The sequence below is a fragment of the Amphibalanus amphitrite genome, unplaced genomic scaffold (genome assembly GCF_019059575.1).
Source record: "Amphibalanus amphitrite isolate SeventyFive unplaced genomic scaffold, NRLGWU_Aamphi_draft 000083F_arrow, whole genome shotgun sequence".
Lineage (NCBI taxonomy): Eukaryota > Metazoa > Arthropoda > Thecostraca > Balanomorpha > Balanidae > Amphibalanus > Amphibalanus amphitrite.
Window position 1 is genome coordinate 391888 of NW_024881579.1, and position 129036 is coordinate 520923.

General features: G+C 48.1%; 2 protein-coding genes across 7 annotated transcripts; one reads left to right on the forward strand and one right to left on the reverse strand.

Annotated features, from left to right (window-relative positions):
• Positions 1-2153: 2153 nt before the first annotated feature.
• On the reverse strand, positions 2154-69190 carry LOC122379712 (acyl-CoA:lysophosphatidylglycerol acyltransferase 1-like). The gene is made up of 8 exons (XM_043362115.1): positions 68983-69190; positions 37053-37119; positions 8965-9170; positions 5384-5598; positions 4831-4967; positions 4271-4398; positions 3784-3950; positions 2154-3446 (listed from the first exon to the last, which is right to left on the reverse strand). Exons 2-8 carry the CDS (start codon positions 37070-37072, stop codon positions 3168-3170), a joined length of 1152 nt encoding a protein of 383 aa, XP_043218050.1. The 5' UTR covers positions 37073-37119; positions 68983-69190; the 3' UTR covers positions 2154-3167.
• Positions 69191-111348: 42158 nt separating this feature from the next.
• On the forward strand, positions 111349-119904 carry LOC122379738 (syntaxin-5-like). 6 transcript variants are annotated; one of them, XM_043362146.1, is made up of 7 exons: positions 111461-111494; positions 112919-113125; positions 115192-115584; positions 116743-116981; positions 117524-117721; positions 118131-118252; positions 118658-119904. In XM_043362146.1, exons 3-7 carry the CDS (start codon positions 115365-115367, stop codon positions 118815-118817), a joined length of 939 nt encoding a protein of 312 aa, XP_043218081.1. In that variant the 5' UTR covers positions 111461-111494; positions 112919-113125; positions 115192-115364; the 3' UTR covers positions 118818-119904. The 6 variants fall into 6 exon arrangements, with proteins under 6 accessions (XP_043218082.1, XP_043218083.1, XP_043218079.1 ...); XM_043362143.1 differs by having other exon boundaries at positions 112919-112965; XM_043362147.1 differs by lacking the exon at positions 112919-113125 and having other exon boundaries at positions 111349-111692.
• Positions 119905-129036: the final 9132 nt, after the last annotated feature.

Consider the following 129036-nt stretch of genomic DNA (forward strand, 5'->3'; position numbering starts at 1 on the left):
TGTTTCTGGTTTTGCCCCTTTACTTGCTAGATATATGCATCTTTATCACCCTTATATATCTGAAAAAACAATGGCTATCAAATGCAATCTTATCTCATCGAAATTGTCACATGTTAGCTTCAGAATAGACCATGTTCTGGTGCGCTGCAAATGTCTCATAAACCATAAATATTGTGACGTTAAAACACTGCATTTTTTTAAGAGGCCCTCCCTTCGAGGATTATAAAACGCCCCCCGATAAAAAACGCCCCCGATGCTAAAACGCCTGCACCTGCGGCAGGCGTGGCATTCTTTTTTCAAGGAGTTTGTTTTTGTTTCTTTTTTTCTGTTTCTTTTTCTAGAGGTAATAGGTACAATTTTCGTTGGTCATCAGCGTTTGGTTGTGCTAGTTTTCGCATTGTTCGAGCGCTTTGGAAGTGTTATTGGTTTCGATAACACCGTATTTGCTTAGCTTTTCGAAATAAAAGGCCTTGCAGCTGTGTTCGCAAAACGTCTTTTACAAGTCGACTTGCCTTGTTAAACGCCCGAGGGGGGGGGGGCGTCTTACCATACCCATAGTGTAAGAGGCCCTTTTGTAACTTTTTCCAAAATGTTAAAGTTTACGGTTTGTGTACCCCCTAGATTCATTTTGAATGCAAATATGTATGGGAAAATGATGCATGCTCACAGCGCATGCACACGTTAGCTCTTAAATATTATCAGTTGTCTAAAAATAGCAACTGAGCTTAAGGGGGGGGCCTCCTGCACCACTCTCCCCTATTTTTTACCTCCCAACATAGGTGCCCTGACACCGCCTATGCATGACCAATACAATTTTAGTCGTTCTCTCATAAGAAAATTGTAACATAACAAGACCATTGCCACCCTTTTTAGAAACAGTACCAACAAAAACCTTATTTACTATACTTTTTGTGTACCTACCCCCAATCTCAATGATTTGTATCCGCCTATGATTTTCGAAAATGCATATTTTTAGGATCCATGTGAATTCCTGGTTCATTCTCTATCGATCGGCAAAAGTTGCGTTAAGATTGGTTCAGAAACCTAGTGGCCGTGATAAACAGTCTAAAATGTATCTGCAATTTGCCCGTTTTTACCCCCTCTACCCCCCTATTGACATTTTTTAATTTTATTTTTTTAGAAATGTAGATCTCGTTGAGCCAAATCGAATGCCGTTTGAATTTTGAAAATCAGCCGGTTAGATCTCGAGATATCAAGGGGGGGGTCGTAAACAGCCCCCCCTGCCACTAATATGGGGTAGCCAGGAGCCTGCCACTAATAGGGTTAAAGACATCATCTCTGATCAAAACGAACACAATATTCGTGATCAGCATCCCGAAAACCCCCATAGCAGCCACACTTTACGACTTCCTAACAAGTACCGATTTTCCCGATTTTCGGGTCATTGACCTCACCTGGAAGGTCACCCGATGACCTAGGACCTTAAAATTGTGTATCATCGGCTTCCTCTCGTGACGGGCAACACGCTCCTTTTTTCCGCGAAGCTCTAGCTCAATCAGGGGCCAAACGCGAGGGGGGGGGGGTCGTACCCCCCCTCTTTGTGCCTCGAAGGACGCAAAATGGCCTGTGCCGGCGATAAGGAAGGGGGGGGGCACTGCCGACTTTTGGTCCCATTTTTCCATGCAACGCCCATAGCGCTCGCCGCTCATGCTAAAATGCCAAAATCTAGGGGGGGGACACGGTGCCCCCCCCCTCCCCGTTCCGCCGCCTATGCTCTAAAACGCTCACTTTGAGATCACTACACATTTGACGGTTTTTGCCTTCGACCTTGACCTTGAAAATCGACCCGCGGTAACAATTTTTAGGTAGGTACTTTAGAATCGCCTCGTAGAGACCTTTCGTTTTGTACCTACCGCTTTTGTTTCCGTAGCTCCCTTATTTACGGAGTTATACAGGGGGTTGCGTAAAATGCCCCCCCCTCGGGCTGCGGTGGTTGGAACTACCCGGAACTGCCCCCGGGCCCAGCCGGGTTTAAGATAACCTTCACTTAGGTCATACTGGCTGGGTAGGATATGTAATATTTAGAAAGGCTCCAGCGATTCAGCTCTCGTTTGCAGTTCGTCACCAAGGGCTCCTGGACTCTGGAGTATCGAGCAGATATCCGCAAGAGTCGTATTACATACAGAACATGATTTAAAGTCAACTCCGTGTAATTGCAAGTGCCAACTGCCGGCCAACCGTTACATCCCGCCCGCATCACACAGACATCACATGTTTCCGAGCTCGCCTCTGCTCCGTCGCCACACTGCCGTGTGACAAGTGACTAAGTCACGGCTCGGTACAGTCGGCACTCCAGAGCGGCTAACCCTTCCCACTGGACGGCTCAGCACTCTCACAGTAACGACTAGAGCGGCCACGCTAACCGTGCATCCCCACCTCCCTGACCGGAACACACGGCTAACTAACGCTAACATCACTCAAACATTGCTCCTTCCCCGCCAGGCCAGAGACAGGAGCCAGTGCTAGGGTCTCAGCCACGACTGATCACTGAGCTTAGGAGAGACTGCTAAGCGCCGGCAGAGGAGCACAATCAGGAAAACGGGAAGCTGACTCAGCTACCGCGTTCGGTGACTGCTGTGCGTGGCATTATCAATGTCTTTCCCTGTGGTGTAAATAGCTCCGATAGTAAGCTCATTGCTCAGGCACAGACAGCAGCCAAAGTTCAGCCGAAGCTCGTTTAGTCAACAGTCGAGCTGAGGCGTTCGGCGGCGCTTTTGAGGAAGGAAGCCGCCAGGAAGACGCGGTTTCGAAACAGCTCACGCTGTGACACGCACACACACACGCAGGCTTATTACACAGCCGGTAGCGTAACATTGAACTCGGCGAATAGCGACACAACTGAAGTTCCTCAGCCGCGCGGCGGACAGCGCCGCATTGCACACACCTCGCGGCCTAGTGCGTCCCGTGGCTCTGACCGCCCCCTGGTGACTGGTCTGGGGAGCAGCGGTCAGACTCCGTCACAGCCGCCTGGGTTACCAGCCTGTCAGCCTCGACAAAGTCAGACGCCGTCGTGAGGACCCCACGGCCTCTCTGACTCGTCACCACCGGCCGGGAGTCGGTGTCAGAGCCCGTGACTCTTACCCTGTCGACCTTACATCTCCCGGCTGACCAAACCTCCCTCAGTGCCAGGTCAGTCCAGTTTTCTATCACACTACCAGAGCGGCCGCGGCGCCCACCCAGCCCCAGAGCAGGCGCGCCGCTCGCCACTGCACCACCACAGAGGCCAGGAAGAACGCCTGACGCAGCGCCCACTCGAGGAGGTCCTGGCGGAGTTTACGCGGCGGAGAGGAGGGCTGGTCGGCCGGCCGCCGGCCGCCCGGCAGCTCCGGCATCCTGCCTGTCCGGTAGTACTCCGACAGGGCGGCGTCCTTCTCGATGAACAGCTTGTAGAGCCAGCTAGTGAGACCCTCCGTGTCTGTCGGCACCTGGGGTGCAGGAGAGGGGAGGTGAGACGCTGTCAGTCGGGAGCGAGACATAGGATATCTCCACTGGGGTGTGGGATATGGCCGCACCGATTTGTCCACTGAAGTCACGGACAGAGAATCGAAACCTTACTAAAAAGCAGCAGCCTATCACAGAATTAAATGGCATTACGGAATCAATGCCGAGTGCATTTACTTGTGTGATCATTTATGTAGCTACAAGCTAGCTGCAGTTCCACTCAAGCATAGCTACAAGAAAGGTAGATACTTTGTTGTTAGCTTCTTCCATTTCAGCTCAAACGTCCTCATTATCACCCGACGCCCACCCCATCAAACACACCTGGTCGATATCATAGACGCGGTAGTACATGAGCACGTTGCAGGGCGGTCGGTTACCGGCCATCACAGCCAGTAGGTCCAGTGGACGGTCGGCCTCGGGGTAGGCAATGGTAACGTCTATCACCCAGCGGAGTGAGGGGCGCGCGCTGCCCGCTCCGTTATGGTCACCTGAGGGGCAGAGGTAGGGCGGAGAGAGGATGTCATAGGGGGAGGCACGGGAGCGTCGTAAATTGAGAAATACACTGAACATAATGAACAGGTGAAGTGACAGAGTGGAAATGAGAAAGGAAGCGATTGTAACTGTAGCAAATGAACTCATTTTGTAACAGCAGCATATCTATAAACATATTCTTTACCCTAAGAATCCTAAATCCAAAGTGATATATCTCACACCAAAGCCAGAGCGATACCAACGCAATCAAGGTGTCGAGTCATAAGCATGCGGCCCAGAAATCCGAGAGCCGTATTCGTAAATCCACCTTACGTACCATGACCGTTGCAGTGGTTCTCCTTGCCCCTTGCCGTCGGTCCGAGCTTTTCGAGCACAGCCTGAGCGGCTCCCAGCCGAGGCAGGGTTACGTGCTGAATGTGAGGCAGACCCTGCTTCTCCGCGAACCTGACAACACACAGTGTCACCTGGCGGTTACAAGATGAAGCGCTGATACGCTAGCTCACTGGCAGGTGGCAGCACGGCTCAAAAACCACAGTGAACGAGAACTGCAAGTACAGGTGGTGACTAGAGCCAAAGCACACCGATGAGTCTTAAAGCTAAAACTTCATATAGGTTGAATGTTTACATACATTCACGTTCACTAACACAAAACGCTTGCAAAATTTCCGAGAACTTGGCGGCTAGGACTTTTATTCGATGGGCATATCGAATGATGAATCATGATTTTGAGTGCAGTAAGTAAAGTTTATTTACTGCACTAGAAATGTGCTTAGTAAGCTACTGTCTGTATCTTGACATAAAAAGTTTAACCAGTCACTCATTAGGTACTCGAAAACACAGCCAAATATAAGTCGCAAAGTGATCGCAATATCCCACCTTTGGCTGGCTGCCCTCCGTTTCCACAGGAATCCGCCCTCAGGAAACAAGATGATCCATTTCCTGTCCAGCGAGAGGTAGTTCCTCGGCATTTGCTCCCGCAGCTCTTGTACTGACTTGTCACGCTTTTCCTTGCCCTGTGGAATAATGTTGCATCGTCAGTTTAATGAAAAGTGTTGCTCGGCGGGTAGCTTTGATCTCAGGCACATCAAAGGCTGCACTCACGTGACAAAAATTGCGTTCTGCTACTGCTTCAAAATGCATAAACCATGATCAAGTAGGGTCCTCTGAAAACTAATCGATGTAGTACAACACTGAACACTGTCACAACCACAAGTCAATTTCTCAGAGGCAACTCTAGACCTTTATCAGACCTAAGTGAATCGCTAAAAAATAACTTTCGTCAGTGATAGTCTGTTCCCCGAAGCATGGCATCAGACCACCTCACGCTCCCAATGGTCACCTCAATCCCCAATTCCAATTCCCATTCGTACTCCCCGCTCTCCAATGGCCCCTCCCAGTCCCTACGATTCCCCTCCCCACCCCCACTCACCGACTCTACAAAGAAGTCTCCTCGGACCTGGGACACCATACCAAAGTGGGTCCACTTGAACATGGCGTCCATGATCCACAGGACATTGTCGGCCGCCCTCCGGCGCGCGGACAGCATGGTCATCAGCAGTGGGACATCACCAGTCGATTGGTGGTTGGCCAGGAGGAGGCACCGCTCCGACTCCAGGTCGGAGATTGAGTCACCCAGCTCCACCACTGCCAGAGGGAGTCAGAGTCAGAGTCAGACACCGCTCCGACTCCAGGTCAGATATTGAGTCACCCAGCTCCACCACTGCCGAGAGGAGTCAGAGTCACAGATTGAGTCACATAACTCCACCACTGCCGGAGGGAATCAGAGTCAGAGTCAGACACCACTACGACTCCAGGTCAGAGATTGAGTCACCGAGCTCCACCATTGTCAGAGGGAGAGTCAGAGTCAGACACCGCTCCGACTCCAGGCCAGAGATTGAGTCACCGAGCTCCACCATTGTCAGAGGGAGAGTCAGAGTCAGACACCGCTCCGACTCCAGGTCAGATATTGAGTCACCCAGCTCCACCACTACCGAGAGGAGCCAGAGTCAGACACCGCTCCGACTCCAGGTCGGAGATTGAGTCACCCAGCTCCACCACTGTCAGAGTACGAGTCAGTTAGTCACCCAGCTAAACCACTATACTATCAGAGGGAATCAAGAGTCAAACATTGTCCCGATTCTAGGTTGGAAATCGAGTCACCCAGCAACAGAGTTGAGATACCTCGAAGCTGATATCAGACGTCAAAACTGAGCCATTCGTCTAACACAAAACAGCTAACCAGCTTATCAACTTGCCAGCAAAAGTGCACCCCTAGCTCTAACAACACCTCCATGCGAGTATTCGATTGGCATTAGCTGCCCGTCCAGGTGGCCACATCTGGCGCTGTGAGAGCCGAGCCCCACCCCGCTACATTCCTCCGATCACTCCATCCCTACAACAGTGGCAGACTCAGCCGTCACTGACACACACAGGAGGTGCTATTTGTGGTCGGACAGTGGGCTAAATCGGCACTTCCGGCGCCACGCCGCGCCCACAGCACGGCCCGGTCTCTGGTTATATGCAGGGCCGACAGTCTGCTGACGGGTCTCTGTGGGAATTAGAGATGTCAATCGGATACCAACTTTTTGGTATACCGATACCAAACCGATACCAACTTGGTATTTGGTATTTCAACCGTAATGTGTTTGGTATTTTGTTGGTATCATAAGCCCTCACTAATGTATAAGAGGCTAAGAAATCGGTAAAAAGTTGGTATTTCCCTCAGTTTCCCAAGTTGGTTTGGTTTCGGTATTTTCCCGTGGTTTTGGTTGGTATTTGGTTTGGTATCGGTATTCCGATTTTCCGTAATTGACATCACTAGTGGGAATCGCTCCATGAAAGGACAGGAGATTCTCACGGGGTTACAGATCCGACATGAGGGCATGGGGATGGCGGCGAGATGCACGAACGATGGGAAAACAGCACGAGATAGCGATTTTAGCCAAGATCGCAACACTGACTGTTGGTTTACTGAGCAGTGACCGAGCCAAAAGGTACATACAATTAGAAATAGCCCACAACACCATCCCGGTCCCTCTCAGGCCACTTAACACAATACACATGACAAAACGCTCAAACATCAAACATCAAACAAGGGTCTCCTCCTCGTTCCTTTCAGCTCCACATTTCTCTTCCCTCTAGAGTTCTGCACGGCTGCAATTTTCCACAGCCTAGCCGCCCCGCAGCCATGGCTCCACAGCCACAGCCGCCCACAGCCATGGCAAACTGTGGGCAGCCGGCCGTCAGCCGGCCGTGGATACTTTCAATGACATGCACCCAAATAGTATATAATAAGTTGTTTTTAGTTGAAACATATAGCCAAAAGCACATTGCAATGGGCTAGATTCTCAAGCTCATGAAGCATCATAGGTTAAGTAATTGTGTATCTGGCTTTAGGCCGAAGGCCTGAAGCCTGATGCGCAACGCATGCCTACACAAGCCCTTGCAAGGGGTTAAGAAAGATGGGTAGGTAGGTACCTACATCAACAGAAAACATATACAACGAACCAGAATAGAAGCACTAGCAGTGTAGACATCTAATGCCAAATCCTGAAGCATGGTTGTGGGACAGAACAACAGACCCTGATGCTTTTCATTATCAATGTTAGGTATGGAAAATGAAACTGAAGTTGATGGACTGTCAAACAGTGATTGTCTAGTCAAAACTCTTGCTTCTTTCTTACCTTGCATATTTTCTGGGGTGTGATATGCCAGGCTTGAAGCAGCCTTCTGAGCAAGTCTCAAACTAATTTGATATGCAAGGCATCAAAACACTAATGAGCATCCAAGAAAGAAAAACATTCATCTATTTTGATTTTTCCAAATAATGATCTTCGCTCAAATCCCTAAGGACGTGCGAGCCACAATTGCCTCATTAAATCAAAAATTTTACTTGAGTTTTTAATGACGTCAATAGCAAAATAGTGGCAATAAATTGTTTTGTGTCACTATAAACAGCCATACAAATTATTATTAATAAATAATAATGCTATACAATCAAAAACTTGCCCTTAAACAAAGATTAAGTATCAAATTTTTACATTTTCAGAAGAAGACGTCATTTTATTTGTAAAGTCAACAGCTCGCGTAAGAAATATTGTGTTCAGGGTTTTCACCGTCATGTGAATTACGTGTTCAGGGTTTTCACCATCATGTGAATTAACCGTAAGTAAGGTTCATGCTCACTTAAAATCTGATTCCATTGGCTTCGTTGATCAGCATTTTCTGTTAGCGGTCACTCACACACCAGTTAGAACATAAAGCGCCCGTTTTATATTATGTAATTGGACTTGCCGAAAATCCAGAAATACATCTAAGAGTTATTTTAGATAATATTTTATGAAGCCTTTACCTGCCTTTACCTAGGCGTGATTTCTTTTTCTATTACCTGAAAGAATTATTGAACGCTCGTCTTCAATAGCTGTAAGGTGCTCTCCTTATGACCAGGTGAGATTGATTTGAGAGGGATGTGACAATGCAACATGTTGCATTTTCTGAAACTGTCAAGCTCTTGATGATGAAGGAACAATTGGTGCCTATAATCAGTATTCTGTACCAGAGTGCAAACTCCCCTACAGCAAATGGTAAAACCATTACAGGTTTTCAAAGGCTTCACCACTTTCAATGTTGCTGGGCATCCTTTGCATGATTTTTACAGGCTAGACTGCTTATCAGAATGTAAGATTAAGGATTTAAAATTTTATATTTGAGTGCTTAAGATTGAGTTTGAAATCTCACAGCCGTGGCCACAGCCGTAGCCGTGTTCTTGGAGATATTTGCAGCCGCCCCGGCCCACAGCCGTGGGGCTGCAGCCAGCCGCGGCTGCAGCCGGCCGGTGCAGACCTCTACTTCCCTCTACAGTGTACCCCTCTCACTACCGAACCCCTCCCTTTCGCCGTACCCCTCTCATGTCATATCCCCATCGCGCCGTACTCACCGTCGTACTTCTTCCGTCCCCTCCCCGTACTCACGATCCCCTCCCTCCAATCCTCCCCCTCCCACCGTACTCACAGTCAAACCCAGCCGTATAGCTGAGCACGCCGGCGAACAGCACCAGACTGTGGAACAGGAAGCCCTCCATGGCCCAGTAGAACGCCGGCGCCAGCCAGTTGAGAGGCGCCAGCACGGCCATCCACACCAGGTACACCGGGATGGCGTACAGATTGTTCACCAGGAACAGCAGCACGCGCGTCACGCCCCACGCGCCACGCGCGTACCTGCGGGGGAGAGGTAGGGGACGGTGAAGGGGTGTCCTGAGGGTTTGGGAGTTGGCCGAGAGTTTGAGTGCGACTGCCAAGGTCGACACTAGTTCATAGAGATCGCGTTGTAGCCAATGCAATTCAAGGAGACATACTACACGCGTATGTAATTTTAAGGCTACTTTTCGCCGAGGGTGAGGACCATATCTTTTCGACAGGCATGTTCTATAGCGCCAAGCAAACAAATTCAGTCAGTATCTAACATTAAAAAGCATTGATATAGTGCACTAAAAAGACAGTGAAGCAATTAGCTGATTTGGAATGAACTATTGTTTACTCTGATAGGTTATAAAGTAGAATAGCTATAGGTATATTAAAACTATAAAATACATTGCAACGTTCAAATTGTAGGAGGTGTATTACCTACGATATCATGGAAATTCCACAGAAAAATGCAATTAATGATGCACGTTTATTTGTTGAAGCACTTGCTGTATGTAAGGCATAGGTATAAGTTCTATGAGAAAAAAAAACACTTTTAGGTAAATGGCCTCCTTAGAACCAGTATAACGCCTTTTGGGGCGACTAACGGAGCGAGCGAGAGGGTGGGCCTTGCACGTGCGAAATTGCGAGGGGGTACCTCCAACTGACTTGTGCACGGCACCCTACTAACTGGTCTCTAGCGATGTGCCAAATTTAGGCACAATCGGCCCAGTCGTTCTCGAGATCTAGAAGCGGCACCCTGCACGTGCGCACGTGCAAAATGGGTCCCAACCAGCGTTACCGCTGGCGTCTCGCTGGTTTCCCCAGATTCTCACGAAAATTTCCCTATTTTGAAAATCATTTCCCTAGATGCGGTTATTTTCCTGGAATTTGACGTACTTCCCTCATTTTAACCATTCGTGTTATAGTCGCTGCGTCGTAAACAGCAAAAACTACATTCTGTTACGTTAACGTAAGAGATTCTAATGAAATTGCTGGCATATAGCAAATTACCGTATGTGGTATAATATAAGTGCGTGGTATATCGCAAATTGTGGTGTGTTGCGGGACGCGGGAAACTATACCGTATAGGTAGTGCTGGCGATAAGAGACGAGTCGATGCATTATTTCGTGATTATTTCGCATGCCGTCAGTTTGACCGTAAATAAGTGAAATGCGCTAGAAATTGTAAAAATCGCGCCAGAACAAAAACTTTGATGTAAAAAATTAGCCGCACCCGATATGGTACAATACTAAGCATGGAAGCAGTTTGTTTTGAAATAAAAGCAAGAATCATATATGCATGCATACATAGGCGCGGGAGCCGGGGGGCAGTGGGGGCAGCTTGCCCCCCCCCCCCCCCAACTCTGGGGCCGTGGGGGCGGTGCCCCCACAGCTTTGAGACGGAATACCACACTTTTTTTGCAAATGTTTTCTTCTTTTTTTAAAGCCGAGGGGTGAAAAATAAGTGGCCTAAAACCGGTGAGAGAACTAGATTTGGGGGTACCCTAGGTTGATCTCTATTATGGTGTGCCCCCCAGTCGGAAAGTATGTAGTTCCCGCGCCCCTGCATGCATACATAGGTATGTAATTCCCCCTATGTATTTAAAACGAGATTATCAAACCTGAATTATGTGAAAAATGTTCTCATATTTATTTCATATGACATGCGGAAGAATAATTCATAACAACAACGATTTCGATTGTTGAAAAAACAACAATTTTTCAGGTTTGTGGTATTTCCCTAGATTTCGTGTGAAATCCATATATCCCTAGATCTTTGCTGATTTCCATAGAAAAGGGAAATTTCCCTAGCAGCGGTAACCCTGGTCCCAACTGACTTGTGCACGGCACCCTACTAACCGGTCCCTAACCGTGTACCAAATTTGAGCGCAATCGGTCCAGCCGTTCCCGAGATCTGGAAACGACCCCTGCACGTGCGCACGTGCAGCAGCACCCCAACTCTGGCACATGTATATGCAGTGCCTAGTGGGTGCCTACCTACATGCCAACTTTCAGCGCAATCGGCCAAGTAGTTACCGAGATATTGCAACAATTACAAAACTGACACCTCTTCGTTTTGCACGTGGCACGTGCATAAGGGGTCACCCACATGCGTCGGGAATAGTCCAATACTTGGTAGAAGGAATGAAGCTACCCTACAAAAATTACCGCGTGTAAATCGGTCAAGTGGTTGCTGAGATATAAGCCTCGCAAAAGCGTGACCACGGCCGGCCGGCCGGCCGGCCGCTCATACTCAGAAATTTCCGTTAATCTAAGGAAAGACTACGCTCGCTTCGCTCGCTCCGTAATGAAATACCAAAAGATGAAATAATGAAATAATTATTAATAATTATTAATAATTAATAATTATATAATTAATATTATTAATTAATTATATAATAATTATATAATTATTAATAATTATAATTATAAATAATTATTAATAATTATTTCATTATTTCATCTTTTGGTATTTCATTGTAAGGAGGCAATTTAAAAGTGTTTTTTTTTTTCTCATGCACGTGTATTCTTCAAATGATGAAATAATACATGTCCCTTACGTAAAACTCGCAAAAAGCGAGGCGACCTGATTCATTGCATAATACGCGGTGACCGTTACGTATAACGCAAGGTCAACCCTGTGCAACACGAGGTCACACAAAAAGAACTTCATCCCGCACCGAGAACGCTGATTGCGTGGATTGATCTTTCATCCTCCGAGGCATTTTCGTGATCAACTGTCGACAGGAAACGGGTCCTACAAAGCACCATTAGATGGATTCATCACCTTATTAGTCACGTGATGAGCGCCAATCGTGGCCCGGGACCCGTCATACTGCAGCTACCGGTCTGACCTAAACTGGCCGAGTCGCTGCTGCGGACGATGGGCCAGCCGTAACTGGCTACCTCTATAACCATCCCATGGATCCTTGGATCGCCCGCACACTGATTGTCGATGTGGATTCTGGACACTGTTCGCGAGGGCGAGCGAGAAGAGAAGGATGCTAATCTCACAAGTGCCATGACCTCTGAGTGTTCTCAAAACCCTCAGCCTGCAGGGCCTATTTTAACATGTTAACTGGGGGGGCAACTGCCCCCGCACTCAACAGAATTGCCCCCCCAGTCGTCGAGATTTGCCCCCTATAAAAATGGGCATAAAGGATGACAAACAACTGTGAATTGCTTTGCAATGGATGATTTGGAAGATTGTGTATATATGTTGATAAGCACCTGTAAAAAAAAAAAATGCATTAAGATATAATGAAGGGGAAAACTGTTACCAAATTCAATTTGGTAACACGCTGGAAATGGCGCCGAAGTTGCAGCGTGGCGCACCGCATCATTCAGTGGCTCCCGCATGGCTCCCGTGTGTCTCTGTGTATTGTATTGATACGTTTTGGTATTAGCAGCGCTCATAGATATCAATATGAAGAGAAACAATGGAAAAGAAAAACAGTCCTCCATTACATCCTTTTTTCAGGCCAAGCGGTATGTACCCATTTGCCATGCAGTGAATATAGTGTCAAGTTTAAAATATTTTCTTACTGATTGGTGCCTGGTGGTGCGGCAATGGTTTGGTAAATGTGATCAGTAAATTGATAACGTTATACCATGTTATATTTCTTTGGTGGCGCAGGGTCTGTCCTTTATCTTTCACTGTATGTACCAACCGTACCCCTAAAATGATATTTAATAATAGGTAATATTTTGGTGTCAGAATTCACTAAACATTAAACAAACAATTAGGTAATGGCAAAACCTAGCTAACACAGTGTGATCCCCTTGATACCTTTTCTATTACACTATATCGATTGCATATTTCAGAAATTTCTGTATTTCAACTTTGTATCTTGTTTGCTGCATTTTTTAACAATGATTTTTTTTTTGCTCATAACAATCAGCTTACCAATAGCCAAGTTATACCTGGCTGTTCCAGTGCATCAACTTTTTTAAAAATAATTTTTTGGTACTTTTACCATCGAACCATCAGTAGGTACCTGATAATTATTATTTTTCCTCTTGTTTTAGTCCTAACCATGGGCAAGATCCTCCTGGATGTGCGATCCCATCCTCATCAGGGAATGAAGGATCTACTCAAGGCAAGTATTATGATATATCTTCGTACACCAATCATACACCTGGAATAGTTTGTAGATGCCTGATGCCTTTCTTGCTACTCATGTTACAAAGTTTCACAAGTTATGGCCAATGAATGCTGTTGTCTGCACACATCTACATCTCAATGAAGACATGCTTGCTTCTCTGCATGTAATTTTTCCCCATAAATTCTCAGCTTAACCAGTTGATGGTAAATTATATGCAGCCTATCCTTACAAATGAGCTCAACCAACAGCTTGATCTTTTTTAAAAGTGAACTCATTAATTGATTTATGTAGGTACCTACTCACTATTGCAAACTCATTAATTGCAATAATGTAATTTTGTTTGGTGACTTGACTCCTTATGGTTGTATAAATCTTGTGCTTGGAAGGTATTTAAACAAATTAAGATCAGGTCAACATTTGGAAAATCCCACTTATGGAACAATTTGCATGAAACAAGCATCTAGCTATTTCGTCTTTTCTTAGAATTAAATGATTTGTGTGTATATGCTATGTGATAATATAGCAAAAAATTGCAAAGTGCAGGGAATGATTATACATGTTGGATCAAGGAGATTCACATTACTAATTAATTGTGATTGCATTAGGTTCCTTCAATGTGGCATAAACTTTTTTTTTTTACAAATCCTGTTTTATCAGCAATAGGTACTATCCACTATGTTCTTTTTAAACATTTTAGGTAGAAAAGCATGCTGATATTCGTGAACACCTATCAACAATTGCAAAACCTGACACTTAGTGAGAGGGCTTTTAAAGCCTTTGACTCTCTTTATAGGTAGAACATCTTACCATTTACCAAGCCTCACATTTTATTTTCTTCTCTTTTATATACATGTGAAATGTCAAATGAAGGAAATGAAATTTTTATCAGCAGCAAAAGTGGCCAAAAAGTCACCCCAGCCGAAATGTACATGGCCTAGCCTTGCCTGAACATTTTAGGTTTTGATATTTATCGTATGGTATCAGTCTTCAGGCTCATTGAGAGTAATGAAGTGATTGTTTGAGACCGAAATTATGCTGTTAACAATATATTGCCGGTCAGAGGTTCATTACAGAAAGATGCGTGAAACAAAGGATATGAGGGTTCAGATGCAAATTGAATTAGTCCTTACACACATTTTGGGCGACCTTGAGTTCACGCTTTTTCCATTCGCTCTTATGTGCAGTGATTATCTCTCCGATCGCATATTTGATGCTATTATCCTCCTTCCCAGGTCCGAGTGCTTCCATCAATCCTTTGCCTGGTCCATCTTCCACGGAATCATGCGTGACCATGGAGGTCAGCACCGCACAAACCCAAGGGCAGCCTAACAGCGAGTGGCTTAATGGAAACAAGCTGGATGTGGATTGGCTTCTCCAGCAGCACTCATGCCTTAAATCTTTCCTGAAGCAATGCGGCACCAGAAAACGAATGTTTCTGCAGTGCACCGTATGCAAGGCCCATATAGAGGCTGCGCAGAAGGAGTCCGCAAATGGCAACATTTACATGGCCGATGGAGTGCGAGCTGACTCCAAAGAAAAGCTGGTGAGGGTGGTGGAACACCTTACTGGCAGGCCCCACCAGGCTGCGTTGGATGCCGCGTCCATGGAACGACTGTGGTCCGAACAATCCGAAGGTCATCCGTGGGTTGCGGTGCTTAAGAAGCACCAAGCCAAAACGGTGAAGTTGCTCGTTGATATGGCCACGGATGTGTACTCAGACAGTCTCCTGGAGACGATGTCGGCATGGTCCTGGCCAGCTAGATATTTGGCACGCCAGCACTCTGAACGCATCAAGAGCATGCTCGCTGAACATGGATGGGATTGGGAGTTCAGCGCCTTCGAACTGGATGGCGGTTCTCTGCATTACCTCTATCCGGCTATGTACAAGCAAATGCTTGAAGTGATCGCCGACTTGGAAATGAAGAGGCTGGGAGTGTCGCTGCGATCATGTGTGGCATTTAGTGCCCAGATTGATGGAAGCGTCAGCCGCCAGCAAGAGGATACGAAGTTCGTGACTGTGCGCAGCATCAGCACTGATGGGACACTGAACACTGCCGTTGTAGCTGCAGTTCAGCCTGAGGCGAACGGCGCTGATGGGCTCTTGGAGGCACTTCTAACGGCGTTGAAACGGCCTCAAGAAGAGCCTGTCACATCAGGAAACGATCTGATGGCAAGACTTACTGGCCTGACGACGGACGGCGAAGCCGCAAACACTGGCAAACGTGGTGGTCTGTGGAAGAAACTTCAAGATCACCTGGGCCGACGAGTGCTGACCGTATGGTGCGTGTGCCACAGGTCAGATCTGGCTCTTGAGTCAGTTGAGACCATGGTCCCTGAACTGAAGCACTGGCGCAGTGATCTAGTTGCTGTTGCAACATACTTCCACACAAGCGGAAAGCGTACCAGCATGCTGAAAACCCAGGCTGGTTTCGAAGGGACGGTGGTGCACTTCCCACCACACTTCGAAGTGCGATTTGCTGAGCACTTGCTTAAACTGATCAAGGCAGTGTTGCAGAACATGCCAGCCTGCAGGGCTGTCTGGGTCACACTAGAAAAAGAGGGTGACAGCAGGAAGGCACGCGCTGAAGCCAATGGATTCCTTCGGAAGTGGAAAGATGGAGGACAGACCATGCTGATCACTGGCCTCATGGGTGACATCTGCGGCGTGTTCAGTCGACTACAAAAAGAGTTTCAGAGTAACGAAATCACCCTGGCTGAAGTGCAGAACGTGTTGGACTCCGCTCTGGGTCAACTGCAACTGATGCAGGAGGCACCAAGGCCAGGTGGCATGGAAGTCAGCGTCAGACAGGTCTCAACAGAAGACGAGACCGAAGAGACGGACGTGAGGTGTCGGGATGTGCACCATACACTAGTTACGAAGAGAGGACGTTCTATCCAGGCCGTGAGAAACGAGATCGTCGCTAGCTCTGTGAACTTCCTATGTGATCGGCTAGGGATTGACGGTGATGAGCTGGTCAAGACGATCACAGTGCTGACGGCTGCCGACACGGCCAGTGACTTTGTGAGTGCGGCTGAGCAGCTGGTAGGCGAGATGTTTGGCAAAGATGCGCTCGACGACTTCATCACAGAGGTATTTAACGCATGGCCTCTGTACTCGCGCGTTCAGAAAACCGGCATGACGCGCCGAGAGAAACTGCTGCAGCTGCTGAAGATCGGAAAAGGTACAGTATGTCTAAAAAGAATGTACCGTCGCCACTACGTGGCGCTGGTGTCGCGAGCCGGTAGTTGGCTGAATCCGCACCAGACCACACATTCCCAAGCGCTAGGTGACAGAGCGCGCAGCGGCCGGTAGTAGCGTAAGCCCGAACCTTCGTGACACGACCCCCGGGGGGGGGGGGGGAGAGGGAGGGGAGCGGGCGGGGCAGCGCGTGTAGGAAGGGGTGCTCCAGCAAGCTGGCAGCTGTCGCGGCCAAAGGTCAAGGGGTCACACACCAAGCGAACGGACGCTGATGTGGGTTCGTGGGGATCATGAACTTGTGTGTGGTAGGTGCGTCTTGCGATGCACGGGTGATACGCCAGGTCTAAGCCAAAGGATTCAGGGGAGAGCTGAAGAAAAACACCTGGTCAACTACGGCGAATAATGGTGCTGAAAAATGGAAAGTATGGGTCAATGGCAATGCAAGCCTTCATGACTATAAACAACTTTTCTGAGGACGCAAAGGCCAGCATTGAATAACGATATCCGGATCGAAATTAGCAATGATTTATAATTACATGCCGAACTAATAGCGCTGCAAAACCCTCCTAGTAAATTGTCAAGTCGGATTATACCCACTTGAATTAAACTATCCTAAATAAAATTGTTAATTAACATTCTAACACTGACGTTCTTTATCATACGATAAGTATGGGGTTAACCAAGATTCAGCATCTTCCGCGTTCAAACAATCACCTGTAAGGCTAGAACATTAATGGCCAGGTAAAAACATGGTCGGGATTTGATTAACCGGATTATCGATTTTTTTTAAGTCGGGATTTGATAAGTCAGATTTTTTTACGCCAACCGCATTTTTAAGTCAAGTCAGGTCACTGATCTATGACGTCATAAATGAGCAGTCCTAAAATGAACTGTGTGAAACTATCCTAAACTGTCCTAAAATGAACATTTTAGGACTGTATGCACAGTCCTAAAATGTTCCAACTTCGCAGCACCCTCAGTGCAGAGCTTTCATAGAGAGATGAAACTTACAGGATCTTATAGTATGATCGAGAGGTCTCACAACTTGTATAAATGTATATCTCGGATTTTCTGAAGGGTCGCCTGAGATCAGGTCGGTCTCTCACCATTAAAAGTCAGGGGAATATGGAAATTGCTAGTTTGGTCCGGAAATGATATACAACTATCTCAAATTCTCAAGCACACGGAATCGTGATTTCATGCGCTCCTTGCAAGGTCTGGGGCCGTATTCACGTCGATCATTTTCGTAAGAATTTTCTTAAGTTTGACCTACTTCTTAAGTAATTTTTTTTAATCACGTGAACTCCGTCGATAAAAACTTAAGAAGTGTCGACGTGAATACCACATTATACTTACGAAAGAAAATCGACTTACGAACTCGACGTGAATACGGCCCCTGATGCTTCAATTTTGCTTTGTTGATATTGCGTGACGTCATTTATCACGTAACTAAGGCTATCAGTTTTTCGTCAATAACTCCCGATCAACTAAAGCTACCGAGTCGATAAAGCCACTAATGGACATGAAAAGACCTGCCGAATCGATTGATATGCAATATGACCTCCTTTGACCAGCTTCGTGACCTGACGGGCTGTGACCTGACCTTGACCCGAGGTTAACACCTTAACTCTCGCCCGTATTGGTGTTTTTCCAGCCGCAAATGTATAACCCTAGAACGCCTAGGGGGGGGGGGGGTTGTATCAACCCCCCCCCCCTGAGGTTTTTTTCGAAGTGCACGCTAAACGGCTTGTCGTAGCGGGCTGAAATTTTCAATACCCTCTAGGGCAACCTTTGCGCATCTTTTGCCGAAAAAAATTGATCGGGTCATGTCAGGTCACGGAGTTATGACGTCATAAGAGGTACAGCCTCCGGCCGACAGTTACCAAACGTGTGCGCCGAATCCCCAGGTTTTCTGCCGGTGATACCCACATTGTTTGATGGATCATGATGAAACTTCCCATGCATGTTGGGGCAAGCATTGGCTATCGTGTGGTGCAAGAAAATTGACCGGGTCAGGTCAGGTCACGGAGTTATGACGTCATAAGAGGAACAGCGTCCGGTACTATTTTTGAAAAGCGCCCGAACCACTATTTTGCTAATTCTTGTCACCTCAATGGGAATATGCAGCAATATTAGCTTCTATAAGGAGCAAATGGACCTTCCAAATCCAAAAATACAATCAGATTTCAAAAATTTAAATTTTGATTTTTCGAATTTCTGCCGCCGACTGTGACCTTGCCGACTTCCGGCGCTCCCAACGCGCCATTTTTAGAGCTAGGGAAACGAAATACATACCAAACGATAGAGAATTGATCAAGGAACACGATAGTGAAAATTTCAAGTCGATATCTCCCACCGTTTTGCCGCAATCGCCGCGGAAAGTTGACAACAGTCTATTTTTCCGAAAATTTGACTTTGACCGGTCAAAAGTAGGTCAAATGTTGACCTAGGACCAAAAAATATACCACCAATCGCGAGATCTCGTTGAGAGCAATCCGTTGGTTTTTTCCGCTAAGCTCTACGACCTTCCGTTTCGAAACGCCAGGGGGGGTTCGTAACAACCCCCCCCCCCCTGGTCGTTCGTGTTATGAGAAATGGCCTGGTCGTGCGAGGGATAAGGGGGGGGGGGTCCGTTGGACCCCCTCCCTTGCCGTTTCGCCCCTGATCGAGCTAGAGCTTCGCAGAAAAAAACGAGCGTGTTGGCCGTGACGAGAGGAAGTCGATGATACCCAATTTTAAGGTCCTAGGTCATCAGTTGACTTTCCAGGTCAGGTCAATGACCCAAAAGTCGGGAAAATCGGACCTGTTAGAAAGTCGTAAAGCGTGGCTGCTATGTGGTTTTCGGGGTGCTGATCACGAGTATCATGTTAGTTTTGATCACAGATGATGTCTTCATGCATTTAGGTCAGGTCGGGTCAGGTCAGGTCAGGTCAACCAGTAAGGGTATTCGTAGTAGGTGGTAACCGCCTCTGGCAGCTTCGCAACATGTTACGAGGGCACCAAAACTACTTCGTAAATGTTCATATGGCTGCTAAATTCGAATTCAGCTCCTAAAACTAGCCTAGAAACATGTAAAACTCGAAAAAGTGAACCGAGGTCATCAAAGGTCAATGACCTGACCTGACTTTCCGGTGACCTTGACACCCACCCTAATGCATGGAAGCAACATCATATCCCCTGTTTGAACGCTTAAAACCACGAAAAGACTGCAAACGCGCCGCTATTGCGAGCCGACATACGCCGAATCGCGATTCCGGCCAAACATGGTCTCGAAAAGTAGGTCGCAGGTCATTAAGGTCAGGGTCATGACAATTTCAGGGTGGGTGTAAAATTGAATAACGCGAGGGTACTGAAAGTTTCGTCGCGATCGGCCGCTTTTTATGCGAGTTATTCGCGAAAAACCGAGGGAGGGGGGTCCGTTCGACCCCCCCCCCCTCTATACGGGCGAGGGTTAACCCTCGCCCTGGCAGGGCATTTTTCATAACACTGCCTGGCAGGGGGGGGGGTCGATGCGACCCCCCCTCGCGATTGGCTCCTATGGCACCTAGAAACACCAAATTTGGTAGGTAGGTGGGCCCCCTGGAGTTCTCGCCCCTGTGCAAATTTGGTTGCTCTTGGTCAATATTTAGGGGGGTTTTGGGGGGTATAAATGTAAAAATTTCGCTAAAAACAGGTCAAAAGTTTTCCGCTTATAACTTTTGATCTAATTAAGATAGAGCAAAAAGAAAAGCACCAGTGAACTCAGCACGTCAAGGCGCGTCGAATGATATACTTTTTAGCTTGCTGAAGTGTACTTAAAGTTTTTCTTAAATTTTAAGTAAACTTAAATTAATGAATTAAGTTAAAGTTAACCAAATTACATCATATCGCATATCATTCGATTCGGCTGATCACCAGGAACACAATGATACCATTTTTTAAGCTCTAGCGTCATTATGTGCCAAGTTATTGGCAAAAACGTCATTTGACCTCAGTTGACCTCATTTGACCTGACCCATGGATAAGTACACCAAACAAAGAAGCACCAAGTGACCTGCTGTTAAGTACTGTGGTTTCAAAGCACAAAAGTGATAGAACGAAGCGGATATCTCCAGTATTTTTCGAATTTAGTATTTTCCCATAGGCTTAACATTACGACGTAATGACCTCTAACTGACCTCAGGTCAGTGACCTAAAAAAACCCGAACTATATGTTATACAACTCGGTGAACTTAGCACATCCTGAAAGTTTGAAGGAAATCGGTGCAAAACTGTGAGTTGGACAGGTGCAAAAAGAAAATTGAAATTTGACCATGACCTTGTACCGGTTTTTCTGACCTGGTGACCTGACCCAAGGTCACCCGGACCTGAAATTTTCAGGTCATATGTAAAAGGGTTTCCCCATAGGCTGTGCCAAATTTGGTGGCGCTGCGCGCCGCCGTTTGTACGCTATCCTCGAAAAACCTTAGGGGGGGGGTCGCATCGACCCCCCCCCCCCCCCCCTGCCAGGGCGAGGGTTAAGTTGATCTCACCCGAAGAAAAAGTATACCATTCGACACGCCTGAGCTAGACAAGCACGATGCTGCTAAAATCGCGGATCTGCGATCATTTTTAGCGAAATTATTTACCAAAAACCGAACCTGTGCCTTGGGCCACTTGACCTGACCTCCGAAGTCATCGGCTGACCCTAGTCTTTAAATCGGAGACCAATCGCTGCATTTCGTAACGACGCACACGATCGTTTCTTTCGTGATGCTCTAGTTCAATTAGGGGCGAATCGGCGAAGGGGGTTGTTTCCTCACTTCCAACCCCCAACGCCCCCTCGGTATTCAGAAAACCTGAAGGTCCGGTGAGGGTTAAAACGTTTCTCCTGAACGAGGAAGAAATGTAAAAGTCAAAGCTCTATAGACGTCCTGTAAAAGTGGCCATAATAATAAATTCGTTAGAAATAAAATGCTTTTTAAACGACTTCCTCATATAAAATCGGGTGCTGGGACCAATCTTATAAACACTTTAGAATAGACAGGGCGTCACTGGCTAAAGTTTGGGTGCAGAAAACGGCTATTACCTAAATGCAAAATGGTTTTCATGCATTTCAGTCAATTGTATATTGTCGGTCCCAGTGGCCGAGCTAGAAAAAAAATCGGTAGCGTTTTGCATCTTTTTCGCCCTAAGAAACTACACCATCTATCGAAGTGGGCGGGCTTATTTGAATGGGAGGGCGCATTGCGTCAATCGTGTGCTTTCGTTTGTTTTGGACTGTATTTTACCACATCGACTGCTGGTATCACTATTAATATTATCTAATGCCGTGAATACGACAGCATTCCATTTATAAGATTGGGCCAATGGAGTCGCGCCCAGCGAGCTCGGTTTTCCGCTGGGCCGCTACAGGCCAGGAAGTCGGTCTTCGCCTGAGGGCAGGACAAAGGTCAGCGAGGGAGCGCGGGGTCAGCCAGGTATCGCCCAGTGCCGAGCGGATGCCGCTCCCTCCCCTCTCTTCCCCTCTTCTCCCCTCCCCACCTCGGTATAGATGGGGAGGGACCGAACTGCCAATGACATGCGAGCGGTCAAGGCCGCTCGCGCGGCAGCGACCCTGGCGGCCGGGTGCCGCAACTGGGATTCAGCCAAGTTACCGATTCGCCTCCTGTGGGAGAGCCAAACCAGGGGACATACTTTTTAGATATACTGTACGCTCCAAAAGCTAGTTGGGGCCCTGCTAGTCACAACTCCACACAGCATGGCTACAGAGAGGGCTGTTTCTCACTACAACATCATCAGATCAACGCGTCGCCAAGCCATGAGTGAGGAGACTGTCAACAACCGACTCCTCGTGTCGGCCAACGGGGTGGGAACGCTGCACTGGGACCCACGCCCTGCAGTGGCAGCGTTCCTGACAAAAAAGAATCGCCGGGAGTCGCAGCCGGCTCCATCAAAGTATGGCCAACAAGATTTCGTGGCTAAGATTTTCCGAAAAGCGGGAAATGTCTAGAGATGAACAGTGAACACTGACAAATATAGTGTTTCTTTGTGTGTGTGTGTGTGTTTTTTTTGTATGCGTGAGATGCGTCGGTCCTTTTTCTTATTCGCTCCCCTTTTCTTACTTTTTGGATCAAACGCTTTCACGTGTCCTTTTCATATGTCTTCATGTCCACGTGTCCGTCCATTTCGCGTAATACACCTGTGCCTGAAATGTCATTGCAATCTACGACAATTTTCCAGGTTGCCCCCCCAGTCAAATTCCCTTAAAATAGGCCCTGTCAGCCTGCCTACCACCCACGTCACCGAGTGTAATAAAAACTCGAGTACCTGCTTGCGTACGTTCGCCGTACAATGGCAGACGCAAATAACAGACAAAAATAGACGGGCAGTGTGCGCTTCTGGTCAAGGACTGTTTTTATGCGACCTCATTTTACAAGGAGGGAAAGAGCGGGCGTTACGCAGTATAGGTGGTGAAAACTTATAGCCCAGGTTTAGATTAGACCAGCTGCCTCAATCTTCTGTTACAATGTCCTTCATTGGAAAAAACTAAAGGCATCGTAAAATACCTAACCAATGCATGGTGAACAATTCCTACCCAAAAATAACAGCTATGAATAGCTGAGACAGCATAGTCCGTCACAAAATGTGTCGGTGGTCACTTGGAGGTTTTCCGTTCATGCACCATGGAATTAAGTATGAACACCTGCCAGTCGCCTTTCACTAACACCGATGCCATTCGCTGAATTATTGATTAAATCCATGGGTTGAATCAGCTTTGCATAACTTTCGGAGCATAGCCTACTGACTCTACCCGGGTTTCTGTTATCTATAAAAGCGCACAGAAACAGAGGCCAGAACAATGAACACAATGAATGACGTTACCATCATGACAGAGGCCAGCAGTCGGCAGTGAATCTCTGAAGCTCAAGGGACGGCATATCGGACAACAAATCACTTGAGTTGTTGTCGAGCGCTGGTGGCGGACGATAAACCGGGCTGTGATCGTTTCAAGACCATCACTCGTCTTTTCCGATACAATAAAGGGTGACTATAGATTGTAACCCGCTGATCAAGAAACCGGACGAGGTTGGCCTCGGCACACAGGCCGTTACTAAACCAAATATTTCATTATATTATCACTCAAGTCGCAAAGAGATCCAGAGAGCGTTACGTGGCATTTAGCATCACGTCAGCTGTGCCAACAGAACGTCCCGTCACGTCTGTGAACATCGTGGATTCAGCAGCCAGCGGGGAACGTTGGCAGAAGAACCACACTGAGAACCACCGCACAGGAAAACAACATCTGCTAAACAACGCTCTCGGAAAGAGCCCTCGGTCAAAGTCGCCCAATCAGATAAGTCGGAGAATAAAATAGTTCTACTAAGCCGGTGGACTCCCACTATTGACATCTTGCATAGAGAATGTGTATAAGATCTCTATGTACATTTTATGGCCATATGTGAGATCTTATAAACATTATTTACCTATATGAATATACAATCTCTACGGATCCCACAGTTGGGCCGACACCCGTCCGGTTCAGTGGGAGTCTAATGTTCCAACAACACCGACTCTGACCCGCTTCCGCCCAGTTTTCGGGCTGAGGTTATAATAACCGGGCTTTCCGGTCCTTCGCTGGTAATTCCGGGCTAGCAATCGCAACTGCAGGTGCTCTCCAAAAGTCGGGAGGTGAAAGTGCGATGACCGATGAGACTGGCAGCCAGCTTCCTTGGAACGGGGTGGATGCAGGCGAAAAGTTTTCAGTCAGGCACGATGATGATGAAATATTCCAGGCGCCCGGCGCGGTGGTGTCTTATCTAACGGTTCCAGTTCGCACGGAGGATAGCTTATCGACCGCTGTTGCAGGCAGCATCATAAGGACAGTGTTCACGCTTCGGCTGTGCAGTACACAATGCCGTCACTGATATAATATAACAGACGTTCGGTAACTCTTTTTTCACACTGTCCCATTCCACTCTGTGTTGGCCTTTTGCTAACCAGTAAAACGCCTTTTGGGCGAAGAACGAGCGAGCGAGATAGTGAGTCCTGCACGAGCGGAAGGGCGAGAGGGTGCTTCCAACGGGCTTGCGCAAAGCACCCTTCTAACCGGTCGCTAGCGGTGTACCAAATTTGAACGCAATCGGCCCAGCCGTTCCTGAGATCTGGAAGCGGCATTCTGCACGTGCGCACGTGCAAACGGGGTCCAAACTGACTTTTGCACGGCACCCTACTAACCGGTCCCCAAGTGTGTACCAAATTTGAGCGCAATCGGCCCAGCCGTTCTCGAGATCTGGAAACGCCCCCTGCACGTGCGCACGTGCAGTAGCACCGTAACCGCAACACATGGGAATGCATTGCCTGGTGGGTGCCTCCCTTTATGCCAAGTTTCAGCGAAATCGCCCCAGTAATTACCGAGTTACTGAAATGGGAACAAATTTGGCACCTCTTCTTTTTGCATTTTGCACGTGCAGTGGGGGTCACTCACATAGATCAAGAGTATCTGACCTTTGGTAGACCGTAGAAGGGATGCAGCTATCCTACAAAAATTACCGCAAGACAATCGCCCAAGCCGCTACTGAGATATGGGCCTCTCAAAATCACTACTTTTGCAAAACTGCTTGAACACCCTTGACTTTTCACGTGGCAACTGGCACGTGCCACGACGGTCACTGAGATGTATCAAAAGTAGTCAATTACGGGGTAGAAGGGATGGGGCTACCCAGCAAAAAAGACCACAGGCCAATCGGTCCAGCGGTTGCTGAGATATAAGCCTCTCAAAAGCGTTACAGGCCGGGCCGGGCCGGGCCGCTCATACTGAGATTTTTCCCCTTATATTGAAAAGAATTCGCTTCGCTCGCTGCGCTCGCTCGCTCGTAATAAGCTGCACTGTGCACACAACGTCGATGGCAATGAGAAAATGCAACACCATGAAATAGTGATAGGGGAAGGTGGGGTAAGACGGCCCAGCGGGGCAAGACGGACCACCAGCCCTCCCGGCTGAACCGCTGCTCGTATCTACTGCTTTATGCACTCACTATGTTTGTTTTCCTTCGTAACAATGGCCACCTTGAGCTCATGCTGCTAGGATGCATTGTTTTTGAGTTATTGAGAAAAATGCTGTTTTTCGTCAAACCGATCTAATATATGAGGTCTACGGGTGATCCAATTACGGCGCCTTTCTTGCATGATTAGTTTCTATTTTGCACTTATCTGTGAAGAACAAAGTTATAAACTTAGTTATAGTCACACTTTAGGAAAGGCAAGGTTTTGCAATGTTGGGCTATTTGACATATACGTCATGATAATGACAGAATTTAGATTTGGGGCAAGACGGACCACTGTGGTCCATCTTACCCTGTGGTGGTCCATTGTACCCTGCATATGGAAAGTTCTTTTCCAAAACATTGACACAAGTTTAAGTAAGCTAATTTTTCAGGAAGGAGTCTTTGTTGCATGTGAGCCATGCATGCAAGTGCTCAGTTAGCATGCATTCATGCCAAACGACAATCAACACACATGTTCCTAGCTTTTAGCTGCACTTCCATCACACATGAGTAAAGAATAAAGGCTCATTTTGTTATTTTACCATTCTGGTTACTTTTTCTTACAAGAGTACAGAGCAGAAGTGTAACACACATGAACGGATAGCAGGCACTGCAGGGTGGTCCGTCTTACCCCACGTTTTTTCTTGTCTGAGTTTTTGACATGTCCCTCTTTAACAGCATCCACCACCTAGATGTCTTTAATTTGAAATTTAGTCTTTACACATATCAACAGAGGAAGGATTGAGCATTCCGAAGACTATAAATAATATGAATTACGAGAGCAGTGTAGCAAGATATGCGGCCTCAAACCTTAGCTGGTCCGTCTTACCCCACCTTCCCCTATACCAAAAAAGGCAGCGTTATGATGCACCCAGTCGCTAGCAGAGTTCGCGCTTGCAGCACGCCTCGGTGGATGCCAATACCAATACTCAATAGAGCAGTACATCTGAACGCTGCAGTCCTGTCCTGAGAGCATCACCACCAGCCGTAATAGACTCGTCAAAATGCAGAGCAGACGCCTCAAAGAGCAGTTCCATTCACGCTACGGCCAGAACGGCGCCATTCAGCGCCGACAAAGGGTCAGCGGTTCCACCTGTTACACTGTCTGACGGCACTGGAAGGTGGGGTGGGAGCCCGGCCGCGGACACCTGTAATTGGAAGGGCGATCGATGGCTCCTGGTTACCAGGTGACTGGTGTGAAGGTGTGGAGAGATGGGGAGAAGGGGAGTAACAGACAGGTCAATGGCGTGTCGGGTCAGGTGGGACACTCAGGGTTAGAGGGATGACGTGATCGATATAATTCATGTATCTCTTCGGTCAGAGATCATACAATGATCATGTATCAACTAAACAATCATTCCCATAAGTGAGGCATCGTGCAATAGTCCGGCATGACACTAGCATACTAAGATCCGGGGTCATACGACATACCATAATCACTGATCAGGGAGCATATGCTTAGATATTAGTCCATCACGTCCCGATTTCATGTAGCTCCAAACCACACGCTTCCTTTTGGACCAAACCATTTTGTGCTATTCTTGGACAGAGGCATATTTGCACTTTTTTAATTGAATAATCCACTAGAGACCCAATGCCGAACCCCATAGATGTATGGTAACAGGTAACTTTCGTAATTGAATAGTCAATCAGACAAGACGACGAAAAGCAATCACTTAGTCCGTTGTTGAAGCTCTCTAAATCCTAGTCATGTCACAATTTATCATAGTCTCGTGAACAAAGCCATTCAACACCGTTGGGCGTTCCCAAGCTAAGTTCCATTTAATAAATTGGACACATACGGTTCATCGCTTTATACCTACCGGTGCAAGCACTGGAAAGCACATAAGTTGCGGCACATGGCACGACAAAATCACCATGGCAAAACATTGGCGCGTTGTGCGCCTTACCGTCAATGACCGAAGCCTATGAAGGTAAGACTATCAAATCATCAAGAAGTCCTCAGAAAAAAAAAACTAATGGGGCAGGCGCTATATGTGCATTTGGGACCAGAACAGCTATGTTACCTTTCGTTAACCCGCGACCGCCTGGGGGGGGGGGTCGGATCCGACCCCCCCCCCTCCGTTTTTCTTGAATAACTCATGAACCACTTTCGCTATCTACTTGAAACTTGGCATACCTTCTCCCCCATCAATTTGACGTCTCCTGTGCAATTTTTAAGAAAAAAATTCCAATTTTTTTTTAGATATATCGATTTTAGTGATGTAACTACATGGCGTTTTTAGTCAAAAAGTGGTAAATGTTTAAAAAATCGCCAAAAATCAGGGTTTAAAGCAAATTGCAAATTAAGGACAGGAAAAGACGCAGCTCAACGAGTTCTTTAAAATGGCTATCTCGGATTTTCCATAAAATGTGTTTTTCACCCCTAAAAATTCAAAAAACTATATTTTTTGGAAAACAGCTAATAAAATCCAAAATTTTGGGAATTTCCAAAAAACCGGAGTATGTGTTGTAGAGCTCTATTATAACATTAGATGCCTCAAATTTCAACTTTCTATCTTGATTTTTGACCCCCAAATTGTAAAAAATAGCTCCAACATGTATAGGGCATGGTGACGTCATCAGCATTTTCGTGAATTAGAGGTACTTCTGAACATCGCATGTGAAAACAAATGGCACCACTAGATTCCTGGGACAAAGCTCGTCTAGAAAAGTGCATTTTTATGTCAAAAATAAAAAGTTGAAAAATTGACCTTTTTCTCAGCCCTCGTATAGTATAAACGATTTTTTATGCTTTCAATGCACACTTATCACCAGCACAGTGACTTGGGGTCACATATAACCATTACCATCGGATTCGGCGTGAAAAATAAGCCATAAAACATGTGTCGCACGCCCATGTAGCAGAAATTGAAAACCGTGACCTTTCGTGACCTGACCTGACCTTGACCCGTACTTAGTATGACCCCTATACAAACATGGTACCTTCACTAGGCCTTTGAGGTCATTTTTGGTGAGTTTCGAGCAGCAGCTATCGATTCCGCTGTCCGTAAGCCTAATCATGCAAAACCCCTGAATTTGACCTTTGACCTGACCTTGACCCGAAAGTTGACCTCAATCTTAAAATCTTAAGAGTGCTTTGGGAAGGTCTCGTAGAGACCTTTCGATCGCCGCCTCGCGGGGCTCGATACGACCATTGGTTCTCGAGATAACAGGGGGGGGGGTCGGATCCGACCCCCCCCCCCCCAGGCTGTCGTGGGTACGGAAATAGCCCAGGCGGTGCCGGGTTAAGTATTGAATTTATGGCATAAGTGAAAAGTGGTTAGCACACTTAAGGTACCTATATTTCATGCCCGTTACCATTTACACGAGCCCTACGTCACGTGTCTGTCTGCTAATGCTAAAAATTAGTGCGATAAGCACCCATGGTAGGTATATGTCATAACCGCACGAATGACTCAAGAGCGAAACTCAAGTGCAGGTGGACCATAAAAGCGCTATCACATTGGTCCTTCCACTGGGCTCGTTGGCACACATGGTACACACTCGATTGCATATGATAGCGTGACTGACAGTGAGGTGTGTTTTTCGCGGTGGGCTCGGCTCTGGGGTCGGGGTTCCCACCCGATCCATATGGCTGTTTACAACACGCCACCCGCGCCGCTACGGTTACCAGTGGGTGGCCGTATAGTCGGCGACCGCAGCCGTTCGTCACCGCGCGCCTGCCGACGGGAATCGGATTGCGCTTTACGAGGAAACGAGTGCGCCGCCGATGTACACGGTGCGCTTAGATTGGACTGCGCTTTTCCTGCGTTTTTGCACAGGAAAATGCGCCTGGACTGGAAAGAAAGTAAAATGCCGCATAATCTTCAAACGCTCGATGCCACTGAATGAAATATGCATGTATTATGCTCAGGAACATGGCAAAGTAATAATAAGACTTAAATGCATTAAATTTGAGCAAACACAGCGTCGAAATTCGCTCATGTTTTTAAGTGCGCTTATACTGACCAAAATGCGCCGTGAGTGGAAAATCAGCAATTTCCCTCAATACTAGTGGACATTTTTAAAATATGAATTTCCATAATATATAGCTGATAAATTACCCGTTACTGTACACAATATGATGCTTTTCATCATATTTACCAGTGTTTTATGCGCGGATCAAGATTTTGGTCTCGGCTAGCAGCTATTCGCACTTCAGGAAAATTGCACCACGTCTGGCTGTATGGACAATGTTAAACTCATGCAGCCCCACTCGATTTTTAAGCTGAATTTGTGAAAAGTGTTTTAACAAAAAAACGGTTAAATTGAAGAACGAGTGTTTGGATATTACTCGTCTCATCTTAAAACATTATAAAACACTTCAATAAATAAGAACTTCGTCATACTTTTCCTAAAAAATAAGTTTTATATTTTGGGCTGGTTCAGTTCTGGCGCACTTTTGCCTATGTGCGCTTTTAAGTCCCAGAAATTTGTCCCTTGTCGGCGCAGTGCGCCGAAAAATGACAAATAAATTGCGTGTTTAAGCGCATGAAGGAAAAAATGACGATTTAAGCGCATTTCAGGAAAAACTTTATTAATGATTTATATGTTGCGTTGTTTAGTCTGTATATTTGATTGATCTTTAGCATTACATAACATATAACACTTCCTGAAATGTGATATTCACATCATGTCCTATATATGTTTCACTCTGGTCTTGATTCAGCTATTCAGCTATTTAAGTGTAATTAAGGGTCTTAAGGGGTGTATGGATTTGTGACGTATTACGAGTCTTAATCCACCCTGTACTGTCGGTGTTTATAATTGCATGTGTGTGTTAGGGGGGGGGGGGACGTTTCCCACTACTGACCACAAGCGGCTAGCGGAATACATTTAGAAAATGGGTCAAGTATGGTGAATTAACCCTCGCAAAGGCAGGTGGGTCGTATCGACCCTTCCAAGTTTTATCCTAGACGGACACTAAATGTCAGGTCAATGAGTTATTGATGCCAAAGAGGTACAGCCTCCGACCGGTTCTTCCGGGGTGTGTGCCAAAGTCTAGAGGTTTTCTTACGCTGGTACCCACAGTCTTAAAGATCAAAGGATCCACAGTCCAAGGATCATAATGAAACTTCTCACACATGTTGGGGCATCATTGTCCATCGTTGCTGGGACAATGATGCCCCAACTGGAAATGAAATGAGGCATGGGTTGCTGGAAATGAGGCATGGGTTTGTGAATGCTATGCAGCAGCTCGGGAACTTTTTAAAAGTTGAGGAGGCAAATGTGATTTTCAACTCATTTTGTTTCCATGCAACGCCATTGGGCCAATACTAAATTTCCCCAAATTTTGAGGGGCGGCTGCCTCTGCTGACCACCCCCCCCCCTTCTCCCTGTTCCCGGGCCTATGATGTTATGTCAGTAATAAATATTTGAACAGTGCTGCTGTTTGCATGGCTGGAACTTAATATTCCTTGGTGGTTGTAGCTACAACCCCAACATTTTGGAAATATATCAATATTCATAGGTATGGCACGATGTGTTAAGAATGGAGCTCCTCGTCAACCCAATGGTCACGCCGTGGCGACGCTCTTGCACCCCCCCCCCCCTGTTCAGGGCCGGCGCCACAGATTTCGGACTGGGGGCAGCTTGTCCCGGTAAAGGGCCCATGGCGGAAAGGCCCAAGGTAACCTATAGGTACTCAAAATCCAAAAACTCCTCGGATTTGGCCCATTATTTTTCGAGAGGGGCCCAAATTATGCAAAAATAAAAATAAATAAATAAAAACACCGGAATTTACATAGAGGCCCAACGCTGAGCAGAAAACGGACCATTTGAGGGCGCGCGATTCTGAATCAGCGTCTCCTCCCTTCACTGAGACACTGAGACCAGGGCCCTTTGACTAACCAAGCCCCCTGACTGAAGTGACAAGGTCCATTGGCCAATCAATGCCCTCTGCCCAACCAGGGCCCTCTGGCCGACCAGGACCCTCTGACCGTCCAGGACCCCTGACAGGCCAAGGTCCACTGACAGACCAGGGTCTTTTGGCTGACCAGGGCCCTCTGACCGACCAAGGCCGACTGACCGTCCAGGAAACTCTGACCGACCAAGGCCGACTGACATACCAGGGCCCTCTCTGACCGACCAGGACCTTGTGGCCAAACAGGGCCCTCTGACCGACCATGGCCCTCTGGCCGACCAGTGCCCTCTGACCGACCTTCTGGCCGATCAGGGCCCTCTGACTGACCAGGACCCTCTGACGGACAAAGGCCTTTTGGCCGACCAAGGACCCGTGACCGATTGTGGCCCTCTGACCGACCAGGGCCTTCTGACCGACCAGGACCCTCTGATCGACCGGGTTCGGGGCCCTCTGGCGGACCAGGGCCCTCTGACCGACCAGGGCCCTCTGACGGACAAGGGCCAGGGCCATCTGGCCGATCAGGACCCTCTGGCCGACCAGGGCCCTCTGGCCGACCAAGGCCTTCTGAGCTCTGACCGACCAGGGTCCTCTGTGCTTTGGCCGACCAGGACCCTCTGACATAGCAGGGCCCTCTGATTGACCAGGGCCATCTGGTCAACCAGGGCCCTCTGACTAACCAGGGCCCTCTGGCCGACCAAGGCCCTCTGACTGAAAAGGGCCCTCTAGCCGACCAGGGCCCTCTAGCTGAGCACTGACCAGGGCCCTCCGACCGACACTGACCAGGGCCCTCCGACCGAGACCCGACCAGGGGTCTCCGATCGAATTCAGGTGCATAAATTGGCCATTAGGTACCTCTTGCCTCCAAATGCACGTTCCTGCATTTTTTTTAAAGGGCCCGGCTGGCAGCTGGGGGGGGGGCAGCTGTCCCCCCCCCCCTGTGGCGCCGGTCCTGCCCCTGTTCCGGGCCTATTCCTGCCATGGAGGGAACTCTTGCCAGAGGTGCTGCTAGGCCATGAGCACAGATGGCCTGGCCTGGCGCCATCACTGGCGGCCGCAGCCCGTCACAAAAGGTGGGCCCAATTAGAGCCACATATTTTTCGAGTGAGGGGGCCAGGCCAGACGGTCAGTCAAAGTAAATCCCACAAAAGCCCAAAAAGCTCCTGATTTTACCCACTATTTTTGGGGGTGAGCACTAGATTTACATAAGAAATAGGTAATTTATTTTCATAGATAAGTACCAGTGCTCAAAGTGTCGGGTCCGACTGCTCTGGTTTCATAAGAAATGCAGGGTCGCGACCCCTCCGAACACAACGTCGATGACGCCCCTGAGCTGAAAAGCACGGCCCGTTTCAAGCTGGAGAGGGCCCGTGTTCCAGTCTAAGAGGTCCCGTTTCAAGCCTGAGAAGGCCAGTGAAATGGAATCGGAGGCAGAATAAGTGGAAAAAACGATGAATTTTCGTTTTCGGAAGGGGATATCACGATTTTTTTTCTAGGAAATTATAATTATATGCGTGGTAAAATATGTGGAATTTACAATAATGTACCTATCCATTATGATCTACAGGCCTGCATGCATCGATACTGGGAAAGTGCTGCATATGGCAGCTTCGTTGGAAGGTAAAAGAAAATGGTATAGGTAAAAAAAAGAAATATCCATTCAGGGCGTACTTGATCCGAAATGAGTGCAGTGCGCTTAAAGAAACCGTATGTATAAACACACTGCGCTGTTACCTGAACCATCTTTTCCAGTTTGGGCGTAGTTTTGCGCAATTAGTACTGACAATTCCGGAAAAAAGCTTCCCGTGCCAAATAGGCTGCAGGTTGCCATTGACGTATTTTCCAGTCAAAATATACATATTCGTAATGCTTTTTCAATTCTCTGTCCATCGACGATTGAAATTATTTGCAATCGTTACGACACAAATAAATAGGCTCAAAAGTTAACGAACCTATAAGGGCACACCCCTTCCGCTTAGAGCGCACCGAGATATCGCAGGTCACGTGACTGCGCTTCAACCGGAATCCCCCGTCCAGGCAGCGACGGTGGTGGTGGCGAATAGAGGCATTATAGTGGCGATGAAAGCGATGACGAGAAAAATCCAGCGGCAGCTGGTGGGGGATCTATTCGCGAACAATGAAAACGACAAGAAAAAGAGGTCGAGAGGAGGGACAATGGAATTAGGAAGGGTGCTGTCAGCAAGCCAAAGTCCTTCATAAGCAAATTGAAAAAGAAATGAATGACGATAGCAATAAATCCAAGTGTGGAAGAGCGAGCCCGGAAGTTTTCGTCTTAGTGACACCACTGCCACGAAAATCAGACGATACAATGCCTATATCGTTCCGGTATTGAAGTCATCAAAGCGGCATTCGGAAAAGACGCATTGTACGTGTGCAATGAGCTCCTATGAGCATCCTATACAGTACGCTTAAAGTATTCGACATTTTTCCGGAGTTGTTCTATCAACAGAACGTTCAGCAGCATTTTTCAGTTACCTCGATTTTCTTCGACAGCCTTTCTGGCATCCTCCGTTCATAAATCTCGACCAGCACCACTCCCACGACATCCCTACATGGAAAACTTCCAAAGGTCCAGCTGAACTTCCGCAGCTGACGGAGAAAGGCGCAGACCAAATAAGCTCGCCCGCCGAACGCTAAATCTCCGGCGCTGCCACAATTTAATATCAGCGAATAAATATCGGTCGAGGATTTGGGTCCCATGCCGATCCCGTCCCCGGAAAGACAGACCAGCTGTCTGCTGAGGCGGCAGGCGGCGGGCCACGCCCACAGGACCTCTGCCACGGACGGGTGACGAGGCCCGCCGGTCGCGGCACGGCCCCACCCTACTGTGACCTTTTGCCGGGGGCAGTCCAAATGGCCGCCAGTGACACCAGTCAGCCGGAAACGGGCGCCGCACGAGCCGCCCTGATGGCCCTATCTGACACCAGATCGGGCGGCCACAAGACACCGGAGAAGGGGACCATCGGAGACCGGAGGCGACCCTCGGGATATCAGACACGAATACTTGAAACGGACACCCTGGATATGAGAGACGGAGCCGTCACCACCGGGGCAGAACTATCAACTAAGTGGCATAGCCCATCCGCATGTAACTATGCTGAATATAAATGAGATACTAATTACTATATCAGGTAAGTTAAAATATAGATGTAAGCCATCACTCTCATGGTACGTATCTGGAGAGGTATAGATCGCCGCTACATGTTCGGTTGCAATAACCTAGATGCAGGAATTCGGTCATTTCTTATTTCCAGTTTTGAAGTTCCATAAGACATTGTAACCGCAATACAATGATGCAAAATAACGCGAGATTCGCAGGCACTGCAGGAATCCCTCAAAGCAGCTTGACATATAAGTATAACACCGGTTATTACTTTACGTAAGCATGAACGTTGAGGAAACCAAAAACATCGATTAGTAAGGCTTCATGATAAATTTCCTGCAATGCAAAGATCACCAAGATAACGAAGTGCAACTAAGTATACTGCATGCTGTGTCATGACTTCATTAGGACGGTCTACCACGGTCAAAATTGTTGCCGCGGGCCGCGTTAATATCGCAGCCGCGGGCCTTATTGACCTCTGGCGGTGCTGCCCCTTAGAGACAGGGATATGAGCGTCACAATCAATACGGCGGCCCATACGGCGCCTATCAGACTCGGCTGATCCCCGAGGGGTGTCGGCACCGTATCAGGGCCCGCCTATTACAGCGGCGTAGAGCCATGAATCATTATACGATTCCGGTTATTCACCGCGACCGACACGGAAATGGGACTTTATAGCTCACCGAGGATACATCATAACAGGGACACTGAAATAGACTTCAATCGAGGATAAGCTCACGGTACCGGCGATATATCATTCCAAGCATGCTATAGCATCCTACAGTGCCCTGGGGCATCGCTTTGATACATAGAGCGATGAAAGTACAGACTCCTCACAGTGATTCGTCTTTACAATGGAATCCGGAACTGCAAGTAGTGCCAAGTCGACCTCTGGAAATATGGCTGGTCGACCAGATCCGGTCTTTCCGTCAGTCCGACTCAGACAGACCAGTAGCACCAAACTGGCCCCGTGGCCACATTCCTCGGCGGTGGACTGACTACGCGAACTAGGGGATGGGGGTCGCAAGTCGGGGGGGGGGGGGTGGAGATATCGACCATGAAACAGACAAGAGTAGGTAGCGGCTTATATCTTTTGGACTTTGGAGTGGAGGTGTGCAGATATGTGTCATCAGCCGATGGGCGTGTCTTTATAAAAATGTGAAAATGGATTAAAATTTGAGGGAGAATGACATATTTGCCGGGAATCGTAAAACAACCTGAAACTTAAATTAACCTTCATAGTCTCGTGTGTCAGGGCAGCTGGATAGATCTATCATTAACAGCCCAGTCTCATTGACCGACCAAAGTCCGCGCGGCAATGTTTGTGCCACAGCTGCGGGCCGGCTGTGGGAGCGACTGTGGGCGCAGCTGCGGGCCGGCTGTGGGCGCAACTGTGGGCGCGGCTGCGGCCCGGTCGGCTGATACAGCTGTCGGGCAGGGCAGCTGCGGAAAAGTACTGTAGTACAGCTGCAGGGCAGGGAGGGTTACAGCTGATGAAGAAGAGAGGGCCCAGGCTGCAGCTCTGGTGTCGAAAAAACCGTATGTGTGAAGATGTTCACTGGCGTGCAGCCGCAAACATTAGTTGGATCGGTTGAATCAACCACAGACATACAATGGCCCAAAACTTCGTTCCTCTGAAAGAGAGCGCCTTCGAACTTGCTCATGAGTATACGTGAACCGTCCGACATCGCTGCTACATTTCGACGCTCAGAGCAAAGTCTGTCAGTCTGGCGCCCTTGTATAGATAAAAGTTATTTCCTCTTCATTATGAACGAGCAAACTATTCAATGTTCATAAATTTCGAGCGCTGAGGGACGGGCAAAGCCCAGGATCCGTCAGTGTTGGCACTCTTCCACCCATCCACAAACACGGCCAGGAGGGCCCAGGGTGAGACGAAACACGCCTCGGGCGTGAGCCATCTGCCGTCGACATACAAATGATCAGGTGCAGACAGGCTGCCAGAGCAGGGTGCATTGAAGTCGTGAAAACAGGAGGCGCGGATGTGCAAACAGAGGGACGGACGGGTAGACCGTCGAGTCACCCGTCAGGTGGGAGTGTCTGAACAGGCCTGAACGGGGCGTGACTGCGAGGTCAGACATGTGTACTCTGTTCTGACCGCGGCACGCTACTGTTTACAGGACCTTGAACGGTGGACTGGGAGGGGACCTGCTGACGGGGCTGTATAAGTGTATAGCGTTAGCGGTCGCAGACGACCGCGGTAGGCCCATCATCGGGCTCATCGGCGAACCAATAACCGCCCAGCTGCGCCGTGACCATAATCATTCAGAGTTGGCAGGTAGCGTCGTGAGGACGATAGAATTTGGGGAGAGAAAGGCGCCGATCAAATCCGTCGACATAAATCTGAGGCAATAATAATATACCCAGATAAGCAAGAATGTTCAGGCACCGAATCTCGTGATTTTACTTCCGCCTACCCACAGCACCTTGCATAAAAAAATAACGGTAGTAATCTACAATGGCTTGGATAATTTTCAAACGCCGCCTTCCGCAAAGCACCACTTCAAACCAAGCGTGCGCATAACAACATGGGAAGTGCTGGGACGCAAGTTCAAGAGCACCACTCGACGGGCGAGATAAGATGTCGAGGGCCCACTCACCTCCGAAGTTTGGAGTCCATCGCGGCCGCCGTGCCTCCTCCTCCGGTCACGGGTCACACCCAGTCACCTGAGTAACAGAGAGATAACGTCAGTACGATAAACTCCCCACGTTGGAGACCAGCACCCCGTCCCTCCAAGCCTGTGTCCAGTCCGACGCACGACTACCGGGCGCTCCTCCCACTCACTCCAGCCATCGGACAGCATTACGAATAGGTGCCCTGTTGGTGGTCGTTGCAGCAGTCCCTGCTCGTCTTTGAGTCCCACCTAATTTGAGTCCCACCTCACAGAACAGCCTGCGAGGTGCGCCTACAGCAGGACCATCCAACCGATATAGAACGGACAGCTGGAGCCTGGAGCACGCATGGGGAAGGATAAGGACCAACCATGGTTGCAGAGGAGGCAGGCGTATGATGACTTTCTGAAATGGGATTCAAACGGAAATGTTTTGGCGACGGCGGCGGCGGCGGCAATACGCTTGCGGGAGCGGGTATGCACATGAAATCGGATTTAAAGGGACCCTCCCACCTTCAAAAAAGTTTATGAATTGGCATGAAAGTGATGTCGCTCGGTTCAGAAAGAGCGGAAACGAATATCTACCAAATTTCACCGAAAAATATTCACCGGTTTTCAAGATATTAGACTTTTACTTTTGTTTACTTTTTTGGGATCTCCGCTGTTTCTAGCGACTTTATTTTAGAAGTGCGGCGTTTGCGGCAGATGTTGCGCGCAAATAACATATACCACCGCGTGCTACAAAACGTTTTAGTCAAACATTTAAATATCGTTAGATATCTGCGCTGACGTCACACATTCAGAGGGGTATTCCCAAGCATTAGCCCCTCTGAATCAAAATGCTGCAATTTTGAAATTCAATATTTCCGATTTAAGGCATTTCTCGATGTTGTGAGTGCCGAAACCGGTAATTGTGAGCCAGGGACCCCATTTTGGCTATCTCAACTCAAATCTAATGTTAAGGTGGGAGGGTCCCTTTAATATAACATTAATCCTTCTGATAAGTTAGGCAAGAGACCTATTTTTGCGATTTTATGCAATAGCGCTCTGTTCAGCCAGAAACTGGGCTAACGACTCAGCCCGACCCAGCCTCTATTTCTTTATTCAAAAATTCTCGTGAGCGACATCACAGTGAGCCCTCACTCTTGGAGGTGCCGATTTTAGCAATCGGCTGAACAAGAGCTGAGAGAGGAGGGGAGAAGAGAGGAGGGGAGAAAAGAGAGAGAGAGAGAGAGAGAGAGAGAGAGAGAGAGAGAGAGAGAGAGAGAGAGAGAGAGAGAGAGACAGAGACAGAGACAGAGACAGAGACAGAGACAGAGACAGAGACAGAGACAGAGACAGAGACAGAGACAGAGACAGAGACAGAGACAGAGACAGAGACAGAGACAGAGACAGAGACAGAGACAGAGACAGAGACAGAGACAGAGAGAGAGAGAGAGAGAGAGAGAGAGAGAGAGAGAGAGAGAGAGAGAGAGAGAGAGAGAGAGAGAGAGAGACACGCCAGAGGCGGAAGAGGGAAGAAATCGACACAGGAAAGCACGTTTTTAGTCACCCGTTTTAACTCGGTCGGAAATGACCTCCCTCAGCAACCCTCTGATCAGCCCAAAACTCCATCTCGCGTGTTACCTCCGGCCGGCCGACCACCCAGATTCTCCTATTTCTGGCCCGGCCAGCCGGCGGGGTGTCTGAACAGCTGCGGCGGCCACATCCTCCCGGCCCGGCCCGACCCGTCGACCACGTGTCGTCTGCCGCCGGCGCCGACGATCGATGCTCCCCGTCGACGGGCCGCAAGCTGGCGCAGCCGAGAGCCGCCGCAGCTCCGGCGCGAACCGGCCGGGAGGGCCGTGTGTTCAGCGCCGCCGGCGGGGCAGGGACCACCAACAGGTGGGCGGGGTGGCGGGCGGAGCCAGGCGGCACGGCAGGAGGGAGGGGGGGCTGGTCACCGGAGGGGTCGGTGGGGTCCACAGGTGGGGGTTCGCCCCCCTCCCCAGCCCCTGGCGGCCCGGATGTATCGATCGCGCCGGCCCGTGACGATGTGACCGGTCACAGTGATGGGACGCGCAGCGGGGGGGGGGGGGGGCGGGGGCCCGGGGAGACGAACACGCAATAGAGCACGGCCAGAGCCGACCGGACACGGTTGATGAATGGTGCAGCGGTGATATTTAATCCGCACAGCGAAACTCTACCGGCGCACGGGACATCTCAGATGAGCCACAGCCGGGCTTTCACCGGAGCCGAGCTGCACTGACGAGTGACGACATATTACATCAGAGAATCGCCATTAAAAGCCGTGCAGCCTCAGAAATCGAGGACCCCTAATGAAAAGTAAGAATATATGTTCCCATGTAGAAAACGAACGTCAAGTGCTCGGTGCTTTTCAGCCAAAAGTCCCTCTCTACATATATGCAGTGCACTATGCAATAGTGCGCAACAACATCACAGGCATGGTGTATTGTCAGGTCGTTCACTGCGCAAACTAGTATATGGCGAATTTTGTGTATTTCTGCACCTATGAGTAGTTGCCCATAAATAAGTTCAGTTTTCTCTTACACCAGCTTCCATTGACAACCACTTTGACCAAGCTGCGAGCACTGGCTGAAGTGCAGCCATTTTCTATCGCGGATCGACTTGTAAGATCCATCACCGACTCCCGCGCAAATGAAGCGCAAGACGTGCTGGCGAGAAACGGCGCCAATGTAGCGCAAGATGTGCGGGCATGGCGGTGATGGTTCTGGAGAACCCATCAGTAGAGGGGGCAGACTGGCATCCGGGTAACCACCGGCGCGTGCTTATCTGGCTGGTCAGGCCGCCGCTGACGAGCCAGCTCTGGGAGCTGGGCATGAGCCTAAGGTCCGGAGCTCCGGGAGCACGGGGAGCTAAGGTCCGGAGCTCGAGGGCAAAGAGCTGAGGTACGGAGCTCCGGAGGCAGAGGAACTGCGAGGTCCGGAGCTCGAGGGCAGGGAGCCGAACTCCGCAACTCCTGGGACAGGAAAGCCGGAGCTCCGGGGCGGGAAGCTGCAAGGTACGGAGCTCGAGGGCGGGGAGCTGGGAGTGGGAGCTCTGGGGGCGGAGGAGCCCAGATAGAGAGATATGGATGGGCATGGAGCCAAGGTCAGCAGCCCTGTGGCAGGAAATCCGAGCTCGACGACTTACTAAGTTAGGTAGCTGTCATCCCAGGCCACTGGGTCTTGCAGGTAGGGCCGGAAAACATTTATCTTTATATAAACTGGACTTTTTGGAAAGCTATTAGATGTTCAAAGTTTCAAACCCATAGCAAGGCTGTAAGAAATTGTTTGTTTTTTAGCATCATGAAACTATCTTATTCAGTTATGTCAGTCTTGCTTGCAGTCAGCAATTTCAAACTCATGTTCTAGAACATAAAGGAACTTTTTCTCATCCAGCCTCAGGGGCATCAGTACAGATAAGTCTGCGCCCAATGAATGGAAAAAAAAACTTAAATACGCGCATCAATTGTGTTGAAATATAATTCAGCACTGCATAGCAATGGTTTTGGTGCATATCTTATACCTATCATTTATCAATTATTTTACTATTCATATAAAAATCATTGATGCATTTAACTTATAAATATCTTAATTTCACCAACATGAATGTCGGTTACATAAACGGTTATAAAAAAGTAAACAAAAGAATAAGAAGCTACCGCTTTTTCACGCATTCCCTTCAGTCTCGCATAAATACCTAATTATCATAAATGGTAAGACAACCATTTTCGCAGTTATTATTGTAAAAGTCATAAGTACAGTAGCATTTTCATTAACGAATAACGAACACTGCTTCAACACGGAATCCAGGGGCGGTCGTGCGACTTAATCGCGACGGCTGTCCCGCCGGGGACAGGAATTGAGTCAAATGTCGCCAGACAGCACGCTATCGTCGTGCATATTAAATTATCGGAATGTGGCCGAGCCGACAACTGGCAAGGTGGATATCGGAGACTTTGTAGACAATCAGTAGGTAATAACAGCGAAAAACAGCCGCGGCTGACAGCTCACAGCCTGAGCCATGCAAAACGGTGAGTTATATTTCACCAATTTGACTTGTTCCATTGGAATGGTGACCTTTGCGTGGGGTCAAATGAAATATAAATGATCTCGTGCCTTGTCAAGTCTCCATGGACATTTTATGTGTCTAAAATTAGACGCACGTTATGGAAACTCGATGATTCTGGTATGAATCAAGGCTGGCGCATACATACAGGGCCACACTCCGACAAATATGCAGCCACAGCTCTTTTACTTATTGTAAGCAAAGGGGATGAGATACCTAACATACGAGATCGTTATGATGTATACCTACCACCAGCAGGGGCGTCGCCACGGATTTTTGAGTGGGGGGGTCGGGTTTCTAGTCTTCACCCGATGGGTAGGGGTGTTTTTTTTTTGCCACACTTCCCAGTTTTGTGCGTGCGTATGTGTGTGTGTGCGTGTGTAACAAATCGGCGCGCAGCGCCGCCAAATTTGGTATAACCTATTAGGTAGGTAGGTATACCTACCTACATCACTTGCGTAAAGATTATCACCAGGGGCGTCGCCGACGGGGGGGTCGGGGGGGTCGTGACCCCCCCACTCTTGAAAACTGGGGGTGTCGACCCCCCCACTTTTTGCGATGCTGAGTATGCTTTTTTAGCTTTTATGTCAGTGAAGCAGGCGTCAGCAACACCAACAAATACATCAGATTCAAAATCGCTTCAAGAGCTCCCTAAAGCCAATTACCCAATTACCTAAAGGTCAATTAGCTGTGGGCGGGGAACACCAGCACAACAATGTTTTTAAGTAGCCCCCATCCTAGTATACCTTTTTATCCCTCAAAGGATTGGACGCGCCAAAACTGCCCCGAGCGTTCGTCTGATCGTTTAAAAAAAAAATGGTCGCAGTCGATTCGTCGGATCAGTACCTAACTACAAAACTACAAACTAGCCTCAGCCCCATGGCTACCGTCACAACTAGCTGTACAGTGCACATGTAGGGGAAAGGGAGTCAGATGGAACCGTCTCGGGCTTTCGCAAAGAAGTCGCGCAAAAAGGAGCCGATTGCAACAAAACTTCCGGTGCGCTCGAGTTAATCACCTACTTAAAAAAAATCGATATCCCTGATTCAAATAAAGATGACCTTAGTTCACTTTTTCATAACGTGCTTTTAATTGATAGGGTAGTTTTTGGAGCTGATTTTGAACTTAGCGCCCATCTGAACATTTAAGAAGTAGTTGTGTTGCTTATTCATATAACATGCTAGGAAGCAATCGGTGGTGGTCATCCACTATTAGGTACTGGTCGATCTGACCTGACCTGATCTACCCCAAATGCATGGAGTCATCATCTTCGTTCAAAACTAAGATAACATTCGTAATCAGAACCTCGAAAAACCATCACAACTTACATTCGTTAAGTTCTAGCAGGTCCCGAGTTTCTCTACTTATTGGCGATGACCTGAGTCCTGAGATGACCCGAAAACTTGTAAATGGGTACCATCGGCTTTCTCTCGTCACGGGCAGCATGCTCTTTTTTTCCGCAAACCTGTAGATCGATCAGGGGTCGAAAGCATGCCTCAGCGTTAGTTTAGTATACGTTAACACGCGCACTGCAGCGGGTCTGAGCCGAACACGAACTGCAGGGGGGGGGTTGAAAACAACCCCCCCCCCTGAGATCTCGAAAACGGCGTAACGTAGCGACAAGCGGTAAACGGTGTTGGATAGGTTAAGATGAGATCGACAAGAAATACTAAGATCATTTTTGGGTCAGGTCAAAAACGAGGTCACCAGAGGTCACCGAAGACAAAATGTTACGATTTTCACAACAGGAAGTTCTCGGTAGTTTTTCTTGAATAACTTGTCTTGCACACAAGACAGAGGATCGATTCGAACGCCATCGTTCTTAGCTCGTCAAGGCGCATCGAATGATATATAATATGACCTCGAAAGGTCAAGTTGAAAATTTGACCTCAGGTCAAGGTCATGACCTGACCGAAATAGGTCATGTTGCATATCATTCGATCCGCATTGACGAGAAAAACCCGATAAACGTCGAACGGAGTCTCTATCTCTACTCAATCTCAAGTTATTGAAGAAAAACCGCTGGTGACCTCAGGTGACCTAAGATGACCTGGAGATCACCTTCCAAAGTCATAAGTGATATGTTTCGGTGAAATCACCAACAGGGACCTGTAATACTATGATCCTGAGCGTGTTGAAGTCATAGGGTGGCATTCAGAGTAAGTTGAAATTTCTCCCATTGACTTATAATGGGCCGGTCGCAATAATGACCTGACCTTAGGTCATCGATATAAAAATTCCGAGATATACAAGTTGTAGCTCGTGATGACTTTACTATTTCCTGTGGGTTTCAAGATCATATCTCAACAACTGTGGGCTTGGTGGGATTGCAAACTTCGCAATTTACGTTTCGAGGTAGGGTCACTTGACCTGACCTGGTGACCTGACCATAGGTCACCTGGGGTCAAAATTTTTACTCAAGGTGTGGAAAAGTTGTGAGAACAGGTATGCAAAATTTGGCGGCGCTACGCGCCGCCGTTTTCTCGCAATTTGCGAAAAACCACAGGGGGGGGTTGAAAACAACCCCCCCCCCTGCAGTGCGCGTGTTAAATACGTTAGCGACTTGGAAACCACCAATAGAAGGGCTACAGTGAAGCAGAAAACTATTCGATAGCTCTTTTAACGCTCTTTCGCTAGCTTCACGTTAGATTTCATCTCAGGTCTATGTTTGGCCCATAAGAAGGCAAACAGCTAACTGGACAAATTCTGCCGAAACATCTGTTTTGCAATAACTTTCGATTCCGTGAATTTGTATGGTATGTACGTATGTTGTCTTGTCACCACCGTCTTGATCTCTTTGAGACGCGCCACATGAGTTAAAATTTGACCATTCAGAATTAACGTTAAAACGACCTCAGGTCAACGTTATGTCCTGATCGAAAAAGGACCTCCTGCTGCATATGAATGGATCCGTGTTGTTGAGCTGAACAGTGAACACCTTCCAGGTGCTGTCATCGCTTTACTGCGTCTTCGTCAAAAGTTGTAGAAAAAAATGCTGGTGGCCATCGATGGACATTTCCACTAATGACCTTTCGAGTCATCACTCGCCATAAGTTGCACCCTGTCCCTGGCAATGAATGAGCTGATTTGTCATGGCTCCAAAGATATTTTGCGTTTCTGACGAACTTTTTCAAAGCAGGAGGCATTCGTGCTTTTTCTAATTTCTCATTATTTTCTAATGATGAGGTCACGTATTTGACCTGCCTTCAGATCATAGATGTAAATCCTCAGTTAGAATCATGAATTGCTGACACGTATAAATTAGGTACCTATACAGTGTACCAAATTTCGAAGTTATGGGAGGAAAGCTACAAGAATGGCGAGAGGGGAAACTCAGGAAAGTTTTTATAGAGGTATACCGTATAACTGAACTTGACATGGCGACCTGACCTTAAGTGACCAGTGATAATCTTTACGCAAGTGATGTAGGTAGGTATACCTACCTACCTAATAGGTTATACCAAATTTGGCGGCGCTGCGCGCCGATTTGTTACACACGCACACACACACATACGCACGCACAAAACTGGGAAGTGTGGCAAAAAAAAAAACACCCCTACCCATCGGGTGAAGACTAGAAACCCGACCCCCCCACTCAAAAATCCGTGGCGACGCCCCTGATTATCACTGGTCACTTAAGGTCAGGTCGCCATGTCAAGTTCAGTTATACGGTATACCTCTATAAAAACTTTCCTGAGTTTCCCCTCTCGCCATTCTTGTAGCTTTCCTCCCATAACTTCGAAATTTGGTACACTGTATAGGTACCTAATTTATACGTGTCAGCAATTCATGATTCTAACTGAGGATTTACATCTATGATCTGAAGGCAGGTCAAATACGTGACCTCATCATTAGAAAATAATGAGAAATTAGAAAAAGCACGAATGCCTCCTGCTTTGAAAAAGTTCGTCAGAAACGCAAAATATCTTTGGAGCCATGACAAATCAGCTCATTCATTGCCAGGGACAGGGTGCAACTTATGGCGAGTGATGACTCGAAAGGTCATTAGTGGAAATGTCCATCGATGGCCACCAGCATTTTTTTCTACAACTTTTGACGAAGACGCAGTAAAGCGATGACAGCACCTGGAAGGTGTTCACTGTTCAGCTCAACAACACGGATCCATTCATATGCAGCAGGAGGTCCTTTTTCGATCAGGACATAACGTTGACCTGAGGTCGTTTTAACGTTAATTCTGAATGGTCAAATTTTAACTCATGTGGCGCGTCTCAAAGAGATCAAGACGGTGGTGACAAGACAACATACGTACATACCATACAAATTCACGGAATCGAAAGTTATTGCAAAACAGATGTTTCGGCAGAATTTGTCCAGTTAGCTGTTTGCCTTCTTATGGGCCAAACATAGACCTGAGATGAAATCTAACGTGAAGCTAGCGAAAGAGCGTTAAAAGAGCTATCGAATAGTTTTCTGCTTCACTGTAGCCCTTCTATTGGTGGTTTCCAAGTCGCTAACGTATTTAACACGCGCACTGCAGGGGGGGGGGTTGTTTTCAACCCCCCCCCCTGTGGTTTTTCGCAAATTGCGAGAAAACGGCGGCGCGTAGCGCCGCCAAATTTTGCATACCTGTTCTCACAACTTTTCCACACCTTGAGTAAAAATTTTGACCCCAGGTGACCTATGGTCAGGTCACCAGGTCAGGTCAAGTGACCCTACCTCGAAACGTAAATTGCGAAGTTTGCAATCCCACCAAGCCCACAGTTGTTGAGATATGATCTTGAAACCCACAGGAAATAGTAAAGTCATCACGAGCTACAACTTGTATATCTCGGAATTTTTATATCGATGACCTAAGGTCAGGTCATTATTGCGACCGGCCCATTATAAGTCAATGGGAGAAATTTCAACTTACTCTGAATGCCACCCTATGACTTCAACACGCTCAGGATCATAGTATTACAGGTCCCTGTTGGTGATTTCACCGAAACATATCACTTATGACTTTGGAAGGTGATCTCCAGGTCATCTTAGGTCACCTGAGGTCACCAGCGGTTTTTCTTCAATAACTTGAGATTGAGTAGAGATAGAGACTCCGTTCGACGTTTATCGGGTTTTTCTCGTCAATGCGGATCGAATGATATGCAACATGACCTATTTCGGTCAGGTCATGACCTTGACCTGAGGTCAAATTTTCAACTTGACCTTTCGAGGTCATATTATATATCATTCGATGCGCCTTGACGAGCTAAGAACGATGGCGTTCGAATCGATCCTCTGTCTTGTGTGCAAGACAAGTTATTCAAGAAAAACTACCGAGAACTTCCTGTTGTGAAAATCGTAACATTTTGTCTTCGGTGACCTCTGGTGACCTCGTTTTTGACCTGACCCAAAAATGATCTTAGTATTTCTTGTCGATCTCATCTTAACCTATCCAACACCGTTTACCGCTTGTCGCTACGTTGCGCCGTTTTCGAGATCTCAGGGGGGGTTGTTTTCAACCCCCCCCCCCCCTGCAGTTCGTGTTCGGCTCAGACCCGCTGCAGTGCGCGTGTTAACGTATACTAAACTAACGCTGAGGCATGCTTTCGACCCCTGATCGATCTACAGGTTTGCGGAAAAAAGAGCATGCTGCCCGTGACGAGAGAAAGCCGATGGTACCCATTTACAAGTTTTCGGGTCATCTCAGGACTCAGGTCATCGCCAATAAGTAGAGAAACTCGGGACCTGCTAGAACTTAACGAATGTAAGTTGTGATGGTTTTTCGAGGTTCTGATTACGAATGTTATCTTAGTTTTGAACGAAGATGATGACTCCATGCATTTGGGGTAGATCAGGTCAGGTCAGATCGACCAGTACCTAATAGTGGATGACCACCACCGATTGCTTCCTAGCATGTTATATGAATAAGCAACACAACTACTTCTTAAATGTTCAGATGGGCGCTAAGTTCAAAATCAGCTCCAAAAACTACCCTATCAATTAAAAGCACGTTATGAAAAAGTGAACTAAGGTCATCTTTATTTGAATCAGGGATATCGATTTATTTTAAGTAGGTGATTAACTCGAGCGCACCGGAAGTTTTGTTGCAATCGGCTCCTTTTTGCGCGACTTCTTTGCGAAAGCCCGAGACGGTTCCATCTGACTCCCTTTCCCCTACATGTGCACTGTACAGTAGGTCTACAAAAAAAGTCCCCCGCTCCAGAGGCGGCCGGCCGGCCGAACCCCCGGATTCCAGCCCCGACTCTATTGCGCAGGCCGCGGCAGCGACACGGGTCAGGTCGCGGCGCCCGGCGAGTGGGTCAGTTGGCGGCGGCCGGCCGTGGAGTGAGGACGCCGTGTGAGGGGCGCAGAGATGCCGCAGTGCTGAGGAGGGAGAAGATAGTGACTCTGCACTATGCCGGAAATGATGCCTTTGTGATCTTAATTAAACACCCGCAGACGCAGTGCATATCCTCCCTCGCCCCATTCCTATTTTATCATAACCCTTCAATAATCCGTAATGACCATTCAACGCAAGCAAGCAAACAAAACAACCCGTTTAGCGGCGACATCATCTCGGATAAAAAAGCGACAGTAATGATTAAAATAGACATAGCGCGAGAGCAAATCGAGGGGTATATATGTATCACATACCCGCAGACGCAGTGCATATCCTCCCTCGCCCCATTCCTATTTTATCATAACCCTTCAATAATCCGTAATGACCATTCCGTATGACCATTCCGTAATCCGTAATGACCTCACACGGCGTCCTCACTTCATTCGTACTTTGTTTTCGGTCGCATCATTATCTGCAATAATTCGAAGCGAGGTTTAACCCTCGCCGGCCGAGAAGAAGGGGTGAATGCCGCCACCATGTATTTTTTTTTATTTTTGCGGTAGCTCAAAGCACACTGATGATAGAAGGCTGACATTTCATATGCCTTGCATTTGATTCACGCCGGATCATTTGACATCAACCACGTTTTCAGGTCAGGTCACTTAACCATGGCGTCTTAACCTTCGCCGGCCGAGGGGGGGGGGGGGCAATAGGGTTTTTCGCGATAGCTCCGAACACGCTGGCGATAGAAAGCTGAAACATGGCATACCTGAACTTTGATTCAAGCCGGATCTTTTGACACCAACCGCATTTTTGGGTCAGGTCAGGTCACTGACCTATGGCGTCATAAGTGAGCCTTTGCACGGTCTTCAGATGTCGCAATTTCGCAACGCCCTCACTGCCAGAGGAGATGTCACAGGGAAATGAAACTTGCAGGATCTAGTATCCATTATGAGTCTCACAGCTTGTTTATCTCGGATTTTTCCTAAAGGTCATATGAGGTCAGGTCATTTTCGTGACCTCACCATTAGGTATAAGTCAATGGGGGAAAAATGAAAACTGCTATTCTGGCGCCGGGAACGATCTCCAACTACCTCAAGCACACAGAATCGTGATTTGATGCACTCCTTGCAAGGTCAGATGCGTCACTTTTGCAATGTTGACCTTGCGTGGCGTCATTTATGACGTCATCAAGGTCATATTAGTTTCTCGTCAATAACTCTTGAACAAATTAAGCTAGCGAGTCGGGAAAGGCACCAATGGACTCAGGAAGACCTGCCGAATCGAATGATATGCAACATGACCTCTTTCGACCAACTTCGTGACCTGGGGGTGCTGACCTGACCTTGACCTGAGGTCAACACCCCAATTTGACCTGACCCGGACAAAAAGTATATCATTCGACGCGCCTGAGCAAGGCGAACACGATGCTGCCAAAATCGCGGCTCTGCGGCCGTTTTTGCGAAGTTATTCACCAAAAACTGAACCGTACCTTGGGGCACTTGACCTGACCTCAGAGGTCACCGGTTGACCTAGGACCTTAAAATCGGGTACCAATCTCTGCGTCTCGTAACGGCGCACACGCTCGTTTTTTCCGCGACGCGCTAGCTCCACCTGGGGCGAAACGGCGAGGGGGGTTCGTACCCGCCCCCCCCCCCCCTCGGTCGGCGCGTATGTAGAAAACCAATAGGCCCGGCGAGGGTTAAGTAAACCTCTGCACGGTTGTCGGTTATAAAATGATGCAAATCCGCAATGCACTTAGTGTCAAGCATAATGGAGAAATATGGAAACTGTTAATTTGGCGTCGGAAATGATCTAAAATTACACCTCAAACACTTCAAATCGTGACTTCATACATTCTTGGCAAGGTCTAATGCTTCACTTTTGCTTTGCTCACCTTGCGTGACGTCATTTATGACGTCACTAGGGTGATAGAAGTGCTTCGTCAATAACTCCCGATCAAAATGAGCTAGCCAGTCGGGACAGCCATCTTTGGACTTTGCAAGACTTGCCGAATCAAATGTTATGCAACATGTCCTCCTTTCAACAGCTTCGTGACCTGTGTTGTCCTAACATGACATTGACCTCAGGTAAACATTCTAAATTGCTTCACCTAAACAAAAAAGCATATACATCGACTCGTCTGAGAACAGAAAACACGATTGTATCAAAATGACGATAATGCGACCATTTTTGCGAATTATTACCAAAAACCGATCGACTGCCTTGGGGCCCTTGACCTGCCCTAAGAGGTCACTGATATTTTAAAATGGGGTACCAGTCGCTGCGTCACGTAACGAAGCAAGCGCTCGTTTTTTTCCGCGAGGCTCTAGCAGCTAGCTCAATTATAGGAGCCAAACATGGGGTTGGGGGATCGCTCCCTTCTCACTCACTATTTGGCCGGGATAGTGTTTGCAATTGTTGTTAAAGGGACCCTCCCACCTTCAAAAAAGTTAATGAATTGGCATGAAAATGATGTCCCTTGGTTCAGAAAGAGCGAAAACGAATATCTACCAAATTTCACCGAAAAATATTCACTGGTTTTCAAGATATTAGGCTTTTACTTTTGTTTACTTTTTGGGATCTCCCCTGTTACTAGCGACTTTATTTGGAAGCAATAATTTGCCAGCCTTAAAGTGCGGCAGACGTTGCGCGCAAAGCAGCGTATACCACCACGTGTTAACGATGGTTTTAGTCTAAGATTTAAAAATCGTTAGATCTCCGCTGACGTCACAAATTCTAAGGGGGCATTCCAATGCATTAGCCCCTTAGAATCCGAAAACTGCAAGTTTGAAATTCCATATCTTCGAATTAAAGCATTTTTCGATGTTGTGAGTGCCCAAACCGGTATCTGCAGGCCATGGCCACCAATTTGGCTATCTCAACTCAAAACTAATGTTAAGGTGGGAGTGTCCCTTTAAAATCTAGCATTTTCAGATTTCAAATAACCCATTTTTTTCCCGCCCAAGTCTTTCAATTCAAGGTCATAACACCAGGTCACGTCAAGTAACCTTACCTCAAGGAAAGTTCCTGTGCTCATCATATCTAAATACGCCGACTAACCGATCGCTTTAGAACTTTCAGCGATTTCAATGGGCAACACTTATATGTATTTGAAACGTTTACTTTGCAAGTTGGACATTGTTGACAGAAAGGCCGGGTCAATTTTGAGATCGCTCAAGTCAATGGGAGAAAATTGAACTGCGCTTTTTTGGACGGAACGCATAATAAACACTCCGGAAACATGTGGTGCTTGATGGGATACAATACTGAATGAGAAAATTGTTTGTTTTGTTGGGAGCCATCTTTTTCAGTCTGAAAAGGCCCTTGCAGAGCTATGACATAACTATGCTGGTGTAGTAATTGGGCTGTGCGAGCCAGCGACAGTGATCTGCGGAAGCGAGACTGTTCCCGTGGGACGATTGCCCTGTCAGGACGGTCCAGCCGTCTCCCAAACGGTCACCCGAACAGGATTATGTGTCCTTAAATGGATCCGACATCAACTACAGGTTGGCTGGTGGGGTGACCTCCAGTCCAGAGAGGGAAGCATGAAGTCTAGGGGCGATACGGATTGTTTTTTCCTGAGGATAGCGAGGACGGAAGGGATCTAGCACTCTTCACCCTTCCTTATACTGAATGTATCTCAGGCTGTTAACCCTCGCACGACCAGGCCATTTCTCATAACACGAACGACCAGGGGGGGGGTTGTTACGACCCCCCCTGGCGTTTCGAAACGGAAGGTCGTAAAGCTTAGCGGAAAAAAAAACGGATTGCTCTCAACGAGATCTCGCGATTGGTGGTATATTTTTTGGTCCTAGGTCAACATTTGACCTACTTATGACCGGTCAAAGGTCAAAATTTCCGAAAAAAATCAAACTTTTTCAACTTTCCGCGGCGATTGCGGCAACACGGTGGGAGATATCGATTTGAAACTTTCACTATCGTGTTCCTTGATCAATTCTCTATCGTTTTGTATGTATTTCGTTTCCCTAGCTCTAAAAATGACGCGTTGGGAGCGCCGGAAGTCGGCAAGGTCACAGTCGGCGGCAGAAATTCGAAAAATCACAATTTAAATTTTTGAAATCTGATTGTATTTTTGGATTTGGGAGGTCCATTTGCTCCCTATAGAAGCTAATATTGCTGCATATTCCCATTGAGGTGACAAGAATTAGCAAAATAGTGGTTCGGGCGCTTTTCAAAAATAGTACCGGACGCTGTTCCTCTTGTGACGTCATAGCTCCGTGACCTGACCTGACCCGGTCAATTTTCTTGCACCACACGATAGCCAATGCTTGCCCCAACATGCATGGGAAGTTTCATCATGATCCATCAAACAATGTGGGTATCACCGGCAGAAAACCTAGGGATTCGGCGCACACGTTTGGTAACTGTCGGCCGGAGGCTGTACCTCTTATGACGTCATAACTCCGTGACCTGACATGACCCGATCAATTTTTTTCGGCAAAAGATGCGCAAAGGTTGCCCCAGAGGGTATTGAAAATTTCAGCCCGCTACGACAAGCCGTTTAGCGTGCACTTCGAAAAAACCTCAGGGGGGGTTGATACAACCCCCCCAGGCGTTCTAGGGTTAAATCTCCTAAGCGTTTTTTTTTTCTCGACATCGTCAAGGTGTCATTAATAAAAATATGAACTCCGGGAGAATAAATTAAATATAGAAATTGTGGCCAACAGAACATTATCAGTTGCGGGAAACATACTAGTAAGCATGATCACACACCCAGCTTATATATGAGCCATGTCATAATTATTTTTGATAGACATGCTTAATATGTTGTTTTAGTCATTTTTTTCCAGGAAATTAGCTATGTATAGTTACTTTTCGGATTATTCTCTGGGATAATAATACCTATCTAACTCACAAGTCCATATATTTCGGATGATGTTGCTCACCCTTGGTCACTGGACAAAATAAAAACAATTACATATATGAAAAACCACGTTTTTTTTTTGTTTTTACATATATGAAAAACCACGTTTTTTTTGTTTTTACATATATGAAAAACCACGTGGTTTTTCATATATGTAATTGTTTTTATTTTGTCCAGTGACCAAGGGTGAGCAACATCATCCGAAATATATGGACTTGTGAGTTAGATATTATTATCCCAGAGAATAATCCGAAAAGTAACTATACATAGACATGCTCAAGTTGTGAAATCATCTAAAGTGTTTGTAAAGATCCACGATACGAATCTAATATCCTGCTATGCATCATTACCATTTCTGGTCAGGTCATGTCTTTGAACATAGGCCAAATTTTTCAAATAACCTTTATTTAAAAGATCAACTTTTGATTCATTCGAAGCGTTTTTTGATAAGAGGAACACGAGGCTGGTAAGATTAACCCTCGCACGACCAGGCCATTTCTCATAACACGAACGACCAGGGGGGGGGGGGTTGTTACGACCCCCCCCCCCGGCGTTTCGAAACGGAAGGTCGTAGAGCTTAGCGGAAAAAACCAACGGATTGCTCTCAACGAGATCTCGCGATTGGTGGTATATTTTTTGGTCCTAGGTCAACATTTGACCTACTTATGACCGGTCAAAGGTCAAATTTTCCGAAAAAATCAAACTTTTTCAACTTTCCGCGGCGATTGCGGCAACACGGTGGGAGATATCGACTTGAAACCTTCACTATCGTGTTCCTTGATCAATTCTCTATCGTTTGGTATGTATTTCGTTTCCCTAGCTCTAAAAATGGCGCGTTGGTAGCGCCGGAAGTCGGCAAGGTCACAGTCGGCGGCAGAAATTCGAAAAATCACAATTTAAATTTTTGAAATCTGATTGTATTTTTGGATTTGGGAGGTCCATTTGCTCCCTATATAAGCTAATATTGCTGCATATTCCCATTGAGGTGACAAGAATTAGCGAAATAGTGGTTCGGGCGCTTTTCAAAAATAGTACCGGACGCTGTTCCTCTTGTGACGTCATAGCTCCGTGACCTGACCTGACCCGGTCAATTTTCTTGCACCACACGATAGTCAATGCTTGCCCCAACATTCATGGGAAGTTTCATCATGATCCATCAAACAATGTGGGTATCACCGGCAGAAAACCTAGGGATTCGGCGCACACGTTTGGTAACTGTCGGCCGGAGGCTGTACCTCTTATGACGTCATAACTCCGTGACCTGACATGACCCGATCAATTTTTTTTCGGCAAAAGATGCGCAAAGGTTGCCCCAGAGGGTATTGAAAATTTCAGCCCGCTACGACAAGCCGTTTAGCGTGCACTTCGAAAAAACCTCAGGGGGGGGGGGGGTTGATACAACCCCCCCCCCCTAGGCGTTCTAGGGTTAATTTCAAGCAAGTTTTAAGCTAAAAACTTTTGTGTTTGTGGAAAAGCAATTGGTTTTCTCATAATACCAATGGTGGCAGTTGCTGTTATTTACGTGCTAAGCCGTTCGCCTTTATTAAATCTGACAATATTATTCAGACATAGCGGTAAACGAGCTGATTGTTGTGTTAGGTTAGGCTCGGTCGATTTCAGAGTGGGAAGGATGACAGGAATTAGGGGGAGACAGGGGGCTTGGGCGGGAGTCCTGGACCTCATGCTCCGCTGGGGCCGAGCCCATCACGTGGGTTGGATTGCCCTGACACATGGATAGCCCTGGGCGGTGTTTCACGGCCCCGCGTTGCAGCACGCTGCGCTGCGCTGCTGCATTGTTGCGGCGGTTGATATGAATTCGGCTCCACGCTAGCGTTGCGAGCTCCCGAGTCTGTTGATGTTTCCATGGAAACTGGAAACCCAATGCACCGGTGCGCGCAACGCACCCTGTCCAAGCAAAATTTTACCACCGATGACCTCTGGTGACATGACCTCTGGCTCTGACCCGATCTAAAATTGGCTGAAGTATATTTCTTCTTTTTTTTTTGCTACTTTTGACGCTACTTCGAATGCCACTTAAATGCCCAAAGCTGAGTTATAAGAATGATGCTCAATCCCCATTTTCCCTTCAACAGGACGTGCATAGGCATTCCTGTGGGGCACGGGCTAACAATGACTTTCTCATAATCATTGTGGCCATGAACAAAAACACCATGAACATCATATAGACATGAACAGCTACTGCCATTCTTCAACACCGGTTTCGCTGCGCTGAGCGGCGGCCGTCCCGTTTGTTGGATTCTACGCTGGCTGGCGGAAAGCGTTACCGGCCGCCCGTCCACCGCCCGCGGGCCGGACCGAGCGGCCCCGCTGACCCTATCTGACCTGAGCCCGGCGCGATATGGGACAGGCAGACGGGGGTTCGGCTCAGCGAAGGCAGCGCCCACTGGTGCTGGGGACTTTTTTAATAGACCTACTGTACAGCTAGTTGTGACGGTAGCCATGGGGCTGAGGCTAGTTTGTAGTTTTGTAGTTAGGTACTGATCCGACGAATCGACTGCGACCATTTTTTTTTAAACGATCAGACGAACGCTCGGGGCAGTTTTGGCGCGTCCAATCCTTTGAGGGATAAAAAGGTATACTAGGATGGGGGCTACTTAAAAACATTGTTGTGCTGGTGTTCCCCGCCCACAGCTAATTGACCTTTAGGTAATTGGGTAATTGGCTTTAGGGAGCTCTTGAAGCGATTTTGAATCTGATGTATTTGTTGGTGTTGCTGACGCCTGCTTCACTGACATAAAAGCTAAAAAAGCATACTCAGCATCGCAAAAAGTGGGGGGGTCGACACCCCCAGTTTTCAAGAGTGGGGGGTCACGACCCCCCCGACCCCCCCGTCGGCGACGCCCCTGACCACCAGTATCCCGCACCATATCAATGGGCACGTCACCCGCTGATGCAATCTGTCACCCTAAGTTCATACGGTCTACAGTGTGAACTGTGAACTGTGAACTGTACGTCAGAGTGCAGACGGTTGCGTCAGACTGCGGTTATTGAACGGCATGAAATCCACTCCATGAAAACCATTAAAACTTTTGCCGTATATCAATCTGTTGGAACCGCATAGTTCCATAACGAGATGGCTGCCACCACATATCAATTCCACTCCCCCACAGACATTCCGCCCACTTGAAACTGCACTGGCGCAATTCAGCTCCAAAGAGGCGTATCCATAACGCCGGTCCGCCCACCAAACTGCGCTGAATTCCAATGGAGCCGCCGTCACGAGACAAAGTTTGTGCGAGGCGCCGGCGGACGGGCTGCCCGTTTAGTGTTTATACCCCGGCCCGTCATCCTGCATACACATAACATACATCAACAGAGTCCGCGCTGGTAACTCAGCTCAACTAGCTCTCAGAGTTCGGTAACAAGAATCGGGAGTGAGGAAAGGGTGGCAAGGGATTCTAGCTCAAAATGTGGAGTGCCGAGAGTCGAGACGAAACATCTCATAGTGCACCGGTGACGAGAATGTGTTCGAAAGCAGCCGTTCGGCATTCATTTCGTGTTACGCTGGAGGGGTCGCGAAACTCCTGCAGTTACTATTCGTGTGAATTCAGTCTCATACGTATTCTGGCCGCGACTGCGGGAAGAGCACACAAATAGGTACCGGCCTACTACATAACCACATCCGGCGACATGACGTCACCGCACGTCGTCCGATAGATGACGTCATTCTGACAGCCGATATGACGCAACCGGGCCGCGGCGAGCCAGACAGTGAGCTCTGGGTGGGCGGGTGGCAGCGATGGCAGTGCCACTGATGCCCGCTGGAGACAGGGCACGCTGCCAGTCACAAACGGGGTCTATCTGCCTCCGATCAGGGCTGTGTTTTAACTTTCACTGGACGCTGCTAACTAACACGCTGCTATCGCATTTCGCGAGCTGACATCACATCACAGATTGTGGTAAATTGGGAATACGAGTCTGTTGATGTCTCCACTGGAAACCCAATTTGACAGGTGTGATAGCAGCAAACTGGCAGCGGCCGTGAAACAGGGCCCAGCAGTCGGCAGACCCCCCCCCCCCTAGTGATGAGGATCGGTCGTCGGGACGGCCGGTGACCCCTCCGCAGCTGCACGTGCAGTGGTTACCACCTGCCGTAGCGGTGCCGCCAGGCGCGCGATCACGTGATCCGCCGATGTCCAATGGTGGAGCCGTCGGCGGTCACGTGAGCGGCAGCTATGCGGCCGCAGAGTAGCTGTTCTCCCGCCTCCACGTGGACGAAGCGCCACGTTATCAGCAGGGTTGTATACCAATCAAGTCGATTGAATTGATTGATTTGATTCAGCGCGTATTTTGAGTTGATTGGATTGAGTCGATTGACTTTTCGAGATGACTGGTTGACTGACTCGTTTGACTTTAGCGACTGGTTGACTGATTTGATTCCCGAAAATTAGAGTGACTCGTATGATTGAGTCGATTGAATGGAAAGTTGAAATAAGTTTTAGTTGACGAAAAATAATGACACCAATTGATGACATCAAAGATCACAAAACTACACTGAAAACTGCTTGTCATCACAACTGCAATATGGAGTAGATGGCCAAATAAAGAACAGGGCCTAAACATGAACAGCCAACTTTGACTTTCAACTGCAATAACTGCTCCAATCCTGTGATAGAACCTGGCGATGCACCTACCTACCTTTCTGCACTCAGCAGGAATTTTTTTTTTAATCCAGATGATAAAGTGCAAGGCCCTATATACTAATAAAGTGTGATTAATTACTAATTCACATCTCCACATCTCCTCAGAAACAACCCACTGAACTCTATAAATATCTGAAACCCCTACAAAAATAACTGAAACAAAAGCGCCGTTTTCGTCTCGCTAATTACGTTTACATTAATAGCTAATTTGCTGCATTGTTTAATTTGCAGCAGAACGTTTGTTGATCCTTTTCTTCTGAGAGCCTAGGCATAACATATTTCATTTTCCTTAAAATATTTTACCGAATATTATTAAGTGGTTTTATTTCAATTGAAATAATAATTAAAACGAAATTGGTGTTGTACAACCGATTTATTTTATGATGATCTACCATACTACATGATAATCAATGACGTCATCTTACCAAAAAATCAAAAGACGAAGAATAAGGATTTATAAAAGCTTAGCATACTTCTTGGCAAAACGTTTTCTTTGTTTTTTCGCAGTCGCACCAACGGCATTTAATTTTCCTTGTTCTTCTTCCTTTGTCCTTAACTTATCCTGTGGTTCCAGAGTCCCTGTCCTTTCCATTTCCTTTTAAATTGTAGTCAGCGGTCATGAGTTGAGTGAATGACATGATGTGTGATGTAGCATGATGGACACAATAGGGAATGTGAGTAGCGTATGAGTCAGGCGCGCGGCGAGACTGAGCTGCGGGACGTGACCCGGTGACCCAGTGTGAGTCATCCGCCGCCGCCGCCGGACGTCGGGGCGGCCGGGTTACGCCCCCTGATCAGTTGCACAGGGGATGACGTATGACAATGTGATTGGCTAATGATGATGCGCGATGACGTGTGCGTGAGAGCTATGGTCTGGTTGGGAGTGTGATTGCTGGGCAGTTGGCTGAGAGGCTCGGAGGAGAGCGGAATATAGCTTTCTTGGTTACGTGGAAGCAGGAGTTCTAAATCGCTACAAGCTATTTCGGCATTTCGACATCATCATGGACACACCGACAGAGACGGGCGCTGTGGTGCAGGAATCTGAGCAGGTCCGTCTCGGAGCTGGACTCGATCCTCGCCTCATCGACGAGTACGACGGGAGCGGCGACGTCGTCGAATGGCACACGCAGGCGTCACTGCTCTGTGAGTATCGCGGTGTGTCGGCGGCGGAGGTGTTGCCCATGCGGCTGAAAGGTGGTGCTTTCGCCGTGTGGTCACAGCTGTCCGCGGTGGACCGCCGGTCAGCAACGGCGACACGAGACGCCTTGTTTAAGGCGTTCGCCATGGACGACTTCGCGGCTCACACAGCATTCGTCGCACGTCGGCTAGAGCCGGGAGAGAGCGCTGATGTCTTCCTGGCGAGTCTGCGCCGCTATGCTGCCCTGTTCGGCGGCGTGACGGACCGACAGCTGGTAGCTGCCTTCGTCAACGGTCTGCCGGCGTCCGTGGCGGACACAATCCGAGCAGGAACCAGGTCAGAGCAACTCAGTCTGGAGAGCACAGTCGCCCGCGCGCGGGCGGTGCTTGGTAATGACCAGACGCAAGCTGTGGCGGCGGTTCACAATGATCTGCAGCGGCGGCAGCGACCGAAGCGCCCACCTCGTCCCAGACGCTGCTGGACGTGTGGGACTGAGGGTCATCTCGCCGCGGCCTGCCCAAACGCCTCGGGGGACGTGTCAGCGCGAGCACTGTCCCCGGAGCAATAGATCGCGTCCTCCCTGTGATCCAGAGCAAGGTAGACGGTCGTGAGCGGCGTGTATTAGTGGACACTGGTTGCACAGACACGCTCGTGCACAAGGATTGTTGTGAGCAGTGGACACCGTGTGATGTGAACTGTGATACGGAAGTGTGAAGTTCACACAAGGGCGAGAAATTGCGCGAGATCAACTTCAGAAAATCAAGTCGGATTGTTGGGGAGGCAAAAAATACAGTGGTTTTTGGGAGACGATTTGTGTCGGGCGGATTGATTTCTCATTTGCTTATCACAAGCTATTTCGGCTTTAACGTATTTAGCAGTGGAAATAAGAATGGCTCCAAGATCAGGGAAGAATAAGACGGGGAAAGTGGAAACAGGGCAGTTTGACCCCCGGCTGATAACGGAATTCGACGGATCAACTGATGTGATGGAATGGCTTTCACGGGCAGAACTGATATGTTCACATCGAGGTGTGGACGCCATCGAGGTGATACCTCTACGTCTTACTGGCGGTGCCTTCGCGGTGTGGTCCCAGCTCTCCCCCGATGCTAGAGAATCATTACCGGCCGTGAAGGCCGCCTTACAAGCCGCGTTTGCGCTCGACGAAAGCGCTGCGTACGATGCGTTCGTGACAAGGCGGCTGCAGCTTGGGGAGTCCGCGGATGTTTACCTCGCTGCTCTTCGACGGCTGGCAGATCGCTTTGGAGGCGTGCCGGAACGGGCTCTGAAGTGCGCCTTTCTCGCCGGTCTTCCCGAGTCCGTACGGAGGACACTGCGAGCCAGCTCCATCGCCGATGGTTTGGGGATCACGGATATACTTGCAAGGGCTCGTTCCGTGATGGGAGACGAGCGGCTGGTGATGGCGACAACATCGACCAGAGGACGGCCTCAGAGCTCCCGCCAAAGACGCCAGTTGTCGGCGGCAGATGCGGAAACGCAGAGGCCGTCTCGCGGTGCAGTGGAGCCGCGCCGTTGCTGGGTGTGTGGCGAACCGACACATCTGGCTGCCCGCTGTCCACACCGCGCGGCGGCGGGAAACGCGCTGGGAGGTGGCGCGTCAGCGCAGGCGTCGTCTCCCGCGCAGTAAGCTGTGGTGCGCTGCCGGTCACCGACATCATCGTGAATGGCAGGAGATGTCGGGCGTTAGTTGATAGCGGTTGCACTGAGACGCTGGTGCATGAATCGGTTTGTCGGGAATGGGAGCGGCAGCGCACTGCTGTTACCACACTGAGCGGCGACCCGGTGTACTGCGCCGGCGTTGCAACCATTGAGCTGAGGACGGTGTCTGGCCAGTCGGCAAGAGTCGAGGCACTGGTGTTGGAAGACAGGCCAATGGGAGTTGACTTGATTCTCGGTGTTCCCGGGATCTCAGCGCTTGGTGGTGTTACAATCGGATCCCCGTCCGACGTGCGATTTTGTGGGATGGCGATGGCGTGTCAGGCCGTTCCCACGGTGAATACGTCCGACTTCACTGTGCAGTTTGATACTGAGAAGAAGACGTGGACAATGGCTTGGAAATGGCGAGACGGAGCTGAGCCAACACACCTCAACAACAATGTGCCAGGGTACGCCGTGCCTGAGGAGAGCCGAAGCGAGTATGAGGAAGAATTGAAGGTGTGGATTGAGAACGGCTGGCTCACACCGTATGAAGAAGACGTTCACGGACCACCGCGCGGACTGATTCCACTGATGGCTGTGATACAAGGCAACAAGTCGAAGGTCAGGCCAGTCATGGACTACCGTGAGCTGAACAGTTACGTGCCCGCTCACACCTCCGATGCAGACGTTTGTGCGGACACGCTAAGGAGGTGGCGCCGACACGGACAAAACCTGGCCGTGGTGGACCTAAAGCGGGCATATCTACAACTGAGGACGGATCCGAGCCTCTGGCCCTTCCAGACCGTGATGGTTGACGGGACACGGTATGCTTTGACCAGGGTCGGGTTCGGTCTCAATATCGCGCCGCTAGTTATGAAGGCGGTGGTGCGTGCGGTCCTGTGCCAAGACGCAGATATACAGCGTGCGACGATCCCGTACGTGGATGACCTCTGCGTGAACGAAGATATCGTCAGCGCAGACCGAGTGGTGGAACACTTCGCAGCTTACGGCCTGGAGTGTAAGCCACCAGAGCGCGCTGCAGATGGAGCTCGAATGCTTGGTTTGCGCGTCAGGGCTGTGGCAGGAGCGCTGCAGTGGAAAAGAGACAACGAGGTCGGCGAGCCACCTGAAGTTGTCACTCGGCGATCGGTCTTCTCGTGGTGCGGCCGATTGGTGGCACACCTGCCCGTGTGTGGGTGGCTGAGACCAGCGGCTGCATGGCTAAAGCGCCGCGCCAACGCGGTGACGAGTGGCTGGGATGACGTCACAAGGGACCCGATGCTGCTGGATCAGCTCCAGTATGTAGCGGAGCGGCTGGTCAGTGATGACCCTGCGCGCGGTCGCTGGAGCGTTCAGGGCGAGAGCGCTGTGATTTGGACTGACGCCAGTTCTGTCGCTGCCGGAGTCGTCCTCGAGACACCAGACGGGCACACCATCGAGGACGCCTGCTGGCTGCGGCGGGACGAGACAGCTCATATCAACATGGCTGAACTCGACGCAGCCTTGCGAGGTCTCAACTTGGCAGTAGCTTGGAACATGAACAAGGTCGAACTGAAGACAGATTCGTCAACGGTTTACCGCTGGATCAGTGACGCTCTCAATGGTCGCGCACGGCTCCGGACTAAAGCCCAAGGAGAGATGCTGATCCGACGCCGGGTAGATACCATCCGGCAGATCGTGGAAGAGTTGCACATCGAACTCACAGTAACGCTGGTGCGGTCGGCAGAGAACAAGGCGGACTGCATCAGCCGAGTGCCCGCTGCGTGGCTGCGGGAGCCGGACAGTTCACCGGAGCCCGTCTGCGCGGCAGCCGGGGCAGACGGTGTAACGGGAGTGAGCACAGGTTCCGAGGCCAGTGGCGCAGATGGCGGCGAGGCGACGAGCCTACACTCGGCTATCAGAGACGTGCACGCTCGAGCCGGTCACCCAGGGATAAGGCGCACGCTATATTTCTCGCGCCGTGATGTTTCTCCGACAGTGACCCGGAAGGACGCGCGTGCGGTGGTCACACAGTGTGATGTGTGCAGATCCATTGACCCGGCGCCGGTGAAGTGGCGACACGGCGTACTCAGCGTCAAGGAGACATGGTCCCGTCTGGCCATTGACATCACTCATTTCCGAGGTCAGCTCTATCTCACAGCTGTTGACTGTGGACCGTCTCGGTTCAGTCTGTGGCGGCGGCTGCGGCGGGCTGACACCGCACACGTGACTGAGGAGCTGGATCAAATCTTCAGCGAGCGCGGAGCCGTCGAAGAAGTCCTGGCAGACAACGACACGGCTTTTCGAAGTCGAGAGTTTTCAGCCTTCATGTCCAGCTGGGGAGTGCGGCTGCGCTTTCGCGCGGTCCATCAACCGAGTGGCAATGGGATAGTTGAACGTAATCACCGGTCGGTAAAAGTGATTATGGCAAGAAAACAGTGTTCTGTCACAGAAGCTGTGCATTTATATAATGTGACACCACAAGACGGGGAACGAGCTGAAACATCTCCCGCCGCCCAGGTCTACAAGTACAGGGTGCGGGACAGAGTGCTGGCCGGCGCCACTGACGGCAGGAACGAGGCGCCACCGACAGCACGTGCGGAAGATGCAGAAGATGGCGGGTATAGGATAGGCGACGAAGTCTGGATGAGGGTCCCAAAAACGCGATGTGGGGAGCAGTCTCGGCGAGGGGTGGTAACTGGTTTTATATCGCCTCAGGTGATGGAGGTAGATGGTGCCCCGTGGCACGTCCGTGACCTCAGACATCGCCAAGAGGTGTAATGTGATCTTGAGGATCAGGGGGGGATGTGATGTGAACTGTGATACGGAAGTGTGAAGTTCACACAAGGGCGAGAAATTGCGCGAGATCAACTTCAGAAAATCAAGTCGGATTGTTGGGGAGGCAAAAAATACAGTGGTTTTTGGGAGACGATTTGTGTCGGGCGGATTGATTTCTCATTTGCTTATCACACACCGCGGACGGTGATGATGAGGACTGTGAACGGTGGGTCGTTGCGGTGTAGTGGGACGGCCAAAGTCACCATGGAGTGCCAAGGCAAACGAGTGACGCTCGCAGCCTTTGTCGTGCCTGATCGTCCATTGGGAGTGGACATGGTGCTGGGCATGTCGGGCATCACGGCCCTAGGTGGCATCAGCCTGAGGACGCCGACAGACGTGCGGATCTGTGCGGCGGCGGCGGCTGAGGTCGACCCCCAGGGGCTGGCGCTGGATGCAGCAGACTTCTCGGCCCGGTTCGAGGCACGAACTGGAGAGTGGACGGTGGCATGGAAGTGGGCAGACGGGGAAGGCCCGGAGTATCTGCAGAACCAGGTCGCCCAGTATGCCGTGCCGCCGGAAGCTCGATCAGCATATGACGCCGAGCTGGAGCTGTGGATCCGGGAAGGATGGCTGCAGCCGTACGACGAGCGGGTGGATGGCCCAGTCCGAGGTTTAATCCCTCTGATGGCGGTCCCGCAGCCAAATCAGGACAAGGTGAGGCCTGTCCTGGACTACCGTGAGCTGAATGGTCACATAATCGCACACACTGCAGATGCGGACGTTTGCGCCGATCAGCTTCGTCGCTGGCGGCGGCATGGCGCTCGCATTGCTGTAGTGGACTTGCGGAAGGCGTACCTTCAGCTCCGGTTGGATCGGCGGCTGCGACCGTACCAGACGGTGGAGGTGCGAGGTCAGAGATACTGCCTGACTCGCATCGGATTCGGCCTGAGCATCGCACCGGCTGTCATGAAGGCCGTGGTAAGAGCCGTCCTGCTCCAGGATGAAGTGGTGGCCCGAGGAGTGCTGCCCTATGTGGACGATCTCCTGGTGGACGAAGAAATCGTCAGCGCGGACCACGTGGTGGAGCACTTCGCCCGGTACGGCCTGGACTGCAAGCCGCCGGAGCGGGCGGCGGAGGGAGCACGGCTGCTCGGACTGCGGGTGAGTGCGGTCGCTGGAGAGCTGTGCTGGCGTCGTGACAACCCAGTGCCGGCGCCCCCGGAAGTGCTGACGCGTCGGGCTGTGTTTGCTTGGTGTGGTCAGCTGGTGTCCCATCTGCCAGTGGTGGGATGGCTGCGACCAGCGGCCGCGTGGCTCAAACGGCGCGTCAATGCTCTAACAGCAGGATGGGACGACCCAACAGAGGACGTGGGGCTGCGCGGGCAGGTCGATCATGTCGTGACCCGACTGAACGACAGTGACCCGGCTCGAGGCCCATGGCGGCTGAAGGGGGGCAAGTTGGTGGTCTGGACGGACGCTAGCTCTATCGCGGCCGGCGTCGTCCTGGAGGACCCCGAGGGTGGCGTCGTGGAGGATGCGAGCTGGCTGCGGCCTGAGTCGAAGGCGGCGATGCACATAAACATGGCTGAACTGGACGCGGCGCTCAGCGGCGTGAACATGGCAATCGCCTGGGGCATCACCATCATCGATCTCTGCACGGACTCGGCTACGGTCCACAAATGGATCGATGACGCCCTGACCGGCCGCTCGCGCCTGCGGACGAAGGCACACGGGGAAATGCTCATCCGCCGGAGGATCGACGTCATCCGTCAGCTGGTGGAGGAGTTCAACCTGAGGCTGACAGTCGTCCTGGTGAAGTCCGCAGACAACCTGGCGGATGCACTGACCCGTGTGCCAAAGGAGTGGCTCCAAACACCGGACCCAGAGCCTGCCGCACGGCCGGTGGCTGCCGCGGCAATCGCGGACCCACGGCCGGATGTCGACCCCGCACGGATACGCGCAGTGCACGAAAGTACTGGACATCAGGGAGTCCGTCGGACCCTCTGGTACGTGCGGCGGAATGAAGACGCCCGTGCCACCCGGTCGGCAGTGCGCGCCGTGATCCAACAGTGTGATGTGTGCCAGTCCATTGACCCAGCACCGGTACGTTGGCAGCAAGGGTCACTGAGTGTGCCGCTGACGTGGGAACGGCTGGCGATCGACGTTACGCACTACCGGGAACGGTCCTATCTGACTGTTATTGATTGTGGACCATCCCGGTATGGAATTTGGCGACTACTGCGCCGGTCAGATGCGGCTGAGGTGACGAACCAGCTGGAAAACATCTTCCTGGAAAGAGGCGCGCCCGCAGAGCTTCTGCTGGACAACGCCACGGAGTTCCGCAGTCGTCGGATGGCGGCATTCGCCGCGCGGTGGGGCGTCCGGCTGCGCTTCCGGGCGGTGCACGAGGCGGGCGGCAACGGCATCGTCGAGCGCCACCATCGGACAGTCAAGGTGATGGCAGCCCGACAAGGCTGTACAATCGGGGAAGCAGTGCACCGCTATAACGCCACGCCTCGTGACGGGATGCATCCTAGCAGCGCTCCTGCAGCAGGTGTCTTCCAGCGCGCTGGCCACGACCTCCCGCTGAACATCGACGAACCCGGCCGAGCGGTGTCCAAAGTGGACGATGGCGTCCAGAGTGCACGCAAAGCGTTCCGGGTCGGTGACGCTGTGTGGATACGCCGCCGAGGTCAGCCGACGCGGTGCACGGACGTGTCGCGGCGGGGCGTGGTGACCCGACTGTTACCGGCACCACTGGTGGAGGTGGATGGTGCCCCGTGGCATGTGCGCTGCGTCCGACGACGGTTCGAGGAGGTTGGCGACACAGACAGTATGAGTGACTGTGAGTCCGAACCTGAAGACTGCCTATCAGAGATCAGGACGCTGCGGCTGCACGAGAAGCCGTCCGGTTCGGTGTCGGGGACGGGACAGGACACTGACCCCCCGCCTCCCGAGCCGCCCGATACGGGAGCACCGGTGGAGACGAGTGAAGATGCAGCTGACGTTCCGAGTGAGACGTTCAGCGGTGCACGGGAGGACGCTCAGAGTGAGGTTACGGAAGCCCAACGAGAACAGAATGGCCAAACCGTACTGCGGCGTAGTACACGTGTGAGAAGAGCCCCGGAAGAGCTGTATGGACAGAGTGTGCCAAGCGAGTGTATCGATGTTGATGATGAATAATGATGATGATTACTGATAATCAGGTGGAGGTGTAGTCAGCGGTCATGAGTTGAGTGAATGACATGATGTGTGATGTAGCATGATGGACACAATAGGGAATGTGAGTAGCGTATGAGTCAGGCGCGCGGCGAGACTGAGCTGCGGGACGTGACCCGGTGACCCAGTGTGAGTCATCCGCCGCCGCCGCCGGACGTCGGGGCGGCCGGGTTACGCCCCCTGATCAGTTGCACAGGGGATGACGTATGACAATGTGATTGGCTAATGATGATGCGCGATGACGTGTGCGTGAGAGCTATGGTCTGGTTGGGAGTGTGATTGCTGGGCAGTTGGCTGAGAGGCTCGGAGGAGAGCGGAATATAGCTTTCTTGGTTACGTGGAAGCAGGAGTTCTAAATCGCTACATAAATATATTTTTAATGCTCATCCCTATCCCCCAGTCCTAACAGTTTCAAATTGTATTGCAATAAAATGTTTTGAATTCTTCACATATAACCTATCTACCTTCGTTGGTACTGTTGGTAGCCAGTGACACATCTAGGCAGGTAAGTAGGTACCTACCTGCTTTCCTGCTGTCTTCATAAAGCATACCTAATGAAGTTGTCAAATTTATAGCACATTTTCAACACTTTCATATCAATATGGTGTCAGTGTGGCATGTGACCTAGCTAGGTTCATTATGTTCAGGGTTCAATTCAGAAGAGCTCCGCATAACTCACATAAGAGACAGACGGGGGCTTTACATGGGGTAGATGGCCTGATGACTTAGCTGGAATATGGCCAAAATTAAATTGACAACTTTTAGGTGAAAGGTGGTGATTTGGGTTAAGGGGCGTTTGTTGAAGTCAACTACTGGGTTATTTTGCACCCATTAAATGAAACTTCTGCTCCAATTCTACCCATTGAACCTCAATATCATGATCCACCTGTCCATCACTAGGTATCCTTCCTTATTACATAGAAACTTTGAATGGCATGGCAATTTCGACGTCCGCTGGTTCTCCAGTTATCTTACCGATCACCAACAACAAGTCCAGATTCGTACACCGGACGGTCGTGGTACTCTGTCACGGCCTTTGGACAACCCCATCGGCACCTATCAGGGATCCGCGCTCGGGCCGTTGTTGTTCAACGTGTACACCACCGATATGTCACTGTTTTTGCCGGAAGGTGCCTTGTACGATCGTTGTCTTGTACAATACTGTGATGACACGCAGCTAGCTGTACTGGGGAGTCCAAGCGATGTCGGAGCTATGGTAACCCAGTTGGAGCGGGACCTTGCAGCTCTGTCACTCTGGTTCCGAAAAAATGGGCTAAAGATTAACGCAGATAAAACTCAGATCATTGTTTTGGGCACAAGGCAGCAAATTCGTCAACTAGCCCCGATAGAAATCAGGTTCATGGGTACCACTACTGTGGGAACGTCCTCAGCTAAAAACCTCGGCGTCACTTTTGACGAGAGCATGACCTTCTCAAATCATGTGACTGATGTAGCCCGCCGATGCACCGGTATTCTGAGCGGCCTGAGTCACAGTAGGCACTACCTACCGAAAAGTACGCTGGCCACTCTGGTTCAGGCTCTAGTAGTCTCATCGATCCGGTACGCCATTGTTGTCTATGGTGGATGTGGTGTCACCCAGATGTCTCGGCTCCAGCGGCTTATCAATTTCGGTGCTCGTGTTGTGTCGGGCAAGCGGAAGTATGACCATGTAAGCGAAGTGCTGAAAGAGTTGCGGTGGCTCTCGGCCGAGAATATGTGGCGTCTACAGTCTGTCACGCTATTAAAGAAAATCCTCGAGACAGGAGAGCCCGAAGCCCTATCCAACGCGATTGTGTCGCGAGGTAGCGTGCATGGGCGTGATACGCATCAGGCCGACCTGCTCGATTTACCCGTGATTAGAACGGAATCCGGGCGCCGCCGGTTCCTATACGCCACTGTATCGCAATATAACGCTCTGCCTCAGGCGCTGCGCAATCTCGGTCACAGGCTCTTTCGGAGGGAGTATTGGAAGCTCCTACTGCGTGAGCAACACGGCGACCCGGCCAGTGTGTAGCGGCGCGGTGGCGCAAATGTGAATATGTGTGCAAATGTGATGCGTGTGTGTCGTATGTAATGTTGTGCCCACCTCATTCGTTTCACCTGACTCGGCAGCCAATAATAGCCATTTTCGGATGGATCGGCTTGCCACGATAAGTACAATACAATACAATACAATTTATAATTTTAAATGACAATATTTTTGTTTCTTCTGTAGGTAGGTAGGTAGGTAGGTACACCAGACTGCTATGGACACTTTTCCAAGTTGGTGGGGCAAAAAACCTAATGTATATCTTGGTTTGAGTCGTTTGATTGAGTTGATTGATTCCTTTCATTGTCGCGTTTGAGTCGATTGAATCAATTCCCGAAAACTGCTCTGACTTGATTGATTTGATTGGTTTCCCAAATTTGTCGTGATTGAATTGATTGCTATTGATTGAGTCGTATACAACCCTGGTTATCAGTCGGCACGTGATCGTGGGTAAGTGGCCGTGATCACTCGCTTTCGTGTTCAGGCCTCTCGTCGGCGCCAGCCAGTGACTGTCATTGTCATGCCACGATTATCAATGCGGTGTTCACCTTGAGTTTACCTCGTTCATTCAGGTTGTGCGTCAAGGCGAACATGGTGGCTTCCATGCCACCAAAGCACTGACAGTCTCTCGTTATCTGCAGGCCCTATGAACATGCACTCAGCCCGTCTAAACTGCAAAATATCATATTGCCTTACCTTAGCTCATCTAGGTCACTGCCGGGAGCCAAAGGGCACGCGCTGCGTTGGCGAGTTGCCAACTCGTCTATCTCCTCTCCCTCCCCCTCCCCGACCCCCTACCGCGGCGGCCGGTCGGCGGGAAAGGAAGCCACACACCGGCACGGGAAGGAAAGGGGCTCGGGCGGACACAGTCCGATACAAGGTCACTGACGGGTGCGAGTGGGCAGGGGGCCCCGAAATGGGAGACTCCCGAGTCCGGGGTCCAGCCCGAGAGAGCGCTTCTGCAGCACTCAGCCGCGTGGTAGCACCGAGACAACCGTTAGAGCCAGATCCCGAGGCAACCCGATTTTAGTGAGCCCCACCAAAGGAGTCGAAAAACGGCTACCGGCAGGCCACCACCGTTGCATCACCCGATGGCCAATGAATGCAGAATAGGGCTTCAAAGGCCGCGGCGGCTCCTTCCGTTACCACTCCGAGGCGCGGCCAAAAATGCACAGTCACGCCACGTCAACACACTGAATATTCCCGCCTGACTCACCGTCCGAATGCAGCCACAGGCAGCTCCAACCGTCCCGCTCCCGGCACAGCGCTGACGCAACAGACCCCCGGACCCCACCTCACGCCGCCGCGGCCGACGGGCGACTGGCGCGGTCGCCGGCCGCTCAGCCGCCGCCCCGCCCCCACCAGTCTGCGCCGGCCGGCGCGGCGGAATGTAGCGGCGATCCTACTCGCGCAGGGGTGAACCCAGGGCTTGGTGTCTCGATTGGGGGCTAGGTCGTCACCGGAAGGTCTCCAGGGAATAGGGATAGGCTATAGGGTCGGGTCAGCTGTCTGGAGTGGCTGATAGGCCTAATCGACACACGGGCGATCATCGAGTGTCCAAACGTGACCGGTCACAGACACTCAGACACGGAGAGACCGCTAACGAGTGACATCAGCGGGATAGTGGGGAACTACCCCAACTTTTTACTTATTGACTTGTGGACACTGGATAACATCACTGGTCGTAAGGCTAGTAAATAGTAATGCTTCGCATCACAACACTCTAGCTGTAACATTGCTTCGGAAAACTGATGTAAATTAGCGAGAAAGGTATCTAAAATTGCAGCCGACTGGATTTTCGTAGGGCCATAGCTAAAAAAAAAAATAGCTCGGCGAAAAAAGAGGCCTATCGATCTCAAATTTGGTATGTGGATAGGAGGCGATAGGAATTATCACATACCTACATTCGGCATTCGCATTCCGTTTTTTCGAAACTCAAAAACCTTTTTGGATTTTTCGGCTATTATATTCAAAAATCTATGTTTTGATTTTTGGAATCGAAATAAAAAATGAAAATCTGAGATGGCGGTTTTGTAGCCGTGTTGATCCTATGTATGTACATACACCTTTTACGTCCGAGACATTTTTCTGTATCTCTAAAGCTGTAGGCCTGGCAGCTCTTCCCGCGAAGCCTTTTCTTGGGACGAAAATGGCAAAAATGACGTCATTAACGAGTAGCGACGAATTTAAATATCATAGCCTTTGGAAAAATTTTGGCCACAATGTGCAAAAGCTATTCACGTACTGAAACTGAAAGTACTGAAAGTTTGGTGACGATCGGCGCAGCGCGGGCTGGAGATATATCGAAAAAACTAAAGGGGCTACCCAGTAAACATGCCGACGTCGGCCCGACGTCGGCCGACGTCGGGGTGACGTCGGCAACTCGGCATCGGCATGCCGACGTCGGCCCGACGTCGGTCCAACCTCGGCACGACGTCGGCTGGATGTCGGATATGCCCGCATGTTCCGACGTACAGCCGAGGTCCAGCCGACGTCGGGCCGACGTCAAACCGAGATCATTTGCTGAGGTCCAGCCGACGTCGGGGCGACGTCGGACCGACATCGGCCGCTGTTCTGACCGTTAAAATAATATAAAATACATGTTTCATGTTTCATAAAGAGCTTCTGTATTCAAAATATTCTCAGGAAACTCAAATCTTCCTCTACGCCGCAACCCCCTGATCCGGACTGGATGGGAAGCTTTATCCCATTTGGGATTGCCCGTAAGCCGAGCTCGCCCGTAGCCGGGTGCGGTGAGTGCTTGGGGGCTGCTCGGCCTATCCTTTGGTCAGGCTCAGCCCCGGCAACTCACCAGGGCCGGGCCCAGTTCATATAGAAAGGCCAGTCGGCAAGTGTCACTTTGCTAAAGTGCCACTTATCAAAGGGACACTATGGGAAACGTTGGTGCAGGTGTGTAAGAGTGGCTATATGAATCCATTGTGGGGTCGCCCTTTCCAATAAGTGTCACGTAACAGCAATGGGACCAGGGACTCTATATGAACTGGACCCAGGGTGCTCGCAAAGAAGACCGATGTCTCCATCCTATGATCCTTCCGGCTCTGAAATGGTCTTGTCAGACGGAAAGGGCATAACCCAACAAAACAAACCAAGTTCGTTAGCTGGCTGCGTGGTGTACTGGTTAGTACACTAACCTCGCGTTCGAATGACACGGGGTTCGAATCCCATCGCCGGCTGATGCTTTTGGCGTGTTGTCCCAGTAAACATGCCGACGTCGGCGACTGGGGGGCTGGAATCCCGCCGCCGGTTGATATTTTTGGCGCGTTGTCCCAATAAACATGCCGACGTCGGCCCCGTCGGTCCAACGACAAACTATCTCGTCAACCTCGGCAAACGATCTCGGCCCGACGTCGGCTCGACGTCGGCTGGACTTCGGCTGGACGTCGGAACATGCGGGCATATCCGACGTCCAGCCGATGTCGGGCCGAGGTTGAACCGACGTTGGGCCGACGTCGGCATGTTTACTGGGTAGGGAGTAGGGGGGGGGGGCAAAAAAGCCCCTCCCCCACCGCCTGGAATGTTAAGGTGGGAGGGTCCCTTTAAATTAGTGACCCAAGTAGCTGGGCGGCAACCGAGAACGGCTGATCAACTCTGGCTTGCCAAATTGCACAAAGTATGTTAACCCGCGCCCGGCTGCCGGCTGAGGGTCCCATGGATTTCCACGCCCTGCTGGGGGGGTGTTTGATTTTTGAACACCCCCCCCCTTCTAACTCGGCTCCTGGGCCACGTAGCGATACGCGGAAGGCGGCGTTCAAAAGAGCGTCAAAAATAATGAGGAAATCACTTCGGTCACTTTTTTGGTCAGGTCAAAGGTCAGGTCACCAGAGGTCATTGAAGGCAAAATTTCGTCGATTTCCAGGTCGAATGTCGACAATTTCCAAGAAACCAACGCATAATACAGCGCTGCGGAAAAGCGCATTCGATAGCCCTATTAACGCCCTTTATAAGTAATACTCTCAGATTTGACCTAACGTCAACGGTTTTGCATGCAGCGCCAGCAGGGGGCAAAAACTGCAAAAATAGCCGATTTTTTTCGAAAACTGTTTTTCTGCAATAACTTTTGACCTAAGCCTTGTACGAGCTTAATTTTACCGGCTTCGTGTTCCTCTCGTCAAGACGCATCGAATGAACTATAACTTGACCTTGAAAGGTCAACTTGAAAATTTGACCTCAGGTCAAGGTCATGACCTGACCTCAAAGGGTCATGTTGCGTATCAGTCGATCCGTATCGTCGAGCTGAACACATCTAAGGTTTTTTCATCGCTCTAGCATGCCTCTATCAAAAGTTATTTACGAAAAACTGTTAGATACCATTATAGTGACCTGAAATGACCTCAGGGGCATAAACAGGGGTCACGGACACCATTTTCATGTTCAGTGTGTCTAAATTACTTGTAATTCAGTGTTTGGGAGTGTTTATAATGTCCTTCGTCCAAAAGGGGCGCATTTCAATTTTCTCCGGTACCTACCTACCTACTTATAGGTAGGTAGGTAGGATTGACCTACCAAAATTGACCTGACCTTACATCATCGATATCAAAATTGACCTGACCGCAAAATTGACCTGACCTGACCGCAAAATTGACCTGACCTTACATCATCGATATCAAAATTCTGAGATATAAATTTTGTGCATGTTATTGCTCTAAGCAATCGCTGAAATTTTCAAAGCAATCAGTCATTTGGTGTAGCTATGGCAGACATTGAAAGTTTTTATGAGGTGATGTCACTTCAAGTGACCTGCACCTGGTGACCTGAACTTGAATGACCTTGGTCTGAAATTTTCACAATACCTATGTGTAAAATTGATGTATGATAACCCGCGCGGGGCTGGGGGGGGGGTAAATTTTACCCCCCCTCGCGAATTTTTGCGATATCTCAAAAACGGCGGCGCGCAGCGCCGCCAAACTTTCAGTACCTTTTCTTACATCAATTTGACACGTTCCCTGAAAATTTGAGCGAAATCCGTCGGAAAATTTTTGAGAAATTGACGTTTTAGTGACGTCATGTTCGCCATTTTCGCCTCAAAAACGGCAAAAGTTCAAACGCCGCTAACATCTTCATTTTTAAAGGAATCAAGACGTAACAAAAAAGGTTATACGTAATTTTACTTTGTCTATCAAATGGCTATCTCGGTTTTTTGAAAATTTTGGATTTTGGCCTAATTTTTTTCAAAAAACTGACTTTTTTGGGAAAATCATTATAAAATCCAAAATTTTGAGTTTATCGAAAAAACCGGAATATATGTCAGAGAAGTGATCTATGTGCACCTACATACCAAATTTTAGAAGAATCGGTTCAAAAATGTGGGAGTTATTCAAAATTTTATGACGTCACGACACACAATTTTTTTTTAAAAATGACTTTTTTGGAAGTTCTAGACCTCGTACGGAAACAAAAATAGCACCATTCGATTCGCCGTGAAAAACTGCATCAGATAGACACCTTTTTAGGCCTTAACAACCAACTTCAAAATTTGACCTCACTTGACCTGACCTTAACCTGACCTCGACCTGAAATTCATCCAGAGGTGGTCCATATCACTTATTGAGTGTGCCTATTGAATTCTATGAGTAAAATGACCCATAAAACATGTGTCGCACATGCCCTTTTCTATATTTTGTTTTTTGGTGACCTGACCTGACCTGACCTGACCTTGACCTTGACCTCTGAATGATATTGTATGCAACGAATATTGTCTTGGTAGCCTAAGAACACGTTTTGGGTGATCAGTCTCAGTCCATGACTCCATTCTTCGGCAACTACGGTGCAAGGCCGATACTGTAGAGTGTAGAAACTTGCAATTTGTACCCTTGACCTGACCTTGACCTTGACCTCAAACTTTAAATAAAGTACATGTTTTTAGTAGTTCGTGATGAGAGCTTTCGATTGGCGTTTGAATTTTCCAAATCGGACCATTAGTTCGGGAGATAACAGGGGGGGTAAAATTTACCCCCCCCCCAGCCCCGCGCGTTCGGCTGGAGACCCCAGCCCCGCGCGGGATAAAGTGTACCAAAAACCACAGGGGGGGTGTTCAAACACCACCCCCCCCCCAGCAGGGCGCGGATTAATGGTGACGTATGTACATACGTACGCCGAGTGTCTCTAACCAAAAGTGCTGTTCCGCCATAACCACCACTGCTACCTATCAATCGCGGCCGCTGGGAGCAGTTTTAGGTCTGTGGGTACAATCATAAGTCGCGCTTTAACCCGCGCCCCGCTGGGGGGGGGGGCAGAATCTGCCCCCCCCCTCCCGTTTTTCGCCAATTACTTCAAAACGCGTTACGCCAGCGACGTCAAACTTTCAGTACCTTATCATACATCAATTTGACACGTTCCCTGAAAATTTGAGCGAAATCCGTCCGAAAATTTTTGAGAAATTGACGTTTTAGTGACGTCATGTTCGCCATCTTCGCCTCAAAAACGGCAAAATTTCAAACGCCGCTAACATCCCCATTTTTAAAGGAATCAAGACGTAACAAAAAAGGTTATACGTGATTCTACTTTGTCTATCAAATGGCTATCTCGGTTTTTTGAAAATTTTGGATTTTGGCCACAATTTTTTCAAAAAACTGACTTTTTTGGGAAAATAATTATAAAATCCAAAATTTTGAGTGTATCGAAAAAACCGGAATATATGTCAGAAAAGTGGTCTATGTGCACCTACATACCAATTTTTAGAAGAATCGGTTCGAAAATGTGGGAGTTATTCAAAATTTTATGACGTCACGACACACAAAAATTTTGAAAAATGATTTTTTTGGAAGTTCTAGACCTCGTACGGAAACAAAAATAGCAACATTCGATTCGCCGTGAAAAACTGCATCAGATAGACACCTTTTTAGGCCTTAACAACCAACTTCAAAATTTGACCTCACTTGACCTGACCTTGACCTGACCTCGACCTGAAATTCATCCAGAGGTGGTACATATCACTTATTGAGTGTGCCTATTGAATTCTATGAGTAAAATGACCCATAAAACATGTGTCGCACATGCCCTTTTCTATATTTTGTTTTTGGTGACCTGACCTGACCTGACCTGGCCTTGACCTTGACCTTTGAGTGACATTGTATGCAACGAATATTGTCTTGGTAGTCTAAGAACACGTTTTGGGCAATCAGTCTCAGTCCATTCTTCGGTAACTACGGTGCAAGGCCGATAATGTAGAAACTTGCATTTTGTACACTTGACCTGACCTTGACCTGACCTCTGACCTACTTAAGCAAAAATATTTGGGCTCTTAAGATCCGCCTTGTTGAGAGCTTTCGATTGCCGTTTTCCCCGTCTTTCTAGGACCATCGGTTCGGAAGTTAGACAGGGGGGGCAGAATCTGCCCCCCCCCAGCAGGGCGCGTATGGCTGAATAGCCCAGCGGGGCGCGGGTTAACCCTCGCCCGTATAGGGGGAGGGGGGTCGAACGGACCCCCCCCCCATGGTTTTTCGCGAATAACTCGCGTAAAATGCGGCCGATCGCGACGAAACTTTCAGTACCCTCGCGTTCATCAATTTTACACCTACCCTGAAAATTTCATGACCCTGACCCCAATGACCTTTGACCTGGCTGTGACCTACTTTTCGAGACCATGTTTGGCCGGAGTCGCGATTCGGCGTATGTCGGCTCGCATTAGCCACGCGTTTGCAGTCTTTTCGTGGTTTCAAGCGTTCAAACTGTGATATGATGTTGCCCCCATGCATTAGGGTGGGTGTCAAGGTCACCTGAAGGTCAGGTCAGGTCATTGACCTTTGGTGACCTCAGGTGACCTCGGTTCACTTTTTCGAGTTTTACATGTTTCTAGGCCAGTTTTTGGAGCTGAATTCGAATTTAGCAACCATATGAACATTTACGAAGTAGTTTTGGTGCCTTCGTAACATGTAACGAAGCTGTCAGAGGCGCTTGACACCTACTAGGAATACCCGGCAGGGCCCCTACTGGTTGACCTGACCTGACCTGACCCGACCTGGACTAAATGCATGAAGACATCATCTGTGATCAAAACTAACATGATATTCGTGATCAGCGCCCCGAAAAACCCATAGCAGCCACACTTTACGACGTTCTAACAGGTCCCGATTTTCCGACTTTTGGGTCATTGACCTGACCTGCAAGGTCAACCAATGACCTAGGACCTTAAAATTAGGTATCATCGGCTTCCTCTCGTCACGGGCAACACGCTCGTTTTTTCCGCGAAGCTCTAGCTCGATCAGGGGCGAAACGGCAAGGGGGGATCCAACGGACCCCCCCCCCCTTGTACGTTCGCGGCTGGAAAAAACACCAATACGGGCGAGGGTTAACCTTCGCCCCAGTGGGGGGGGGGCATATGTTGCCACCCTGTCGCGTTTTTTGCGTGTGAATAAAAAACCGCGGCGCGTAGCGCCGCGCCGCTTGGGGTAGCTTTTGGTACATCAATTTTGGACAATGTGTGAAATTTTTGACCCCAGGTCATGTCAGGTCAGGTCACCAGGTCAAGTTAACTGACCAAGCCTAAAAAAAGTTTGCAATCATGTCCAGCCTGCAGTGTTTGTCAGAAAGGTTTCAATCTTGGTGGATTGCATGCTGTTATGGGCGCCTACAATTTGTATATCTCGGATTTTTTATATCCGTGACCTAAGGTCAGGTCAGTGGCGAAACCTTTCCATTACAAGTCAATGGAGAAAAATGAAAATGCCTCTAGATCCGTGTGTACGCATCGGAACAGTCCAAATATTTCAGAATCACAATGATTTAGTCCACTCGTGATGGCCAAGGTGTCATTTTTGCTGATAGCCTCTAGACAGGTCATCCGAGGTCACTTGAGGCTACAAACAGTTTTTTGCCAATAACTCGCAATTGGAAAGAGATAGAACGCTGGGGATGGTCTCATTGTGTTTGCCTTGTTGAGACGCATCGACTGATATGCAAAATGACCTTTTCCGGTAAGGTCATGACCTTGACCTGAGGTCAAATTTTCAACTTGACCTTTCAAGGTCAAATTATAGTTCATTCGACGCGTCTCGGCTAGAGGAACACGATTCTGGCAATAGAAATGTCGTGGCTTTTTGTAGTCGAAAGTTATTGTCGAAAAACACTTTTCGTAAAAACAGCTATTTTTTGCGTTTTGCCATCTGGAGGCCAAACCGTTGACCTGAGGTCAATATTGATAATGACCTTTTCAAAAGAAGAGTTCAAAAGCTATCGATTGCTCTTCCCTGCGTTATTCTAGCTACCATAGTTCCTGAGCCATAGCGGCATGTTTTCTGAAAAATATAATGACAATTGGCAAATTTTGACCTTTGATGACCTCTGGTGACCCCAATATTGCTCTAAGGTGAAAAATGACGGAAATACTTTCAAACGTACGCATTGAGAGCTATCGACTGCTTTTACCGCGTCTTTCTAGCCCTCTCAGTTTTTGAGTTAGAGGTGAGTGGTAACATATGCCCCCCCCTCACTAGGGCGAAGTTGGCTGAGACCGTCACTGGGGCGCGGGTTAACTCTCGCCCGCACATGCCATTTTCCCATCCTAGAACGCGCTTGGGGGGGGGGGGGTTGCCACCCCCCCCCTTGCGCCATTTCGTTCCTGTTGGAGATAGAGCTTAGCGGTAAAGACCAAAAAGATTCTTTGGGAAGAGACGAATCCAATGATACCCAGTTTTACCTTCTCAGGTCAGTCATTGACCTTCCAGGTCAGGTCAAACTAAAAATGTTGCTGTTTTGGGTCACCGTTTGATATCAAGTGCGCTGCTTATCATTTACCGATGACGATGCTGTTTTCTGGTGCCAAGCCAGCTAGAACCTCTTTGTCACACTACCCGACCAGATTTTTGCTGCTGAGGTCATTTCAGGTCAAGTTAGGTCAAGGTCAATTATATGTGTTTGTATGTCTGTGTGTGTCTGTGTGTATACTGATGTGTGCACCGATTGTTTTTGTGTCCATAGGTGTAACCCTATTACATGAAATCATGATCTGAGAAGCTTTTACCAAAAATGCAGTAAAAAAACTTCACAAAAAGTAAATTCAGCTTGCCTAAAACGCAATTATCTTCTTAGATGACCTAGGTTGACCTTGACCCTGACCTTGACACCTGTACATCGTCGACAGGGTTGTGCTCGACTCAAAAAAATTTGCCGACTCGACTCATCATTCAACTTCAGAAAGCCCTGACTTAACTCTGACTCAAACAAGCGGCTGATTTTTTCCCTTGACTCGACTCATGACTCAAGCGGCTCAATGAAATTATGAGTTGACTCAAACTTGACTCAATTTTTTTGTTGAGTCAAGTGTGTTGACTCAAAATTGACTCAGATAAAAAAGTTGTTGAGCGGGGGGGGGGTGAAAAAAATCCGGCAGCAGGGCCAGGCCTAAGTTAGTTGTTAAGGGGGCGGAGAATGAAAAGCTTATATATATATATATATATATATATATATATATATATATATATATATTTGTAAAGTTAGGGAGCAGATTCTCTGATATACAGGTTTGATTGAATATGACAGCTAGTTGAGCGTTGATGATCTTCTTTTTGGTACTTTCTAGCAGTCGAAATACTTTTCTTTCTTCATCACACAATCTTGACAACACATCACGGGTATTTATTTGCAACGTTTCACTCATTCGATGAGCATCATCAGGCATATGTGTAATACAAGATATACATACGAATAATACGATGATCACAAGTAAATAAAAAGTATGCGGAGTCATATGTTAAAACAATATTCGTATTCGGCGTTCGATTATAAATGTACAGGTCGATGTTAACGTTAGGGTGTGAAAAGAATGCGTTTATGTCATCAGCGTGTTGTTTTTAATGACACAAGAACACGTTCGGATGTTTTAGGAGACACTTCGTAGACACAAGTACAAAAACATGCATATCGAACACTCAAAAACTCACAAATCCAAAACGACAAACCACACCCATGCTTTTCGGCCACTGTCCCAGGACAGGTACTAGCGGGCACCGAGGGGGGCCCCTTCAAAGAGCTGAAGTTTTCCCCGAGCGTTTACCTGCCGATTTATGGTGGGATCGCAGTCCCGTATGAAAACTGCTTCAAGTACTTGCAGTTTATGTGGGATCGTACATCGGCTCAGAATTTTTGTGTTCTTCACCATATCTTCGCGGGTAAGTGGCATGGCGTGATGGTCACGAAGGTGTCTTTTTGGGCCCCCGTCCTGTAAATGCATCGTGATTCTGCGTCCCAGTGTCGTCCGTGTGTGACCGATATAGTAACAGTTGAGCTGGCGCGCGCAGTCGCCGTGGGTGCAAGTGTACTGATATACCACATTGGTCTGTTTTAGAAGGGACGAGTCATGACTGAGGTTGTTCTTCATCACGAGACCAGATACCTTAGGACTTTTGTAAAAAATCGTGAGCCTGAGTTTATCCTCGCCTGAGTTTATCCTCGAATGCCGAGGATAAACTCAGGCTCACGATTTTTTACAAAAGTCCTAAGGTATCTGGTCTCGTGATGAAGAACAACCTCAGTCATGACTCGTCCCTTCTAAAACAGACCAATGTGGTATATCAGTACACTTGCACCCACGGCGACTGCGCGCGCCAGCTCAACTGTTACTATATCGGTCACACACGGACGACACTGGGACGCAGAATCACGATGCATTTACAGGACGGGGGCCCAAAAAGACACCTTCGTGACCATCACGCCATGCCACTTACCCGCGAAGATATGGTGAAGAACACAAAAATTCTGAGCCGATGTACGATCCCACATAAACTGCAAGTACTTGAAGCAGTTTTCATACGGGACTGCGATCCCACCATAAATCGGCAGGTAAACGCTCGGGGAAAACTTCAGCTCTTTGAAGGGGCCCCCCTCGGTGCCCGCTAGTACCTGTCCTGGGACAGTGGCCGAAAAGCATGGGTGTGGTTTGTCGTTTTGGATTTGTGAGTTTTTGAGTGTTCGATATGCATGTTTTTGTACTTGTGTCTACGAAGTGTCTCCTAAAACATCCGAACGTGTTCTTGTGTCATTAAAAACAACACGCTGATGACATAAACGCATTCTTTTCACACCCTAACGTTAACATCGACCTGTACATTTATAATCGAACGCCGAATACGAATATTGTTTTAACATATGACTCCGCATACTTTTTATTTACTTGTGATCATCGTATTATTCGTATGTATATCTTGTATTACACATATGCCTGATGATGCTCATCGAATGAGTGAAACGTTGCAAATAAATACCCGTGATGTGTTGTCAAGATTGTGTGATGAAGAAAGAAAAGTATTTCGACTGCTAGAAAGTACCAAAAAGAAGATCATCAACGCTCAACTAGCTGTCATATTCAATCAAACCTGTATATATATATATATATATATATATATATATATATATATATATATATATATATATATATATATATATATATATATATATATATATATATATATATATACATATATATATATATATATATATATATATATATATATATATATATATATATATATATATATATATATATATATATATATATATATATATATATATATATATATATATATATATATATATATATATATATATATATTACAGGGAGTATGCGATTTCAGTTAGTTTGCAACGACCCTAGGGTGGTTGTAACCTCCCTGAACGATCAGTTTGTTTGCAACGACCCTAGGGACGTTACAAAATAACTGCTCGTTCCGGGACGTTGTAACGAAACTAGGGTCGTTGCAACCTCCCTAGTTAGTATGCAACGAACCTAGGGTTGTTACAAAATAACTAGGGAGTTTAAGAAATCATCGAGTCTCGTTTCACGGGGGGCACATGGGGGGGGGTTGCCACTCTCCCAGGTAGTCTTTCTGCTCTGCACTCAACATTTTTAGAGCTAGAAGCCTGATTTTTGGTATAGCTGCTCGTCTATCCTTTCTTGATGTTCACTAACAATTTCAAGTTTTTGTGGTTTTTGGTTTCGGAGATATGACCTTATTTTTCAGGTCATGTCATGACCCAAATGGCCAATTCTCAACATCTTGCGTTGGCTATGGGCCTTGTGAGCTTTTGACACCTTGATTTCGGCCTTTTTTGCCAGTCTTACCTCCCACCTATCATGGAACATGTTTTCCGACGATGTACAGATGTCAAGGTCAGGGTCAAGGTCAACCTAGGTCATCTAAATAATTGCGTTTTAGGCAAGCTGAATTTACTTTTCGTGAAGTTTTTTGACTGCATTCTTGGTGAAAGCTTCTCAGATCATGATTTCATGTAATATGGACAGGACACATAAACAACCGGTACACACATCAGTATACACACAGACACACACAGACATACAAACACATATCATTGACCTTGACCTAACTTGACCTGAAATGACCTCAGCAGCAAAAATCTGGTCGGGTAGTGTGACAACGAGCGCACTTATACAACGGTGACCCAAAACAGCAACATTTTTTAGTTTGAACTGACCTGGAAGGTCAATGACTGACCTGAAAAGGTAAAACTGGGTATCATTGGATTCGTTTTTTCCCAAAGAATGTTTTTGGCCTTTACCGCGAAGCTCTATCTCCAACAGGAACGAAATGGCGCGGGGGGGGGGGGGTGGCAACCCCCCCATGTGCGTTCTAGGATGGGAAAATGGCATGTGCGGGCGAGGGTTAACTCTCGCCCTTATTGGTGTTTTGCTAGCTGCAAACGCACATGGCGGGGCTAGGTTATTGGTTGACTTTCCAGGTCAGGTCAGTGACTCAGAAGTGGGGAAAATCGGGACCTGTTAAAGGGACCCTCCCACCTTCAAAAAAGTTTATGAATTGGCATGGAAGTGATGTCGCTCGGTTCAGAAAGAGCGAAAACGAATATCTGGTACGGACATCCAAATTTCACCGAAAAATATTCACCGGTTTTCAAGATATTAGACTTTTACTTTTGTTTACTTTTTGGGATCTCCGCTGTTCCTAGCGACTTTATTTGGAAAGTGCGGCACTTGTTGCGCGCAAAGCAGCATATACCACCGCGTGCTACAAAACCACTACAAAACGTTTGAGTCAAACATTTAAAAATCGTTAGATATCTGCGCTGACGTCACACATTCAGAGGGGTATTCCTATGCATTAAGCCCCTCTGAATCAAAATGCTGCAATTTTGAAATTCAATATTTCCGATTTAACCCGGCAGTTGCTGGGGTATTTCGCCACCCACCGTTTGCTGGGGGGGGGCGTTAAACGCCCCCAGCCGATAACTCGAGAACCAATAGGCGCAGCGAAACGCACGAGGCGGCAAACGAAAGAGCGTGACGAGACGCTTCAGATGAGTACTTTAAAGTTGAGTTTTGAGGTCACAGGTCGGGTCAAGGTCAGGTCAAACACCTGAAATCGGCCTTTCAGTAGCATGGACTTCAGGACTTCGCAATGGGCGCCTCTCGTCATAAACTCTGTCAAAATGGTGCACAATCCATCGTATAAGGCCTACAAGAGTGTCAGCTCCATGTAGGGGTCAGTCAAGCATAGGTCAGGGTCAAGGTCAGGTCAACCGGGTAGGCACATATCCCCGAAAATCAAAACTGATATTCGCAGCCCGTGACACATGTTTTATGGGTAATTTGGGGCGTAGAACACGATGGTGACATTCATTTTATCATATGTGTACGTGTTTGGCTAAAAAAGTTTAATTTAAGAAATGCATGTATCATAGTCGTGAAGTAGTCACGAGAAATTGTCAAGATTCAGTTGAAGATTTTTGAAAATGCGGAACGATAATCAATAATCGAAGATAGCCATTTGATTGTTCATGGTATTGGCAGTCTAATGGCGTTTACGGCATGTCTGTATGTCTATTCTGTGATTTTATATGATTTTTTGAACATACGCCGTTTTTGGTCGAAAATTCAAAAATCATGACTTCACTAAAACCTCGATATCTCAAAATTTTCCGACCGATTTTTTTGAAACTTTGTCAAAATAAACTTCAATCAATTCCCTACAGGTACCCAAAATTTGGCGCGCCTGCGGCGCGCCGTTTTTATGCTATGGCCCGGCGAAAAAAGTGGGGGCGTTTAACGCCCCCCCCCCCCCAGCAACTCGCGGGTTAAGGCATTTCTCGATGTTGCGAGTGCCGAAACCGGTAATTGTGAGCCAGGGACCCCATTTTGGCTATCTCAACTCAAATCTAATGTTAAGGTGGGAGGGTCCCTTTAAAACTTTGGAGAGTTAGCTTGTTACGAGGTTTTTCGGTGCGCTGATCACGAATTTCATGTTAGCTTTGATCACCGATGATGTCTTGATGTTTTTAGGTCAGGTCGGGTCAGGTCAGGTCAACCAGTAGGCGTCTTGCTAGCTGTCCATAGTAGGTGTCAACCACCACTGACAGCCTCGTGACATGGTACGAAGGCGCCAGAATTACTTCTTAAATGTTCAAATGGGTGCTAAATTCGAAATCAGCTCCAAAAACTAGACTAAAGAATATATGAACCCAGAAGAAGTGAACTAAGGTCATCAAAGATCAATGACCTTGACCTGACCTTCACGTGACCTTGACACCCACTATAATGCATGGGACCATCATCATTTCACATGTTTGAACGTTAACAATCACAAAAAGACTGGAAACGAGCGGATAATAACCGTTTTTACGAAGGCCTTCCTGGCAAATGCCCATCTAATTTGAACAAATCTGCACCAAATGTGCACCTAATCTGCACAAAATGTGTACAAAATGGCCGTCGTGAAATAGGGGAGAGTGGGGCACATTCGTGCAAAAAATGGATAAATCCATATAACTGTTCTTTGGTTAGTGCAACGACAAAATTGTTGATTGTGGTATGGAAAGGAACTATTGCAGATATTTTTCCTCTTTAAAAGTTATCCTCTAAAATTATTGCTTCTATTAGAAAAAAATGACTTTTAATAACTCTGAACGTTTGCACGAAACTGCCCCACCTATGGGGCACATTCGTGCAAGGGGTGGGGCACTTCCGTGCACCCTGCAAAGTTCTAGAAATTACCGGGCATTACCAGAAATTTACCAAATGAAATTGGCAGGGGGTCATTTCACTTGATTCCTTTCGACAAGAATGCATTGCACAACATATGTAGAAAGAATGGGCTGGCCAACAAGAATGTGCCAACTGCCGGCCTCTGGTGACCTCGCCAAGTTCGCGTGAATTACTCGTCACGACGTCGCAAGCAGCCGAGACTGAATCAGGCGAGCGTCATTAGTGAAACCTACTATAGATAAAGTCATAAATAGCAAAAACTAAAAAAATATGCACGAATGTGCCCCCAGGCAGTGCGTACACGAACCTGCCCCACAACGTTATTTGTAATATATTTCAAAATTTATTGTTGAAAAAATGACACTTTGTCAACAAACAAGTTTGCAGCAGTTCCGTGAATAGAGTGAGCATCTTCGCCCCCAATTTTGAAAAGCTGAACCACATTTCCGAGTCAGGATCATGAAAATGGATGATATGAGAAAAGTTTGGAAAGCTCACGAATATTACAAATTTGCGTTTTTATCAAGCATGACAGCAGGTACAGTGTTGTCTTCTACGGTGAACGAAGGGCGGCAATGATAGACACATTTCCATAATTTACCTTAACCCTCGCACGACCAGGCCATTTCTCATAACACGAACGACCAGGGGGGGGTTGTTACGACCCCCCCCCTGGCGTTTCGAAACGGAAGGTCGTAGAGCTTAGCGGGAAAAACCAACGGATTGCTCTCAACGAGATCTCGCGATTGGTGGTATATTTTTTGGTCCTAGGTCAACATTTGACCTACTTTTGACCGGTCAAAGGTCAAATTTTCGGAAAAATAGACTTTTTTCAACTTTCGGCGGCGATTGCGGCAAAACGGTGGGAGATATCGACTTGAAACCTTCACTATCGTGTTCCTTGATCAATTCTCTATCGTTTGGTATGTATTTCGTTTCCCTAGCTCTAAAAATGGCGCGTTGGGAGCGCCGGAAGTCGGCAAGGTCACAGTCGGCGGCAGAAATTCGAAAAATCAAAATTTAAATTTTTGAAATCTGATTGTATTTTTGGATTTGGGAGGTCCATTTGCTCCCTATAGAAGCTAATATTGCTGCATATTCCCATTGAGGTGACAAGAATTAGCAAAATAGTGGTTCGGGCGCTTTTCAAAAATAGTACCGGACGCTGTTCTCCTTGTGACGTCATAGCTCCGTGACCTGACCTGACCCGGTCAAATTTCTTATACCATATGATAGCCAATACTTGCCCCAACAATGGGAAGTTTCATCACGATCCATCAACCGATGTCCGTACCACCGGCAGGAAACCTCGGGCGTTGGCACTCAGTTTGTGAAAATCCGGCCGGAGGCTGTACCTCTTATGACGTCATAACTCCGTGACCTGACATGACCCGATCAATTTTTTTTCGGCAAAAGATGCGCAAAGGTTGCCCCAGAGGGTATTGTAAATTTCAGCCCGCTACGACAAGCCGTTTAGCGTGCACTTCGAAAAAACCTCAGGGGGGGGTTGATACAACCCCCCCCCTAGGCGTTCTAGGGTTAACTGCTGAAAACGAATGTGCCCCATGCACGAATGTGCCCCACTCTCCCCTACTCCTGAGCTGAATGTTCAAATTTTGTTCTCCTTTTCTTTTTAAATGAACTATATTGAACAAGATTTTCAATGGACAAGATTGCTGACGGCCCTCATGTGAAACGAGACTCGATGAATTCTTAACCCATTAGATACGCTTGGCAGCTTTTGCTGCCACAGGACAAAATAGCGCCGCATTCCAAAACGTTGCGGTGAACTTTCAAAGTTCTCACCTGAACGGAAGACCAAAACAATGCACGTCATGTGCGCTCCGAATTATTGATCGAGAAAGCGAATGTGCTGAGAAATAAACAATTTATCGCGGGGGTGCAAGGGGCGCGCGATGGCGGCCGTGCGGCGGACACCAAAGAAGTCAGTTGCGAAGGTGGTGTGAATAAATGTTACCTTTTTATTATTGATTATTGTAAAGAAATGTGTGATTATCAACGGGAAGAGCTTAGGTGCGACATGAATTTCTCTAAGTATCGCCAATCGAGCGTTATATTTAAGTGGCAGCAAAAGCTGCCAACCGTATCTTACGTAGTCAAAAATGGAGCAGTTACGTCCTTTTCGCTATGCCATTCGTAAGTGAGCAACAATGTCTGGCTTTATGGCTCATAGTGTAATGCCCCAGTTCTTTGCCTTTCCAAAAATGGTCATTACCGGGGTTTCTGCTAGTTATTCTTGTCTGCAGAGCATTGCATACCAACATACTACCAGGCGTGTAATGTATTCCGCCATTGCTGAAGCAGGGACGTTGAACGGAGTGGTGCAGACAAACTGTCATCAGAGGCGCCATCCCTCAAAGGGCGCGCCGTCGCCTAAGGGAAGGTGGTGCCGTGGCTCTATAGATGAACGGGAAGAGGGGCGCCTGCTAGGCCTGTTGGGGCGCCTTTGAGGCCTAACTATGGGGTCGCCCCCGCCCCGTTCCCGCCCCCCATGCAAAAGAGGGGCGCCTACGAAGGTCATGGCCATAATGGCGCATCTGCACGAAAGAGGGGCGCCTGCATGCTGAAGAGGGGCGCCTATGAAGCCCAACGAGAAAGAGGGACACCTGTAAGGTCTATAGGGGTGCATGTAATGTCCATAGGGCACCTTTATGCGAAAGAGGGGCGCATTGCATATGAAAAAGAGGCGCATTGCACAAGAAAGAGGGGCGCCTCTGAGACCTATAGGGGCGCCTTTGATGACCAAATGGGCGCTTACATGGGAAAGAGGGGTGCTTATAAAGCTTAAAGGGACGTCCTCCATGTGTAAAAGGGGCGCCTGGGACTTGAGCGCCCTTCCGAGCTGTCCGAGGTCGCCGGAAAGTTTGTATATGTCCAGCTCCTGCTGCACTATCCTCCAAAATAATTCGAGTGGATTTAGGCCAGGACTGTTCCCTAGCCAAGTGTCCTTCCCCCGGATATCGGACAGATGGTCCTGGCACCGCCTAGTTCCGGAAGATCGATGAGATGGAGTACCGTCCAGCATGAAAATGCTGTCCGACCTGCGGGACACCATGCGCCGTTGGAGCACGGGGAAGTGGTCTTTTAATGCCAAATGCACGCTTTTTCAGTATGTTTTCTAGGTAGTAGTCGGGATCGACTTCGTCTTTTGCTAGATCACGTCCAGCTGGTTCAGCTCAGGCCCTGCTAGGACATCGTGATCGTTCGACATATCATTGCGGCGAGAATTTTTCGCAGAAGTCTGTCGGAACTTGGGCCACGTTTTCAGCCCATGCTCGTTTTGGGGGTCCGTGTGGTGAAACCATTGAAACGGAGACTTGTCGCCGAACTAGACCCGCTTCTACATACCTACTCCGTTTCCACTCTTCTACCGGCCAGATTCTCCGTTTCGTGCAAATCTGAGGGCTCTGGGCTTGCTGATTTTCGTTATTTTGGCCGCACCAATAGTCAAGCGCCTTCAGTCTAAGGGCGTTCCTCCCTTATCAATAGACAAAATTATCAGAGTGATCATTATGAATAAGACTTCAGATTCTCCGCAGAATGGTCAGACTTCCCAGGTGCTTTCTTCATGACGATCTTGGCGACGGTTGAGACGCAGGAGGACCATGCTGATTGGGGCTTATGCGTGCCGCTACTTGTCCCTAAACTTCTTCCATGCCAGCGCTTGTTGGTGAAAACGGGGGCTTAAAAGTGTGAGGCAGCGTCCTTCCATGTGTTGCCACTTGCCAGCTTGGAGCATGCCAACAGCGCAACTACGAACCTCTCAACTGTAAAGCTAAACCTTCATGCTTAGACGTTCAGTAAATGCGCCGTTCAATGGTTAAACAATTACCCATGCCAGTGACCCCATTGTTAAAGGTCAGCTGTTCAGATAATCTCCGCTTCAGAGAAAGACTCAGGGACACAATTCGTTGAAAGGAACGCGATATTTAGGAGCACACTGGAAACACGCCAAGTTGCTTTAAATAAACGGTCGACGGAAGCCATCAAAACCTTCGTCGCATCCTATATAAGATTTTGTGGGGAGGGGAAGCGCGTGTGAGCTGAAATAATGAGAGAAAGAACATGATCTCTCAGAACGAGCTGAACTGTTAGCTGAGGTCTGGATTTTGAGTTCATTATTCTTGAGAATTATTGGCTACGGTCGTTATTTGCAGGCTACGGTCGAATGGAAATCCGAACAATTACACATATTCAAGATCATATCTGGTACGTAAATAAAATAGTTCGTGAAAATTGTACATGCACCAACAGGAGACACTCTGTGGCAAAGGTTGTTGGTATCGAAAGATCATTTCCTCGCGGTTTTAATATGTTTGTGCTTTGAAATGTGACAAACCACTCCATTTTTGACTATGTAAGATACGCTTGGCAGCAAAAGCTGCCAGACCGGAAACGTACACTTCCGGTTTCGTGATCTGGCTAAAAATGCACATGTATTCTCCTAAAGGGTACCTGACAAACATATGTTAAAATCGCAGTGAAAGTCGACAAAAAAAGTTTTCGGCTCTAATGGGTTAAACTCCCTAGTTATTTTGTAACAACCCTAGGTTCGTTGCATACTAACTAGGGAGGTTGCAACGACCCTAGTTTCGTTACAACGTCCCGGAACGAGCAGTTATTTTGTAACGTCCCTAGGGTCGTTGCAAACAAACTGCTCGTTCAGGGAGGTTACAACCACCCTAGGGTCGTTGCAAACTAACTGAAATCGCATACTCCCTGTAACATATATATTGTTTCTAGGAAGTTGAGTCAGCTGACTCATGTTCCAATTATTTCAACAATTATTATTATAAGTTACAACAATTATTTGTAATTTATTTATTATTTATTATTACCAACAATTATTTCATAAGTTATTTTACTGACTCAACTCTGACTCAACTAAACACCTTAATATTTTTGTCTGACTCAACTCTGACTCAACTCATCAGCTCAACATTTTATCCGACTCGACTCAAACGTGACTCATTTGAGTCAGAGTTGAGTCAAATTTCTGACTCGACTCATGAGTCAAGCACAACCCTGATCGTCGAACAACACATGTTCCATGATAGGTGGGAGGTAAGACTGGCAAAATAGGCCGAAATCAGTGGCGGCGGAAGCAGGGGGGCAAGGGGGGCAGCTGCACCCTAAAGCTATGGAAAGGGGCGCATCGAAAATCTGTAGAGGAGGCAGGAAGTTAAAGGAAAAGTGCCACCTTCGTGAAATTTGAAGATATCGTTGCTTTTCATTTTGACATTATTATTTTTCATGTTCTTTTTAAATCTGGTGCCAGAAGTGCATAATTCGCAAAAAAGTATGTCAAACTATTTAACATATTGGTACTATGTTTGTACTCTCTACCGCACCTTCTGTATGATGTCATAGCGATGACATCACACTCAAGCCAATCAGCCTTCAGGAGACAGACTCGTCGGCTTGTGTCAGATTAGCTGATTGGTTAAAGCTGAGCTGATTGGAGCTGATTGGTTAAAAACCAAAGCCTCGCCGCGGGTGGCTGTATTACAGGATAAGAACGCATTCCTGGGATAAGGACGCATTCCTGGCATTTTTTCTTTTAAAATTGCCGATACCTACGAATGGAGGCCGAAATCGGCCGTAAGGTGGGTCACTCTCGGGGCTTTCGGACACGGGCTACAAGATGGCCATCTCAGTTTCAAACCCCATGTTAAAGGTGACCCTTTTCCTTTAAGAGGTGCGGCAGCCATAAAGCTGAGCAGTGCGACACCGCAACTGATAAAGGCACTTGTGACACGAAGATGGTGGCAATGACGTGGGAAAAGTATCTTTTGATATGCTGAAGAGTGGAGGGCATCCTTATCTGAAACAAAGGCAGATGCTGCCGACCCTGTCGAATATAATCTTGCCAGGCGATAAAGGCTAGGAGGGCGCAGCCACTCGAGAAGCGCGCCATGCGGAAGAGGGGCGCCTGCATGCGAAAGAGGGGCGCCTGTGTGTGGGACGAAAAAGAAACATTTATGGAGACGTCTTTGAAGGCGATAGCCTCCGAACGCCAACACGAACATATGAGGGCTTATAGCGTTGCAGGCTCCATGCGACAAAAAGGGGCGCCTGATGGCCGATATGCGAGAGGAAATTAGTTTGTGTAACATTTATCGGGGGCGGTTTGCCGTTTACAACATATGAATGTTAAGGGAGGTCCGAGATTGGGGCCTGTAAAATTGCACTGTCCGTATAGGTGGTTACACCCCTAGTGCTAGGGCGTATTTTGCGTTTTTTTTTTTTTTTTACTGGGGAGATGATTATGACCAGGAATAGCACTCTGCAAACTTCTATGGGCGCCTGTATAGGGGCGAAACTGATTTTCCAGTGCAGGGACGGCCATCGGCATTGTGGGGCGGCATTCATTCCACTGGGGCGTCTGCCAGTGTTGAAGGGCGGGATTCATTTCAATGGGGCGCCCGTTGGTGTTGATGGGCGACATGTATCACCTGGGGCGCCTATCGGAGATTGGGGCGGCATTAATTTCACTGAGGCGCCTATCGGCGTTGACGGGTGGTATTTATTCATCCGGGGCGCTTATCGGTGGTATAGGCCGGCATTCGCTTCACTGAGGTGCCTATCGGTGTTTTAAGGCGGCAGTAAATCCACTGGTGTCTGGGGCGCCTACCGGCGTCGAAAGGCGACATTCATAATTCATTTCACTGGGAGGCATATTGGTGTTGATGTGTAACATTCATTCTCCTGGGGCGCCCGGCAATGAGGGGGCGGCATTTATTCCGTTCCCCTGGGATGGGCCCCTATCAGTGTGGAGGCGTCGCCGTCGTATTACTTTGAAATGGGGGCACCTCTGGATGGTAGTAGATGCATTCATTTCGCTGGGACACCTACCAGCGTTGATTGCCTGTATTCATTCATTTCGGGCTCCTATCGGTGTTGAAAGGCGGCATTTATTTCACTGGGGCGTCACAAACCTGCTACTCCCACCATAAACCTCAGCCTATTCACTTCACGTTAGCAGTAACTAGAAGTCTCTTAGGGGGAATCCATAGGGGGAGGCTTAGTCTCGGCATAGTCTCGGGTATCATTGCGTCGCGTCGGAGCGATTAGAAACCGGGTTCTAACGATCGAAATTTCGCAGCTCTAACCAACTTGCCGGGAGGACGGATGCAACTTAAACGCAATTTAAAAGAGTGTTTTTTTTTAACAATTCTCTGTCACCGAGTTAGTGTTATGGATTCGGCGCCTAATTCACTAGTCCACACGAAGGTATTGGAACCGTGGAACTCTTTTCGATATGCCTTATTCGGAGAATCTTATGATATGGTGATGAGGTTGTTTCTAAACGAACATTATGAAGGTTACATTTACGCTATGGAATGTACCTAACTATTTCTCGTTACATAAAAACTGTAAATTCTGAACGTGTTAACAGGTACAACACATTGTCAAACGTCTCTTCACTGTTTGTGTTACTACAACCGTGTATATGGTAAGGGGCGCCCAGCGGGAAGGGGCGCTTCAATATCGTTTGCACCCCTATCCTAGAATACCTTCCGCCGCCACTGGCCGAAATCAAGGTGTCAAAAGCTCACAAGGCCCATGGCAAACGCAAGATGTTGAGAATTGGCCATTTGGGTCATGACATGACCTGAAAAACAAGGTCATATCTCCGAAACCAAAAATCACAGACACTTGAAATTTTCAGTGGACATCAAGAAAGGATAGAGGAGCAGCTATACGAAAAATCAGCCTTCTACCTCTAAAAATGTTGAGTGCAGAGCAGAAAGACTATCTGGGGGGGTGGCAACCCCCCCCATGTGCGGGCGAGGGTTAAATTTCAATCGATGCTTATCCCTCGCCGGCCGAGGGGGGGGGGCATTACTGACCGCCCCATAGAGTTTTTCGCAATAGCTCCGAACATGCTGATGATAGAGAGCTGAAATTTGGCATACCTGACCTTTGATCCAAGCCGCATCTTTTGACACCAACCGCATTTTTGGGTCAGGTCAGGTCACTGACCTATGACGTCATAAGTGAACCTCTGCACGGTCTTTAGATGTCGCAACTTCGCAACGCCCTCACTGCCAGAGGAGATGTCACAGGGAAATGAAACTTGCAGGATCTAGTATCCATTATGAGTCCCACAACTTGTATATCTCGGATTTTCCTAAAGGTCATATGAGGTCAGGTCATTTTCGTGACATCACCATTACCTTCAGTATGTACCTAAGTCAATGGAGAAAAATGAAAACTGCTATTCTGGCGCCGGGAACGATCGCCAACTATCTCAAGCACACAGAATCATGATTTGATGCACTCCTTGCAAGGTAAGATGTGTCACTTTTGCAATGCTGACCTTGCGTGCAGTCATTTAGGACGTCATTTGGATCATATTTGTTTTTCGGCAATAACTCCCGATCAAACTCCCGCTAGCGAGTCGAGAAAGCCACTAATGGACTCAGGAAGACCTGCCGAATCGAATGATATGCAACATGACCTCCATCGACCATCTTCATGACCTGGGGGCGCTGACCTGACCGTGACCTGAGGTCAACTCCCTAAGTTGACCTCACCCAAACAAAAAGTATGTCATTCGACGCACGTGCCTGAGCGAGGCGAACACGATGCTGCCAAAATCGGGGCTCTGCGGCCGTCTTTTTTTGCGAAGTCATTCACCAAAAACGGGCCCATACCTTGGGGCACTTGACCTGACCTCAGAGGTCACCGGTTGACCTAGGACCTTTAAATCGGTCGGGTATCAATATTGGTCTCGTAACGGCGCACACGCTTGTTTTTTTTCCGCGACGCGCTAGCTCCACCAGGGCAAGGGGCGAAACGGCGAAGGGGGTCGTACCCATAGGCGGTCCCAGGGGGGGGGGGGCACGGGGGCCATGGCCCCCCTTTGGTGCTGAAAGGTGTGGCCATATGTACTATCTTTTGGCCCCACCTTTCAGATCGAACAGAAGTCCTAGAAAAGCTTCTTGTATGTTTCATTTTCTCTCTTCACTCTTGCACCATCAAAGGACGTAAATTTCACTCATGAGTGGGCTCAGTTTCGCATTCTGTCAATTTGGCGGTCAGCGTCGCTGGCACCGGTTCACGAGTATGGCCGGATCTTATATGGAATATCAGCGTGGGTTTACTTGAGGCTCTCGTAGGCCCAGCAATGGCTTGCATGAGACCCTCTTCGCCAGTGGCGGGTGGGCCCTGCCAAATGAGCGTGGCTCTACGACACATAAGACCTCATGGGTTGGTGCTGTGCACCTCAGAAGCCCGGTGGTGACCATATGCCGGCTTGGTTTCTTAAGGATTAGCGTGGGACCTCCGGGGCCTGGCCTGCATAGAGTTTGCATGAGCTAGTATGTAATCTCAGAGGCCTGTATGTAATGTGTATACAGTGGCGGTCGCTGGGGGGGGGGGGCATCAGGGCCATGCCCCCCCCAAGGCACATAAAGGGGGCCGTCATATCATTTGCCCCCCCCCCCCCCTCAAGCAACCGATGGGCCCCCATAGGTGTATGGGGCCCTGGCCCTGATTCGATCGTCACGAGGCTAAAAAAGAAACCACGTCCAGCTATTAATATAGCTCCCACACCGGTCTTTGAGCGTCCTACACTGACCTCTGATGGAACTTCAGTGGCGGTCAAGCGCCCACGTTGACCGCTAAGAGCCCACATCGACCTCTGAGGCTCCACATCTGGCATATGAGGGCCCCTAACCGGCCTCAGGGGCCCCAACCGGCGTCTGAGGGTCTCACACCGGTCTCTAATGGCCTTGTTGCTGTCTCTGGTGTCCCAAGACGAACATTTAGGTGCCAATGAGGGTCCCGCACTGGCTGCTGAAGACCCGATGCCGACCTCTAAGGGCCTGCATTAGCATCTGAGGAGGGCCCATCTTGGCTTTTGAGGGCCCTCTGCTGGCCTCTGGGGTTCAACGACGGCTCATGCCGGTTTCTTAGGGCCCCACGCTGACCTCTGAGGGCCCCATGTTGGCCTGTAATGAGTAAGGACCCACATTAGCCTCTGAGAGCCCAACTCGGTCTCTGATGGTCTCAAACTACTGGCCTTTGCATGGTCTGCAGGCCCTGTACTGGTCTCTGAGGGCCCTAAACTGGCCTCTAAGTGAAAACATACATGGGTGGGCTTCTGAAGATCACAGGGCTCACACAGACTCCTGCACAGCCTTACGTTGGTCCTGATCGAGATTACTTTACGTCCTGATGGTCCCGCGCAGATTCCGTCATATTTCGACGTCGGGACCCCATGAGCCGGTGTGTGGAGCTGGCAGAGACTGATGAAGTCCTTAGGGCTCAGGGCCAGTCTTTTTAGCAGTAGGACTATAAGACAGATTAAGTGAGCCGAGCCCCAATAGAGCCGTTGCGAAGCCCCGCAGGAGTCGCGCGCGGCCCTCAGATGCCAATTTTGAAAACCAGGAACCTGTGGGGCCGGGGGTCTCCAGAGGTCGGTGTACCTACTTTCTCCCGCCGCTACACATCTATATGGGTAAATGTCATGGTTTGAAAATGCTCTCTGGGTTTCACATGCTTGTTCAAAGCAAGAGGTATCTGTACTTTTCCGAATTGTTTTATAGTGGTAAGGTCATGAATCCACGTGCCCGACCTTCCAGTATATGCTACACCGATCCGTCGCCATGGTGCAGTGGCCCGACCGGTGGAAACACCGTGGGACGGGAAATGGAACTGGTGATTTTGGAGCTTAAAGATTTCACGCAAGAATGAGGTGGATGAAGCATAAGTAATGCCAACTTTTTCGGCGCCTCGTGGGCGTAAAAAATTAGCCGATCACCCCCCCCCCTCCGGTAACGGATAAATGTTATGTCCCGCGAGTGTGACTTTGGCCCCCCCTTTTGCCAGCGGCTGCGACCGCCAGTGGTCGTACCCGCCCCCCCCCCCCTCGGCCGGCGCATATTATGTACCTACAAATTAGAAAAACAATAGGTCCAGCGAGAGTTAACATCACTTGGTTGTTCATATTCGTGATGCTTAGCAAAACACTTGAGGCTTTCTTAGTTTCTCTAGCTGCTCCCCTCTTTAGTGCCCTGGCCCCTGGCCTGCATGGAATCTTGGCCCTGGCTCCCCGCGCCCCGCGTCCCCTCTAGTTTGTTTGTTTGTTTTGTTGCCTGTTGGGTTAGGCCCTTTCGGTCCAATTAGGCCATTTCAGAGCCGGAAGGATGATAGGATGTAGGGGGGACATTGGTCTGGGCAGGCACCTTAGTGAGTCGCCGGGGCTGAGCCCGTCCAGAGGACAGGCCATCCAGCCCCAAGGCACTCACTCCACCCGGCTACGGGGTGCGCTCCCTCGGGAGCAGCGGTGCCGCCCCAAGGGAGCAGCCCGCATGAGATAAAGTTGCCTGTCCAGCCCGGAGTTGGAGTTGCGGCGTGGAGGAGAAGGATTTCAGTATCCTGAGGATAGAAGCACGGAACGGTGTCCCCTCTAGTTTGTTTGTTTGTTTGTTTTGTTGGGTTAGGCCCTTTCGGTCGACAAGACCATTGCAGAGCCGGAAGGATGATAGGAATTAGGGGGAGACATTGGTCTGGGCAGGCACCCAAGTGAGTCGCCGGGGCTGAGCCCGTCCAGAGGACAGGCCACCCAGCCCCAAGGCACTCACTGCACCCGGCTACGGGGTGCGCTCCCTCAGGAGCAGCGGTGCCGCTCCAAGGGAGCAGCCCGCATGAGATAAAGTTGCCTGTCCAGCCCGGAGGGAGGTTGCGGCTTGGAGGAGAAGGATTTCAGTATCCTGAGGATAGAAGCACGGATGGGTGGCGGTCCCCTCTAGCTCTAGCCCAAGGCCCTAAATATACCTCTAGCCTAGGTTTATATAGCCTTGCCTCTAGCAATGACGCTTTTGTGCCTGCAAAAAAAAACACTTTAAAAGTGTTTTTTTTTTTCTTCAAAATTTGAAGGGCTGCAAACCTAGCGGTTGTGGTGACAGCAATAGTTTTGGAGAGTAGGTTTTTTGTAAAGCTTTTTCTTAGATAAATATTATCACAACAAAATAGAATAGAATTTAAAATGACTGGTCAGATAATGATGTCAAAATGTTTATATCTTATTTTATCAAGAATAAAAGTAAGGCCACATCATGAATACAAATATCGCGCAGGTAAGACATATGAAAAGAAGGCTACTAAATAATGCAAGCGCAAAGGCGGGCGGCCGTTCGGGTGTGTATCAAATGTACCCAAGTACAGTCGGACCCAGAATCCAACGGGACCCAAGATTCATAAGTACCCAGGTGCCTCAGGCTATACGGAAGTACCATAGCGACGTTGGGTCCCAAGGTCCAAGGTTGCCAGAATATGATTGGCTGAGCAGGCAGACCAATCGAACGAGCTGTTAGAAACTACTGTACCTCAGTACACTCTCTGACAGTGGGCAAGTGCGGTGAAGAGTTCGCATACCAAAGTGACCCTTCCGGAGGACCGGCGGCCGGCGCCCAGTCAGGTAACAATGGGAAGGGTCGGAGGGACGGCCCGCCGCGCCGCACGGTGACAGCTGATTCCCGGGACGCTCAAGTGTCGCCTGTCAGACGCGTCGCCTGCCTCCCCCCTCCCGCCCCGCCGAGCCGCACAAAGCAGCCGGACCCTGTCGCGGAACGAACCACCCGACCATGCTGTCATCATCGGCGGCGAACTGAACTGAATGTCTTTCTGAGTCGTGGCGCTGAGCAAGCCTGAATAACCGGTCATGCTTGCGTATTTCATGTTTCAGCACTGCTGTGAGCCATACGTGTATTTTATGATTGCGGATCTTTCGCCGGCACAGGGGGGGGGGGGGTTGATGAGGTTTTTCGCGAATAACTCGCGTAAAAAGCGGCCGATCGCGACGAAACTTTCAGTGCCCTCGCATTGATCAATTTTACACCTACCCTGAAAATTTCATGACCCTGACCGAAATGACCTTTGACCTGTGACCTCTTTTCCGAGACCATGTTTGGCCGGAATCGCGATTCGGCGTATGTCGGCTCGCATTAGCCGCGCGTTTGCAAGCTTTTCGTGGTTTCAAACGTTCAAACATGTGATTTGATGTTGCTCCCATACCTACATTAGGGTGGGTGTCAAGGTCACCTGAAGGTCAGGTCAGGTCATTGACCTTTAGTGACCTCGGGTGACCTCGATTCACCTTTTCGAGTTTTACATGTTTCTAGCCTAGTTTTTGGAGCTGAATTCGAATTTAGCAATCATTTTAACATTTACGAAGTAGTTTTGGTGCCTTCGTAACATGTTACGAAGCTGTCAGAGGCGGTTGACACGTATTACGAATACCCGTCACAACCCCTACCGGTTGACCTGACCTGACCTGACCCGACCTGGTCTAAATGCTTAAAGACATCATCTCTGATCAAAACTAACACGATATTCGTGATCGTGAAATTACAGGTATGGTAAAACGTCCCAACTTTGGTTGTCACCTGGTTATGAGTATGAGTTCCGTTTGTATAGATAATGCATTTAATATTCCAGTTTTGGCGGTACTACTCTATTATTTAGGTAAGCAGAAACGTATTAACGTCAGTAACGTGCTTTGGGAGTACATATATGATTGGATGGAGAACCGTTAAAAAAACAATACTTCAGCATTTGCAAGCAAAGCTACCTAGCTCAATAAATTCACCCATTGCAAAAAAAAAAAAAAAAATACCTACTGTTTTCAATGTCTTCGTCATCTATTTACCCCAATCAGCAACAATGCATCACAATATAGCCATTTCTGGATTGTGGCAAGCAAATAAAATGGTCAAGGCTGAAACAGATTTTCCGCAGTCAGGAAATCGCATGCGAGAGCCTATTCAAATACATTACAATCCTTCCCGCATCAAACGCATGCGGGAGGTGCGTACAATTGATGCGAGTGTGATTTAATCAATTTGAATAGGCTCTCGCATGCGATTTCCTGACTGCGGAAAGAGTCTGTTTCAGCCTTATTAGAAACCATGCCGGTGCGTTTTGTGAATTTTACAATGCTTGTTTGTAGCGGTATATCTTATATCTGTCATTTATCCCGCGTCGTAGTCAGTATTTTCAATTGCTTCACGTGCTAAGAGAGAAAATTATCAGATGTTGAGTAAATGATTTGCTTAACAGGTTCTAGACGTGTAACAGTTGTTAAACGTCTACTGTGACGATTAACAAACTGTTAAACGTCTAGTAGACATTACATGAAATATGTCGGCGGCACGGGATAAAATTATTAAACCGCTCGTAGGTAGAAAAATCTTTTTAACGTCTCGCCTATCGGCTCGACGTTTAAAAGATTTGTTGTAGGGGAGAGTGGGGCAAAGCGGCCACCCTAACGCTTCTCACGATGCCAACGCTTGATTTTTAAACTTGGAAAGATCGGTGGTCACGCTTTTGCGAGGCTTATATCTCAGCAACCACTTGACCGATTTACATGCGGTAATTAGTAAAGAAGCTTCATTCCTTCTATCAAGTATTGGATTATTCCTGATGAATGTGGGTGACCCCTTATGCACGTGCTACTTGCAAAACGAAGAGGTGTCAGTTTTGTAACAATTGCAATATCGGGCCCATTGCGCTGAAAGTTGGCATGTACAGGGTGTCCCATAAGATCGTTCTCACCTAAATTTTACTTTTAGGCGTACTCTTGTTTTACAACACGTTCAGCGTAACTCGCAAATTAACCCGCGCCCCATTGGGGTGGGGGGGGGCTATTCAATATTCATAGCCCCCTGCCGTTTTTCTACTGCAATAACTTCTAAACCGCTTGATGTATCGCCGCCACACTTTCAGTACCTTGGGCTGCATCAATTTGACATCTTGTGTCAAAATTTGAACTTCGTATCCATCATAGGTCGGCCGGAAATGACGTCAGAGTGACGTCATGTTCAGCCGATTTCGACGCAAAACATTGAACCACGGGAATCGGTCCAAAGAGCTCAGTTTTTGAGCTAGATCCAATTTCTTTGCATGAGAGGACTCCGAATGGACTGAAAGCTGAAAACGGAAAAGGACTACTCTTACTTGACTCTGGATAATAGGGGAAGCCGGGGGAAGCCCGGGCGCGGGGGAAGCCCGGCCACCCCGTTTCCGGCTAAATTATTCACAATAAAATGCTCAACTGTTTGTCCTTTCAGCGTGGCAGCTAAGGTAACGCCAGTAAAAAAGTTAAGGCTAACAAAAATTGCATATTGTTAAAGTTATAGAGCAGAAAAAGAAATGATATTTTAAGGGTTTTTAGCTAAAAAGTGAGATATGTTGCACTGTTAACCCGCGCGGGGCTGGGGTCTCCAGCCGAACGCGCGGGGCTGGGGGGGGGGGTAAATTTTACCCCCCCCCCCTGTTATCTCCCGAACTAATGGTCCGATTTGGAAAATTCAAACGCCAATCGAAAGCTCTCATCACGAACTACTAAAAACATGTACTTAATTTAAAGTTTGAGGTCAAGGTCAAGGTCAGGTCAAGGGTACAAATTGCAAGTTTCTACAGTATCGGCCTTGCACCGTAGTTGCCGAAGAATGGAGTCATGGACTGAGACTGATCGCCTGAAAACGTGTTCTTAGGCTACCAAGACAATATTCGTTGCATACAATATCATTCAGAGGTCAAGGTCAAGATCAGGTCAGGTCAGGTCAGGTTACCAAAAAACAAAATATAGAAAAGGGCATGTGCGACACATGTTTTATGGGTCATTTTACTCATAGAATTCAATAGGCACACTCAATAAGTGATATGGACCACCTCTGGATGAATTTCAGGTCGAGGTCAGGTCAAGGTCAGGTCAAGTGAGGTCAAATTTTGAAGTTGGTTGTCAAGGCCTAAAAAGGTGTCTATCTGATGCAGTTTTTCACGGCGAATCGAATGGTGCTATTTTTGTTTTCGTACGAGGTCTAGAACTTCCAAAAAAGTCATTTTTCAAAAATTTTGTGTGTCGTGACGTCATAAAATTTTGAATAACTCCCACATTTTTGAACCGATTCTTCTAAAATTTGGTATGTAGGTGCACATAGACCACTTCTCTGACATATATTCCGGTTTTTTCGATAGACTCAAAATTTTGGATTTTATAATGATTTTCCAAAAAAAGTCAGTTTTTTGAAAAAAATTAGGCCAAAATCCAAAATTTTCAAAAAAAACGAGATAGCCATTTGAAAGACAAAGTAAAATTACGTATAACCTTTTTTGTTACGTCTTGATTCCTTTAAAAATGAAGATGTTAGCGGCGTTTGAACTTTTGCCGTTTTTGAGGCGAAAATGGCGAACATGACGTCACTAAAACGTCAATTTCTCAAAAATTTCCGACGGATTTCGCTCAAATTTTCAGGGAACGTGTCAAATTGATGTAAGAAAAGGTACTGAAAGTTTGGCGGCGCTGCGCGCCGCCGTTTTCGAGATATCGCAAAAATTCGCGAGGGGGGTAAAATTTACCCCCCCCCAGCCCCGCGCGGGTTAATGTTATACGTACTAATATTTATACGAATGTTATGTAAGGACCGTTTAAGTGTTTGTAGTGAGGGGTGACGAGGCAGGCTGGCTTAAGTATGACATTTTTTTTTCGAACATCGCAGTTCTAAAATAAAAATTAGCACATTGGCACTTAGCCACACCCCGGCTAAGTGCCAATGTACACTTACGGCTAAGTGTAAATTAGCACGGCACTTACGGCTAAGTGTTTTTTACGGCTAAGTGTAAAAATTAGCACTTGGCCACACCCCGGGCGAGTGGCCAAGCTTACCCCCAACCGAGAGCAATGCCACTAAACCACTGTTTTCCATGAGATAATAGGTACTGAGAAGGTTTGGTTTACACCTAGATCAAAGATAAATTTCGAAAATAAACATGTTATCATAGACAAAGCCAGTCATGTCACTTAAGGTCAACTAGGGTCAAACTACGTTTTTGCAGATAACGCGACAGACAATGAAGCTAGAGCTTCAAAAATGGTGTCGTTGTGTTCTTCTTCATCAGCCGAGTCGAATGATATGCAATATGATGCATTAAGGCAAAAAGAAAAATAAATTTTAAGGAATTTTGAAATACACATTTTTTGTCAATTTTGCATCACGATTTTCATCGACCTGTACTGTAGGTATATGTGGTAGACGCTAGCTAAAATACCAGTAGTGACATAAACTCTAAGATGTCCAGAGCTAATCAGTACCTTAGTATTTCACTTTCCGTTAATATTTGGAAGACACATAATGAGAGAGAGAGAGAGAGAGAGAGAGAGAGAGAGAGAGAGAGAGAGAGAGAGAGAGAGAGAGAGAGAGAGAGAGAGAGAGAGAGAGAGAGAGAGAGAGAGAGAGAGAGAGAGAGAGAGAGAGAGAGAGAGAGAGAGAGAGAGAGAGAGAGAGAGAGAGAGAGAGAGAGAGAGAGAGAGAGAGAGAGAGAGAGAGATAACTGTATTTGACAGACTCGAGGTCCAGTACCAGTCACATCACATCAAAATTGTACCACTGTACAGGGCAGAGCACCACGCTCTCCGAATCGATGAATAACATGCCAGATCACTTTCATATAGGGAGGATACGATTCGGTTGTCCGTCTGGCTCAGGCGAGTCATGAATCCATAGACGGCCTTTCGATACATCGCCATAAAGTTATCGATTCTTTCATTCACAAACATGTCGGACGCACTACAGAAACGATGATAACCAAAGAACATTCTAGCTGCATTGTTGAAACAAACAGTAAATTTCCTTGACACAGAAGAGCGATAAGAATGCCACAGATGCATACCATGTACATTAGAACAATACGTAGAGTATAAGTACCGTTTCACATTATATGAGCACATTGCAAATTTCCTGACCAGGGAGTTTGCCCGACAACAAAGAAGACGATATTGATATTGGATTTCCAGATCATCAGTTTTCTTGGGGCTGCTGGTGATATGGAAGCCAAGATATTTGTACTGATCAACATAAGCTAGAACATTTCCACACAGCACAATATCAGGCAGGATCATATTTCGAAACAGTGGAGGCAGAATCGACATACACACTGATTTCTTGGTATTGAACACAATATCATGATTCCCTGCATAGTCAGCACAAATGTCAACCATTTTTTATAATGGTTTCATCAACTCGTTGTAAAGCGCTGGGGAGGTGGCCGGCGTTACCCCTATGCCGGGCTTACCCCAGAAAAATCAACACTTTTTTAAAACTCGATTTTCTCAACCTTATACTTATTAGAGAGAGAAAATATATGAAAAATTGACCTCTCCTCGACATTTAAAATTATTTGAATAGCCAAATATTACTGTATTGATATTTCGACCAACAGGTCTTCTTCAGAATAAGACAGTGTACACAAGTGTACGAGAATACAATAATTGATGCAGCAGACTTATTCCCGCGGTTTTCAAATTCAAAAATTAGCGCGGTTTATCTCGCGCTCATAAAACAGTGGTACAACCAGTGATACAAGAAGTTGTTAAAAAGGTTGTACCACTGTTTAATGAGCGCGAGATAAACCGCGCTAATTTTTGAATTTGAAAACCGCGGGAATAAGTCCGCTGCATCAATTATTGTATTCTCGTACACTTGTGTACACTGGCTTATTTTGAAGAAGACCTGTTGGTCGAAATATCAATACAGTAATATTTGGCTATTCAAATAATTTTAAATGTCGAGGAGAGGTCAATTTTTCATATATTTTCTCTCTCTAATATTCATAATGTTCCTCGCAAGAGCGCTCCAAAGAAAACCTTATACTTATTCCACGAAACCGAATTTTTGGGAAAACACGGCCAATGAACTTAGCTAGCTAACAGGATATCAACATTTTATACAGCACGTATGATATGTAATAAAAATGAAAAAGAGCTTACCATGCCGGGCTTCCCCGTTCCCCCGGCTTCCCCTAATTGATTCGAGTCGTTACCGGCCACCAAAAGCACACAGTCCCCAAGCTCGATAGCTAAGGGATATCTTATAAAAATATGATGCTTGTATATCATTAGAAGCGAGCGCAGTCGTACTTTTAGCCAGAAAATAAATGTTCGGGTAATTCTGGGACACCCTGTAGGAACCCATGTGGTTCGCAATAAAATATATGCGTTCGTAATAAATTGCTAAGATAAGGTCAATGTTCAGGTCATTCGAGGGCATCCATTGTCCATTTGGCTCGATTATTCTAAAAAAAAATATTTGATTTCAACGTTTTAACTTTACCTTGCACGAACAGAGGAGCAGAAGCGCATACAAATAAGTGATGGCTCCCGTATAAGTTATAGCCATAACGGGAGTACGATTCTTAGATAAACGGAAATAAGTCGTTAAATTTGAACTCCGACGAACAGTAAAGCATCCATGAGAGGCTGAAATCGTTTACGAATGACCGACTTAAAAAAAAGGTGTAGCGGGTCCAAAACTACGGTTTCATTCTTTACATGCTTATTACTGTCTGGTGGGGCAATGTGAGGGGGTTGTAAACTAATGCAAATGCATGGGTTGGATGGTCTACTTTTTACTTATTTAGTGTTAAAAAAGTTCATCAGGTTTCAGGATTTGTGGGCACAAACTATAGGTACACGCTATAAACAAGGTCATGTAAAGCGACTTGATTATGTCAACAGTGACACATGTAGGTACGGCCAGCACTTTGCGGTCCAGCACCGGGAGCCCGGCCGCAGCCGGGAGGGCGGGGTGCAGGAGCGCCAGACCGTCTGGGAGGTGGCGCGCACCCCTCCTATTCACAGCGCAGGCCCGGCTCGCCTAACGGTCACCGCTGCCACTACCGTTCACATACTCCCCCTGTCATGAGACAGCAGGGATGGGAAGCTGATTGATGAGGATACCCTTGAGGTGGGTCCGAGATTTGCTCCGCTGCCCGGTACGCTCTTACAATGGGCACATCCGATGGTCGGCTCAGTGGCGGGGCCCGTCCCTTGCGCTGCCCCGGCCCACCGGGGGACCTCCTGTGGCGACACTCAGTCATCCATGAATTGAGCAACTGGTGCAGCCCAAGATGAAAGCTACTAAAAATCAGCTATAAACCTATTTTAACCAGATCGCACCGAATGTCACAAAATGTGTTCCAGATAACCGTTCTAAAAATGGGTATTATCTTGTCATCTACACACTTCTTTGGGATAAACTAACTACCTGTGTTTACTTGCTGATAGGGTGGGTGTCAAGGTCACATGAAGCTGCGGAGACGATGGATTTTAAGGTGACTCCGACTCAGGCTCAGACTCCGACTACGGCAAAAATTATCCGGCTTCAAAAATCGCCTCCAACTCCGACTCCGGACATTGCCCAGCAAGTCCATATAATGAAATAAAATTTATTGTCGGATATCTTTTTATCTTGCCTGAAGCGAACTTTTGCGCGTTCCAAGGCCAATGTTGCAAATAAGTGCTTCTTTTTAAATAGCATGCATACAGCATAAATAAAAACAGGTTTTGACGCAGCAGCCTTCTTCAGTTTTTTTTTTCAATGAAAACGCTGGTCCAAAACGGGGGTATGTCCTTAGCTTCAACAAAATCAGATTTTGAAAGGTCAACAAGCAAAATATCATGAAGCAACCAGGTGTCGGGCATGACTTTGAGCAATGCAGTGTTAACTTCGGAGTCGGAGTCGGTAAGATTTTAGCGACTCCAACTCCGACCCAGGGAAAACTTCCGACTCCGACCGACTCCAACTCCGACTCCGCAGCCCTGGGACTCAGGTCAAAGTTATTTTCCTTAGATGACCTCGTTTGGCGTTTCAAAACGTCTCAGCGTAGTTTTTATGAGCTGATTACAAATTAACCCTCGCCCATGTAGGGGGGGGGTTGGTGCAACCCCCCCCCTGAGGTTTTTCGGAAATAGTGCAAAAACGGCGGCGCGCAGCGCCGCCAAATTTTGGGTACCTTATGGGGCAAACCTTGCGCATCTTTTGATAAAAAAAAATTGACCGGGTCATGTCAGGTCACGGAGTTATGACGTCACAAAGGGAACAGCCTCCGGTCGGATTTTCACAAACTGAGTGCCAACGCCCGAGGTTTCCTGCCGGTGGTACGGACATCGGTTGATGGATCGTAATGAAACTTCCCATGCATGTTGGGGCAAGTATTGGCTATCATATGGTATAGAAAACTTGACCGGGTCAGGTCAGGTCACGGAGCTATGACGTCACAAGAGGAACAGCGTCCGGTACTATTTTTGAAAAGCGCCCGAACCACTATTTTGCTAATTCTTGTCACCTCAATGGGAATATGCAGCAATATTAGCATCTATACGGAGCAAATGGACCTCCCAAATCCAAAAATACAATCAGATTTCAAAAATTGAAATTTTGATTTTTCGAATTTCTGCCGCCGACTGTGACCTTGCCGACTTCCGGCGCTCCCAACGCGCCATTTTTAGAGCTAGGGAAACGAAATACATACCAAACGATAGAGAATTGATCAAGGAACACGATAGTGAAGGTTTCAAGTCGATATCTCCCACCGTTTTGCCGCAATCGCCGCGGAAAGTTGAAAAAAGTCTATTTTTCCGAAAATTTGACCTTTGACCGGTCAAAAGTAGGTCAAATGTTGACCTAGGACCAAAAAATATACCACCAATCGCGAGATCTCGGCGAGAGCAATCCGTTGGTCTTTTCCGCTAAGCTCTACGATGCTCCGTTTTCAAACGCCAAGGGGGGGGTCGCACCAACCCCCCCCCTGCATGGGCGAAGGTGGCAGATCGCCGTTTACGGGCGAGGGTTAAGCACAGATATAAACATTCCGGAACTAGTTCTGGCAATATGTTACAAAACTGACAGCGATGGTTTATAGTTTATACCTAATGGATAGCCGTCGGGACGCCGGTTGACCTGACCTGACCTCGTTTGATCTACTCAAATGGATGAACACATCATCTTTGATCGTAATAATTCTTAAGTTCGAAATCAGGACTCCAGAAACATAAAGCATCACTTTTAGAAGTTCTACAAGATCTCGATTTTCCCGATATTTGGTCATTGACCTGACCTTCGGCTTCCAGGTCAGACTAATGGCCTATGTACAGGGTGAGGCAGAAAGATTTACCTGTTTGTTTTCAGTCCATGACTGGAAAATGTATGAACGGATTTTATTAAAATTTTGCATGCGGCCTCCAAACTGACTTGTGCATTAACATTGATATCGTTTTTGCATTTTGTCATAATTTTTGATGAGCTATGGCGAAGATTATAATTAACCCTCGCCCTGGCAGGGCGCCCGAGCTTTTTGCGATGCAAACCGAACTATTAGTCGGATCGTGCTTAAATTTTAAATGGCCTCTGGGGCATTCTTCGCGCAACTTTTGGTAAAAAAAAATCGGGTCATATCAGGTCACCGAGCTGCGACGTCATAATAGTTACAACCTCCGACCGTTTTTGACAAAACCGCACATACCTACCGTAACTGGGCTTGGTCTCATCGACAAGAACGAAACTATCCCGTGTAATTTATGCTAGAATTTGGCTATCAACTGACCGGTGTGCAACGAGCAGATATGTATTGATACTCGGCAATGGTTATTTTTGTTGTTTTGATTTTTTAATATAGGTATGTTTAGAGCTGTTGTGGCTATTTGTTTAGGCACCAAACAACATCAGTGATAGCGAGGTTATCGCAGGGCATATTTTAACAAATTTTTACTGCGTCCCAAAGTTGAGCAGAGGGCACGTGCTACGACTAAGGGCACAGGGCAAAGAAACAGAGTAGGACACTGAGGAGGGCAGAAAGTAGGGCACGGCAGGTTACAGGGCATGACACAGGGCATTTCAGAGGGAAGGGTACAGGTCAGGGCACACAGCAGGGCACCCGGCATGGGTCAGGGAACCGGACAGGGCACAGGACAGGGACGCAGTGGGTCAAATAGGCAGGGGCATACGTCCCAAGGAAGGGGGGCTGCGTCCCAGAATGGGACGCAGTAAGTGCCTTAAAATATGCCCTGGGTTATCGTTTTATTGCGTGCAAAGATATGTAGATTGTAGACTGTTCTAATTACCGCACGGTCGGGGTAAAACACCGTGACTTGGTGGAGAATTGAGGTTATACTTTTCCAGGTATGCTCAGCTCAGTTTAGTTTAGTTCATTCAATCAATCATCCATAGGCACACACCCAATGATGGATGAAGTCATAATATAAAACAAAGCTTGTCCAAAAATAAGGCTTGCATGGTGAAAGGAAGTAATATTTGCGCTACTGAAACAATTTTTCTTTCTCCAGGGTTGAACTGGAATTTTGTGTGACAGAGTACCTAAGCGTAAAAATATATGTTACAAGTACCACACCTTACACTTCTCTTGATGCATCTAAAATGACCGTCGTGATGCGTGCCACGTGAAAAGTCAAGGCTGTTTAAGTCCTTCCAAGGACAATGAAAATGGATACCATCGGCTTCCACACGCCACGCCCGCTTTCCCTGTAGCTCAATCAGGGGACGAATCACTGGTTGGTTCTTTTGACCCCTCCTTCCAGGGGCGTCGCCGACGGGGGGGGGGGGTCGCGGGGGTCGTGACCCCCCCCCCCCACTCGCGAGAACCGGGGTGTCGACCCCCCACTTTTGGCGATGCTGAGTTTTCTTTTTTAAGCTATCATGTCAGTGAAGTTGGCGTAAGCAACCTCAATAAATACAACGTCAGATTCAGGGGTCTTTCATAATGAATGTTACTTTTGAACGAGCTATTTCTCAGGACATATATGTTCCTCATGTAATATGTACCATCACATGAAACAGAAGCACATTAGCGTTTTGGCACACACAACTTTCATTTTAATGCTCCTCAGGAATTTTCCACTGTATCGCCCTTAATTAAGGCACACGTTTCGACCCTCTGACGAAGGTGTTGCACCCCGCGCCTCACAACGTCTGGGTCCAGGCTTCCAGTAAACCTCTCCACTGTGGTTCGCAGTGGATGGCTGCAGGAGGGTTTTGTCTCAGATCTCCCAATGCGACTCCCCAAAGCCAGTAGTCCAGCGGGGAGAGGTCAGGACTCAGTGGTGGCCATGGTCGCTCGGTGAGGCGGCTGATAACGCGCTCTTCGAAATTCTCGATCAGCCACTGGCGCAACAGCTGCCATGGTGTGCACTGTGGCACCATCCTGTTGGAACCACAGGCCGTCTCTTTGAACCTTGTCCCTGACCTGAGGCAGAAGCCTGAGGTAAGCCACCCCGTTCAGTGTTGACCCAGGGGAGAGCCAATGGATGAAGACTTGTCCGTCGACCGTAATCCGTACCTAATGCGTTTTAGTGGTGTCGACATACTCTGCTTTTCCGTGAAGGAAAATTGGCGTTGTGAATTTTTTTTTTTTTTGGGACAAAACCCTAATCAATTTGCAACAATACGCATATAAAATTCACGCGGAAGTGATAAATTAAGAGCTCCTAACTAAATGTTCAAAAGTAACATTCATTATGAAAGACCCTGTAGGTCAATAAGCGGTGGGCGTGGAACATCAGCATAACAATATTTTAACCCTCGCCAGGCGAGGGCCTTTTCCATAACACGGACGGCGAGGGGGGGGGGGTTGGTACGACCCCCCCCCCCTCGCGATTGGCTTCTATGGCACTAGAAACACTAAATGTACAGGGTAGGTGGGTCCATAGGAGATCTCGCCCCTGTAAAAGTTTGGTGACTCTAGGTCAATATTTAGGGGGGTTTTGGGGGGTATGAGTGCAAAAATTTTGCTTAAACATGTCAAACGTTTTTCGGTTATAACTTTTTACCTAGTAAAGATAGTGCAAAAATAAAAGCACCAGTGAACTCAGGACGTCCGTGCGCATCGAATGATATACTTTGTTACCCATTTAAGTGAACTCTGGAATTCAGTTGCCGCTAAGCTAGTCCAATTTTCCCCTGACCTTGTACCGGCTTTTGTGACCTGGTGACCTGACCTGAAAAGACTGGGACTTCAAATTTTCAGGATAGGTGCGAAAAGGTTGCCCCAGAAGGTATGCCAACTTTGGCGGCGCTACCCGCCGCCGTTTTTACGTTATTTGCGAAAAACCTTAGGGGGGGGGTTGCATCAACCCCCCTCGAGGGGGTTGATGCCACTATAGCCACTATTCTAGTCCCTTTTTATCCCTCAAACGAATGAGCGCGCCAAAACTGACCCAAGCGTTCGTCTGATTGTCAAAATAATGGTTGCAGTCGATTCGTCGGATGACATATCAGTAACTACGAGGTACCTAAGTCCTAACTAGCCTCAGCAGCCCTGACTACCCTCGGACCTGCCTGAGGTAGCCGGGAAATGGGGTCAGATTGTGGACCCCTCTCGGGCTTTCCCAATAAGACGCGCAAAAAGGAGCCTATTGCAACGAAACTTCCTGTGACCTCGAGTTAATCAATTTTACACCTACTCTAAAAATTTATTGGCCATGATTCGAATATAGATGACCTTGGTTCACTTTTTTAGTTTTATTTGCTTCCACTTACAAGGGAAGTTTTTGGAACTGATTTCGAGTTTAGCGCCCGTTTGAACTTAAAGAAGTAGTTTTGATAAATGATGGTTATGTAGTAACATGTTACGAAGCTATTGTTGGTGGTTGTCACCCACTCCATGTAGATGGCCGGCAGGAAGCCTGCTGGTCGACCTGACCTGACCTAACCCGATCTACCCCAAATGCATGGAGTCATCATCTTTGTCCAAAACTAACATCGAACTCGTACCCAGAACCCCGATAACAGCTACGGCTCACAAATTTCTAGCAGGCCAGCTTTTTCTACTTTTGGGAGTTGACCTAAGATGACCCGGCCAAGACCTTGAAATTGGGCATCATCGGCTTTCTCTCATCACGGGCAGCATCGTCGCTTTTCCGCGAAGCTCTACCTCGATCAGGGGCCGAAAGTATACCTTCAGCGTTGCGTTGGTAAACATTTTACCTTAGCGACCCGTAAAACACGAATAAGAGCTATAGTGACACAGAAAGCGTACTCGATAGCTTTTTTAAAGCTCTTTCGCCAACTTCGCCTCAGATAGGTATGACTTCGGGTCTATGGCTTGTGTACCACAGAGGCCAAACAGTTAAACGGACGGATTTTGCCGAAACATTTGTTCTGTACCAACCTATATGATTCAGTGAATGTGTATGATATTCATGTTAGGTATCACCATCGTGTTTGTTTCGTCGAAACACGTCGCATGGCTTACAATTTGAACTTAAGAACTTAACTAGAAAACTTGACATCAGGTAGGTAAAGGTTAATCAATGGTCATGTCCTGACCGGAAAAGAACCCGCTGCAAAAATGTGCGATCGATCTGTGTTGCTGAGCTGAACACACTTGACACTCCAGCACTGAACACTGAACACACACTGAACACACTCCAGGTGCTGTCATTGCTCTACATCGTCTCCAGCAAAAGTTGTTGTCGAAAATGTGTTAGAGACCTTTGATGACCTAACTAATAGTAATGACTGACCATTCGAGTCACCACTGGTCATTAGCTGCACCTTGTCTCTAAAATGAGCAGAGGTGCCATGGCTGCAAAAGTATCTTATAGCGTTTTTAGCATATTCGTTCAAAGCAGAGGGCATCTCGTGCATTTTCCCATATCTTATCATGATTGATTGGTGAGGTCACATATTTGACCTGACTTCACTTTTCAGATGTAAAATCCCAGATTCATTAACTGTTGGCACTTATAATCCCATTCATTACAACAAGTTTCAGACTTATAGGAGATAATCTTTTTTTATAAATTTAGCTCGAATGTTTGAATGGACGGATTGACAGAGCCGGAGCCCACGCTAAGCAGAGCTTGTTGCGTAGACCCCGATCCCTACCGTCCGATCGCGCAATTCCGGGTATCGGGAGAATTTAGATGTCAAAGTTTAACGTGCCCTTCAAAGCCGGACGGCGGACACGGCCTGCCCCACTCAACTGACTTCAACTGGCTGCGGCTGCTCCCACCAACCGCAGACCATCCCCGTCAGGAGTCTCAAATATCGAGCGCCGGGGCGTCTCGAACCCGGGCTCTCACTACCGGGAGTCCAATGCTCTACCAACTGAGCTACGGGACAGGCAAATCTATAGGAATGACAAGATTGCAGCTTTTAGAGGCATTAAAACTGAACTGAACATGACATTGTGACCTGACCTCATGTGGCCTGTGCTTGATTTTTATGCACGATGCAAAAGTGATGTAGGTATGTAGTATGTACAATAAGATACACTGCTGCTTTCGTGGCGCTGCGCGCCGAGATTTTTCTCAACACATGAAAAAACCGGGAGTGTGGCTAATAACACCTCTACCCATCAAGACGAAGACCGGAAACCCGACTCCACCCCACTAAAAAATCCGTGGCGACGCCCCTGCCTCCTCCCCTCCTGCAATTTAAGTAGCCGCTGCGAACACTAATTCGTGTAAGGGGTCATTTTCACTTCTCCTTCGGACGCCGCAGCACGCTACTTCCCGCCGCGCGGGGGGCCGAGGGACGCTACCTCCCGCCACACCGGATGACCATCGGGGCCTGGGCGCCGCCGCGGCGGGCGATGGCCGGCGCTACCTCAATTCAATCTCGAGAAAATCAATCACAAGCACACTGCCAAGTAGTGTACCAAGGTGGTCCAAATTTGTATCCGCCCCTCCTATTGGTCAACGTCACGGCCGCCACAGGGATGCATTACGTCATTCCCGTCTGCCAACGACCAATCACAGTATGGTACTTGCGTATTCATGGTCCCTTCAAATCCTGGGGCCGAACGTAACCTGGGCCCCTGTGTAACCTTGGTCCCGGTGTAACCTGGGTACAATTGTACTCTGAATGTCACCCGGCCGTTCCAACTCATAGATGGCCTTGGTTCCGGTTCCAACGTTCCAGACTGAGACCACGGTATATAGAGAACTGACTGAGACAAGCAAGTTCGCTGTGCTGTATTGATGTATACCGTGTGACAGAGTTTGTCAGACTAGTACATGAATGTGTCAATTTTTATTTTTCCCAAAATGTGCCGTGGCCTTAATTGTTTTCTTCCAAGTACTCACAAGACCTTGCACCTAGAGCGTATGAGCATAAACTGAAATTGAAATGGTAAGAGCTTTCGTGGATGTTCAAGTGCGTGCTGATCAACCTACAGACAAGGCCCTATACCCTACAGAGAATCATCAAAAATGTCTGCCAGCGGACGCTGCAACAGAAACTCGTTCACAACCCTCGGCAGTCTCACAAACAGTCCGCTTCTGATAGTGTCTACTCTGTCAAAAGATACATGAAATAAGATCCGCTGCCGGGTAGTACGCACAGATACCTCGAAAGAGAAGGATCACAGAACTTTGCTTAATTTCACAGAAATTAAGCAGCCTGATTGGTAAATGTGAAGATGAAGTCCTCTCCAAGTAGATGAAGCGTCTAACCTGACCTAACCCTACCTACTAACCTACTAAATAGCCTACCAACCTACAACCTACATCTCTACAACCTACCAAGTACCAACCTACAGCCTGCCACTTGGACTTCATCTTCATCTTTACATATACCACCTGATTATCCAGCTGCTTAAGCACTACTTTTTATCAGACATAGCTTGGTAGATATTTCTGTGTAGCACCTACTTTTTTCTTAGTGTTGATGAGTTTTAAGGTCAGTTGGTAGTAGGTTTGTACTATTTATGCTAAGTTTGTTTGTATTATGATAAGTATCTTGTTGAGACGGCCTAGGAATCAAACTTTGCAGTGTAACTTAACTTCAAGCTGTTACCCTAGTTGCAGAGTGCCTTTATTGAACAGGGGCAGCGGATTCGGGGGGGCAGGGGGGGCAGCTGCCCCCCCTGGCAAACTCGTGGGGGGGCAAAAGTATCTTTTTGCCCCCCCATAATTTGTGACAAAGCTTAGACAAGAAACCATGTACCTGATTATTCTGTTCGATCATCTGAAGATGTAACCAGATGCCCATAACTTTATCATACGTTGCCTTTCTTAAAAGGCAAGCGTTCACGTTCAATTGAAGTTTTCCTCTCTTCAACCTAGTTTTGGAGGCTTTATAAGCGTCAACGTGACGCAGCGGAAACCCAGGCCTTCAGTGACCGCTTCAGGAGCGACGGATACGGGGTGGCAGAGGAGGCATCGTTCCCTAAGAAACTTTTGGAGGAGGGGCAAACGTATATTCTTGCCCCTCCATATTGTGCCCTAAACATGAGGAAAATTTCCATAACCTGATATTGCAGCTATGCGCTCCTACAGTTTGTCCAACGGTGCCTTTTGAATATGTGAAAATGCTAACCATTTCCGCTTTATATCATTTTGTTTTTGTCTTTTCAGATTCGATTTATAGATGTGTGCAAGAGACGCAGCTCATACCTTCAGTGGTCGTTTGCCTCTATTTTGTACCTACATAAATGCCAAATCGCAAGCGAGCGGAGACGGAATGGCTAGCCATTCGCTTGCGGGTAGTTAGGACTGATGAGCGCTCATAATAAGCCACTCCCCTGATTTCTTCGAGCGCAACAGTTTCCAGCGCATAAAATGGTAAACGCCGAGGTCGTACACATTGACGACATTGACCAATGCACGGTATGGTATTGGTATGACACCCAAAGGCCAGTCATCAGAGATCTGCTTTGGGCATTCGGAGGCTTGTGTGGGGCCAGTGTAAAAACTGGATGTTCACAGTTCAGTATCCGCTTTATTTCAGTTTTCACTATTAAAAAAGTAAAAATTAGTGTTGGAAACTTTTGAGGGTTAGGGCACTGATCATTAGTGGGCCCCCCTCTGTCTAAAGGCTGACTATAGAATAAAGAGCATCAAACACGAACAGTAGCGGCGGAACACCTTCAATTAAGGGCCTGCCGACTTTTGGTCCCATTCTTTCCATGCAACGCCCATAGCGCTAACGTTAAAATGCCAAAATCAAAGGGGGGCACGGTGCCCCGGTGCCCTCCCCGTTCCGCCGCCTATGAACACGAAAGCGAAATCTGAGGCATTTTGGAAAAATGAGTATGCCCCGCAGCGTCCGATAACTACCACCTTCCGGTGGGTCAAGCCAACGGGGCCCAAGGCTATAATGGCACTTTTATAACGATAGCACTAACCTTGTCTCACTTTTTGTTGAAGTCTGTTCCGAATGGTTTCGGCGACAAACTGGCTTCACTGAGGTATGTGCAACTTTAATTAAAGCCACCTGAGGCACCCCTGAATCTGGGTTGGAAATGCTCTTGCAGATATCACTGGCCGCTGATTCTCGAGTGCCTGAATCGGTAGATGTCGTGGCAAAATTTGGTGTGATAATTTGGACCTTACCGCAGTCAGCGCACCCTAAAAGAAACGCCCTACCCAGAGCTTCTGGATTCTCGTTTCAGTCCACCGTTCCTTCACCCCAGCCCACCGCCACGCTCCCTCACCTCAGCCCTCCGTTCCCAGCTTGACGAGCATTTGGGCCTTAGTTAAGCCTTGCTGTAGGCTAACTGTATAAACCCATCGAGACAGCCCGTCTCGGTGGGCTTAGTTGGCGAGCTACTGCCTTGGGGAGGGTTTCTGGCGGATCGCTGTCCCAATAGGTTTAGATGCGACCGACTGTCTCTGAATGTTTGAGCGGTCTCCTCCCGCTGTGAGCTAGTTGATATCTGTCTCAGAAATACTTTTTAAAGGAAGGTTAAACGGAAATCGAACGTAAAATAAACAGAGGAAATGCTAACGAGTTACCTCATTGAAGGAAAGCGCTCGCCTACTTCAAAAGGTTTGGAACCGTTCTTCAACATCTAATATGCGATCGGGTTATGGCACAACTTTTCCCATTGAAACTTTTTTTTTCTAATACAGCAATACGAAAAGCGTTACATCGTCCACTGGCGGATCCAGGGAGCGGGCATTTAAAGCAAATATTTACTCTCCCTCCCCTGGCCCCTGCATCGCCCGAAATAGACAAAGCGTACCTTATGTTTCCTAATAATAACACTTTTATCAGGATTTTTTTATTTTTTGCTTTATACTGTTCAGCAGTAGATCCGTAAGGAATCGGAATCCGAGGAGTTTTTGGATTTGGGACACTTTTTCGGGGGGTATGTCCCCTACAGTGTCGGAAACGTCTTTCTGGATCCGCCTATGCATAGACCTCTGTATACAGGTCTATGCATATGCATATGCATAGACCTAGACCTATGACCATAGACCTATGCATAGACCTCTGTATACAGAGGTCTATGGCCTATGACATCATCTCGACTGGGATCTTGCCCCCCCACGCCAAAATCGAATCCGCCGCCACTGTTATTGAAAACGGAATAATTATGTCTCCTGAAGATAAAAAAGATGTTTGTTTACAGACATTCATAATTCATATCATTTTTAAAGCCACGCTCGCACCTGGTCCTTTTTCCCCCTTAAAAAAAACTTGTGTTATAAATATATGATCCCAATCATTTAGGTTGCTACACTGCTTACAGACATTACAACATTGGTTAGATGTTGCACATCATGCTCACAATGTATTTCATAGAATAGCATTTCATTGAAAGCAGGTATAGCTTTGCAGAAAACATTTAATGATTGAACACCATCTCTTCAACCATTGACCTGCTTCAAACCTTTTTTCACAGCTTCTGCATACTGGCTGTCATATCATCCAGCTTACTGACCGCAAACCTACATCTGGCGACCAGAGCGATCACCTGATCCCACATCAGCACCAGGCGCCGAGAGGGCGATTGGTGACCCTGCACCAGTGACTGTCTGACTCTACCTCACTGCCGGACGAGCGGGGACCGCCGCCATGCCGTCACTGGACGTACAGGCGTGCCGGGACCGCAGCGGCGAGTTCTCGGCCGTCGTCCGGGCGCTGCGCGAGCGGCAGCAGGCCGCCCCCGCCCCCGCCGCCGCCGCCGCCGCCCGGCCGGCCGCCCTGAGCCGGCACAAGGAGTTCATGGCCGTGGCGAAACTGATCGGCCGCGACATATCGCAGACCTACTCCAAACTGGAGAAGCTGACACTGTGTGAGTTATATCTGATACCCTGCTGGGGCTCACTGTGGTGTATTTTGCTTATCAGCACGTTTATTGGCCGATGTTTCAGGTTCTAATTAATCAGGCTTTTGTTTGGTACTAATTTAAATGATGTGTGCTGATTAAAAACTGTTGAATTTCACTCAGAAATTCAAGTTCATTTTCAAATCGACCTGATTTGGAAAGGGTCTGCTCACTCTCAGCCTACTTTGTCGGCTGTGGTTCTTGTTGGCCATTGGATGCATGTCTAAATCGTGTGTTAGTATATATGTCATAACTACATCAATAACCCAGAGTAAATTACTCTTAAGGCCGCCGTCCACTGCGACGGAATTCCGTCCGGAGTCCGTCCGGAATGTCGCCGCACGCTGGCCGCATCCGGTCCGGATGCGGTCCGGATGCGGTCCGGATGCGGAGAGCTAATAAATGTTTCCTATCACTTATTACCAAATAAAATATTGCAAGTAACCAGCAGCGAATACTCTTGCCATTCTAAGGAAATAATTTTTACTTACTTCATGATGATCGAGTTCCAATTCTTCGTACAATTCACAATGTTTGCCTCCGACACGGCCCCAAACCACGTCTGTTCCGAACGTTCCGGATGCGTTTTCCGCAGCAAAGTTCAACGCGTCGGACATCACTCTTCCGTCTCCGTAGCAACCGCATCCGAAACGCATGCGGAGAGCTGACGGAAAATCAACAGCTGATTGCCGTTCGGATGCGGTCCGGACGGAGCGCACACGATTTCCGTACGGACCGGATGCGCCCATAGGGTTCTGTGTTAAATTCCGTACGGACCGCACGCGTTCCGCACAGTGGACGGCGGCCTTTACACTTCCCCCGAAGCGCCGCTAAATATACGGGAAGCGCCTAATGACTGGTTCCCGCTCTCTCTCAGTGGCGAAGCGCCTCTCACTGTACGATGACTGACCAATGGCTCTCTCGCCCTCTGATTTACAGTGGCGAAGCGCCTCACTTTGCACGAGGAGCGTGTTATCACTGCCCTTTTCTCTGTTTCACAGTAGCGAAGCGCCTCTCCCTGTAGGGACAGTGTGTGATGACTGCACCATTCTCTGATTCTCAGTGGCGAAGCGCCATTGCTGCATGAGGACCGACAAATGCTCTGTTCCGTTCCCTGATTTACAGTGGCGAAGCGCCGGTCGCTATACGAGGACCGACCTATGGAGATCGAAGAACTGACGCACATCATCAAACAGGACATGGGCAGCCTGAACAAGCAGATTCTGCAGCTGCAGCAGCTCAGCCGCAGCCCGGACGGCGGCAGGAGCGTGCAGAGCTTCTCCAGCAACGTGGTGGTGACGCTGCAGCAGAAGCTGGCCAACATGTCGTCACAGTTCAAGGGCGTGCTCGAGGTCCGGACAGAGGTGAGGCTGACAGATGGCTGCAGGAAGGGAAGCACGGGAGGTGGACGGGACTGGCCGGCCGACCGCCGATGGATAGATGGATAGGTTTTGATGGGAGCGTGGTCAACGGTCGCCCGGAGGCGCTGTGTTGACAGTGGTAATAGGAGGGCGACGAGCAAGCATAAATGGATGCTAGTGGATTAGATCTAGGAGTAACGTGAGGTGGGCAGAACTTGACCCTTGAATTATTCAGTTACAATACTATGAAGAGCTAATTGACGCTTGAGGTGGTAGAATAGAAGGGGTTTGTTATTGCGATCTTCGTGTGATGATCGTGAGCAGGATGTATTAAAGTTTCATATTCCAGCCGATCCTTAGAATCGAGCATAGTACAGCCGGTCCCTTTGCAATCCCTCCCCTCTGACTGGAGTCGCCCTCTGGCCGTACGCTCTGACTGTGGCCGCCTTCTGACCGGAGTTCGGATGTCGCCTTCTATCCGTCCCCTCTGACTGGAGTCGGCCCTCTGGCCATCCTCTTTGACCGTGTTCGCCCCCCGTCGTCAGAACCTGCGCCGGCAGCGGAGCCGTCGCGAGCAGTTCTCGCGGGGTGGCGTGTCGTCCAACCTGCCGCCGTCGGCACTCAGCGGCTTTCACCAGGGCTCCGTGCTGCTGGCGGACGAGGCAGCCGCGCGCGGAGACACCGTCCTGGAGCTGGGCGCGGCCGGACAGCAGCAGGGACAGATGCTGCTCATGGAGGAACAGGTGAGGGGGAGCGGGGGAGGTGGAGGTGGGCTGAGCTGCTGCTGAGGGGTCCTGGGAAAACGGGACTAACCATGATTGTGGTGATTTGGTTTGTCAATTTGACATCCATGCGTACTTGTTAGTATGCTTAGAATACTATATTTTATAGAAATATCTAATTGTGCTATTGTTTCGCTTTTTATTGCGTCGTAGCGTGTACTCGTATGATAGCGCAGCGTTTAGCGTTAGCCCGTCCCACCTGTGTTTTGCATCTGCGGGTTTTTCCAACTCGCTGTTTTCTCGGTTCCTTTTCTCTGTCGCGACTCGTCACTCACTACCGCTCCCTCCCGGTGATCTTCCCCTGCCTTTCCCGGGACACGTGCTGGCGCCGCCGTCCGCTGTAATCTGACTGGCCGCTTTCCCTCCCTAGGACACCTACTACCAGGCGCGCTCGGAGACCATGAAGAACATCGAGTCGACGGTGGTGGAGCTGGGTGCCATCTTCCAGCAGCTGGCGCATATGGTCCACGAGCAAGAGGAAATGGTCCAAAGGTGGGTGTTAACCAGGATAGATGGTAAAGGGGTTGGTTGTAAACAGGGAAATGATCTAGAGGTGGGTCATAAACAGTGGAATATGGTCCAAACTCCAGGGGTGGGTGGATGAAGGGCAATGGTCCAGAGGTGGAGTGTAAGCAGTAGCTGGTCTAACGGTGGGCGGGTTATAAACAGGGGAGATGGTCCAGGGGTGTCATAAACGGGAGCTGCTGTCCAGTTATCAAGAGTGCTGGATAAACAGGGGGGGGGGGGGGTGACGATTAGTCTCGCCATCGACCCTCTTGCGGCATGTGGGTTAAAGTTGCAACAGCGTGAAAAGCCAACGATGTGAGGGAGCGAGTGGTGTTGCTGTGCTCTCCCGTATGCCGTCTGTGTGACCAGAGTCTCTCTTCTTCCCGGTAGAATCGACGCCAACGTGGAAGATACCTCAATGAACGTGGAGGCCGCTCACTCGGAGATCCTGAAGTACTTCCAGTCGGTCTCCTCCAACCGCTGGCTCATGGTGAAGGTGTTCGGCGTGCTGATCGTCTTCTTCATCGTGTTCGTCATGTTCCTGACGTAGCGGCACGGTCGGCGGTGCTAGGATGAGGTGGTGTGTGCTGTGTGTGGATGCGGATGGGTGAGTACTGTGAAGATGAGATGGGCCATTGTGTTATATTCTATTTATGTCGATCGAGATTCGAGAGACCAGCCGTGTGCACGGCTCGATATGATGTGTGATAGGGGATGTTTTCGCTCGGTACAAATGCTCTTAGTTGATATCGTTGGTTATGTTATCAGGGTTGTGTTCGACGACCCAAACTTGCGATCAAACTACGACGTTGTTCGACCGTCACCGCCATCCTGCGATTATGGGATACATCTGTCATATTGACTTGGAGGACTGGGATAGGCCGCACGGCGTATTCACCTCTGTCTAGTTCTATCCAGTATCCTCCGTCCGGATTCCCGCCACCCCCTGTGGCCGGCCTGGACCGTGGTGGCTGGTTCCAGCCGGTAAGAGAGGACCTCTGGTAGTCTACAGGCGCCTCTGAGCTGGCCAGACTGCGGGCGGCACGGGACGCTGGGGTGTGATCACCGTAGGGGGCGCCAGCTGCGGGTAGGATGGGGAGCGAGCCTAGTTTGAGCTGGACAGAGCCACTTCCAGTCGGGTCTGATAGATAACGAAAGGTTGGCTCCATTTGATTTCATCCCGTTGCGCAAAATATTGCGTTTTCCTTGAGTTCTAGCCCAAACTTTGGTGGATTATCCTTATCTTCAGATTATTCACTTACCGGGTTCTACATAGTTCCAGTGGTGGGGAGTAGTTCATGTATGGAACGCAAAGCATATCGTGATCTATATTAATTGTAGGTACATGATGTGAAATATGATATTTTTATATAAGAGAAAATAATGAGAATGCAGTGCGGTCAATGCCAGTTTCTGTTTTTGCTGGTGCGGATGTTTTAGGGATTATTTTATGCACCTCCTTAAACACATGCACCATGTCTGTCCATCTGTCCACTCGAAATAAGTTTGCACCCTACCACTCATAACCCGCCGTGGGGCGATAGATGCATGTCGACTTGTGATTCATCAAAACGATTGTCTCGCGAATCGCGATACGATAACACTGTCCTGAGGAAATACACCTTTTTGCATTTGAATTCAACCATTCGCCATAACTGTTTGGGGGGCCATTTCGACAATCGACATTGAGCACAACTATTCCGGCGTTGCGTGTCTCATTTTAGCCATTCAGCAAAACAGATTGAACACATGAGCGATGTGCAAAACAGTTTGACACTTCGCCAGACTTCGGCATTGAGTGAGCCAGCTTGGCATATGACGAATATTTCCGACCATTGACGATTTGTTTTTCACAATGTTGAGCCATTCACTCAACGCCGAGTTGTAGAGGAGGACCGCCGAATAGTTTTGCTCAATGGTGATTCTTTGTGACCAACCGCCCATTTGTAGCGCCACCTAGGTATATGGCGAATCCGAATGTGTACAAATGTTTTGTCCAATGGTCAAAAGCTAACGCAAAAAGGATATAAGCTGTATGAACTTCATATGCCGCGATGAAAAGAGAGAGGAATGCGGGCTGCGGAGTAACAGCGCGTTCGATAGCACCTTTTTCAGAAAAAGACGAATTCCTGTCAACTCTACAATGGGTCGGAATGTACCTAACCTTTTGTAAATTAGTAGGCAGAACGGCTACAGCTAGAGTCATTGGTCATTTCTGGCATTATCAAATTGCAGAATGCATTAAATAACTACAGCGGCACCGCCAAAATGAAGCAGATACAGCGTATAATATGAAAGCCTCGGAACGACAAAATTTCCAGCAGGCTGTGACAGTCAAGTTGTCAGTACGTCTCCCTGATGACTGTTAACCCGCGCCCTGATGGGGTCTGCCGAGCAACGCGGTCTGAAGGGGAGGGACCATTTTGCCCTCCCCCCAAGATCTCGAGAACCTTGTCGAGAACTACGCAACATAGCGACAAGCGGCAAACAGCGTTGGATAGCCCCAACGGGGAACTACCTTGTGGCCCAATTTTATTGACCTCGGTCAGACCGATGACGTCACAGGTCAGGTCAAATGTCAAATTTTCACCGTTTACAGGCATTTCAAGAAATGCGTTGTAAAATCGAGAAAAATGCATTTCATTGAAAATCATCGATGGGGAAATGTTCGTCAAACACATACTTTGCTATTTGAGGTCACTGCATACCAGGTGGCAGGTCAGGTCACAGAGGTCATGTCACTGAGGATCACAAATTAAAAATATCATGTGATGCATGTTTTATGGTCCATTTTATATGCCAAATGCGATTATGTGGGACAGGCAGCGCTTGGGGTCAGTTGAGATTATGTTTTGGTGAAGGTCAGGTCAAGGTCAGGTCAAATTAGGTCAAATTTCAAAGTTAATATTTTTGCATAAAATGGGTATCGATTCGATGCAGCTCGTCACGGGGAGTTCAATGGTGGTCTCTATTTTGCGCTACGTGGTCTAGAATTGCTATAAATTGAGTTCAAAAATTTGACGTCATCAATTTTTAACAGTGTTTTCGCTATAACTTGGCCAAAAAAGAGGTATCGATCTAAAATTTGGTATGTATATCGAAGAGCGCAGGGACTGTCACATATATTTCGTTTTCGAAATTCGAAATTTTTTGACATTTTTTGAGTTTTTCTAAAAAAAAAAAATCATTTTTTATTTTTGGGGGTAAAAATCCCAAAATTTCGAAAATCTGAGAAAACAGTTTTGTAGCGCCGTCTTTTCTCTACACAACCTCATAAAGAACTTTAAAATTGCTTGTAAACTGTAGAATTGGTGAGCGTTTCAAGGTGTCGTGTTTTTTGCTCATTTTTACTCGAACATGACCTCAGTTTGACCTCAATAACTCCTGACCCGAGGTGAGCTGTGACTTGAAATTTTGTGTGAAGGTGTCAAATTGATGCCCGGTAAGGTACCCCAAATTTGACGGCGCTGCGCGCCGCCGTTTTCTCGTTATTTAAGAAAAACTACAGGGGGAGGGCAAAATGCCCCCCCCCCCATCAGGGCGCGGGTTAAAATTACCGAGGAGGAGGTTACTGAAAAAAATATATTGTCGCCTGTCGGACATGTACATTGTACAGCAATACTAAGTGGTTTACAGCGACATATTTATATTAACCATCGTCGGACTTTTAGTTATCTGGCAAAGGGCGGGAGGGGGGGGGGGGGTACGACCGCGATTGGTACCCCATTTTAACCCGCGCCGGGGCGGGGGGGGGGGGTGTTTGAACACCCCACTGCGATTTTTCGCAGATATCTTAAAAACGGCGTTTTTGGCGCACCTGTTTAAGTCAATGGGAGAAAATTGAAAAGCGTCTCTTTTGCACGAACGCCGTTCTAGACAATCTCAAACATCGGGATGCAAGTAAAAGTGACACCCTGAACCTGTGATCCCTCGTTATGTCCCCGAGGTCATCTCAGGTCACGAATACTGAATAGTATCTAACAGTTTTTCACTAATAACTTCAGATAGAGGCATGCTAGAGAGACGAAAACGCCTTAGATGTGTTCGCTCGACGATGCGGATAGGCTGATATGCAACATGACCTTTTCCGGTCGGGTGACCTTGACCTGAGGTCAAATTTTCAAGTTGACCTTTTAAGGTCAAGTTATAGTTCATTCGATGCGTCTTGACGAGAGGAACACGATGCCGGTAAAAGTAAGTTCGCACAAGGCTTGGGTCAAAAGTTATTGCAGAAAAACTGTTTTCGAAAAATCTGCTATTTTTGCAGTTTTTGCCCCCAAAGAGCAAAGTTGGTATACTAATCCTGTTCATGGCTCTAATATTTTGTTAAAGTCAATAAATATAAACAGGCCTTCCACATTGAACGTCTCGCCTGTCGCTCGCGAGTCAACAGCCAGTATTTGCCACTTGCCAGCCCATTGGCAAAGTGCCGTCTTGGTACCGTCTAACTATTTAGACGGTAGGTACCAAGACTTTTCAAACGTCCCTACAAAAAAGGAATGAAAAGAAGTCGCCTAAGAGTTCGGTGGCAGCTGCTATGAGGCGGTGAAAAGAATCAATAATCTGAACACACAAACAAAGAGGCAAGGGCTGCTGGTCTGGCGCCTCACACAACAGCCATGTGTACTGTGCACACTGTTTTCTGTCGCGACATGGCTACGGGCTGACAGAGACATTGGGGTATTGGCAAACATAGAAAGTGCACACGGTGAGCCGCTCATAGTTCTCGAGCACGTCTTATCGGACTGAAGTGCCACACGGTTCACGGTAAGTTGGACGGGTTCCATGGTTTGTGGCAGGATTCTGCCAAGTTAGAAGTGTAAAAAGGGAAATTTCTGTGTTCCTTGGATATTCCAGACTACATAACAATTCATATCCCGCAAGTTACTGGAGGACAGTGGGGTGGGGGGTCGTGAAATGCCCCCACTTTTTTCGCCGCGCTATAGCTTAACCCGCGCTCTGCTGGGGGGGGGGGGATGTTTGACCACCCATCCGGTTTTTAACGAATATCTCAAAAACGGCCACGTGGAGCGAAGCCGTTTTGGCACACCTTATCATCCATCAATTCTACACCTGTAAAAATTTCAGCCCAAGCTCATTCAGTGTCAGGTCACCAGGTCACATGTACAGAATGTATATCTCGGAATTTTCATATCGGTGACCTAAGGCTAGGTCCCGAGTTTCCCGACTTTTGGGTCATTGACCTGACCTGGAAGGTCAACCAATGACCTAGGACCTTAAAATTGGATATCATCGGCTTCCTCTCGTCACGGGCAAGACGTTCGTTTTTTCCGCGAAGCTCTAGCTCGATCAGGGGCCAAACGGCAAGGGGGTCCAATCGACCCCCCCCCCTACACATTAGAAGCTGGCAAACGCCGCACATATGCGAGGGTTAAATTGATCTTTTTCGACCGAACACGCTCTCGTATAATAAAACGAATGTCACCATCGTGTTCTACGCCCAAAAGTACTCATAAAACATGAGTCATAGACTGCGAATACCAGGTTTGATTTTCAGGGATATGATTGATTTTCAGGACCTGACCTGACCCGACCTGTAACCGCGAAATTCAACTTTCAAGTGCTCATCTGAACTCTGATACGTCTCGTTGCGTTCTTTCTTTTGCCACCTCGTGCGTTTCGCTGCCGCCTATTGGTTCTCGAGTTTTCGGCTGGGCCTGGGGGCGTTTACCCCCCCCCCTCCCCCCAGCAAACGGCGGATGGCGAAATACCCCAGTATTAGTGCCGGGGTGATACAAATTCTCCATCTATGTAGCACACCAATATGGTAATATTTCTTCTCGTGATGATGGGGAAGGAGCACTTTTTTGCCGCACAACCCCTTTCACGTGTGGTAGGGAAAGCAGCGGCGCTATGCGACACGATTCTTGTCATGTGGCATGCTTACAACCCATCGGTTTTGCGACCCGTGCCATTTGTCAAAATCGTGACAGTCTTGTCTATACGGAACACACAATACACAATGGTTGCAATTCTTCGTTTGTTTTGCATGACTAAAATAGAGTGATCATGAAGACACGCGTTAGTTCCGGATCAACTGTGATAATTACGAAACACTTAACTTCATTTTTTTCGATATTTACGTGATGATACGTTACTCTAGCTAGTTGTCATCTTTTCAGATATGCCAACCGTAATGCAGCCCGCTGGTCACGTGGAGGTTAGAAGCATCTCGACTGAGCTCGAGGATGTCTCGACCGACCCCGGGGACGCTTCGTCCGATCTCACGAGCGCCTCGACCGAGCTTGGGGACGTATCAGCCTTTCTTGGGAATGCTTCTCCCGATCTCGGAGGTGCTGCGCTCAAGAACGAGAGGACCTCGACCGAGCTGGCGCCGATGGTCATCTGGCCGTCGACCGCTGACCGGGCTCTGGTTGCTCTGCTGCGTGTGGCCGGTCAGGCAGGTGGCCCCGGCTGGCCGGCCCGTCTGTACGCCGCGCTTCTCTACATCATGGTGGCAGCCGTCAGCGTGATGTCCGTCATCCACTTCCTCGAGATCGGCTTCAGCTACCTAAGGAATGGTATGACACTGCTCGAAGCGGCCTTCGCTACCTTCTTCTTCGGGTGTGTACAAGGACTGCCGCTGGTGCCACTCACGGCTACGGTCATCTGTGGTCGGCGTCGGTACGGTGCACTCCTCTCAGAGGTGCAGCAGCTGGCTGAAGAGCTGGCTCAGAAGATGCCGAACCAGCCCGTACGGAGGTGGCTGCGGAAAAAGGCCGCTCTCCTGCTAGGAGCAACGGTTGTCGCCTTTACGATGCTGACGTTTTTGATGCTGATAATTGAGGTTGACGGAAACTGCTGGACATTGTCCTTCGAGTGTCTGACAAGAATATCACTGTTTCTGATAGTATCTATCACGATGGTGGCCCTTCTCTCGATTCCCATCAAGTTTCTGTACGTCACACTGGTTGTCGGAGTCGGGTTCGGTGCAGTGGACACCGAGCTTCGGTCTCTGGCCAGAGACGGCGACCTCAAGGACTGGAACCGACTGGCGCAGCTTCGCCTGCTTCACGATCGGCTAAGTGGCGCCTTCTCGCGCCTGGTGACCGACATGACGCCCGAGCTGATCCTCTCCATGATGACGGGCGTCATCAGCCTGGTCATCTCCTTCCTGCTGGGATTTCAGAGCACCGTGACCGGAGACCTAAAGTCCAACTATCACTCGATGCTGTACACGCTCCTGACTGCTGTTCTCCAGATCGCCGTGCCGTGTGAGGCCGGTCAGCACGTGCTGGACCTGGCCGCCGCCACGCGCTGTTCGCTGCTGAAGCTGCGCTGGGAGTCGACCCGGGTCGGTCGCGAGGTCAGCGCTCTACAGGAGGCCGTGCGCCGCGACCTGGACCACCTGGGCGACCTGGGCTACTACCGGCTGCAGCGCTCCACCATGGTGGCCATCATGTCCACCATCGTCACCTACATCGTCATTTTCGTACAGTTCAGGATGAGCTAGACATTTCTCGGTGGTTTTTATCCGTAATGGGACACTAAGCGTCTATGTCCCTTGTAATGTCTAACTAGTAACTGCACTTGATTCACGCGTAAACTTCACCTTTTATTCTATTCAACTCAGGTATGCCAAAAGTTTCTCGAAGCGTTTAAGGTTTCCCGAAGCGTTAAAGGAAGCGTATTATCTCATCCATGGTTACAGTGACTCATCAATAAAGAAGTCACGTAAGACATACTGTGACGCACAAACTTCTCTGTAAATATAAAGAGAGAAGTCTGTCTCTGACGTGTTTGAACCAAGTGCATTCCAACGATTCCCAACAAGTCTTACGTTCTTGTTCCTGACATCCAGCGTTTTTTCTTCTTACCTATTATTGAGCTAGAAACGTAATGAACAAAGCTAAAAGACTTTTTTGGAACTACATTTATTCACATTTATTCAGTAAGTGCAGATGTGCATATATTAACCCGCGCCCCGCTGGGGGGAACAGAATCTGCCCCCCTCCCGTTTCTCGCCAATAACTTCTAAACGCGTTACGCCAGCGACGTCAAACTTTCAGTACCTTATCATACATCAATTTGACATGTTCCCTGAAAATTTGAGCGAAATCCGTCGGAAATTTTTGAGTAAATGACGTTTTAGTGACGTCATGTTCGCCATTTTCGCCTAAAATAAAAAATGGCAAAATTTCAAACGCCGCTAACATCTTCATTTTTTGAGGAATCAAAACGTAAAAAAAAAATTATACGTTATTTTACTTGGTCTATCAAACACCTAGCTGTGTCGTTTTTTTTTGTTGAAAGTTTTGGATTTTGGCCCCTTTTTTAACTGACTTTTTTGGAAAATAATTATGAAATCCAAAATTTTGAGTGTATTGAAAAAGGAATATATGTCAGAGAAGTGGTATATGTACACCCACAAACCAATTTTTAGAAGTCAGTTAAAAAATGTGCGAGTTGTTTTAAAAAATTATGACGTCACGACACATTTTTGTGAAAAAAAATGTTTTTTTTAGTTCTAGAGCTCGTACGGAAAGAAAAATGGCACCATTAGATTCGCCGTGAAAAACTACATCACATAGACACCTTTTTAGGCATCAACAACCAACTTCAAAATTTGACCTCACTTGACCTGACCTTGACCTGACCTCGACCTGAAATTCATCCAAATGTGGTCCATATCACTTATTGAGTGTGCCTATTGAATTTTTGAATAAAATGAGCCATAAAAAATGTGTCGCACATGCCCTTTTGTATATTTCGTTTTTGGTAACCTGACCTGACCTTGACCTTGACCTTTGCATGATATTGTATGCAACGAACATTGTCTTTGTAGTCTAAGAACACGTTTTGGGCAATCAGTCTCAGTCCATTCTTCGGCAACTACGGTGCAAGGCCGATACTGTAGAAACTTGCATTTTGTACCCTTGACCTGACCTTGACCTGACCTCTAACTTCTCAAGCAAAAAAAAAAATGGCCTCTTAAGATTCGCTTGTTGAGAGCTTTCGATTACCGTTTTCCCCGTCTTTCTACGACCATCGGTTCGGAAGTTATAGGGGGGCAGAATCTGCCCCCCTCCCAGCAGGGCGCGTATGACTGAATAGCCCAGCGGGGCGCGGGTTAAAGGGACTATCCCACCTTCTAAAATGTTGTTAAAACCAGTTAAATTGTGCCCGACTTTATAGATTGGATGACCAGGAACACGGTTCTGGCATTTATTTTTCATTAAACATCTTAGGCTTCCCATATTCCAAACACAAACTTTCAAATATGTGACGTCACAGCCCAAAATTACCTCCTTCCCCAGGCCACATTACTGTCATAAAGCTGATTCTTTTTACTCTGTAGGCACCACAACAAAGTTCAGACCAAGTTTTAAGCGATTTTTCAACGTACAAACCCATTTAAATCAGAATGACCAAGCAAGGTGACGTCACACTAACGGTCGCTCCATGCTGAAGATAGGGCCTTGTACAAGGCCCATTTTCAAATGAAGGGAACGAATTTCTTCAACACCAAGAGGCCGCGGGGGTTGCAACCTAGATAGATAGTGGTTTCTGAACCTCGCCGCAAACTTGGCTATCTCAACTCAAACCCATGTTAAAGGTGGGATAGTCCCTTTAAGGGGAAACACTCACATCAGTTTTGGTCATATTTAGGTCATTCTTTTGCCGATTAGACAAAGCCATAAGACACTTTTAACGCGCCCCGTCCTGTAAGAGACGATTAACCCGCGCCCCACTGGGGGGGCTATTTATAGCCCCCCCCCCCCTCCCGTTTTTCTGCAATAACTTCCAAACCGCTTGACGGATCGACGCCAAACTTTCAGGACCTTCGGCTGCATCAATTTGACACCTTGTGTCAAAATTTGAACTTTGTAGCTACCACAGGTCGGCCGGAAATGACGTCAGAGTGACGTCATGTTCGTCCGATTTCGACGCAAAACATTGAACCACGGCAATCGCTCCCAAGAGCTCAGTTTTTAAGCTAGATCCAATTTCTTTGCATGAAAGGACTCAGAATTGACCGTGCTATCAAACTGCTATCTCGGATTTTCAAAATTTTGAAAATTTCGAAAATTTTATATAATAATATTCAAAATTTATATTTTTATATTTTTTTCAAAAAGTTTTTGACTTTTCGAAAAAACCGGAATATATGTGACAGAACGCATAATGTTGACTAGCTCTAGCAAGTCTTAGCTAAATATCTTCAAAAATGGCCAAGTTATACGCATTATTGCAAAAAATTCACAATTATTAATTTTTCAAATCAATTTTTCAGTACGTATTTGACATCGTACACCAATATAAATGGCACCATCATGTTCCTGAGCTCAAACTGCATCCATTAGACACCTTTTTTGTTGAAAAATGTAAACTTCAAAATTTGACCTTTTTTGACCTGAAAGTGACCTGACCTAAGCGAAATTCGACTCCAAATGACCTCGAATGACACAGACGACATCAAATTCGAAATCTATGGCCTAAATGGACCATAAAACATGTGTCACGTGACCGACGCATGATATAATATTTTCGTGACCTGTGATGACCTGACCCTGACCTGAAAATCAAAGTACAAGTTTGGTACCCTCAAAGTATCTAGAGCATCTCTTCACGAGTGTGGAAACCAAAAATGAGCCTGATCTGACTTGTAAGACGGCGGCCAGAGCCCAAAATGTGAACAAGCCAAAATGCTAATAATTTTTACTTTGACCTGACCTGTGACGTCATCGGTGACCTCGAGGTCAATGAAATTAGGTTTCGCTCGACAGTTTTTCCGGGGCTATCAGACG

What these genes read in the sequence shown, in the direction of transcription:
- LOC122379712 (XM_043362115.1), bottom strand. Translation starts at nt 37,072, where the DNA reads ATGGACTCCAAACTTCGGAG. An exon ending in CTATACGGCTGGGTTTGACT is followed by an intron (nt 5,599 to 8,964) that starts GTGAGTACGGTG and finishes TCCCTCTGGCAG; the next exon opens with TGGTGGAGCTGGGTGACTCA. An exon ending in GAGACTTCTTTGTAGAGTCG is followed by an intron (nt 4,968 to 5,383) that starts GTGAGTGGGGGT and finishes ATTATTCCACAG; the next exon opens with GGCAAGGAAAAGCGTGACAA.
- LOC122379738 (XM_043362147.1), top strand. Translation starts at nt 115,365, where the DNA reads ATGCCGTCACTGGACGTACAGGCGTGCCGGGACCGCAGCGGCGAGTTC. An exon ending in TGCTGCTCATGGAGGAACAG is followed by an intron (nt 117,722 to 118,130) that starts GTGAGGGGGAGC and finishes TTCCCTCCCTAG; the next exon opens with GACACCTACTACCAGGCGCG. An exon ending in CAAGAGGAAATGGTCCAAAG is followed by an intron (nt 118,253 to 118,657) that starts GTGGGTGTTAAC and finishes TCTTCCCGGTAG; the next exon opens with AATCGACGCCAACGTGGAAG.